Source organism: Urocampus carinirostris, chromosome 15 (assembly GCF_059441175.1).
Source record: "Urocampus carinirostris isolate Australia breed hairy pipefish chromosome 15, RoL_Ucar_1.0, whole genome shotgun sequence".
In the NCBI taxonomy this organism is placed as follows: domain Eukaryota; kingdom Metazoa; phylum Chordata; class Actinopteri; order Syngnathiformes; family Syngnathidae; genus Urocampus; species Urocampus carinirostris.
In genome coordinates this window covers 15,047,047-15,150,765 of record NC_142363.1, presented here as the reverse complement: position 1 = coordinate 15,150,765, position 103,719 = coordinate 15,047,047, and the positions used below count along the sequence as shown (strand labels likewise).

The window sequence follows — 103,719 nt, the reverse complement described above, 5'->3', positions numbered from 1 at the left end:
GTATTGGATATATGTTCGCCCTTACATACCCGAAAAGTGATGTAAAAGTGGTTGGAGCAACAGGAGTGACGTATGCGCGCTCCCGCGACAGGGGATGCAATTATCGGCGGGGATGCAATTCTCGGCATAACTCCGGCCACCGACAGAATGTTTGTTCTATCGTGTTTGGCTTCCTGAAATTTGCTATTAATGCTTGAATTAAGAACGTCAAATAAGTGCAGGCGGAAGTTTTTTTTTAACCAAACAAAGAAACACTGCTCCCTGTTGTTAAAAGCTGACATTTCACTCATGCTTGTACAGTTATGTGATCAGAAATGATCTGTATGCTGTATGAGGTGATATAACTTGCTCTTCTGAGGGGCTAGGCAGAAAGTTAGCAAGAATAAGATAATTTTTTTGCTGTTGTAGTTTCATCAACTTTTTGTTTTTGTTTTGAGAAGGCTTAAAAGTGTCTTATTCAAAGCAGAAGCCCCCGATCCTATACCAGGGCAAATCAAACAAATAGATCTCAGCAGCTACACATAAAACTAAAATGTGGAATTCAAACTTTTCTCTATTTTTTGACACTAAACACTTGAGTGCTAGGTTATAAAATTTAACACGGTGGTGTCGAAGTCATTTTCACCGAGCGCCACTTCCGTTTAATTACTGTTATACATAATTTACATGTTATTGTGCTTGTTTTAATTTCAATAATTTGAAGTTTTAAGTTAGTTAAAACATTTTTAATTGACTAATCATTTTATATTGAGTGGTATGCTTACCTCGATCATCTTTGGTCATATTCTTCTTCGGTGGGCAAATTATGTCACAGGCGCTGTTGTGCAGTAAGATGCTCCACTCTTGTTTAAATTTATAGATAATGCACATGCAACATAATGCCTCATTGTAATGTAATAATAAATAGGTCATTTTTATATTTGTTTGTGTTTTATTTATTTTACTTTGGTTAATAAACTAAAAATTGCACAGTCATCTTATATTGAGTGGTGGTCTTATTTTTGGCATCAAAGGTCAGATTCATTCTTCAGTAAGGTAACGAAGTGTATTGTCCACTCTGCTTGAATTTATAAATAATGTTTATGCAACATAAAGACTTACTGTGGTTAAAGTGTTGAGCGTTCTCCCTCCGGGCCCAGGTGTTGTGTAATGCTCTGTCCCCTGAGATTCGATCTGCAACCTCAGTGGAACTGTTTAAATCTAGGATTAAAACACACTTCTATTCCAGAGATTATGAATGACCTATATTTGCTGTTGACGATATCTGTGTATTAATTGTTATTACAACATCCTGGAAGGGGGGTTACCTCATGTGCGGCGTCTTCTCAAAGTTTCTTCATTTGCCTCATGCTGAGGTTTTTGAGTTTTTCCTTGTCCTCATGTAGGTTTTAGATCAGGTGGTGATGTAATAATAGTGAGTGGTTTGCAACAATGTGTGGTCTGTGCAGCCCTTTGAGACTCCTTGTGATTAAGGGGTTTACAAATAAACATGACTTGATTGTCTTCAAAGAGACTGATTCAATTTATAAATGTAACTCAATGTAATTGAGTGGTATGTACAATACACGTAAAAACTCATCACAAACATTACATAAGCATTGGAAAAACATGTTTTAGCGTATCTATATTATATACAAAATATTTTATTACAACAAACTAAGAAAATTTGGGACCATTTACTTCTCAATTCCACTCATTAGCATTGATATGGCATCACTGCCATGCAGTGGCGCTGAGCTGTCACTTTGCGGGTATCGTAGGCGACACGATAGCGGGTAATTGTTTTTGGTCAACACAATCCTGACTATTTTTAGATACGAAGAAATTTTAGGGTCTTGCGGGCCACATTTACCCCTCGGGCCATGAGTTTATTACACGTGATTAAAGGGATTATGACTTGAAAAATCCAGAAAACAAAACAAAACACAGACAACAGGGAACAAAACGATTTATTAGTTTACATTGCATTGAAAACTATAAACACTTAAAAAGAATCACCCCCCCCCCAACTGTTCCAATTGTGGAACCGTATCATGTAATTTTACAAAATAAGACAAAGCCCGAAAATAATAGAATAATCCACCTTGAAATTACTGCATGATTCGGTTAATCGACATGAAATTGATCAAACTCATTATTCGTTTTTTATTCTTTATAAAAGAAAATCAAAATCAAAACCCTTAGTGAGAGTGAATTTTAAAAGCAAGGACTAGTCATGTTTATGAAATGCCTGAGAATTTGGTTTGCGCAATAAAAAAAGACAATGCCCATTCTCATGTGCCAAAAGTATCATTGACATGATGAGAATGATGATCAGTGTAAATGATTGTCACTACAACGGAAATTAGACCGGTTTGTGTACCCCGAAGTGACATATGTCGAACATCGACACCATTGCACTTACACTACCGTTTAAAAGTATAGGGTCACCCAGAAAATGTTGTTTTCCATGAGGAAGTCCAATGTCTGTGTTCTATTTCCCATATGAATTTCTTCCTTTTGTTGGCCAGTAAGATCTGGCTTTTTCTTTGCCACCCTGCCACTTCTCTTTGTACTCTGGATAAAGCCTGTTTGTGCTGTTATATGAAGTGAGTAGTACACACCGTTGTAAGACATCTTCAGTTTTTTTGAAACTTTACTACGTTTAGAACACTGGGGTGCTGGTTGATGGAAATAGGTTTTTAAACTCTTGTGTAGATATTGCATTAAAAACCTTACATTTGCAGCTAAAATAGTAATCTACAACCTTAACAATGTATTCCTGATTAGTTCGATGTTATTTTCATTGGGAAAGAAACTGTGCTTATCTTTTAAAAAATAATGACATTTTCAAGCAACCCCAAACTTTTTAACAGCAGTGTAGACAAGATGGCTTCTTGAGCCAAAGTAGTCAAAATATTGCACTATGAGAATGAAATAAGAAAGCAAGAGCCAGCAAAGGTCAGCACCTTTGAAAAAGGCTGCCAGGTGAAAATGAAAAACGTGTTGAGGTCAACTCTCCACTAGGGGGCTCTATAAACCAGGCGTATGAGATCCCTTTTATCCTTTGAATCAGCAAAAGAAAAACAAAACACCCAGAGTGCAGCAATGGGCACAGCCCATAAAGTTTTAACCCATTAACATTCACTGCCATCAAAAGCGTGACATAATTCCGATACAAAAGCTATCGCTATCCATCTTTCCATTTCTATAAGCACTTGGAAGCATGGAGAGGATTTTTTTCTTCAGCAGTATCTGTGAAGCTATGACCAGAATGATCCTTATTTACATGCTTATGATTTACATTCTTGGACTAATCCGAGTCCCGTGGGAGCTCTGTCACCAATGTTGGAAGCTCGCTGTGGGATAGGAAATCCACACATTTGTACATGAGAAGCAATAAAACTCCTAAGGCGGCCTGTTTTAATGTTGTGCAGCTCGGTCCAAAGTCTGTGGTTGCTTAATTCTTCCTCTTTTGCACCTTCAGTCACAAAGGTGCATTTGCTTTATTTTCCAGCTAACGATGGCGAAATCAAGACCTGCCCAAACTTTTTTGTGTCCTCACAGCAGGATGCCCCATGCTTCAAATATTGTCACTGTAGAAAGGAGTGACGTGAAACATGTAGCAGTGCGTGCACACCCGGACGGGCTTCATCTGGCCGTATCGAGGCAACGGTGCCGAGTGGGAAGAGCAGCGAGAGCAGAAGATCTGAAAAGAGGGAACGTAACGTTAGTGTGTTGTAGCAAACGACAGAAGGTGCTGGGGAGCTTACCTTTCCGCAGCTTCTACAGTGATGCTTCCTGCGGATGACGGTGAACGGAGCCTTGCACGCAATGCAAGAGCTGCAAACTTCATCAGGAACCCAGTCAGGAGGATCTGCCACAAAGCCAACAACAACCAAAGTTTTCAAATGGATCAAGTACTGTCATACCAACAGAGTGAATCCCTACAGAGTTGCATGGTTTTTGCAGACTTTTCTTTGCTAATCCGGTTAATCTGCTTTAAAACCTGCCTCACTAATATTTTTAATAAAAATATTTAAGAAAAAAATGGCTTTTCTGTAGCAGTGAAACAATTAACTGATAATAAAGTTAAATGTAGATACCATAAGAATAATAATCATTTAGACACCTTTGGGGTTAGAAATTCTCGATTAAGTTGTATTACATTCCCAACAAATGCAAGACTCCTCAAAATGTCAATTTAACAGCACTTGCCAATTTATATTGTGCTTTATAATGCAAAATTAGCTGTTTTACAATGCAGTGATTTGAAATAAAAACGTTTTATTCTATCTATAATGATAAAATAAAGTTTGTTTGCAACTCTACTCTGCTAGAATTCATGGCAGGTGTAGGCAAACTATGGCTCACATGTGGCCCACCAAATGGTAAAAGTGTTGTATAAGGATAATATGTATAATACAGTTTGTAAAAGTAATACAAATTAAAACGTGTTGATTTGGTGCCACTCTTGTGCTCTTTGTCCCCAACATGCAAGCAGCTGGTTATATTTTACCTTGCTTGCTATTTTTCTAATCAGGTTTTTAGTTTTTCTAAGAAGAACCATTATCTGCACTGTTTATCCTCAGTAGTGTGGAGGAGCTGGAGCCCATTTAAGCGTACTTCAGGCAGTGGGCAGGGGACAGCCTGAACCGGTTTCCAGCTACTGGACTGTCTCAGAAAATTAGAATATTGTGATAAAGTTCTTTATTTTCTGTAATGCAATTAAAAAAACAAAAATGTCATACATTCTGAATTCATTACACATCAACTGAACTATTTCAAGCCTTTTATTATTTGAATATTGCTGAATTTGGCTTACAGCTTAAGAAAACTCAAAAATCCTATCTCAAAATATTAGAATATCATGAAAAAGTATACAAGTAGGCTATTCAACTAATCACCTGAATCATCTAATTAACTCGAAACACCTTGCGAGGGTTTCCTGAGCCTTAAAAACACTCAGCTTGGTTCAGTAAACTAAATCACAAGTATGGGGAAGACTGCTGATCTGACTGCTGTCCAGAGGACCATCATTGATACCCTCCATCAGGAGGGTAAGACACAAAAAGAAATTTCTCAAAGAGCAGGCTGTTGACAGAGTGCAGTTTCAAAGCATATCCACAAAAAGTCTGTTGGAAGGGAAAAATGTGGCCGAAACGCTGCACAACCAAGAGAGATGACCGCAGCCTTAACAAAATTGTGAAGAAGAGCCGCTTCCAGAATTTGGGGGAGCTTCAAAGACAGTGGGCTGAAGCTGGAGTCCAGGTATCAAAAGCCACAGTTCACAGACGTGTCCGGGAAATGGGCTACAATAGCCGTATTCCCATGGTCAAGCCACTTCTGAACTCAAGACAACGGAAGAAGCGTCTGACTTGGGCTATGGAGAAGAAGCACTGGACAGTTGCAGAGTGGTCCAAAGTCCTCTTTTCAAACGAAAGCAAGTTTTGCATTTCATTTGGAAGTCAAGGCGCCAGAGTCTGGAGAAAGGCTGGAGAGGAGCAAAATCCAAGTTGCTTGAAATCCAGTGTGAAGTTCCCACAGTCAGCAATGGTTTGGGGAGCCATGTCAGCTGCTGGTGTTGGTCCACTGTGTTTCATCAAGTCCAGAGTAAATGCAACTGTGTACCAAGAGATTTTAGAGCACTACATGCTTCCATCTGCTGAAAAGCTCTATGGAGATGAGGATTTCATTTTCCAGCATGATCTGGCACCTGCCCACAGTGCCAAAACCACCAGTAACTGGTGCACTGACCATGGCATCACTGTCCTTGATTGGCCTGCTAATTCCCCTGACCTGAACCCCATCGAGAATTTGTGGGGTATAGTTAAGAAGAAGATGAAAGACACCAGACCTACAAATGCAAATGAGCTGAAGGCCGCTATCGAAGCATCCTGGGCATTAATAACACCTCAGCAATGCCACAGGCTGATTGCCTCCATGCCACGCCGGATTGATGCAGTAATCCGTGCAAAAGGATTCCCAACCAAGTACTGAGTGCATCAATGGACATTTTCAAATGTTTAATTTAGTTTTGCTGTTATAAAATTATTTTTTTACTTGGTCTGAGGAAGTATTCTAATATTTTGAGATAGGATTTTTGAGTTTTTTTTCAGCTGTAAGCCAAAATCAGCAATACTCAAATAATAAAAGGCTTGAAATAGTTCAGTTGATGTGTAATGAATCCAGAATGTATGACATTTTTGTTTTTTTAATTGCATTACAGAAAATAAAGAACTTTATCACAATATTCTAATTTTCTGAGACAGTCCAGTAGTCGTAGGGCACACAGAGAACCCAACACCTCAGAACCGTGCCACAGACACACGAACCACTTAGCCGCCGTACAGCCCTTTCTCTGATCAGATTTTTCAAAATTAAGGAGAAAAAAACACTTCTGAGCTAGTTGTGTGTAGATTTGTAGTTTTAGAATGCATTATCACATTTAGTGCTGTAAAAAAGTGACATGGTTTAATTCTATCCATCTATCTACCCTGGTCATATCCCTCGAGAGTGGTGACCGACAGCAAGACAAACACATACAAAAACAAAGAAAATTAAAAAAGGGAAAAAGTAGCAAAAAAAAAACACACCAAATTCTTTGGACCATGGCCAACACAAATGCCCAAACACCCAAACAAGTTAAGCACCTCTGCACCTAAGTTGGTCATGCTTTCTTCCCTCCGGATGAAACAGGACACAAGAAAGCGGCCGTGTAACTCGGGTCAGGGTGACACAACACACTCTTCTGTTCAACAGTAGGGCCCGACAGCTTTCACTGGTTTACCCCTGCCGCATCATACAGGTGCCCTGCCCACCGTTTAGAACGCGTCTAAACAACCCACTATCCTTTAACAACACCTCTCCACTCATTCCAAGTGTTTCAGTTATAGAGTGAAAAAAACAAAATTTTAAAATGTACATATAGATGTGCATGTGTTTATTTATCGCTTCTATTCTAAAAAGACTTATTTACATTTATTTTGGTCATTTATTATTATTTGCCTGAATGGAAAGTTTACAAAAAAGCCCAAAAAGAGATACTGGTACACCTTTTTGAAATAGCAGCGATTAAATGAGAAGTATTGACTATGCTTAGGCAATATGTTTTTCCTCTTGTATTGCCAAGGTATTGGATTGTAGACAAAATGATCACTCAACAACTTTTTCCCTTCTGGCCAGGCCTTTCTGCCAGATCTTTGAATGCAATGCAGCCCACAAATCCAAAGTTTGCCCACTTAGGATCTATGGGCATTTTTTAATCATAGATTTTTTTTTTACTAATCGCTGTTAATAGTAGGGTTTCAATAGAAAATCACTAGTTAGTTAGACAGACAGACAGACAAGACAGAGATATATAGATAGATAGACAGATAGATAGATACTTTATTCATTCCTGTAGAGAAATTCAAATTTCCAGCAGTATCCTTGTGTTAAAAAATAAAATATATAGAATACAAAAATACCCAATATAACGTCTTAATAAAAAGCATTTAAATAGTGTTCCGAAAAATAGACACTGCAATAAAAATATGCTTATATGCAAATGTGGGGTTGGGGTTTAACGTGGGCTTTCACTTCCCCGGGTGGTGTTAAAGAGCCTCATGGCATGAGGGAGAAATGATCTCCTCAATCTGTCGGTGAAACAAGACTGGTAATAGTAAGAAAACCTACCAGCATCAAATCAATATAACAGAGAAAAATGTAAATAAATGAAGACTTGTGGAATGTTTTGTCAACCCTTTTTTAAGGACAGTAACCCACTACATAGACAACTTTGTATTTAAAACAGGTTTGCAATTTGAAAAGCAATTGATAACCGTGGGGACCGTCCTCTCTCCGTTCCTATTCACTCTGTATACAGGACTGTCTCAGAAAATTAGAATATTGTGATAAAGTTCTTTATTTTTTGTAATGCAATTAAAAAAACAAAAATGTCATACATTCTGGATTCATTACACATCAACTGAACTATTTCAAGCCTTTTATTATTTGAATATTGCTGATTTTGGCTTACAGCTGAAAAAAACTCAAAAATCCTATCTCAAAATATTAGAATACTTCCTCAGACCAAGTAAAAAAATAATTTTATAACAGCAAAACTAAATCAAACATTTGAAAATGTCCATTGATGCACTCAGTACTTGGTTGGGAATCCTTTTGCACGGATTACTGCATCAATCCGGCGTGGCATGGAGGCAATCAGCCTGTGGCATTGCTGAGGTGTTATTGATGCCCAGGATGCTTCGATAGCGGCCTTCAGCTCATTTGCATTTGTAGGTCTGGTGTCTTTCATCTTCTTCTTAACTATACCCCACAAATTCTCAATGGGGTTCAGGTCAGGGGAATTAGCAGGCCAATCAAGGACAGTGATGCCATGGTCAGTGCACCAGTTACTGGTGGTTTTGGCACTGTGGGCAGGTGCCAGATCATGCTGGAAAATGAAATCCTCATCTCCATAGAGCTTTTCAGCAGATGGAAGCATGTAGTGCTCTAAAATCTCTTGGTACACAGTTGCATTTACTCTGGACTTGATGAAACACAGTGGACCAACACCAGCAGCTGACATGGCTCCCCAAACCATTGCTGACTGTGGGAACTTCACACTGGATTTCAAGCAACTTGGATTTTGCTCCTCTCCAGCCTTTCTCCAGACTCTGGCGCCTTGACTTCCTAATGAAATGCAAAACTTGCTTTCGTCTGAAAAGAGGACTTTGGACCACTCTGCAACTGTCCAGTGCTTCTTCTCCATAGCCCAAGTCAGACGCTTCTTCCGTTGTCTTGAGTTCAGAAGTGGCTTGACCATGGGAATACGGCTATTGTAGCCCATTTCCCGGACACGTCTGTGAACTGTGGCTTTTGATACCTGGACTCCAGCTTCAGCCCACTGTCTTTGAAGCTCCCCCAAATTCTGGAAGCGGCTCTTCTTCACAATTTTGTTAAGGCTGCGGTCATCTCTCTTGGTTGTGCAGCGTTTCCGGCCACATTTTTCCCTTCCAACAGACTTTTTGTGGATATGCTTTGAAACTGCACTCTGTGAACAGCCTGCTCTTTGAGAAATTTCTTTTTGTGTCTTACCCTCCTGATGGAGGGTATCAATGATGGTCCTCTGGACAGCAGTCAGATAAGCAGTCTTCCCCATACTTGTAATTTAGTTTACTGAACCAAGCTGAGTGTTTTTAAGGCTCAGGAAACCCTCGCAAGGTGTTTCGAGTTAATTAGATGATTCAGGTGATTAGTTGAATAGCCTACTTGTATACTTTTTCATGATATTCTAATATTTTGAGATAGGATTTTTGAGTTTTCTTAAGCTGTAAGCCAAATTCAGCAATATTAAAATAATAAAAGGCTTGAAATAGTTCAGTTGATGTGTAATGAATCCAGAATGTATGACATTTTTGTTTTTTTAATTGCATTACAGAAAATAAAGAACTTTATCACAATATTCTAATTTTCTGAGACAGTCCTGTACATCGGACTTTAAGTACAACTCTGAGTCCTGCCATGTGCAAAAGTTTGCCCACGACACTGCGATCGTGGGATGTATCAGAAATGGGCAGGAGGAGTACAGGAAATTGATTCAGGACTTTGTCCGATGGAGCGACGCAAACCACCTGCACCTGAACACCACCAAGACCAGGGAGATGGTGGTGGACTTCAGGAGAACTAGAACACACCTGGTTCCTGTAACCATCAAAGGAGAATGTGTAGAATTTGTCCAGACCTACAAATACCTGGGTGTGCAGCTGGACAACAAACTGGACTGGACTGCCAACACAGAAGCTCTATGTAGGAAAGGGCAAAGCCGACTTTACTTCCTCAGAAGGCTGGCCTCCTTCAAAATCTGCAAAAAGCTCCTCAAAATATTCTATGAGACAGTTGTGGCAAGCGCCCTCTTCTATGCGGCAGCGTGTTGGGGAGGCAGCGTCAAGAAGAAGGATGCCTCTCATCTCAATAAACTGGCTAGGAAAGCGAGCTCTGTTGTGGGCACAGAGCTGGACAGCGTGACAACAGTCGCTGAGAGACGGGCACTGGAAAAGCTGCGGTCAATCATGGACAATCCATCGCACCCACTACACAGCATTATCTCCAGACAGAAGAGCAGTTTCAGCGACAGACTGCTATCACTGTCTTGTACTACGAACAGACTGAAGAGATCTTTTCTTCCTCATGCCATGAGGCTCTTTAACTCTACCCGGCAGAGTAAAAGCCCACATTAAACCACACCCCCTCCATTGCATATTACCGAATTTTATTGCAATATGTATTCTGTGTAGCACTATTTAGATATTCTATATAACACGCTATATCTTGTACTGGGCTGCTCATATTTTGAATGTGATCCTAAACATATGGCAACAATTATTTCAGACAACAGGTAATTGACCGAGGAATGAACCCTTAGATTTTCACCTCCTTGCCTCTGTGTGACTCCATCTCACTGCATCTCTTCACTAATATGCTGATTACATGCTAACCTTCTCAGCCACTTCCTTTCTGAAAACATCCTGTTATAGGACTCCAAGGTAGCGTAGATTATATCTTACATCCTAATAACATCAAAAAAGGAATAGCGATAAGTCAACACGGACATTTTTGGGAAAAATCATGGCGCAATTATTAGAGTAAATTAAATTCTCCTGCAAAGGGTATTGTGCCCTAAATGTAGGTGCTATGGCAACCATTCACTTAAAAAAATCAACAATTTGCCAAAAATTGAACTTGAGACACTAACAGTGGAGCCAAGCACTGTGCGATGAGGAGGAAACGTTCAGTTGCATCGCGGTTTTATCTGTGGGAACGTGTGATGGGGTTTCTACAAGAACAGCCGGAGTAGTGCTGCGTTCAAAGAGGAATAGCTGACATTTCAACTTTATTCGTTATGTCTGTAGATGTGCTGACCTTCAAACTGGCCCTCGCGGGCCTTGGCTGCCAATTCTGATGAGGAAATGGTCTCCTGGCACAGAGCGCAATCCTCTAGAACTGCACTCCGCAGAACAGGGCCTGCTGGGCACCATAGAGAAACAAAACGGTTACATCGTTAATTCGATTAGTTGCTCCCCTCCCCAGATACTTTAAGGCAGACACAAATGATCTTTACCTCGTGTTTGCTTATCATTGTCTCCTTGCTCAAACTTAGTTGCCATAACCTCAAATAACGTCTTGAGAATGCTACGAAGGTCACTGGCGTAGTTGGTCTGCAGCTGATCAGCGACTCCTTTGTTCACAACAAAAGAAAATTAATGTTATGAGAGAGCAGTTGATGTCAGGCAATATTTCAATCTGTCCCCTTTTTCCCAATGGGGATTTTTCTCAGATAACTGATTTTTCATCATTGGCAATAATAATAATAATAATAATATAATAATTTCCTTGTATTGTCATTCTGTGTAACAATGTACACAGAACGAAATGTCGATTGCACCTGACCCGTTGTAGCGAGCCGATGCAGCCGCAGCCAACAGAGGGCGCCGCCGACCACTTTTTAAGTCTTAGGAATGACTCGGCCGTGGCGCGAACCACCGACCTCCCAGTCTCAAAGCGGGCGCCTTACCATCTAGGCTACCTATGGATCACATTTTTTCTGCCTGAACTGCTTAAATAATTGGACATTGTAAAATGGTTCAAAATTTGATGGCCATTCCTTTTGGGTGTGTGGTCAACAAGGAGTAGGATTAAGCCACAGGCTCTATGTCTGTGATGTGAAACAGAACGACAACCAATTACAGGGTTCGTACACCTTTTTCATAGCCAAATTCAAGCACTTTTCAAGCCCTTTCGGAGCCAGTTTTTAAGGAAGAAATCCAGTGCCCATCCCAAAAAATTTTTTTGTTTGTTTGCTTTGATGACTAAAATAAAGTCACTATCTTGCTGCTATCACATACTTTGTGCTTTTTGGAGCTGTTCCTATCGATGATCTTTTGTGTCAACTAGCTGCCTTAAACTGACATGAATTCTGCCGATCTGCTTCAACAATGCACGTGCAGCGCACTTGTTTACAAACCCTAAAAAGGCTCTGTAAGTGTTGGGTGAAAATGGAGTTCAATAAGAAAGGCAATAAAGAAAGTACTGTATGTATAAAAAGCAGAAAAATTAGCCAAATTTGGAATCATTTTAATGACAATGATTAGGCTGAAACAGTACAATCTTTTAATCTTGAAGACTGCTGATCCTTTGCATTTTGTTTTACTCATCTTAATTTATCATTTTTGCGTTTTCCAGAAGATCAGTGTCTAAATTGGTTCGAATAAAATTGAAAATGGTAAATTTTTTGAATTTAATCATTTATAGCACTGGAGAGTTAATGAGTTTGTGAATTTCCCTGCGGGGATGAATAAAGTACCTATCTATCTATCTATCTATCTAATATTTGTCATTTATATTGTATTGTGTTGCATTTTCAGGGATTCTGTGTTGTTCGACTTTAAATCTGTTAACTGAGTAAAATTCTGTAATCGTTTTGTACTTTACAAAAGATTCACTAGATCTGTGAATATTTTAATTTACATTTCATATGTTTAGCAGGGATCCCCTGCAAATCCCCCTTACCCATCCCAGCCATCTTTGGGCAGTGGGCAGGGGACACCCTGAACAGGTTGCCAGCCAATCGCAATGCACGCTGAGACAGAAAACTAACTCTCATTCACACGAAGGTACAATTTGGACTGGCCATTTAACTTGACATGCATGTTTTTGTAACGTGGGGGGGAAACCGGAGTGCCCGGAGAAAAAACATGCAGGCACAGGGAGAACATACAAACTCCGCACAGGAAGGCTGGTAGCTGGAACCCATGACCTTAAAACTGCACCGCAAGGTTTCATGACCAATCACTGATAATTTTTAGCAAACAGAGTTATAATTTGCTGTTATAAATAATTGAGGATATAGAATAACCAATGATACAGTAGTGGAATTATACACATATAAGATGAACAGATTCCAACGTACTTTTATCACACTAGATTAAAAAAAAAAGGAAAACACCAATTCTCAAATAGGGATTACCAATAATAAATGTTTTTCTCTTTTCATAATCTGACACCATGGCGGCTGCGTGGTTAGCACACAGGGTTCAATTCCGGCTACCGCAGACTCCCTGTGGGGACTTTGCATGTTCTCCCTGTGCTCTTTGGGCACATTTCAAAATGGTTATTTGGCCAGTCCAAATTGTCCCAAGGTGTGAATGATCAAGTGCGTTATCTGTCTATGTGCTCTGCGATGTTTTTAATAAATTAGATCAAATCATATAGAAAAAAACCAAAATGTACTCTGGTAAATCATATCAGTTCAGGAGAATTGTATTTTTACACATCCCTACTTTTGATAGATCAAATATCTGAACAAATATGACTGATAATGCTAATGAATTTATTGTAATATGGCATTTTGCCATAACATTTCCTTATAATAATATAATGATTAATTGGAACGTCCAAACGGCCAGTTGCAATACTAAAATGTCACCGTATACATCGTCATGATAAATGATTTCTTCCTTTACAACCCCTTTATTACTTCATTCATTTATTCATAACTAATCAACTTCTTCATTTTTTAATTTATAATGTTATAATTGTATTGACTTGTGAATCCTTCAACCATTGTCCCGTAACTCTTTTGTGCCTGGAATGTTTTATAATAAAACTTCAAGTAAACTGCATTTCAGCTTCATAACCCGGATACAAAACAGGCATGTGAAAGAAAAGTCGCTTCCTTCTAAAGGATGGTCGATAATTATTTGTTACCCTTATGTAGATACCTTTAAGTACTGAATGACTTGTTAATCAGCTTGATAGTGATATTTCAGGGTTTGACCATTCGAGTCAGGATCAATTGGTATTTTATAATATTTAATTACCACATTAACTGATATATTCATTGCAGAGACACACACAGGTTAGTGTCATCTAAAGCATCCTCCATTAGTTGAACAACGTTGTAATTGAGCATTATGGCAACGAGTTAAGCCAAAACAGCATTACACAGCGATTGACCAATCATGTGCGCCTTCAAGATAAAAAGGCGAGACAAAGTCATACTGGGAGTAAAAATAGGGTGATGATGAGATAAAATCACACGGCTTTTTGTCCTTTTCCATGTCTTCTAGATCCTTAGTGGTCTAGTGATAATGCCATTGATTCGGGTTTATTATTATTGTCATTGTTATTGTTAATATTTCTAATATTAGTGGGCTGGGCCACAAGAATATTGTCAAGACATTAAACCGGTCGGTGGAACAGAAAAGGTTGCAGACCAACCACTGATCTGAAGGAAGAAGTCTGATGTTATTGTGTATCCTCTTACATTGAAAAAATAAATGAGACATTTTCAAATGTGTGTTTGTCTGCATATTTTGCTTGAGCCTTACCTGATATACAGACAAAGAGGCGGTGGATGAGATCGCTGCTGCTGTGGAAGCGCGAACGAATCTTATTTCGAGCAGCCACCTTGGCATCTTGCAGCGCAAGCCTGATGTCCTCATGGTCCATGTCCTCTGACGTGCATGAGCTGGGGGTGAGGCTACTTATGGGGCTGCAGGAAGTAATAGACAGAGCAGAAGAGACCGTTTATACCCTGTACCCCAACTGTCTCTACATTATTCACACTTTCCATTCATATTTCAGAGAGTGGATGTGTTGGGATTTGAGACTGCAAAGACAACTATGTATAACGAATGATTGAAAAGAGAACAGCACTGCAGCTTTGGCCAAATATCAAATACAACTGTGCTAGCATATGATACTTCTTATAGTTACCTGGGAGTGTAAACACTGCTGGATAGACTACATGTGGTGACCGACACACTCTCACAGTCACTATCTGACACAGAGCTGAGAGGGGAGTTGTGAAGACTAAAAACAACAGTACAGAGAGGAAATATTTGGAAACATTAGGAAAGTAAACATAAAACACAAATAACTTGAAATTGAATATGAAAAAAAGCACATCATTAAAAAAAAATCAAATACCTAACATAAGCTGTCAAATATTATTTTGAAAACATAGTCATACATGAATGGTAAAGACGAAAATGTAAAATATACACTGCAAAAAAAGAAAAAATAACTGGTCTACTGTGAGTTAGTTTTGCTCACTTTAAGTTTTTACTTTTTTCTTATTTCACTTCATTTTTAAGGGTTTTTTGTCAATCATGTAAAAATATTCAAAATCATTTTATGTTCTAGATCAGTGTTTCTCAACTGGTGGTTTGGGACCCAAAAGTGGGTCAGGGGCCCGTTTTTAGTGGGTCATGGCTTTTGCCTTGGCAAACAAAATAAGGCTCAGAAGAAATAGCAACGTCAATTACACTCCTCAACAATAAATGGCGATAATGCCCTGCTCAATATCTTCTTCATGTTTAGTCTATCAGCGCCAACCCTTTTGTGTTTGAGAGGGAGCACATCTCATTTGACTGTGATTTTGTTTGTTTTACTTCCTTTCTCTGCCCAGAATAATGAGACCTAAGAAAGATAGTGATAAGAGGAAGGAAAAGTGAAAAGCATTTACGATCAAGTCGAAGAAGGAAATGATTGTGAAATACCAAAAGGGTGTACGAATGTCTGCCATCGAAGCATTGCTAATATTTTAAGCTTTTTCACCAGTATATTTATCTTTATTATCTACATAATTAAATAATTACCATGGTTTAGGTGTATATTTTATTGATATTTTGTGTAGAGAGCTCGACTTTGGAACAGTATTGTTCTTTCAGACAGATAAGAGCTGCTCCCCTCCCTTTTTTGCCTCCCGCAATTCAGTGCTTTTGGAGCCAAGCAAAAAGGCAAGACGTTTGGCTTACAAGAGGCCAAAAGAGTTCTTTGAAGCCAGCAAGCCAGGTTCCAACCAAACAAGCAGAACAGGACTAAATCCTGGACTTGTTTTATTCAGTTGGGTTGCAGCTTGTCTTTAGGGTGTAATGCTGGGTTCTGAAGTCAAGACCACTTGAGAATGACTGTTCTAGATTGCAGATAATATCACTCATTACAATAATCATTTATTAATTCGGTGAGTGGAAAAAAAATTCCATATAATGTCTGCATTTTAGAGATTTTTTATTTTAACTAGAAAAAAGTAACAAACAGTAACTTATCTTTTTGGTAAAAATAACATGAAAACTTAAAATGAGCAAAATAAGCTAAACTTAAAATTAATGATATGATGCAATTAGTCAAAATCTAATGCTTGCAGCAGACAACTTACCTGGCACTCTTCCTGCTTTCCTCTTGGTTGTCCCTTCTAGAGTCCTTTGTTCTTTGCTTATCCTTATCCACAACCGTGTCCCTCATTGGGCCTCCATTTGTGTGGTGCCCCGTTCCAGCCCTCTCTGGGCAGCATGTGGAGAATTCATTCCCTATGCCGTTGCCGCACTTCTGAGTCCTATTTCCCGGTCGTGGATCTCTTACAAGGCACTTCTCACATAGTTCAGCCCTCCGTTCCTCTTCGAGGGGCTCGTTCAAGCCGCGAGAAGAAGCCTGAGACAGCTGGCAAAATTCTCTTCTACTAAAGCACTCGCGGCTTCGCGGGGGCAGCCGACAAGCAGAGGACTGGATGACAGCACCAGCAGCCGTGGTTTTACATTGCTTATCTGTTCTTAGGGTGAGGCCTAACCCAAGTCCTGTGGTTTCAGATGTGAATGCGTCCTCATGGGCATCTTCGCAGCTCCCACAGCAGACACAAGAGTTAAGCAAGCAGTGAGTGGCCACCAGCGGGCCGGAGGGTTCCATCTCCGGGGGAACAGGTCGAGGCAGCAGCATCTTGTCCACTGCCAACTCTGTCAGGCTGGGGGAGCGAGGGTTGAAAATGACTGTGGCTGAGAGCTTCATGCCACCCATACGATGGGCAATGACCTCTGCCGTTTCAGTCACAGTGCCCTCTAAGCCCACTTCCCAGCCGTTGGTGTAAGGCAGATGGTCAGAGCTGGGCGCAGATGTGCACATTGCATTAAGACATGAAGTGTTTTTGTTGCAAGGCTGTAGGCAAGGGTGCTCTGAAGGTCCTTCAGGAAGCCAACCATTGCACACTGCGTTAGAACGCACACCTGGATGATGAGACTTTGGGGTTTTAGAGGGCGAGGCAACGTGGACTTCTCTTGAAATGCTGGTAATGCCTTCTCCTGCTGATTCAAGATCTTCCATGAAGAAGACTCTGTCTTCCTCTTCCAAAATACCATTCCTTCCTTGAGTCCTCAGTACCCTGATCGGGGACGCTTCAGTACTAGAAGCCCCACTGGCACCTCCTACATCGCTTCTAATGGGAAGGTGTGCCGGAGAATGACCCTGGCTAGGAGGCGACAGCAGAGTTGACATCTCATCCCCTACACGGTAAACCATCATGTTGAGCTGTTCCAGTTCTTCCTCATCATATTGCATTGAACACGCAAGCTCAGCCTCTTCTGCCTCTTCACACTGCATGTCTTCCCCCTGGTCTGCTTTTTCAGATTCTACTTCCTCCCAGCCTTTTTCCACCTGGGCCAACTCTTCCTCTTGTCTGGTACAGACAAACACCGACCGATGCGTTTGCTGCTCATCATCATCCACCTTGGAAATTAATCTAGTGGGGCTTTGAGAGGACTCTTTGATAACTGCTGGTGTTTCGCTTGTAGCCTCATCTTGACCTGTCGAACAATCGCCGTCCTGAGAGATACAGAGGTTTCGCTCCAGCATCAGTAACTCTTCCTCTGTCAAAGTCTGCAACAGGTCTCTGCAAATGTGCCAGGAGGTTACAATTAACCCATAAAAAGTTTGGTGGTAAGGAAGCTGAATTTCTGTACCTGATTTTTTTCAGTAAAGTACGAAAAGGCCGGAAGAGCTCAGACATGTCCTCTGCTTTTCGGTCAAGGTCGAGAGGTCCTTCTGAGTAAACGACCAACCCGCTAAAAATAGATTAAAAATTATTCATGAGATTAGCATTAGGTACAAGGCCGGAAATCTAACAAAGACGGGCAACACTTACCATACGATGGCTAGTCTGGGAATTGTAAACATCAGCGCAGGCTCATAGTCATCAATCATGTCTTGAGTGAGGTAGCCCTGTCTGAGTGCTCTGAGACAAAGAAGATGAGTTTTTATACAGAGCAGTTATTTTGAAAGCTGCAGTGTTCAAACCTTTTTAGGACCAAATACAGAATTGATAAATGATGCATCAACCAGTTGATTTTTTTCCCCAACAGTACTTAGCCGGGCACAACAAAACTAGAGTATTATTTTTTGAGAGGCCTGAGTTTTTTCTGACTTAACATTTAAAATAAGTTGTGAAACATGCAACCCTTTAGAAAAAGCATCTGTTCCTGTACTGAACAGCAACAAAACAAAAGCCATTTTTAAAAGAAGATCATTACTTGGGTAACAGTGATGTGATTATGTGTACAATTTGAACCCTGGCCCAGTACAAAGAGAAAACATTTTTGTCTTCACACAACCTATACATTTTCAAGCATATTTTGAGATTGTTAATTTGCCCCCTTGTTAAGGCTGACGACAGTGTATAAAAACACTAACGATAGTAAATTGTGTTAGTGTATGTTGTGGGCCGCTAAAAAACAATCGGTGGGCCACAAATGGCTTTCCCGGATATAGTTTGGACATCCTAGTCTAATTAACTTTAAATGTACCTAAATGATTTGTTATTTTTGGGTTTAGTTATTGCAGAATCATTCTATTTTAATTGTTTTAACTTAACTTCATCTATTGTAATTCTGCCTCACAATGCTGCAGGTTTTGCTGCTATTTTGTATGTCAGGTTCTTTAAAAATGAAGAACTTCTATGCTATACTCTAAGAGGCAAAATACCTGTATAAAGGAGTTACAAGAAACAATATGAAACTTCAACAAAACAAAAATGCTCATTTTTCATATGTAGTAAGACAACTTCAATTTGTGTGTTGTGGTAGTGCAGGTCAGGAGAACAAAATCACCTTTCCACTGTCTCACAGAAGAGCACAATCACTTCCTGCTGTACATAGTATTCTTTGGGAGACTTGACAGGCACCATGGCTGACACATAGCTGCAATGCAATAAAGACCAAGCGGTGACATTTGCTGTAAGTCAAAGCTTGTTGTTGGCAAATGTGAATTATTATTTGTGCTACTGCTGCCAAAGAGGTCTGCTCCTAATTTACCTGAGTTCAAACTCAGCAAAAAGGCTGTCGAAATGTCGCAGTGCGTCCTTCATGCGGTCTGTGTAGAAATTGAGGTCCCGCAGGGCCTGGTCTCGGGTGATGTTTCGTACCTCCTCCAGGCTGCGAGTGAGGTCCTTTGCCAAGGGTCTCATCGCTATACTCTCTATCTCCCTGTTCATGATGATGGAGCCTGCAGCTAAACACTGCACAAAAGCAAGAACATCAGATCTACATATGGGAAACTTTGTAAAATGAAAGGTACTATACAGTCCAAATGATGGTTTGTTTTCCTCTAGACTGATGGTGAGGGAATACCATACCTCTGCTCCAAACCAGAGTTGCCCTGCCAGGTTGTCATGACGAATTTCCTCTGGGAACTTGACAGAGAAGTCTCTGTTGGCTCGGTCATAGGGGATACATTCATCCATAATCTGGTTGATGATGTTAAGCACATTGTCCTGAAAAGTCAAGCCATCACAAAAACACAGGTAACATGAACATGAATGCTAATGACATTTTTTTCAAGGCAGCCATTGTATCTTTTAAAGATCACTAAACAGGAAGAAGAGAAATCTTTTTTTGACAAGAGTATCACATCATTAAGGTCACTGTCGTTCAATGAAAACACTAAATTGAGGCCAATAAATCAAGCTGCGAAAATACTGTGTCACACACCACGAGAGCTAATCAAGAGCTTATGTGCCTCTGGCATGTACAAGAGCCGTAACAATGACTTACAATAAGCTTTTCACTCAACTGTGGCAACACTGTGCACTGTAATCTTTTTAGGCGCAGCACTGCATATTGCTCTGCTTGCCTAGAGCACAAAGATTAAAAAAGCTTTGCAACAAAAGCTTGACCGTTGATTCCTTTTACTGTTTTGGGATATTGGGGATATTGGAAGCTTGTAAAACTAGGAGACAATAAGGTATACACCTGCTTTTAGAATTTAAACCAACATTTCATGCCTGTTTTAAAACTTCCCCAATATTATTCCCAGCACACTAACATTTCAGAACGCTCAAGCCAACATAGTAAAGCAGCACCAGAGAGTACAGTGAAAAATAGCAGATAGCTTTGGTGATTGGTTCAAAAGTTATTCCATCCCAAACAAACCCACCCCTTACCCGACCAATTAACTTGATCTGCAGGACCGAGCCCGAAGCAAACCTGAAATTTCATTAACGTTAGGAATTGGGAAGAGTAGAAGTGATTTATGACAACGAATTAAAGCCTGTCTTTTGTAACAAAATCTAAGTTAAACGAGACTGTATGAGCCTTATAAGCTGTATAAGGTTACATTACCAAACAAATTTCAGTCATTGACAGATTTTTGATTTGATGGGAAAATTATCAGGCCTTCTGTCATTTTGACGGCTTGAAAATTGGGCAATAAACCAAAGCAGCAGTACGTCTTTAAAAATCTAGCACAACACTTTGAGAGAGAGAGCAGCAGAGGGCCAAACAAGAACAATGGCTGGTCGATAATAGAGACTGAAAAGAGTTTTTTTGAATTGACATTGCAAGAGTTTAGTACAGTATGTGTTGAGAGGGCACTTGTTTTTTTGCGGCCCACAGTCTCCCAATGCCAAAACTACTCACGGCCACAAAACGACTTACTGCACTGTGATGTTAATGTAGCAATATCAGTGATTTATGACAGGTTTCTGATTAAATCAGTGTATCTGGCACGTCATGGTCCACGCCACTAACTCTGACAGGACATTACGCACTCCTCTAGACATTTACGTACAAGTCCCCAAAAAAGTCAGCGAAACATCACAACCCGGCGCAAACTTTATTATTTTAGGCCCGACCCGATCAAAATTTGGATCAGGTCAGACTCAGACACGCGTTTTAAGTTTTTACCCCTGACTCAAGGCCACACATAACAAAATAAAAAGCGTTGCACCAGCATAATAAAGATAAGCACACTGCCAAAGGAAGAAGGTAAAAGAACACTTGGGGGTCAAGTGGTGACCTTATTAAGAATTGCCTAGGGTGCAACAGTGCTAGGAGGGGGATTGAACCACAACAAGCCACATGACTACCTCCCAAAACCACCTGCAGCTTCCGCAGCATGAGGCGGAATGGCATCCATAACTCATGCGTTGCCTTTCCCTCAAAGGGGTTTAGAATCCAAACAACACAAAGATTGATCTAACCATTATCTTTGTCATCATGTACTGTACATATGGACCACAGCCAGAGCTCAGAGCGCACAAAAACAACACAATGAAGGGGACAACACCTATAAAGATATACTGCGTGTACAGCCCACACATGGAAAGTAGGGGTGCAATGATTAGTCGCAGTGTGTGACAAAAATTAATAATAGAAAACTTTGAAAATCAATTTCATTGTAGACTATTGTCACCAGACACATTTTTCCAACGTAACGTAATCTTACACGATCATAATCTCTTCTGAGAGTCCCTCATGCGCAATAAAGTCTCTTGTCTCTAGTGGTAACAACATCCAGTACAGGTAACAAACCTAAAGTTTTGGAGCATTTTAGCGTGGATATGGCCAATAGCAAGATTACTTGCAAAGTTTGCAAAGCAGACCTAACATATCATATCAGTGACTCGGTGATGCATGAACATTAAAAAAAAAAAGCATGTTAGACAGTTGAACAAAATTCAACATCTGATTCGCCTCGTTAAGATTCAAGTAACATTCAAGACAATACGGTTTTGATGACATGTATTGTCCATTAATTTTGCATACATTGTGCTACAAAAAAAGAGCTGAAGCATTATGCCAGACTGTGCCGGACAAAAGTATTAAAAATGAAATGTATCCAGTCCAAAGAAAAAAAAACAGTTGTTAAACCGTTAAATCGACAAACTTAAGTTGTTACAACCGTTTGAGATCAAACAGTTAAGTATCATTAAGTGTTTTTGTTACAGACTTTGCATTTGACCACTGAATGTAGTTCACAAAATGAACATATTATCCTTTATTTAACTTCTTATTATCAGATTATTCGACTAGTGGTGTCAATAGTCTGTGACTAGTCGAGTTATAAATAGTCGTTAGTTGCAGCCTTAGAAAAATATACAGTTCTGAAATTCAAACGTCAAAACTTGTCCTGAGCCTTTCTGTGTGAAATTAATCTCCCTGTGGGTTGTTTTCCTGGATGCTCTGGCCTTTCACCCACATTCAGAAAACAGGTAAATTAGGTTAAGGGGTAACTGTAAACTAGCAAGTGGTGTGAATGGTTGTTTGTATATACTTAATGACTCTGTACAATGCCTTTCCCACAATATGAGTTGAAGTAGGGTAGATCCATGCAAAATCCCCAGGTAGATATTGATTTCAGTTAAACCTGGTATAATTGCTGATACTATTGGCCCAATGTTAAATCTAGAAATGTAGGCTAAATGTAGCAATTGGTTTTAAAAACAAACACTGAACAAAAATTGATGAATTGATGTACGAGACTTTTATTGCCTAGCGAAACTGTACGGTCGTATGGAACCGCAATGAGAAAACCGCTTGTGCCTGATAATATCTGAAGCCGCTCAATATGTCTGTCAAGAATACAAATCAAAACAATAGTTTATTTTACTATTGTTTGATGACGAAATAACTTTTCCTATCCTACAATTGTTCCACCCTTGAATATCCTATTTAAGATCAAATTCTAAACATATTCTCAAGACAGAAGCCACGGTTAGACATTTATTAACTCAACACTGGATATCTTAGTTACAAGAGTGTTTCCTTGTTTTCTAAGTCCCAAACACACTTGCAAAAGTATTTATCGCATGTTATCATTCAGTGTGCTTCTTGTGGAAACTTGACCTAGATAAGGTAGTAGTAAGACCACCATGTTTTTAGACCAAAACTGATGGTTACCTTTTTTAATTCTTTTAGCTAAAATAAACAATGTACAGGTGGTTACTCTAATATAAATATGAGGAAAAAAAACAATCTCCAAACACAACTAGAAAATACTAAATGCTACAAAATGTATAAAACATTTTGTAGCATTTAGTAATTAAAGTAATTCTTTTATAAATGTTTTTATAATCCAATTCAATAAGCCATTTGATAAAAGCAGAAATGGGTTTTGTTTACACAATCAATTTACAAAACTGGTTTACTAGCTTCTTTAAAAAGTTACACAAACATGTCACGTTGTCGTGATTACCTTAGGTTTTTTTTACAGCACTACAAAAGCAAATGTGTCATAAGAACAACACATTTCATTCATTTTCCTGTCAATAAATCATTCAAACTGTGTTCCAAAGTATTATACAAATATTTTCAAAGTTTATATAAATGAAACACATCATAATTTACAGTAAGTCGTTAACTCTTAGAAGACAAATAGATAGATAGATAGATACTTTATTCATCCCCGTAGGGAAATTCACACTTCCAGCAGTCTATGTAAATGTCTCATCTCATCTCATTAGCTACACCGCTTATCCTCAGTAGGGTTGCGGGGGTGCTGGAGCCCATCCCAGCAATCATCGGGCAGTGGGCAGGGGACACCCTGAACTGGTTGCCAGCCAGTCGCAGGGCACACAGGGACAGACAACTCACTCGCTCATTCACACCTAGGGACAATTTGGACCAGCCAATTCACCTGAAATGCATGTTTTTGGAATGTGGGAGGAAACCGGAGTGCCCGGAGGAAACCCACGCAAGCACGTACAAATTTCGCCCAGGAAGTCTGGAGCTGGATTTGAACCTACGCAGGAGGTTCCCAAGACATGAACTGTGCCGCACATGCGCTAATCACTGCGCCGCCGTGCTGCTCCTATGTAAATGTGATATTCTTAAATAACTCTTAAATAACTCCTACAACACGAACATTTTTAGATGTTAAAAGTTATAGAATTTACAAAATTCAAGACATTTTGATAAGTTTATTTTGTTTTGTTTATTTTAAATAGTGGACGCCTGCAAAGGAGGTTGCAACGGATGCCAGTACGTTATTTTGACTATTGTACTGCACAGTTTGTTATTTTTACTATTTTGCGCTGTTTATATGATTTTTACTATATTCAATATTATTGCTTGTTCTTGTAGAAGATGTTGGAATTTCTCGTCTAAAGATTGGGTCCTCTCCTCTCCCCTTTCAAGTTCAAAATCCATTGAAGTCTTCTCTCCTTATTTGGAGTGTCAACTGAACTATAAACTTATCACATTTCACACATCTTACTGCTATGCTACAGATTTAATTACTTAAAATGGTTAAATTTAATTTGGAATACCAATTATAAAAACCTTACTATACCATCCTTAGCATATTGTTTTGGATAGCAGTTCAATGTAAACACTGAATACCTTGCATAGAATGTGATCAGTAGATACAAAGAATAAATAAACACTAAAATGTGTCATGTAAAAAAAACGATTACTTGTAACAGTGCTCCTCACACGAGTTAGAAATGAATACCACAAAAAGTCATTTACTGTATATCCGACATGTGATGTTGTGTTTTCTAATGAGAAGAGTAAAATTTCCTATTTTCATTCGCTCACCTGGCAGGAGCGAAACTGGTTGACCAAAAGCGTACATCTTTGAGGGTCTTTCCTTCCATCGAGACTGTCCAGTTCAGCGGCCACTTGGTTCAACTCGTCATCAGCGTAATAGAACTGAGCCAGAAGCTGCGGGTCTGTTCTCTGCAGAAAATCATAACAAGTTACTGTATTTTTCTAAATAAAAGGCGCAGAAAGGTAAAGGTTCGCCTCATAACATGGTGCCCCTTCTATACCACAGAATACAGTTGATAAGATTAGAAATGCATACAATATTAATAGGTTATGTTACTTAATAAAGTTTTACGGTTTACTACCATATTTGTGCAATGATAAGTCAATTAACATAGCTTACCAAAATCGCAAAACAATGTATGCAACGGGATTCAAACCCGACTCATAGCGGTTAGGGCAGCGACAAATTACCACTATACGACCAGTCGTATAGATGACAATTGAAAAGGCAGTATCATTAACTTCATTATCATTATCATGGTTTAAAGATCATCTCATTATTACACACTTATTTTACTCTCGGTGCCTCTTCACTTGAGTGCCAATAAGGTTGCGTACGACAGAAACAGAAAGTCTTTAGAAAAATACTATACAAGTGAAGGGACAGTTTAACCTACAAGAATGCTCTACACTATGCAAATCAGTGTTTCTGGCACTGTGAGTAAAAAAAAATAGTGTGTAAATGAGATGAGTTCCAATACTTTTTCCTATTACAGTGTTGGCTTTCTCAGCGCCACAATCTGCTTTTGATTCCTGTTGCAAACAATGTATTTTTAATGTGTTTTTAATCAGTGTACTTTTCAACTGATTAATCATTGCACTATTACATGCCTGCATGTATTAATATAAACAGCCGAATGGCTATACACAAACAACCAAACATGGTAACCCTTACTGTCCTGTCAATTTCATGCTACGGAAGAAACATATGAGAAAGAACTACTTTTGCAGTGTATGACTTATTTATCCGGTGCACCTTATAAAAGCCGTTTGATTATGTCTTCCTTATTGGTGTCTTTCAGTTCCCACTAAATTAAAACCCAGATTTATCATCCACTGCATATCAATTCTAAAACACAAATATGTTCAGACAACCTCAACCACACATTTGCGTCTTCACAGAATCGCTTCTAGCTGCTTTTTGCCTCCAGACATATTAGAGGTTTGCCACTTAATGACAGACATCTGCTTATTATTCAGCAGAACTGGGTTATGCTAATTTACAAATGATGCATTGTCTTCAATGTCGACGTACTCTTGTTCTACATATTGTTTTCTCACCGAAGCAAGTAATACCATCAATTTAAATAAAGTCAGCCAGTTATGTAGGGCACTCTGCTCACCTCAGTTATTTTGCACCTTATGTGCAAATTCTAGACCTCAGAAATGAGTGCGGTTTGATTTTTTTCTTTCATGATGACGAAAATGACGTATTCAAACTCCCATTGTTGGGAGGATTTAACACAGTGAATAATCACCAAAGAGTAGCGTAATTAGTGAACTTAACCCTGTAGAAAATCAGTGTCATTATTGCCAACCGTGTGGTGACCACGTGTCTGGACAAAAAACAAGCGCATTGAGAGAAAATATGTGGCACAAATTACGGTTATAAAATAATAACAACTATGATGTGCTCGTGCTCGTACTCAAAAGGAAATATCTTGTCTGGCTTCCAATGTAAAAAAAATAAAATAAAGAAAACAATCTATGCCTATGCAAACACAAAACCAAGGGAGGACTAATAGATCGAAAGGTTAATGGATTTGAAATGGTGACATGCTTCATCACACTCTGTGATAAACCCAACCATGGAACAGGGGCGGGACAGACTGTCGAAAAGGCTTGTCTGTGGTGAACTAAGTGTTTTTAGGACTTGAAATGAAACAGTATGACAGACAACATTTTCACAGGTGATTTCAACTCAAGTATGCAGTGCTCTTCCAGTTGCGTGATCTGCTCCCTTGTGGACCTTCTCCCTGAATATGATACACGTTGCTGTTCCCTCACTCGTGCTCATTAATAATTAAACAAACAGCAGGAGGAGTATACAGAGACTTAAGCAGCAGCAAGGATGCTTGTCGCATTAGTACTGTGAAAAAAGTATGGAATTAAAAAAAGGATGTTTGATGGATGTAGACTTTTAAATGTACAGATTGGGCATCTTCATGTGTATTCAATAATTGGCAGTGATCACTAGTTAAAAATAGGCGGGCTTTAGTTAATGACACTTAACAATGGGGGGAGGCTTTGTGACAAATTTCACAGCGACGAAGGTACGAGTCAAAATGAGAAAATGAAAGACCTTTATAGGCCAGTGAGAAAAAAAAGGGTGTCTGAAAAATATGCCATCCTTTATGCCTCCCATCCTGCTGCATTCCTCATAGAAGAGGGAAAATTCCTGCAGCACCGCATCGCGGGAGAAACTACGTAAAAAGGTAGACAGTGTTCTAGATGCACTGACAATTAGTTGGTTGGTTGGTTGGTTGGATCCCTTAACAACTTGGGTTGTAAGGGCACCATTTCCTGTGGTGTGTCTTGGGCAAGTACAGCCTGTTGGCAACAATCCCTCTCCTGGTCAACATGTTTCCACATGGTCTGAAACCGGGGACCTTTCGCGTGTTGGGCGAATGTGCTAACCACTGCACTACAGAAACATAATATAATATAATAGTGAGATGATATAATAGAGAGTCAGACTCATAATAAAAAGGCTTAGGAAGGAAATCATGTCTAATATTAGTTGGAAAAAGAAAATGTTTCAACAAAGCATTGAAGCATTTGGGTTTTGGATAGTACGACGCTGTAAACTATGTCGATTTGTAGTTATTTATTTGGTAGTTGAATATTTCCAAACAAAAAGCAGCATTTCGGGAAAAAATAAAAACAAATACTATGAACTGTGGGCGGCACAGCAACTGAGTGGTTAACGCAAAATTCCGAGGTTCGCATTATTATTTTAGCAGACATTACTGGACCTGGCAGCATGGCGGCGCAGTGGTTAGCGCGTGTGCGGCAGAGTTCTGAGGTCATGGTTTCAAATCCAGCTACCAGCCTTCCTGTGCAGAGTTTTCATGTTCTCCCCATGTTTGCGTAGGTTTCCTCAGGCACTCCGGTTTCCTCCCACATTCCAAAAATATGCATGTCAGTTTATTTGGCGGGTCCAAATTGTCCCTAGGTGTGAACGAGTGAGTGAGTTGTCTGTCACTGTGTGCCCTGCGACTGGCTGGCAACTAGTTCAGGGTGTCCTCTGCCCACTGCCCGAAGATAGCTGGGATAGGCAGGATAAGCGGTACAGATAATGGATGGATAGATGGACTATGAACTGTTTCATGTTCATTGAATTATTTGTGTTTTTGTGGGTTGCACTGTAATTATTTAATTACATACAAGTAGCTGTGCCACTACTGCCCTCTTGGTCATCAATTTTGGCAGTTGCCAAGATATACAAAAATAATAATAACTTGACATACAGTATGTGCTTCATTTAGGCTACATTCGGATTTGATAGGTCAAGTGACATAATCCCACAGTAAAAATATAATAAAAAAGGTAATTCTCAAAATCTAATAGACAGGTCAATCTAAAGATCCAAAATAGAGGTTGATCATTCTAGACAGAAAGTATAAAAAACACAAGATTGATCATTGCCTGTGATTTTCCACAGGCAGAGGATTTTTGTACTACGTACAATAAAGCAAACCGGTTCTCTGATCACTCAACCATATATTATGTAAGTATATGTACGTATATGATCGTTCTATGTTGAGCAATGCCTTTCATTGCTGATCTAATAACATAGAAATTTAAAAATTAAAAGCAGCCTCCTGCAGCTAGAAGCCAACAAAGGTGAAATTGAATGTCCGATTCCCTGTTTGTCGATTTAAAGCATTGTTCTGTTTTGTAAGGGATAGTAATTTAGATAAGGAGAATTTTAATCTGATTCAACAAAGAATTCAACAACAAAAAATAATTTGGGGCAATCCATTCTCAAAACAACCTACTGAGCAGCCTAAATATATAAGAATGTGACACATACGTATGACATGCATCAAATTCATATGTATCTACATATGACTCATAATACAGTACAATGGCAATTATTATTGTAACTGCAATATTTTTACTCTATTTAGTAAATCAAAAATTATATATATTTGAAAACAAGATTTCAAAAGGACTGATATTGTGAGTTCAGAACATCTGTTATCAGAATCTCATCACCTTCAAAGACATGTCTACCTTGCATCAAGTTAAGGACATGATTCAGCAGACTCGCCTCCCTTGCAGTGTGACATATGCCTGTGATCCAACTCCCACTGTCTGCCTACCACTGTGCACTGCTCAGAAGACGATGCAATCCTCCATTGAGCAAAACTCATTTCATACCGATACAATTTACAGGGAACCTGTACTTGTCTGTTTAAATGAAGTGCCTGCCACTGTGCAGCATCAGCATTTTTGTCAATTCTGCATTCTCCAAGGTCTTCAAATTCGACACTTCATTTCCATTCAAAGCATGCAGCTGAAGAGAGCAACCCAACACTTGAATAGCATCGATGCCACGTGAGCACACGTGGAACCCATTTAAAGGCTTGAAAAAAGACTACGCTTTTACCCAATTCAAATTCCACATTCTATTTTAAGTCCCATTTAATGCCTTTTACTGTTGCCCAAAGATCCAATGACATTTGGCCTGTCAGGCATATTTTTATTTAGGAGTCATAGAACAAATGAGTTGTCTGTCCATGTGTGCCCTGCGATTGGCTGGCAACCAGTTCAGGGTGTCCCCTGCCCACTGCCCGAGATGGCTGGGATGGGCTCCAGCCCCCCCGCGACCCTAATGAGGATAAGCGGTACGGCTGATGAGATGAGATGAGATGAGAACAAAATAGAATTGAATTGTTTTGATTCTCTTTGATATTAACATGGTGAAACATCATATGCAATGAGATTAGACATGGCACACATGTAATAAATACTTTAAAGAGAAAAATAAGACAAAGGACGTTCGGAATAAGCAAAAATATTTACAACATAGTACTTAGAGCCCAAGTTATAATAAAGCTAAATTAAAAATTAGTGCATCGTAACAATGGTGCAATATAAAATAGAGAAATTACATTAGCAGTAACAACAAATCCCAAATAAGTCGAAAGATAGATATTTTCAAAGTTTAGGGTGTTTATTTAGGGTGGTGATGGTTCTGGGGAAGAAACTGTCTCTGAGCCCGTTTTACCTTGTTTTAAGAGACCTGTAGCGCCTAACAGGGGGCAAAAGGTCAATGAGGTGGTGGCCAGGGTGAGAAAAGTCCCCTATAATGTTGATGGCTTTGTTGCGGTATCACAAGCCAGCAATCTAATTCTGAGTTGTTCAACTGTGATGAGTTGACTTGACAGAAAATAGCCAATGATCTTCTGGGCTGTGTTGATTACTCAGTGTTAAGTCAGTGTTAAAGCAAAGGTGAACTTATTGTTTTAGATACATGTTGGTGGGTTGATTGTTTTAAATACCTGTTCAGTAATATTGTTGGATTGCTGGACAGGTTTTGCATGATTTAGACCTGTGCTTCTGTAACTATTAAATGCTGAGGATTGCTACAGTGAATATATTGTTATCAGAAGGGAAACCTGTAAACTTACATTAGACCACTAGACTCATCACAGTTGACCGACTCAGAACGATCCACCCATCTGGAATGATGATTTAATCTGTGCCTCTCCACTACAGCCTGTCCTGATGTGACATTTGGACTAGGGAGTGACCTCTGTATTATGTCTGGAATCTACCATCAAACACACAGGGAGACTATTAGGCCTAGGCGTGTTCTGGGTCCTTCGCACAGTTTAGTGGTGTCACATGGACACAACCTGTTTGCCAGCACCCAAATAGAACTGCTTATGCAACAATTTATAATCTGGTTATACAATCAAGAACTGACTGTTTTCGTTACAATGAAAAAACTTCACTTCAGACAAATGCATTCACAAATTATGTTACTGTCATTCTCAAAGGGACAGCGTGTGATATTTAGTGCCTCAAGGTTGTACAAAAAATTGTCATTCAGTTGAAAAAGCATTGAATTGAACATTAGGCAAAAAGACATGAACGATCATACCAATGTATTTTTTTATGAAAAAAAAAAACCATAGGTCAAGAAATTTGTATTTGTATTTGTAAGTCTCCACCATGTTTGTCCGGTCCCAAGCAGTCACACTGTGCACGTTGGCACTGCCCCTTGCTCTCGGACCTGGCAATACAGACCCATCTAGTGGCTTTTAGAAATGCAGGTTACTCCCAAAACTAGTAAAATGAGCGTAAATCTATCTAATTTTACTTATCAAATTTCACATTAAGACATTGAAAGTGTTTTGCTGGGTTGGGTACTGATAAAAAACTTGACTAACTGCCTCTAAAGTTGCTACTCGCCAGTGGGAGCAAAGGTTGAGACTTAAGTAAAAGATAGAAATAATATGCGTAAATTGAACGTTTAATTGGTGAGGGCTTAGAGCTTGGCAATCTTGCTACTAATCAAAACAAATGTTGTTAATTCCTTCCAAAATGTACTGTTATCAAAGTTGAAAAGGAATAAGGGTGTTCACGTCTTCAGCATGCGAGTTACTTGCAAAATGTCCAATTCAAAATGATTTTAAAAAATTGTTAGTTATAAGCAATGCTAACTCCTCAACAGAGCTTATTCCTTCCAGAAAGGATGACTAAGTCCCATTGTGACCGTCTGGTCAGAGAGGGATGATGTTTCGTGCACGTCCGCAGGAACGCGATCGCAATGGTGAACCGAAAGTTCATGCGTCGTTCATGCATCAGTTAAGGGTTTTTGCAATAAATAAGCAAAGTGTGTTTATGGAAAGCATTGTTTAATGTGGGTATCAAAATGCAAAAACAAAAGCAACTAGGTGAAGGTTCTGCTTGAAATGCCTCCATTATGAAAAAAACAAAAACAAAAGTAAAAGTATTTTCAAGGAAACCCTTAGTAGCATATAGCATTTGATTCGAATTTAGCTTAAATGTAACTTTATGTTGCTGCGATTCCCTAGCGAAAAAACAACCCATAGCCACTCTGTCATCTTGGAGGATGTTCATGTTTCATAATGAAGCTAATTCTGTCCACATTGCCTTCACTGTTATAAACCGTAAGAGAGCGAAGAAACTAAACAGAGTGCTGCAAATTACACAAGAGAGCAGCGACCTAAGAGCTTAGAGCGGCACACATTTTTTATTACAACGGGCCAGGTCAGATATTTCTGTGACAAAAAGAAACAGCTCTCTGTGAACATCCGGTAACCATCTTGCTTAGTACTCTAGTTAATTCCTCATAATTTTTACCAGTGTCTGATAAATTTGTTGATACTGATCTGAAGTTTAATTTATATTTGGACTTTTATATTAGTACTTTCAATATAGGGCTGAGCATTATAAATGTCAGAGTTTCCAATAGTCGTTTATGGGCGCCTTGTTTATAGTCCCCAGGTTACCCCATGGTGTGTTAAGTGGGATTAAATTGACATCAAATACAAAGTGTTAACATTATAAAAAATAATTTAAATTATTTTTTCAGTGGCAAATACATATTTTAAATGATTAAAAAAATGTTAAATAAAATATCTTAAATCAGTTATTTTACCATATTTCACAAGTTGTGATTCCCTAGAACAAGTCAAGTGGGTGGAACCATAGAGTTTACTAGCAAATTCCAATCAAAGGCCGGAACAAGAAAAAATATTGCAGGTACATGATGTCAAAGACAAATTTTGCTGAACAACACTATTAGATTTGTCAATCGGTCTCAGGGGGGCCAGGTCCCATTTAGACTTGGACCTTAAAAATCAGAATCTAGGGTTGAATCATCCACAGTAGTCTAAAGGAAGTCAGTGGCTGATGAAAAAACCTTTGAGTTTAATATGATCTTCAAATTCATGGATAAACTCTTCTTTTCAGTATTATTCATCTATAAAGTGTTACGTTTTCGTTACGCCCATTCTTAAAAATAATATTTGTACCATTTCCAAAAGGAGGCCTAGCGTTTTTCATAAGGTATGTTTCAAACATGCAATAGTAAATTATTTTGAAATATATGTTTAAAATGCTTGAAAATTATGTTAAGTCTCTAAAATATATAAACTCCATGGTGGCAAGCATCATGTATTCCACCTTTAAATAACACATCCTCCACGTCCCTGCCTTAAATCATTGCTGATTCTCCACACCTAGCTCAGCAACCTCACATTTCCCCAGAACCAGCAATAAATTTTAAAGTCTTCAATTGCCTCTGACCAAGGGTAAGATCCAGGGGAGTGACACCGAATCAATTACTGCAGGTATGGCAGCTAAGCAGAGCCAGACATCCACCAAACGCAAGCTAAATATGAAGCCCCGCTTGCAACTGCTCAGCATTCTACTGTTATTTCCTCCAACAATTATGAGGCAACAGAAGCTCCTCCTCACAGAGAAGTCGCTAATTACTTTATCTGGTTCCTCATCTTTTGAAGCCTGGTTGCAGAAGCAATTGCAAATATCCTAAACACTCTTTCAAATAATTGACTGATTTGTAACGCCTTGTAAGAAATGTCAAAAAGTGTGACAGTCCAAGTATAAAGACATAAATCAATAAATAGGAGTTAGGTAGCTTTAGGTACTTGCATAGCTTGCTCTAAAAGCAGGTGAGAGCACTGATATGGGGCGATCTGCGATCCCAAAACATTGATAAGAAAAGAGTTTCTGTTGGACGTTTGTGATATTATCCCTATCTCACTCTCTCTAGCTGTGACCCACTAGGAAATGGTCAAAAAGATCAATGATGAATCTCTGGTATGGAGACAGGAACTTGCTTTTCCTTCCATATTCAAGATAAGTCAGACCAGTAATGGTAAGTTTCAGTAAAAGAAGAATGCACATTTCTACAATGTCAGGTACACGCTGGTTTTCTTAGTTCCAACATCAATAGCATTCCATCATAAATATCACGAGTAGGAAAGAGTTTGAATTGAGGTTCACACCCTCAATAATTTCAGTTTAATTAAGTAGCCAAACCCTTTTCTTTATCTTGAATGAGTTATACAGGCTATGCTGGACCATATGATCTTTGTTCTTCACCCACATTCTTTACCTGCAAAACAGGTTGGTTTAAACTCATAGATGATCACGAAAATTCTTACCTTGGCAGAAAAGACGATGATTTGATAGCTCAGCAATTTAAATGCAATCCCGTTTGTAACTGAAATATTTATGGTGCGCATCAATATTTATGTCTAAGCAGTGAACACAAATAATGTTGCAAAGACTTTCAGTGCGAGACATAAACAAGGAGAATGACGCCTGTGAGTATGTACAGTCTAAAAATCATATGGTCTAATAGCTAATCATTTGTTAGTATAGCACTTTTCGGACTGCCTTTCACTCCTGTGTGTAAATAGTAGCAGTCTAGAAATGTGTCATGTATAATGCAAATCGATATCAGTTGCTCCAGAGTAGGGGTAGGCGATTAAATAATATGACATTGATCTGACATTAACATAAGATTGTCCTTTAAAACAACTATAGAAGTGTTAGATGAGTGCATTTATTCATCGAGGCTCATTCCAGGCTATAGGTTGTTTGACTGGTTTAATCCAGCTAAGGGCCTCCTTGACAGAGTTTGCATACTAGCATTGGTTTTATCCGTGCACATTCCAAAAAAGCATGGCGAGTTGATTGGTGACTAGGTATGAATGTGTGTATGAATTGTTGTGTGCCCTGTTATTGACTGGCAATCAGTCCAGGGCGTCCACTGCCCGTTGTCTCCAGCTGTTCAGAAAATAAATAATGCCCATTCCATTCTGTTGAATTTCCCGCTGTGATTTATTTAATCTTTTATTGCCTTTTATTTTGGCTCTATTGCACTTTTCATTGAATCTAATCTTAGTAGTGAATATAGCTGTGACAGTGCGGCTCCATATGACAAATAGCCAGAAGGCTTCAACACACAATGCACGCAAAAGCATTACATTATCCCAAGTACCGGTATTCATTCATTTCTACAAGTGAACAGAGAGGATACCAAATCATCTTGCCAAGTTTCAGTAGAGCGACTGAGGGTCCAATCTTAATTGATTTTAATTGGTAGTTGAAGCGCCCACACACTCGCAGGGCACAAGCGTGCTTACGAGAATCGGATTCCATATATGGGCAAAACCTATGACTTGCTATCTGGCTGTTTGAGTGTCATGCAAGATTTGTGTTGAAAAATATGCATTCTTTTTTAAATTAGTAATAAACAATATAGACTATAGAGTGAGAACAGAATCTTATGAATATGCTCAACTAAATGCAGACAAAAAGAAGCAGTTATAAATACCAATTGTGCCATATACCTTCATGGGGAGGGGGGAAGAGTATATCATATCTCTCTTTTTTAGATTGAAATTAATCAAAAACAATTGTGTTTTTGTTCAATTTGATGGGTTAGTCGATGCACCTTTCATACAAACTTGAAAATCTAAACTATTAAAATTAAAACCTTTTGAAATGGCATAGTTGGCCTAAAATGTTAGTTTTTTCCCTTTAATTGACAGGGAGTCATCAACACAGTCCAGATAATCATCGGCTGCTTTCTGTCCAGTCTGGAGGACATTATCGGTTCGCAATATAGCAGCAGGGCCATAAATATTATAAAGGACTCCTTTAAGCCCACTTAGAACTTTATAGTCACACTTTATATCTTTACTCTTATAATATGTGAAAAGTTGCTGCTAAAGTAATTGCTCTACTTTAATTTCACTATCTTCTGGTAATCTTGCACCTTGGCGAGTCTTCAAGCATTACCTTGTAAATGTTGCCCATCATATCTTTTTTCCTTTTCAATGGTCTGCTTTTATACAGCGCTTTTCAAGTCAATGAAGACCTCCCAAAGCGCTTTACAATGTGCTTCACACTTTTACTCACTAACTAACCGATAGCAGCGTCAGCCATGCAAGGTAACTACCAGCTATCTGGGGGCATTCGGCATTCAGTGTCTTGCCCAAAGACAATTCGGCATATAACACGGAGGAGCCGGGAATCGAACCTGCGACCTCTTGATCCCAAGACGAGCGCTCTACCTCCGCCTTTTCTTTTTTAATTATATGTATCCTGGAGTGCCACATCAAGGGGGTGGGGGAGAATTGGCATGAATGGAGGGGGAGACATCCCCCACCAATATCAGGCAATAATTGTTTTGTCCCCACCAATATTTTTGATCTCTTAAAATAAAATAATAGATCAAGCGACCAACATCTCATTCACATTCTCACTCATATAACAAAATACCATAACTAAAGTTTTGAAATGTTTAATGATAGTTGTTTTTTATCAAACCATTCCTAGACATTGTTAAGATCTGTCTAGTTCCATGTTGTTTTGGTCCCCACGAATGCCAAGATAAAAACTACAATTTGGCTCAATTTATTGTTGTAATCAATGGTTATTACATTGTCATACATGTACCAGTAGATGTTACCACCCACTCTAATTTTTACACGCTAAACACAATCCGTCTACAGAGTATTGAAAAAAAATAAAACAAGGACATGATACTAATTTAGAGTCAAGATTTTATGATATAATTTGAATTTGAAAAAAACCCACAGTTTATTTGTTTAAAAATCTAATTGATAGAGAAAATTATCCGAAATAAGCAAATTCACACACACACATATATATATATATATATATATATATATATATATACTTTTTTATTAAGTGTCATGAAATTTATCTTTAAAAATAATATCGACAGAGTTGTTATGTTCGTTTTGCCAATATTGCCAAACGGGCTATTTTAGGTTCAGAGCTTTGAGGGTGCAGTGTTTGGCTGGTTGAAAACATTAACCATATTACCATATAACAAGTAAAATTCAATTATAACATTTTAATAAAATATTTTTCTAAAGGCTTTTTTTTTCAAATACCATTTCTTTTGAGTGTTCCTTTTAAGAAGAGCCTTTATGTTCATTGAATGTTTTTGTTTTAAGGCCATTGTTATTAATTGAATGTTCCTTTTTTAAATTGAATTATGGCAATATTGGACTTCCATAATAAAAAACTCTCGCCATAATACACCAAAGCCTCCACAGACTCTGAAGCTATGCCGCAAGTGACACAAGCCGAGCGAAAGAGAATCAAGGAAGGGGGGCCAGAGCAATGCTAGGAATCAAATGGACTGAACCATTTTAAGACGGTGGAATATTTGTTCACATTTATGTTTCATTTTATCTTTTTTATATTTTACAAATTGGTTTTCATTATATTCAAGCATATCCTGTCCTTTACTAAGGAAAACGGTTTTAAAAGGCTATAATTTTTGGGAGTGCTTGGGCTAAATTTGGGGGTGCTTGAGCACGCCACAAAACAGGCTGGTTACGCTCATGTTGCCAACCCCTATTCCAGATTAAAGTCCAGTAATCCATCCATTCATTATCTGCACCGCTTATTGTCAGTAGGTTCGCGGGGGTGCTGGAGCCCATCCTAGCCATTTCTGGGCAGTGAGCAGGGGACACCCTGAACTGGTTGCCAGCCAGTCGCAGGGCACACAGGGACAGACAATTCGCTCGCTTATTCACACCTCGGGACAATTTTGACCGGCCAATTAATCTGACATGCATGTTTTTGGAATGTGGGAGGAAACCGGAGTGCCCGGAGGAAACCCATGCAAGCACGGGGAGAACATGCAAACTCCGCTCAGGAAGGTTGGTAGCTGGATTTGAACCCATGACCTCAGAACTGTGCCGCACACGCGCTAACCACTGTGCCGCCATGCTGCCAAGTCCAGTAATGTCTGCTAAAATAATAATGCGTTCCAAGAAAGTATCAGACCACAATTGCATTCTATGGATAACAAAGGGACGTTGGTGTCACTTAATAAGTAAACCTATTACATGAGAAAGTAGTACAATAGTGCGTTAGTGACAATTATTTTTAAAAAATATATTTTTAATGTCCTTCTGTGTAATTCTTGAAATATATCTTTTAATCAAAAATCTCCCTAGCTTCACCACAGAATCAACAACAATCACTGTGCAACAACAAAAAGTGTTTGTGTGTAGAGTGATCTAGAATTCACGCAAACATGTTTTTCCCAGTGCGGCACTTGAACAAAAGGGGTCAACAAAAACAAAGGGGAGGGGGCCTCAGCTGGGCTGCATGTGTCAACGTGAAGACTCAAGAGCCGGCCGGCTAACGTTAGCAGATGTGTGAGGAGGGGGGCTAACCGGGAATTACAAACAAATATGTCAAAAGAATATAGTGACATGACGTGTGAATCCCGGGAAACTTACCTTGGGCTTGTACAGCCACTTCCGAAAGCGGTTCATCGTTACCTCGCCGCCTTCCTTTTGTCACCGAGCCCTCGTTCGCTTCTACCTGCGCCCCTGACAGTCCCGCTCGGCTATCAAGCTAGCTAACGACAGTGACTTCCAAGAAGAAAAACGAAAAAGAAACTAAAACCACGCTTGGTGAATGCTATAAACGCTAAAAAAAGGCCTTTAAGGCTGACTGCGGGGACACACGGAGACAACGACTCATTTCTGCATTCTTTTCTCGTCTTGTCGCGCGTCTTCCCCGGTGCTGCTCCTTGCCAAGTCCAAGCTTCCCTTCCTTCTTTCCCGCAGTCGGAATCTGAGCGAGTGCGCTAGCCTGCCTGACGTCTGCGGCGCTCCAAGCACGTCCGACGTTACTTGCTGACAGTCACGTTGACAACATTCACCTCCCACTTTCCGGGGAAGTGAGGTGTTCGCGTGTCGTTTTTAAAAATCGGAAATAACACTGATCCAAGCCCGTGTTAGTCAACCCTCATTGTTTTTTATTTAAAAAAAATCTCAAAGCGCACCGTTTGTCGAAGATGTTTAATAACAATGTCTGGAACCAGCTGTTATGTTTTTTTTTTAAATTCAAATTATAATTTTGCCTCAATTGACAGAATGGGCGGAACCAGCCCGTTTTTGGGGGTGCTCAACCCAAGCACCCTTAAAAATCAAAGCGTTTTTAAAAGACTCTTTCTTAATAAGGTTCAGGATAGGCTTAAATATGATTAAAAACGCTGGAATAAAAATATATAAAAATAAACACAAAACAAAAATATAAATAAAGCAGCGTCGTAAATGCTCAAGAAATAAGAGTTTAGTTGAGCATTTCTAAGAAAAGCACGTACTTGCACATACAACACAAAGAGCTTGACAGAGGTTGCAATAAGTCATGACACAAGCCAGAAGCTGGCATCAGTGTGTAGAAAACTTTCGAATTCTGTACAGCAGAAAACAGTATATAAAGGGACACTGTGTAATATTTGACTAAAAGATGTTGCTTTTTTGTATAGTGCAACCAAAAATGAGGTTAAAAAAATAAAAAAAGCACAAAAAAGAACAAACCACATAGACTCAGAGTGACAAGGCTGCACCATTTTTCTTCTCTTTTTTTGTGTCCAGCCTTTCACAAGGTTTTTAGCTTTTGGGGTACTCGTTTCAGAAAGATGGCGGACAACGCTATCAGTTCCTGTAGGCGTAGCTCATAATATGTAAGATAAATAAAAATTTCACAGGCCGCATGTGAAAGGTTGTTTGATTTTTAAATCAATTATGTTTTATTTGTTTTTTAACGAATGCCGTGTTTACCACTAGATGGTGCTGAATACACTATGTCCCTTTACTGTACACTCAGAAACTAATAATTTAGATCAGATACATTAAGTGCAAGATTTTTAATTTATTAGATTCATATTGTTTTTGCAGTTCTCTTCTTAACAGAAAAAGATAACAAGACCAGATAACTAATACATAAAAATAATTATCTGCTGCCACCTACAGATGTGGATGAATGTTACAGTTACTTGGCTGATAACTGGGAAAAAGCAAAGATGCTGAACTTTGGCCCACATTTTTTACAAATATAAAATTGGGCAGTTTCCAGCAGAACACCACCACATTGGATTTTAATGTATTTTCCTGTATTATTGCCAAATTAATACATTTTTAAAGTGACACACACTCTACCTTTTAATGATGCTGAGTGAACACTTTACCTCAAGCAAAACCTGATTATTTTAATCAGATTCAGGCAAACAAACGATACATTGTAAAACTGTGGCCAAAACTGTTGACGTGTGTTTTTCGTAATCAGCTTTTCTTAGTCAAGTGAAGAACCAAAGCATTCCATCTAATCGTTTAGGGAATTTTTGTGTCACCGTGCACATGAATCTCTTCGACAGTCTCGAGATGATGACGTTCGATGTTACGTTAGGTAAAATTAAATCCTATGAAACCTGAAGGCAGCACACGTTCGTCACATTGAATGACGTCATTTTTGTTATGGCAGTGCACAAAGGAACGGGAATACCGACATATCGCAAATAAAGAAACCGATGCATTAAATGTGTGTGAATACTCTTATGTTGCAGAAAACCATTTTAAAAGATATGTGATTTTTATCAATAATGAATCATAATTCTTAAAAAACGCTCACATGTGCTTTCGGATTCTGAGATGAATCTGTTTACGAGTGTCGCCCCGCAACCTGTTACCATGACAACGAAGAAAACAGGCGCACCAAACGGCTTTCGGGTCAACCGGTGTAATTTCTGAGAAAAGGTTGTATTTACTGCAAATTTACATCGTTTGACAGCTGGCGTTCAGTTCTCCCTTTGTAAAATGGCAACATGCTATGGCACACTGGTAAAGAAAGCCGTTGTGCTGGTGGATCAGTACCCAGCTAGTAAACAAGGTATAGATTTCTATATTGAAGATGTTGCACAAGATCTGAAGGTAAGCTGTATGGTCAAAAGTGATTTTTTTTGACAAGTGTACAAACGCTTTGGTGCACAATTATCTATTTTAAATTGCTGTATGTGACTCAGCGGCAATTTTATGTTCAGAGCTTTGGGAGTGCTGAGTGTCTGGCTAGTTGAAAACATTTTTTCTTTTCACTTAAAGTGATACAACATGTAAAATTCAACTATGATGACATTTTAACAAAAAAATGATTTTTTATTTTTAAAGGCCATTTTATCAATTAAACGTTTGTTTCAAGGCCGTTTTTGGTTAATTGAACATTTGTTTTAAGTTTTTTTTTAATTGAATGTTCCTTTTTTAATTGAATTATGGCACTCTTGGGCTCCCATAAAAACACTTTTGTGGTAATACACCGGAGCCTCCACAGACTCCCCCGCTGTGCCGCAAGTGACACTAGCCAAACGGAAGAGGGGGAAGAGGGGCAAGAGCAGTCGTAGGAATCAAATGGCAGTAGCCCATCCTGTCCTAAACAAGTTTTTAAAAATGCTATACATTTTGTGGGTGATTGGATTGAATTTGGGGGTGCTCAAGCATCCCCAAAAACAGGCTGGTTATGCCCATGATTAGACTGTTTACCAATCTAAAATCTGGTAGCTAATCCATCATAGCTAATGAGTAAACAATTGAAATTTGTTTTGCTCCTTTACAAGAATTCCACCTGACATCAGATACAGAGGAATCAAACAAAATGGAAACTAAGACTGTTTTACTACAAATGCATTCCAGGATTTTGAACCTCAGCATCGGGAGTTTTTGAGTGTTGTTGTGTCAGGATGTATTGAGCAGAAGAAAATACTGGACCTGATTACCAACTGCTTCTACGGCCATGATGGAAGAAACCTACCGAAACATTTTCACAGCCAGTTTGTTGGTAAGTTAATGAACTAGTCATTAGCTTTGGTTTATAAAGCAAATATTTATGTATTAATGTTGTTTTCAGTGATCTGCTATCTCCTTATATTCCACTTTGATGACCTTGGTCTTCCGGCTCTCAACAATATTGTCCGGTCTCTGAATAGAGAGAACATGTACAAGGTAAGAAAATTGTTGCACTGCACCACCGTACAGTATTTAATGTGTATCACTCCATTGATAATGTGTACTATTGTGAACGTAGTTCCTGAAATTCTTCTTTCGAAACCTCACTACGTGGATAGAAGATGAGCTGAATTGTGTCTATGATGCACCCTATGTGAAGGAGCACTGGATTGACCCTCTGCTGAGGTTGGACACTTTTAAATCAAGAATATTCAGCGGTTTTCTAAGTATTTTATCATTTAGGAGACGCTCCAAAATTGAGGGGTTCATAAGTAAGCTTGCACCTGTTGAGAAGCCTATATCTCCGTCCAGAACAACTCAACCTGAGGAGTTCGCCTTTTGTGTTCGCAAACCACGATCTCAACCACAGCTTGAGCTCAGCCCTCCACCAGAAAAATACACACCAGTAGGATCTGCATGACTATCTTCACCACAATTATTCATTTATTAAATTACGGTCATGGTTTTCATATCAAGACTTGTGATGTTTGTCTGTTTAGGTACCAAACAGCACATACACTATTCCAGAAGAGGTTCAGATATTAGATGAGATCAAGCAAAGAAACCAGCAGATGACAGAGGTAATGAACAAAAAAATGTATTCAGACATACCAATTTACTTTTACATATTTTGTCAAGGATCTGCTGTCTGAGGCAAATTTGACTGCATTCAAATGTGCAAGACCGCAAAAGTCTGAACAAACAAAGGTATGGACTCGAATTTAATCCCAGCAATAAACCAGAAGAACTTTTTAAGAGGAATCAAAGTTTAAATGTTTAATAACGCAGAGGGCGATGGCCACAATGAGAGAAGAGTTGGACTCAAGACTCAAGTGCAGTTCAGTTTTTAGAAGCAATCCATCTCCGGCTACTAAGGTGAAAATCAAAGCTTTTGTCGGTGAAAAATTCGGTGTAAATTTTAACTTGCTCTTATCTTACTAACTAATAGAAAACATGGCCTGTTAAACTCAACAGTGCTTCGATTCTACGACAGAGGGCGCTCCATGACCGAAAAACAGAGCAAGAGCTACAGAGGTCGGTCCTGACAGATTTTGGATTCTGATTAGGTTTAAAGGGACATTGTGTATTATTTAGTGCATCCGAGTGGTAAAAAGAATATAGTTTTGAATGATAACATACCTGTCAAGCTCAGCCACTTACTCCTCGATTGCAATTTCCTTTATTCTACCAAGGGTGGAGTTTTGGCATGGACGTAGGAGATGTGTGCCCACCAATATCAATAATAATAATACACAATAATTGTTTTGTCCCCACAAATATTGTGTGATCACTTAAAAAATGATTTATGTCCCCACAAGTGCCAAGACCAAATGTACGCCCGTGAATTTAACGGTAAAACTACAAAACAGGAGAAAATAATTATTGTAATGAACCTACTGCATCCATTCTTGACAGGATAGAAAATTTGGTAGAGGGTGGGTATGAGCCCATTTCCTTTCTTCAGTGGCAAAAAGCATCCCGTGCCAAAGACCATCAAGAGAAGGCAGCAATCATTGATCAGAAGCATGCAGAGGCAGTAATCAATCATTACGAGATCGCTATTGAACGTGCAAAAGCAACGGAACGCAGAAAGGCGGCCATTCAGCTCCAAAAAGATCAGGTTGATTTGCATCCGTTCACCTTTCACAAAAAAAACGTTGCTTATGTATACTTGTTTTTCTTTACGTCTGTTTTTTTCTGTCCCGAAGGAATCCCAAATGAGACAGAGAAAGACACAGAAAATAATAAAAGAGGAAAATGAAAAGAGGCAGTTGGTGAAACAATTGTCTAAGAAATGTGTAAAGAACCCTAAAAAAGCACAAGAGAAGGCAAAGAACTTCAAGAAAAGTGTTGGTAGGTGGACATCTGCATAACAGATCATTTGACTTCTGTAATATTACCTGTTCTAATGTTTGATTCTCTCGTGACAGTAAAACAAGTCACAGGACGTAATCAAGATCTCCTTTGTCAAGCACGTTTGGAAGCGCAAGCAGAGCTTGACAAGAAAATTAAAGCCATCAGTGAAATCCACACTATTGAATATTGTCCTCTGGTTAGAGTCAAATATTTTGATGACACAGAGGTAAGTGTATTGCCAGATAGATTCAAATTTTGCAGTTTTTCAAATGTTATCCATTGAACAGGGTCTCACTCACCTTGCTTGTGAACATCAAATTTATAATCCGTAACCTTAACAAATGTTTGAAGCCTGCGTGTATCTATAAATTGTATGTGCAAAGGCAGTATTCAGAAGGTGTGTGTGGTGTATACACCTTCCCCTCTTTTGTTTTGTAGTTTTTAAGATTAAAAAGCTCCCAATAACAACGTGTTTTCTTTACGTTTCTTAACAAAAAGGGCTTGTTTTCACCTCTTGGTTAGTAACTGGTGTTTTCGGAGACACTGATATAATTCCTAACGATTTATTAATAAAATAAGTTTTATAGGCCTGAGACATTATTTATTATGCTCTTTTAAAGATCCTCTAGATATTGTCAAAAATGGCTTATAATTAAAAAAAAAAATGCTGCTTTGTTAACTTATCCACTGCAACTGACGACTATAGATGCCAAAGAGCTATCCAAAGGGACCGTGTCGACCATTTAGCACCTAGTGGTAAAAGAAACCCTTCATTCATTGAAAAAAAAAATATTGGTTATAAATAAGAAGCAAAAATATATTAACTATCACATAAACATGCTTTTTTAATACTCGTAGGTTGAGAAATTAGCATTTATTTTACATACCATAAGCCTCACCTGAAGGTTGCTTACATACTTGTCTGCCATTTTGTTAATACGTGTACCCAAATACTTTAAAAAGGCTGGGCAAAAGAATGAGATGTAAAATGGTCCATTTTGTTTTTTTTTAATACACGTAATTTGCATTCTTCCTCGTGCGTTTTAGCACGCAATTTCGGTTACACAACACCATACAGTGACATGTGGTGGTCAAATTATACACATAGTGGGAAAGTTAAAAAAAGAAAAGTAGAATAATCATATTTCGGGTAAAACATTTTTGTTACATTAGCAGGGTCATTTTGCCCACTTTAAATGATATTTTTCTCTTTTTATTTTCAAGAATTATTTTTGTGAAAAAAGTCAATATCCTTAAAAATAATAATTATTTTCAAAGCATTTATATTGATATTTGTGATATTTCTAATATTTTTTAAGTATGGAAAATAATTTGTAATATTTCAATGTTTTTTAAACATGTATTTCAAAAGATATTTTTTTTGTAAAATATAAGGTATTCCTTGTAAATAATTAAAAAAGATACTGAAAAAATACATCAAAACAATAATATTTAAAAATTTGGTGAAATCCTCGTTCATCATCATCATTATCATCGCACATCATCATCATCAGCATTGCTAGTCCTCGCTGAAACAAATGTGCCACAAGCAGATCATTTGTCTTATTTATTGTATTTCATGCATTTTTTGCATTTAATAGTCAGTGTAACAAATTTTTCTCCAGCTGATACTGACAATTATTGAGTTAAATTGAGGGCATGTTATTGTCAACTCTATACTACACACTTTTGCTGTGTATAACAATCACAATAATGTACACAATAAATGAATTTACAAATTTTCAATTGCAAATGTAGCATATTTCCTGAAAGTTGCAATAGTTGATGTGTACCGGGCTTGTTTACCTTTATATAAGCCTGCAGGGCACGAGCTGCTTGGAGAAATGTCCCACGCCGAGCTGAAGGAGCGTCTGTTCCTCATGAAGCAAGGAGATATGGAGGAAGAACAGAAGAAACGAAAATGTATCCTGAAGGAAAAACAGAAAAAGCAGCGGCTCATGTTGGAGGAAATGCACAACATCCACCAGCACAATAAAGTCATGGAAATGGCTGCCATGTTCAGGTCAGCCAACAGTGACTCTGTGATTAATACGTTTTATTTGGAGGAAAACCATCGACCACGATCGGATGCCAACTTAAAGGGGACATTGTGTATTATTTAAGTGCCTCCTAGGGGTAAAAAAACGAACAAAAAAATTACTTCATTAAGAAAATCAATATTGATTTGAATAATAAGCAGAAATACATGAACTTTAAAATGCTCATAGGACAAATAATTTGTATTTATTTAAGACAACATGAGACTCACGAAGAAGGCTGATATGATTGTCCACCATCGTGATGCTAGAGCATGGGTGGGAAAACATGCAGTCTATCGGCCTTTTTAATTCAACCCACCGAACGAAAGTGGTGAAAATGTAATGCCAAAAATATAACAAAGTAACCAAAGTAAGTAACTGAAATACTACTACTTACTACTAAAACACTTCTAATTTTAAAAAAGGGGGTAGCGGGTGTGCTCTGTCCTAATTGTCCCTCTGTAGCAACCCGGCTGAATGATGGTCAAGCTTTTTGACTGATGGTTGACAGTGTTTTATTTGAAAAAACTTTTCTGTCACACTATGTAGAAATGTAAAATCCTCTACCCTTGTCAGCCAGGTTCTCATCTATTGAAACTTTTCTGTGCTTTTTTTTATCACTCAATTTTTCCCATGTGAGGTAAGCTAAATCTTGCTGACATAGACTTAGAAACACACGTCCTCTACGTATGCTCTGGATAAAGAAGATAGATACCTGGCTTCAAAGAATACAACAAAATGTTTATATTATAGAATATTTTAGGGGCCTTTACACTCCCACCAAATCAATGTTTTTCATCCCCTTATTAGAAGTAAGACATGAATGATTTCTAATCAAACATGACCTTTCTCTTTTAATGCAATTAAGAATGACCATACACTATTTTTACAGTAAAAGATATAGCTGTGGAGTGAAGGGGGTAATTAAGCAGTCTCTAGGCACAGGATTAACTGTTGCACTGGACGTTAAACGATAGGCTTGCCACTGTCCTTTCTTTCCTGGTCTCCAACACGAATCCTGACTCTTCTCACGAGTCCATCTTTATCAGCCATTTACTACACGTTGCGAGGTAGATCTTTTACCTTCCCAAGTCAAGTCAAGTCAAATCAAATTTATTTATATAGCCCTTAATCACAAAAAGGTCTCAAAGGACTGCACAGGATTACAATGACACAATTACCTAGATCTTAAAACCAAATAATGATGTAACCGTCTCTGAGGTTTCTCTTTGGATTACCCCAACGTTGGCTGGTGGCGATGTTCTTGACATACTTTCTCGCCACCAGCTCCAAAATACTGAACACAGCGCTATTGTTGGTGTGTGTTCTATCTTTATCAAGTGTGTCTCCTTCAGTGAGACCAGTCCAGAGGACGTCTTTTTCATGGATGCCTTTTTTTCTTTTTCCTTTTTTCTTCATTCCTTCCTTCATTTATTTTGTTTTTCCTTCCTCTTTTTGGTTGTACTTATTTTATGTTTAATTGAGCTTTTGCTTTTTGCACCAATTTTTGTGTGTGTCATCAGTGTTGCTTTTGGTTCTTCCTTTGCTTTGTCAACATTTCCTTGTCTTATTTGTGTCTCATTATCTTTCAGTTTTTTTCTTTTCAGGCTGACTTTCTTTTGTTCTTCCTCGATGCTTGTATTGTGAGGGTTATTTGTTTCAAGTTTTTCTTCTTTCTTGACTTTCTTTCTGCTTGGTCTATCTTGGTTTTCTTTTGTACTTCTTCCTCGTACACCCCATTATATTGTTTCTTGTTTTGTTCTGTTGACAAAACATTTTGCTTTTTGTACTTGTCATCCATTGCCACCTTTATCTTAGGTTTACTGAGCTATGCCATTGCTAGTTGTCTGTTATCAGGCAGTTGGGGACTTTCTATAAAGGGGAGTGGCATCTCAAAGTATTCCTGGTTGTTTTTACTTGATTCCTTCCCCCAACACATCCAAGAAGCAAATTTCATCTTGAGAGATGTTCTTTGAATCCTTGTTCAGATCTTCAGAATCTGACTTGAGAACGCTGAGGGCCTCTGCTTGGCTGACCCGAGGAAGCTCACAGACAGCTACTCATGTTTGTTATTCTTGTGGAGTCCTGGTGAGGTGACAAACTGCCTACATAATTCCACCACAGGTCTGTCTAAACTTCATATGGTTCACCATCTCCAAGGATCACCTGTCGTGGTTCCAGTGCCATTGAGCAATGTAGCCAATCAGCGGGCCAATTTCACACTCTAGAAGTAGTGGGATTTCATCCTCTATTTTGATGAGATGCTTCCAGTGCCTTGTCAAAGATAGGAATGTATACTATGGACTGGTATGCAGTCCTTGGTGTGAGAAGGAAATCTATGTGGATTGAAGAGCTGTAGCCTCTCACCCTTGAACCTGTCACTCTTTGACTGCGCATTAATGCATCCTTTCTTGTCAATGTTGTCAGTTTCAGTCTTACTGGATGTGTTTTAGTCTAAAAACTATTGCTGTCTTCTCAGTTAATGAAGACTGTATAGCTTTGGGTGGCACTTGATGCATTAACAAGTCTTTCTGTACCTGGATCGTGAACAGAACAAACCCACATGGTCACAGTCATTGAAGTGTTGGTAAATGGCTCCTTGGTTGTCACGCTGAGAGACAGTGTGCTCGCTGTTTCTTCAACGGCCGTTTGAGTTGAGACTGATGGGGGTCTGGCCTAAGCGTAGTGTCAAAGTTGGAAAAGCATGGGATGCCTTGCTTTACATTTGTCACATGAATGTCTGTTGCGGCAGTCCTTGACACAGTTTGTCTTCAGTTTCTTTTCCTTCACATATTTCCATTTCTACTCCAGAGCTTTTCCTTCAAACAGAGGACAGCAATGAAGTCGATGTTTACTGTCTTGGCAAAACACATATTGGCGCCTTTAAACTTGGTTTGAATTGTTCTGGTGTGGCAGCACCCGTACTCGTCTGTGTGTGAAAAACAATTTTAGACTTACTCTCATTCAGCTTGAGTTTCTCTGTGTTTGTTTCTGAGGAGTGTAGTGCATGGTATGACTTGATAGGATTGCAAGCAATTTCTGCCTCAGTTACAATGAAAGAGATAAACTCTTGAAATGAAGGCATCTCCTGCTCATCTCTTACGTCTTGAGTAACTTTGCAGTTCCACTGCAACGCTACCCAGTCAGGTAGTTTTTCAACAAGTTTATGGTTTTCTTCCCAATCATTTAAAATATCTAATCCCTTAACATGAGGTATAGCTTCCTGACAAGAACAAAAAAAAAACAGCAACCGCTTTGTATCTCTTGGGTGGATCCTTGGCCATTGTGATAGTTTCCCCCTAAAGGCTTTATGTATGACAAAAGGCTGTCCATACCTTTGGTTGAGCCAGTTCAAGCCATCTTTACATGCATATTTATTATTTCTATAAAATGTGCCATCCAGTGTTTTTCGAGCTGGAATCCCAACATAAATTTTCAGAGGTTTTGTATCAGCTGAGGTAATGTTCTTATTATCTATTAGGGAGGTGAAGGACACCTTCCACTCTATGAACTGGATAGGCTCACCAGTGAAGATAGATGGTTCTGGCATTGGGGGCCTATTCATGGACATAGTATCTTGGATTGCTTGAGCAAGATACAGTATAACACTTCTGTTTGTGGAGGATATGCTGTATGAGCATTATTTGTAGGCTGCTGGATGGTAGCTGGGACAGAGGTTCGTGGAGGGACATGCTGTTGGCCACTAGTGTTGTGGTCGACAGAGTGGACACAATCTTCCTGCTTTACTTCCTGGTTGAAAACCTCCAGTGTTGCTCGTGCAGCTCTAATGTCCTCTACTGACTCTAGCCTTTCACGTTTTTGAGCTTCAAGATATTTCCTTTGTTGTTCCTCTAAGATCATAGTTTGTTTCTTTGTGTTCCTCTCCCCTTAATAACATTTCATAATCTGCCTATTTCGCTGCTACCTCTGCTGCAGCATCTTGTCTTTTTGCTGTTACATCAGAGTTTTGCCATGAACCTTTTGATTGTTGACTTGTAGATGAAGCAGTGGAGCCAAAGATGGAGTGAGTATAGTCTCTTTTAGGAAGCTCATGAAGTCCTTGTCCTACTGACTCAATGTCAGAGTCTCCATCAATTTCTGATATCTTGTCATAGGCAAGCGTAACGACTACTCTTGTAATTGCCTCACAGGCATCCAGACGATGAGTAGTCTCATGAGTTGGTGTGACATGTGCTCTGATTTCCTTGTTAAGCCTTGTAACTTTCTCCTTTTTTTCTAATGTGTCAAGTATAGCTGGTATGTCACGCTCAGGAATGTTCAACTTTAGCTGGTTTCAAGCTGTGCGTGTGTAAGGTTTCCATTGTTAATAATTGTGAAACTACTTTTTCCATTTTTGAGGGCCTCCTCTTCATTAAAAGCAGACATTTTCTCCGTAGGAATTCGTTGTCAACCAGTATGATGAAGATCTTCCTGCTCATTGTCCTTTTCCATTGTGTGCTCGGAGTCTGTCACCAGGAGATGCTCTGATGATGCTCATGTGTTGATTATGCACCACAAACCTTTACCATCACATCTGGTCCCACTACGGTTGTCCTTTGTAAGAGGTGTAATAGGCCTGATGTGGTGAAGCTTTTACTTTAGCGACACGGCTGAATAATGGTCAAGCTTTTGACTGATGCCTCAACAACCCTTTCAGTAACACTATGTAGCAACGTTAAAGCATGTTCCCTTATCAGACAGGTTTTCATCTCATGAAACCTTTGTGTCCTTTCTTAGCAGACTCAATTTTTCCTTTGTGAGGTATGCTAAACATTGTCTGTTTGGCCCGCGGACCTTTTTCTAATTGCCAATATAAACTATGAAACGCACGCCCTCTGCGAAACACCTTAAAAATAAAAGAACAGCCTTGAAAAATAAAATTATATTTTCTGTCCGCTCCCCCCAAAAAATTACCCACCTGGCTTTAATAAATACAACAAAATACTGTTATTTTACGAAAGGTCCTTTACAAACACTACTACAGAAATATTACATGAAAACTACAGAATTATTTAAAAAACATTTACAGTTTTGTGCTTAAAATCAGGTGCCCGATATATTATTTTACCTTCATTATGAAAGAATAAATACTACAAATATACTACAATACTTATATAGTAATACACTTGTGCAAAAATAATACTACAGAAGTAATACAACAAAAATACTACTACAGAGATACAACTACAGAAATCCCACACAAATACTATGGATTTATTATTACAGAAATACTACAAAAATACTACTGCAGTAATATTTCAAATATACGACAGAAATACTACTGCAAAAACACTATTGCTACAGAAATACAATTGTGTAGTATTCTGTAATTCTGTAGATATACAACAAGAGAAAAAAAATACAAAAATACAACTACTGTACAGTAATACTACGAATATACTGCAGAAATATTACTACGGAAATACTACAAAAATACTACCACAGAAATACAACTAAAGAAATCCTACAAAAGAACTAAAAATATACTACTGCAGAAATACTACAAAAATACAACAAACTAACAATCCAAGAACACTGCTATGGAAATATTAAATAATAATTTTACAAAAATACTAAAAAATTACTACTACAGTGAAGCAACCACAATACTACAGAAATACTACAAAAATACTACCGCAGAAATACAACTACAGAAATCCTACAAAAGAACTAAAAATATACTACTGCAGTAATACTACAAAAATAGAACAAACTAACAATCCAAGAACACTGCTATAGAAATAATACAAATAATAATTTTACAAAAATACTACAAAATTACTACTCCAGTGAAGCAACCACAATACTACAGAAATACTACAAAAATACTAAAAAACTAAATCTCAAGGGTTTAAACAGGGACCTAACATTCTATTTTGCTTTTATTCTGAACATTTCTAAACCAATTTAATGAAAGTAAATTATTTTAAAAGAAATATAAAATGAAACATAAGACGAAAGTGCATTTATATTTAATCATAAATGCTAATGAGAAAAATTGAATAGTTCGCCAGGCCCCAGCCCCTGGCCATACCTTTAAATCTGATGTGGCCTTTGCCTCAAAAACTGCTATGGGTTCCTAAAAAATAAAAAATAAAATAATAAACTGGCGAAAGGCTGGGCAAGAAACAAAAGAAAAATGGTGGAGTTTGGTCAATAAGAGTCTCCGTAGTTTGTACTCTTCCTTGTGCTTTTAAAATATTACACAGTGTCACTTTAATGCCATCAGACTAGCAAAGCGAACGTACAGTCAAAAGATTCAGGAACGTTTCCTCAGCACAACCAACACCAGGGATATGTGGAAAGGCATCCAGGCCATCACCAGTTACAAGCCAAACACCACCCCAGTGCAGAACACTAGCATGGACTTTCTGAATGACCTCAACAATTTCTTTGGTAGGTTCGAGGCACAAAACAGCACCCCTGCAGTGAAAGCGGCTCCAAATCAGGACGAAAGAGCACTCCACCTGGACTCATCTGACGTGAGGAAGACCCTGAGAAGGGTCAACACAAGGAAGGCTCCAGGCCCGGACAACATTCCGGGGCGGGTACTTAGGGAGTGCGCTGATCAGCTGGCTTGTGTACTAACAGACATTTTCAACACCTCGCTAGACCAAGCCAAAGTACCATCATGCTTCAAATTTGCCAACATCATCCCAGTGCCAAAGAAAACCCAGATCTTATCACTCAACGATTACCGGCCCGTTGCACTGACTCCTATCATAATGAAGTGCTTCGAGAGACTGGTTAAAGAGCACATCACCTCCAGTCTCCCCTCTTCATTCGACCCCTTTCAGTTTGCCTACAGGACAAACCGCTCCACCAGGGATGCCATCTCCTCTGCGCTTCACCTGAGCCTGACACACCTAGAGGAGAAGAACACCCATGTGCGGATGCTGTTCCTGGACTTCAGTTCAGCATTCAACACCATCATCCCACAACATCTGGTAGACAAAATGGGGCTTCTGGGTTTCAACACCCCCCTGCGGAACTGGCTGCTGGACTTCCTCTGTGACAGACCCCAATCTGTGCGGATAGGTCAGAACAGTTCAGATGTCATCTACCTCAGCACGGGCTCCCCCCAAGGCTGCGTCCTAAGCCCCTTGCTGTTCACCTTGATGACACACGACTGCGTCCCTAGGTCCGCCACAAACCACATCGTGAAGTATGCTGACGACACAACGGTGGTGGGCCTCATCAGGGATGACAACGACCTGGCCTACAGAGAGGAAGTGGAGCAGTTGGTGGGCTGGTGCAAGGACAACAGCCTGGTCCTGAATGTTGACAAGACTAAAGAGATCATTGTCGACTTTAGGAAAAACCAGCCGAACCATGCCCCACTTTGCATCAACAACAAGGCTGTGGAGGTTGTCAGCAGTATCAAGTTCCTAGGGGTGCACATCACAAACAAACTCACCTGGTCCGTGAACACTGCATCTCTGGTTAAGAGGGCACAGCAGCGCCTGTACTTCCTGCGGAGGATGAGGAGAGCCCACCTGCCCCCACCATCCCTCATCACATTCTACAGGGGCACCATAGAGAGTATCCTGACCAGCTGTATCTCTGTGTGGTGTGGAGGCTGCAGCGCTACCGACTGGGGTAGTGTGAGGAGGGTAACGAGGACAGCGGAGAAAATAATCGGGACTACACTTCCCTCCATTCAGGACATTGGCCAGAAGCGCTGCTTATCCCATGCTAAGAACATTACCGGGGACCCCTCTCACCCCCATCATGGACTATTCACTCTGCTAGCCTCTGGGAAGAGGTACTGCAGTGTGCGGTGCAGGACCACCAGGCTCCGCAATAGTCTAGTCCCCCTGGCCATTAGACTGTTAAATGGTCAATCTAACATATAGTTAACTTAAATCTAAACGGCTGCTAATTTGACTTTTGCACTAGTGGCAGTTTTTTTTTTATAGCTTGCCACTCCTTGCACATTTGATCTCTGCACTATTGTTACTTACAGTGTTATTACTTACAGTGTTATTGTTTACAATATAATGGTACTGTGTACCTGACTTGTTAACCTGACTGCCCATCTTGCACATCTGGTTAGCGTCTCTTCTTGCACTATCGGCACTATGGTAAATAACACAATACAGCTTTATTTATATCTGTACACTGAAGGACACTGAGGGAAACTGTGGGAGTCAGATCCATCGACATTTCGTTCTGTATACACGTGTACTAGAATGACAATAAAGTAGATCTGAATCTGAATCTGAATCTGAATATTCATACGTTACAGGAACGAAGAAAAGAGGCAAACCAAGATTTTACAACAACAGACCCGAGAGGAGAAAGGCCTGGTACTACAAATGAAACTGGAAGAGAAAAAGCAAGAATATCAACAAATGAAAACAAAACCAAGCAACATGTCCAAACATTTAAATCAGGCTGCAGCAGAAACTCTTAAAAAATCCGAAATCCGCAGCAAAGTGAGTATCACACTAATACCAGTTGTTGTTTTCATCCACCCAGAATCTCATTGTTTTTCTTAGGCTGGACTTAAGATCACCTGGGAGGATTTGGAGCAGACCATAGAAGAATACATCGAGAGAACAGAGATTCCATCTGTCCATTCATATAGTGACTACTCCTTATCTGAGTGTTTTGAGGGCAGCAGCTTGGGTACAGAAGCCCAGACGTCCTTTTCTGCAGCCCCCTCTTCAAATTCCTTCGAATGGTCCTCCTCAGACAGTCAAGACACATAGTCACAAGAGATTTTATTGCATTATCCTTGGGTCTTCTTCTGGATGCCCAGAACCATCAATAAGGCGTCCTGGAGCATCTTAAGCAAATGCCCAAGCCACTTCAATGAACTGTTTAAACCATAGGGAGGAACTAGAGTCGGTTCGTTTGGTCATGTTCATAGAATCAGGGTAGGGAGGAAAATCGACAAGGAAATCGAGAGCTGCGCACTTACAGTCTCACAAAAGAACTTAACTGAGTTTGCATTACAGCAGATGCCTTAAAGGGACCATGTGTATTATTTAGCGACGCCTAGTGGGAAAAAAAACATTTAAAAAGGATAATGATTTAATTGATAAGCAAAAATATACAAAATAACATGATGTAACATGCATTCAGAAAAATGAAATAAAAATGTGAAAAAATGAGACAAAAAAAGCTAAAGGAAAGATGAATAAAAGCAAGAAAAAGAAAAAAGCAAGGAAAAAAGAAGAAAAATAAATGTAAAAAAAGAAACATAGGACAAAACAAAAAAGGAAAAAAAATAAAATAAAAAGGCAAGATGGAGTCCCTGAAAAATGCGTATTTACCCTATTACGTCTGTCTTCAAGAGAGAAAAATTTGGCTTGACGGGAGCCGGCTCCGGATTGATGGGAAGTCGGCTCCTGTCATTCACTTCATAACGTCACTGCGTTAGCGAACGACATATCACTAAACCATAGTTTGTAATCTTCCCTTTTGCTTTTTATCACTCATTTTTGATTGCACTACACTGTACAGTGAGATCTAGCAGTCAAATAATACACACTTTGCTTTCAATTTGGTAGACAGGAGAATTTAAGTACTGTGTTATTTTCTTTTTTCTTAGAAATAATTCACAGTGATAAAGGATCATCATGTGTTTTAACTGGAAGATTTGGCAGTGAATTATTTTAATTTTGTCCTGAGACAACCTTTTTACTTCCAATATGATACCGATATTGCAGCCTGCATGATTTTAAGATCCTGTATCGTCAGAAATAATAGATACTGTTGTTTTAAGTGTTTTGTTTTATCACTTATTTTCAAATAATATTTGGTCACAACATAGTATGAATTTGGATGACTACGATTCCTCGAGTTGATTCAGATTAACGGTATCAACTTAAATTTTAGTCCAGCTCCTTTCCAATTTGGGTTATCAAGGGCCCACACCTAAAACTAAATCCAGTGTAATTACAATTATTTGATTAGGTACTTCCATCATGATAAATCACAGCTTTGTAGAAGAACAGGAATGGAGATTGGAATGGATTGCTGGTATAATATTGGAGAGCTTTGAAGAAATAATCCAATACTGTTTTTGAGATAACTTTGGGCTGACTGCTGATATCAATATCAGCTAGGGACCTTCCCATTTAATTCATTTTAAGAATAAGGGATCACAGAAATAGTGGGCAGTAATTGAATCACCATCACCTCAACACAATAATCCAAAATGCTGCCAAAATAGGGACACAATAGTTAGGTATATACTTTTATGAAAATCTGTGGAATATAATGGAATACAATTAGTTTTATTGTCATTGTTTACAACTTGTACATTGTTCACAACAAGATTGGAATTGTTGATAATATTCGTTAGCGTAAGTGGCACAATAAAGCAAAGAAAGTAGTTACTGTCACACTTTCATTTTTTTAATATAATTTAATTGTCTTTGTATTTGTTACCTCACGATGTTTTACTGCCTAGAAAACTCTCTTTACAATGTCTTTGTACTCCTTTTGTAGTTCTAAAAAGCCCAAAGTCCAAGTGATGTGATTCGAAAGGCAAATAAATTGTACCCATTTCATACCTGTCAACCTGTACGTTTTTGCCGTACAAAGTATGTTTATTTTGCATTTTAAGACATAACGACTTACAAGAAAATCTGTACGGAATAAACGCAAATTTGTCAATTATGGGTACCATCCAGTATTCACCGAGTATCACGAAACAGCAAATCAATCAAGTCAAACGAGTTCGCCGCGGTAGCCTCTATCTCGGTATCGGGTTTATTTTTAGTTGCAAACGAAGCGAGCGGTTTGATTACTGTGCGTATGCATCTGCCGCCTCGGATTTCATGTGGTAGTTATGTAGTGAAAGGAAGTCCGTCTCTTTTTAGAGAACCGGATTTTTCGGCTCAACTCACTATAGAGAGCCGGCTCTCAAACGGCTCACTTGCTTTGATGCATTATATTACGAATCATTATTGTTGTATAAAGAAGTTAAGAAAAAAAGTAAGTATAAAAGGAGAAATTGAAAAAAGACAGGTTTGTGGTTATCCCTTAAATCAGTATATTACCAACAATAATTTAATGCAGAAAATGAATTCATAATTTGAATAAGAAAATGTATTATTCTACGTAATTATATTTGCACGTATTTTTTCCTTCTACAGTGAAGGTCCAAGCTACTTATTTTTTTAACTTTTTTATAATAAACCTCATTCATGTCGAGCAAACTCAGTATCTCACAACAAAATGTTAATTATCAATATATGTGATATAACGAAACACATGTACAATACAACATGTTAAACAACATAAATAAAAACGTTTGGGAAAAAACAAATATGGTGTAAGATTATTTTGTATTTTGTAAGGGAAAATACAACATTTTGTAAGGGCATGGAGCCGTGGAGGTTGACAGGTATGCCATTTCCAACATGTTGCTCTTGTCTGTTACCAGCAATTCTAATAAATGACAATTAAACAAATGTCTGAATTAATATTTAAACTCTTACCTTAAGACCGAGTAGTAGGCTGCAACTAATTCGACTCATGATGTAAGTCGTCCCTGAATGTTTATAAATATAGTCAAGTTTATCTTAGTCATCATGACGTTAATCCTTACAACCTCTCTACATGACTGAAACCGACCGAAAACTTGAAAAGATGACGTCACCCACCGATGCGTTCATGCGATATCGTCACTCTTGAGCTTCAGCCCTCGGCTCCAGTATTTTGACAGTAATACAATAACGATAAAACACAATAGTCTTTTATATTTTCGAATAAATATGTAGTTTGTGGAAGCTGTGCAACCCTATAACCATGAAACTAAGTTTTTGCAAATGAAGGATGTCAATTGTTTAGATTCCGATTGTCACACGAATGTGTCACAATGAATACGTAATATAATTTGTGATCAGTATTATACCAGAAACGCGTAGATGAGGGATGCTGAACGAATGAATACGTGTCCATGTGTGTCGTAATAGTTATTTGCAATCGAACTGTTGCTAATTTCACTTTGTGTTGTTTGTGGAAAAAATGGCAAAAGACAACGGGGAGCTTGTGAAGGAGGCAATTTTTCTCCTCGACAAGTTTAATGCTGGGACAACGAATTTGGATGACTTCATGGAAGATGCTGTTAAAGAACTGCAGGTATCGAAATATAATGATGTGAAATGACATGCACTAAATAAAGCTCTGCAGTTGATGAAATTGCTGCATGTTAAAAGTTCTGTATCGCTTGCCCTACACATTTTGTAGGACATGGAGCCTGAGTCCATGAAGTTCATTCTCGACCTCGTCTCTGGATGCATCGAGTACAAAAAAATCTTGGACATTGTCATCAATCCTTTTTTCGGCCAGGGTGGCAAACTTATATCCAAACGTTATCACAACCATTTTGTTGGTAAGTGAAGCACATGTGTTCTTCATGACCTGAGAATAACAAGATCCTAAATAACATCGTGGCTATTTGGAGAAAATCACTTGTAAAGTAAAACTACAAGTGCTAACCTACCACTGAATTATAAATGAATGATTTAAAAGAACGGCCCTTAAGTACAACGTTTCATTGTAGAGAGTACATTACCACGAACAGTGATATATTTTTGTAAAACCTATGGAGTTATTTAATCAAATGCTACAATAGAACCGTGTTACTGTACTTTAAAATCCAAAGTACCATTAAGGGTTACAAGGTTCAATTACATATCATGTCATTTTTTTTACAAGGCGGTAAAAGAACATTATTTTAAGAAACAAACTATCTTTACTTGTAATTATTGTGAAAATTCACTCCATTATAGTTTCATCCATAAACTGACTCTGAGAACAAACAAAATGCATGAAAATAGCGATTGCAAGTTTACCATTTCAATAAGTACAATTTTACTGTATTTTACGCACTATTAAGGACACAAGATTATAAGGCTCAACCTCGAAATTAGTCTTTTTTCATAATCTTTTTTTATATAAGTTGCACTGGACTATAAGGTGCATGGAATTAAAACTACAGCAAGAGCTACCATATGTATCCGTAAGAGTTGCACATTTTACATTTTTTCGATTTCCAGTTCTTCCGTGTTATATGTCAAAGTGTCCTTGGGCAAGACACTGAATCCCTAATGCCCCCGATAAGCTGGTAGTTGCTTTGTATGGCTAACGCTGCTTTCGCTGTCTAAGTGTGTGTGAATGGGTAAGTGTGAAGCACATTGTAAAGCGTTTTGGAAAGTCTTTATTGACATGAAAAGCGCTACATAAATGCAGACCATTTACATTTACTCACGATATATGATTTGTAACGGTAGATGAAGGGCGGTTAGCGTGTCCGCGGCACAGTAGTAAGGTCATGGGTTCAAATCCAGCTACAAGCCTTCCTGTGCAGAGTTTGCATGTTCTCCCTGCGCCTGCGTGGGTTTCCTCCAGGCACTACGGTTTTCTCCAGGCACTACAGTTTCCTGCACATTCCCAAAACTCCAAAAATGTCCCTAAATATGAGACTGCATATGAATGTCTGTCTCTGTGTGCCCTGCGACTGGCTAGCAACCAGTTCAAAGTGTCCCATGTTCACTGCCTGAAGATAGCTGGGATGGGCTGCAGTGCACCAGCAACCCTAGTGAGGATAAGCGGGGCAGATAATGGATGAATGGATGGATAGTAAATCAGTTAAAAAATGTGGCTGAAAAAAATCGCAAAATATTGAATGCAACAAGAATCGAACTCAGATCGCAGCAGTGAGAGCGCCAAAACGTGACCACTTGACCACTAGTGATACAGATGACATACTTTATGCATTAGATTCCTTGTCATTATCGCACTATTTTTACTTATTGTGCCGGAAACGGATGTTAACTAATCATAAATGTTAAATATGATTCATCATCAGATACACCAAAGAGTGGTTTCCCTCGTCATGCTTTTTTGCATTATTTTTTTATCTCCCAGGATGACTTTGTTTCCTCCATTCTCCAATATTTGTTTCTGGCACCGTGAGTAATAATAGTGTGATAATTAGATGAAATATAATACCATGCCATCTGAACCACTGGTGGTGTAGTGATTAAATGTGAAGGCACCGCCGGGACCCGGGCTTGATTACTGTCGCAAACAGTAGTTTGCAATTTTGGTCAACAATGTTGTTTGTTGATTATGTATTCATTACTAATCTTATACACCATATTTTGCAGTATATACTGTAAGATTGGTATATTGTTATATATTAGTACCTCTTCTTACGAATTTAATTCGTTCTGGGAGTAGATTTGTAACCTGAAACATTTGTAAGCAGAGGCACCTTTTGAATGTAAATGCGCTAATCCATTCCAAGCCCTAAAAATGTTTTAATAAATTATAAAAGAGCATCAGAACATGAAACAAATTAATGTTAAAATTAGATAACCGCACAATAAACATAAAACAAGAGGCACATAATTTAAAAAAATAATAATCAAAGAGTAAAGGAAATAATTCAAATATTAATTTACTTTTTTGCCTCGCGTCTCTTGAAAAACGGATCCACTGACGTCTGGGTCTGCAGGCTTTTGACAATCCGTCGGAAATACGCGAGGCAGACGCCATCATAATGAACAATAGCCCAACCTGTCAAAACCTTTTCTGAGTGATTAAATTTTGCCAAAATGTCTTTAATTTATGCTGATTGAAAGAGGGTTCCATCCTCCCTGTCGTCTCTGAACTCCTCCTGCATGGCAGTGTGTATTTTCGTACCTTCCTATTATCCCTTGCTTTGGTTTGATGTCTAGAAAAAGTCTCATACCTGTCAACCTGTACGGTTTTGCCGTACAAAGTACGTTTTTTATGCATTTTAAGACGAGTACGACGTACAAGGAAATCTGTACGGAAAACGCAAATTTGTGCCATGGAGCCTGAGTGCCATCCGGTATACACCGACTATCACGAAACGGCAAATCAATCAAGTCAAAGGAGTTTGCCGCGGAAGCCTCTATCTTGGTATCGTTTTTTTCGTTGTAAACGATGCTACTGTGCGTATGCGATTGCCCCCTGGGGATTTCCCATCATGCATCATTCCGAAAAAAAAAATATGGTGTACGATCATTTTGTATTTTGTACGGGAAAATACGACCGTTTATACGGGCATGGAGCCGTGGAGGTTGACAGGTATGAAGTCGCTTCATCTTCTTTTTTCCTTGTCTGCTTTTTTGCATTTCTTTCGTGTAGTCCATTGTAAATTATAGCTCTTTTTAGCGGTACAAAACAGTAAACTGTTTACAGAGCGGAAGGGGATACAAAGAGCATGCCAGTGCGTAATTTAGTTTTTCTTTGTATCTTTAAACACCTTTGTAACTTGAGGCAATATTTTCCCGTTCACTGACTTGAAACTTTTGTATGTAGAGACATTTGTAACTAAAGGTATCACTGTAAAGCAAACTTTCAAATTTCTCGCCTAAAATGCTAGTCTCGGTACTACAGTATTAGGTTTCAGGTCTTCAAATTATATCAGTACATAGACCTTTGTTACACAAACAATATCTAAAATCAAAGTCATTTTTCACAAGAAATGTTAGTTATACTCAGGTTTTGATTATTTGTCATTTTACATTTCCAAAATCTTATACCTTGTGAATGTTTTTTGTAGTGATATGTTATCTCACTATATTCCACTTTGATGACCTTGGACTGAAAGCTTTTAGCAACATTGTCAAATCTTTGGACATCAAAAGCATGCATAATGTAAGTAAAAAGAGTGTTGCATTGAAATGAAAGTCTGTCATCGCCAAAAGTGTACATGACATAATTTGCTTCGATTTCAGTTTCTAAGTTTCTTCTTTATGAACCTCACCACCTGGATACAAGATGAGTGGAACCGGGTTTATGATATTGCCTATGTGAAGGACCACTGGATTGACCCTCTGCTCAGGTGATAAAAGGAATTTGTAGAATTAAAGACACAAAAGGCAAAGCTGAACATCGTTTATGGGGTTTTCTTTTGTCAGGAAGCGTTCTGAGATTGAGACGCTCATGGAGAAGCTGGCTGCCAGGGTGTCCGGAGGGATGCGCTTGCGAAAAGCTCCACCTAAAACTACCGACCTTGTGGAATTCTCTTTTGTCAAACACCGACCGTCGTCTTCACGCCAGCCTCAACTCAGCCCACTACCGGATAAACACAAACAAGTCAACCTCATTTGTAGTTATGAACTGCAATATAACTACCTTTATGGATACATATTTATTGTTTCAGTGTAAACAAGAATGAAGCTTCATAATGATAGTGACATATGTCCCACTTTTGTCATGTTTACAGATACCCAGTAGCACTTACAGGACTCCAAAATTGATCCAGATTTTAGAAGAGGTCAAACAAAGGAACCATGAATTGGCTGAGGTGAGATCAGGGAAATGTGTAAAAATAGACACAGTATGCTTTTCTTTTTAAAGGGACAGTGTGTTATTTGGCCTCTCTTAGAGGCAAAAGAAAACCAAAATAGATATATTCATTTCAATAACAAGCAAAAAAAACATAACTATCATATAAACGCGCATTTTTGAAAATACATGTAGGTCGAGATTTTATTGTACTTTTCTACATAACATGAGACTTACCTATAGAGAGCTTACATGATTGGCGGCCATCTTGCTGCTAAGAAGACCCCAGGTACCAAAAATCTTGTGGAAAGCTGGGCGAGAAAATTAGAAGAAAAATGGGGTGGTTCCGTCTCTTTGAGTCTCCGTAATTTGTATTCTTCCTTGTTCTTTTTAGCACTTATATTCGTTTGCACAACTCAATTCCGTGACATTTAGTGGTCGAATATTACACAATGCCCCTTTTGCTGCATTCTATTTTAATTTATTTCTCTAGGAAAATACAAAAAAGGAGAATATTCTCAATTTATTTCTCTTTTGAAAATAGGCTAAATTATCTAATATGGCAGATTTTTTTTCCCGTTTTAACAAAATTTTAGTAGTACAGTAATAGAAATGACAGTAATAATAAATTAATACATATTTTTCCCACATTATATTTTTGAGTCAATTGTAGAATATTGTATAATTTAGCCCATTCTGTTATTTATCCAATTTCCCGTTTTCACAGAAAAAATAAGTTTAAAAAAAATTTTTTTTGCTAGATTTTGCTACAGAATTATCCTAAAGTTTAGGAGACTAATTAGTTTCCCTTTCATTGGAGAAATAACGTAGTGAAAAAGTGGAAATTAATCCTTTATTTTTTTATTTTTTATTTATGCTCTTCTCTCCCTTTTCCATTGTTTTCCTTCTCTTTTTACATTTTTCCCTCTCCCCTTCTGTTTTTTCTTTTTTCTTTCTTTTTCCCTTTTTTCTTTTAGTTTATTTTTACACGTGCTTGTTCTTTTTTTCCTTCTTTGTTATTTTCTTTAATCCTTTCATTTTTCCTTTTTTCACTCTTTTCTATATTATTTTTTGTCCCCTTTTTTCTTTTCTCTTCTTTCTACTTTTTTTTTTTTTTTTTTTTTTTTTAATTTTCTTTTATTTCTTTGCGGAAGGCCTGGCAAAAAACCAAGAAGAACGTTGCGTTTCGGTCATTCCCAGTAATTTGTACAGTATTCCACCTTGGGTTTTTTTCACACTCGTCTTTAGTTTCACTACACAATACAGCGACATCTGGTTGTCAAATATTGCACACTGTCCATTTAATAACAACCTGTACGTATTTTCTGTTTTTGAAGGAGCTGCTTTTTGAGGTTAACTCCAAACAGTATGGTTTTGCAAGACCTAGAAGAACTGATTGCACACAGGTATGCGCCCGTTTCCACAATGGTTCTCATTTTACAAAATCAATTTCCAGTTGTCCATCTACCACCAGAACGGTCTGCAATAATAGAGGGGAAATATAAGAGAGTGAGACAGAGAGAGGCTTTTATTTTAACAACACAAAAATATTTTTGTAATTTTTCTTGCTCCGTTGATGGGTTTTATCATATACTGCACGTTTTGTCTGCAGCGACTGATGTACCAGTTGACAGAAGGTTTGGACTCAGCACTTCCGTCTGACTCGTTCAATGCTAAGGCACCTCCTCCTCCCGTTATTAAGGTGAGACATTTGTTATTGTTAAACACTGTTTTGAAAATAGGCTAAATTATCTACTGTTTCAAAAATTAGAAGGATACTTCAAAACCACATCCTATTTTCAGTGGGTCGCGGGCCTTAGCCCTGGCAGAAAAAATGCTAAGAAGAAAAACGCAGTCAATTAAATACATAGTAGATGGCGATAATGCCCTGTTTGATCTCTTCTTCCTGTTCAGTCAATCAGCGCCATCTCAGTTGTGTTTTAGAGGGACCACATTTCATTGTTTGTGTTTTGGTTTATTTTATTTCCCCTTTTCTGCCCATATTAATGGGTCCCAAGAAAGTTAGTGATAAGGGGTAGTAAAAATTGAAAACCGTGACAACGATCGAGTCGAAGAAATAAACGATTATGAAATACAAAAATATTGAAGCACTTCTTGAAGGTACAGTAAATGGTCTAAAAATGTTATATTTTTAGATTTTCTTTTACCAGTAGATTAATCTTTATTATCGACGCAATTTAGTAATTATATCAATAACAATAATAAAGCCCAAATCCACTTTGTAAACACTTGACCAGTGTTTCTCAACTGGTGGGTCGGGACCCAAAAGGGGGTTGCGGGCCTTAGCATTTTATTCAGTCTTATTTATTGTATGGACAGCATTTCAGCACTTTACGGTTGAACATTGGATTATTGTATTATTCAGGGATGTGATTTTTCCGACTATAGTCGGAATTCCGACTTTTTCACTTTCACTTTTTCACTTGCGTAGCAAACAAATTAAAAATCCGACTGTCTCACTCTTACCTTTATTGCTCTGGCGCATCCTGGCGGCCGTTAGAAAAATTGCATAAATTGGCCGCATCGTTGCACAAGTTGCAGGGTCTGAACTGCATTTGAACTGACCCTGCAGTATTTACAAAAAAATCAGGTATGTGGGCAAATTATTTTGTTATTCAAATCTTCTAAAGATGTTACTTAAATGATTAATTTAAGCATGGTTTTGGACAAGTTCATCGCTTAAAACCCAGGAGGTTAAGCGGGGTGGGGGTTCTCCCCCAAACCCCCGGCTAGGTTTCAGACTTTTTCTCCTCACGTCACATCCCTGATTGTTATATGTATGTATGTGGGTGGGTGTTGTATGCTACTCTGTGTGCCTTAAGTACCCCTTGGGGACAAATAAAGGGTTTTTCGATTGATTGATTGATTGATTGATAAAAGCAATACTGTACACAGAAATAATTTTAATATTATACAGTACCTTAATCCCTTACAGTGCTGACTGCCTGCCGGTAGGCTGATAAACAAATGCGTGTCTGTACGCTGTCACCAGTCACTGAAATACATCATGCCACATATGTTTGGAACACTTAAACTCTTGGAATTCAAGATATGACCTTTAAATAAAAAATATACTCATCAGGGAAACATCACAATCAGTCTGAAACAAGATACCCAAAAACTAAAAAGCCGGCGTAACTAACCAGTACGTCCTATGGGCCGTCTTTAACCTCTTTGAATGTCCACGAAAATGGCTTCGTTACATCAAGGACAATCCATAGAATCCAATCGTGTAAAATATTTACTCCAAAACAAAAGATAATGTGGACATATAAATAGGAATCCGCCTTACACATTTCTGCTTGGTTGGACGTTGCTTCTCGTAAACCGTTTGTTTCGCCTCATTATTTCCGTTTATAAATAAACAGACTCGTGAAATTATTCCCAATATGGTAGTTAACCCTCCCCTTTCGATTGACACATTTTCCATGATGAAGGTCTGTTCATTTTAGTTTGATTCAAGCACAAAGCGCAAAATTGCATTGAACTTGGGTCTTCCTCGACGCATGTATTCCACCTGTCTCACTCTTATCTTCACTGCTCGGGAACCCCCGGCTGAAAAATGCACAAATTAGCCGCATCATTGCATAAGCCGCAGGGTTGAAAGCCTGAGAAAAAAGTCGCGGCTTCTAGACCGAATTCTTCGGTACATAGTGACAAACATCTGTATGGCATCGTGATAAAGTCCAATCGTTCAGTGCAAAATGATTCTGATTAATGTTTTCCATGCTTTTCAGGACACGTCCCCTATCAAACTCAATCGGGCTGCCATGCTTAGGCGACGGGTTCTGCACGACCGCCACTTGCAGGACAGACTGCAGCGGTAGGTTTACGTAACATCGTACCCGACGTATTTCAAGAGTCAATAGCAGATTTTTGCAATCCATATTAACGTCCTACTGTTTTTTTTCTAGAATAGAAAATCTAGTTGAAGGTGCAAATGAGCCTTCAGTATTTCTACAAAAGGAAAAGGAAATGTGCGAGAAAGACCGTCAGCAGCATTTGGCAAAGATGGAGCAGAAGCATGCCAGTGTCATCCTCAGCCACTGGGAGGCCGTTTTGGCCCGAGCGCAAATCGCAGAACGCAACAAGAAGGCGGCTCGGGTCAAAAGAGACGAGGTGGGTAGACAAGAACAAAAATGGTTAAAGAAAATCAACATATTCTTTGGAGACTCTCAAACTTAAACACAAATTGTAGACCAATAATGGACCATAATGTTGGTCTGTTTCCATAAGTGAATCAACATGTCTTGATTTACACATGGGCTCACCACTATTTGTGATTTCTTGCCAAATATTATTTTTACAGAATGACATCCCCCCAAAATCCTTTTTTTTTAATTCAACAGAAGTGTAGAAAGTTCTCTCTAATGGAAGACACTGAAAATGGTCAATATTTTTCATCAAGAAGCTAGTTTGGAGAATCTCTAATCCAATGGCAATTTAAATGATTAAAGGGACGCTGTGTAATATTTAACCACTAGGTGTCGCTGTATTGTGTAGTGAAACCCAAAAACAAAGAACAAGGAAGAACGCAAACTACAGAGACTCAAGTGTCTCATTTTGTTGCTCATCTTTTCACAAGATTTCTGTTTTTTTGAAGGTACCCTTAGATGGACGACAATTATTTCTGATATTATGTAAAATAAATAAAATTTTCTTGACCTATAAGTATTTTTTTAAATCTGTTTATATGACAGTTCATATATATTTGCATATAATTCAAATCAATATTGTTTTTTTTCATTGAATGATGTTTTGACCACTAGGAGGAACTAAATATTACACAATGTCCCTTTAAATAGATGTCAATTAATTGAATAATCTATTAGTGTCGAAGAATGAATTTGTTGTTTTGCCTCTTTCTTTAACAATCAGGCATTGTTTTATGTTGTTGATGCCAACAGTTTGTTTAACTTTGGCATAAAGATTACTGGCAATCAGAACTGGATATTAAAAATGTATCAATATTTTGTTGCTATGTCTAGTAGTGTTTTTCAGTATGTACTTTTTATTTTTTATAGAAAACTCTTTTACCTTTTTCCAACAAGATATTTAGTTTTGTCAGGAGTTGTGATTTTTCTAATGTAAATAGGTTGTTTTTTTATGGGTAAGGTAGTTAGTAAATTATTTTGTTGTTAATTTATTCATAATTTTGAAAGTGACACGCAGGAACGCTACTTGTAGTTAGATTGTTCCATCATTATATTTAACCCCCAAGCAACTCAGTTTTTAATACAAGTTTGCTACCTTCCTTAAGGGCTTTACAGGTATACTACACTACTACACTAGAATTTTGCAGTGAGTATTTTTATCACTATAGAAGGAGGAGAGTTTTGACTTCCTCCGTGAGTAGGTTTAACATTCGGGTTGCGAGGCGCGACGGGTATAACAAGCACTGTCATGAAGCAGTTCTATTGAGGTTTTTATCCCAATAAAAACAAAATAGTTTCACATGGTGTGCTTTCAAATTGGCTGACAATCAATCATATATCAGGGGGACGGATCATGGCGGCCTATGACAAAAACGAAACATAAGTCAGTGGAAAGTTCCCAGTCACAGCTTCACACCAGTTGTTTGTTCAGACTGAATTCTGCAGTTGGTTTATTAAGACTCAATGCAAAACTCAAGGCCCCACTAACAGTAAATCAGAAAAACAGTTAGAAAAATGAAGAGACTGTTTAAATACTAGATGAATACATTGAGGCTTGAATAGAACAAAAAGTAAAAAGGTAAATTAAAATATTAATGGGATTCATGAAAAGAATAAAAATGATATACCTGCTACAATTATGACTATATGCAATGACACGTTTCAATATTACAACACTTTCTTGTAGACAGTTAAGCGGACTCACGAAAAGATCCAGAAAAAGTTGGAGGAAGAACAAGAAAAGAAAGACTTGGTGCAACAGGTGACGGAAGGCCACAGTAACTCTCAAAAAGCTACGGAGAGGATGAGGAAATCAAGACAGAGTGCTGGTAAGCACCATAACGTCAAATTGTTTCTTTTTTTCCTGTTTCATGATCATAACAGATCGATGTGATTATGATTACACAGCCACAGAATTTATAGCGCACCACCGGGAAATTGTGCGTCAAGCACAAGAGGAAGCCAAAGAAGTGCTAAACAAAAAGTTGGAAATCATCAGTGAAATCCACGCTATGGAATGTTTCCCAAACATTCGGAGCAACATGTTTGATGACACACAGGTGAGTTGAAGGTGGGATTGATCTTAAATGGGGGTGTCAGACTCATTTTAGCTGAGGAGCCATAAAATAAAGCCTTTATTTTTTTCAAAAGCTGACCATGCGCCTTATAATACAGTGCCTTATTTATGGATCAATATTAAGTTGCAAAGTCTTGCAACTAATGCAGCAGCCGCTGACTAGATTTTCCCCCGAATGCAAAGTAGTCCGCGGTGTATGGTGGGATTTATTTACCGGCGTTTCATTGGCTAACCAATGTGTCAATCATCATTTGAATCGATCACTGTTGGCTAAAGTTATTCGGAGGTAAAGGGGGCGGATCCTTTTTATCATTTACAGGCTCGCATAGGCTAAAGGGGCAAAAACAAAGCCTGCAATTGGCCGAAAAAGATGTGTCAATCATCAGTTGAATCGATCACTATTGGCTAAAGTTATTCGGAGGTGAAGAGGGCGGATCCTTTTTATCATTTACAGGCTGGCATAGGCTAAAGGGGCAAAACAAAGCCTGCAATTGGCCGAAAAAGATAAATGTGAATAGCATGTTGGGTTGACGGCATAGAGAAAATTTACCATTAATACTTATAATACTATTAATACTAGTATTTTACTATTCTGTACTGTATTTGTAAATATTTTACTCTCCTGGATTTACTACACTCACGGATATAAGAGGACCATGGTTGCACATTATTATTGAACACAACGACTTCGGTGAGCTACTCCGGTTATATATTTTCCCTGTATCTTGTTCCAGACTGAACTCGATGTTTCTGTGATAAGCGGTGCAGATAATTGATGGAATGGAGTGTCTATTTTTAAATTAAACTCAATTCCAAGTGTTTATTGTCATATGCACAGTAAAGTTGCGTGCAAAAAGAAAATAGAAACTAAGGAATGGTTGGCATTTCATGAATCCCAAGACTTTAACCTTCCGAATTATATTTGGAACGATGCATTTGAGTGACATCGTACGGACACCGCATCCGCCCGTGTCTACGACACGTATTTGCTTCTTTGCAAGCTTTGGGAATGTTGAGGGGGTAATAAGTTTGACTGAACTATCTGACTGTTTTGTCGACGTTCCCATTGTAGCGCCTTATAATCCGGTGCGTCTTGTGTATGTCAAATATAGGACCAACAACTATTTTTTCGGGATGCGCCCTATAACCCGGTGCGCCTTATAGTGCGGAAAATATGGTACTTTCTAGGGGTCGGACTCATAAAATACTGGCTTAAAAAGTGTGCCCTGGCTTTAAGGGAGGGGATCTTTCAAAGGCTCACAATTGAATTATAATTATGATTCAGGGGTTGTAAAATTCAATTATAATACAATATTGGGCGTTTCTTTAATATATTTTTTCCTTCACTTATATTTAATCTCTCGGAGTGGTTATCAATTGTGCATTTGCAGGGTTGGGTAGGGTTACTTTAACTTGATTACTTTCAATTACTTTTGGATTACTCCAATACCAAATATGCCAATAAAAGACAAAAGAAACTAAATATGAATAAAATTACTAAATTTTGTGCAGGCTTGGGGAGTAACAGAATACATGGAACGGCAAAAATGATGTTGGCAAGCTGTTTGGATTTATTTTCATTTTGTTTCTGTTGCATTTTATTGTTATTTTTGCCGGAGATCATAGAGATCAAAGCCAGGAGAGAAAGCTTACCACGTGTTGTAAGTCATAATTTTATTCATATTTAGTTTCTTTTGTCTTTTATTAGCATATTTGGTATTGGAGTAATCCAAAAGTAATTGAAAGTAATCCAGTTAAAGTAAGCCTACCCAACCCTGTGCATTTGTAATATAAGCAAAACAACAATTTAACTCATTTCCACTACAGTTTATTCAACTCTGGGGAAACTCATGCAAACTAGAAAGTGCCAAAAATAGCACAAAACATACACTCATGTGCAAATTATTTAGATCACGGGTGTCAAGTCAAATGGACGGAGCGTCGAATAAAAATTTGATGTCAAGCCAATCGTCGAATGTTTAAAAATGAAAGGAGCAGCTAATGCTAGTTGCTAATGTTTTGTTAGCTGCAGCTAGCACACCCTAAAGCAGGGGTCTCCAACCTTTTTCAAGCTGTGAGCCACTTTTTCATAATTAACGCAAAGGCAGCCAGTTTGATATAAATGTCTAAAATAGCAACTAGCTAGATGGCTTGCTAAAAAGCTAAAAAGGTAGCTTGATAGTTAGCTAAAAAGGTAAACAGGTAAAAAACTAAAAGGGAGCTAGCTAGCCAGCAAATAGAATAAAAATCTTAATAGCCAGATAGGGGGCTAAAAACAAACCTAGATAGATGGCTAAAAAGGAGTCCAACATTTATTTTGATAGCTAGCAAGCAAAGGTAAAATGCTAGCTAGATGGCAAGCAAAAATGTAAAAAGCTAGTTAAATAGCTTGTTAAATAGCTAAATAGTTAGCCAGATAGCAAGCATTTTTTTGCATGTTTTACTCATTCGCTTTATAAAACCCATAAATAGGTTTGTTCAATAAATTGGAATTTACAAATCATTAAAAAATAATAAATATATGTGTTTAATACACATACATTCGTATTCTACTCTCTTAATTATTAGCCTAAAGATATTTATCAATACTCGATTAGATTTTTTGTTCATGAGGCCCATGACCTGGAATTTATTTATTTGAATTTCTAAAATAACTACTTAACATGTTGTAACTCTGTTTTTACTATGTCATTACCAGAATAAATATTAAAAATAGGGTTTAACATACTCAGTCAACCAATACAAAAATTAATTTAGTGGAAAATCACAAAGACCCAGCTGTGAGCTTGCGGGCACCCTTTTGCCCACGAGCACCACGTTGGAGACCCCTGCCCCAGGGGTCAGCAATAAATGATTGGTGAAAAATTAATGCCATTAATTGCGAAAAATTAATGGAATGGTTGCTTAAATTCATAAATCCATTTATTGCAAAATTTAAATAATTAGCAATTATTGCAACCCATTAATTGCGAAAATATTCGGGTTTTTTGTTAGTCGATTGCGTCAACAAACGTGCAACTTTTCACGCCGCGCGAGCATTTCGTATGCGGTCAAGGTCACATACACGCACAATCGGGACAGTGCATGCATACGCGTAAGCTACCGTGCTTCCCTCATTATAAGACCCACCCTGAATATAAGGCCCAGCTTTTTATGAGAAATGAAATTCAACCTTCCTGCAAATAAGAGGCTCATATTACCTATGAAAACCGTAGATATCAACGTTATTTAACAACGGCAATGCTTTTCTAAGAAATTTTTTGCGAAAATGTATTACTTTTGCACATATTTTTATTTCAAAACCTCAATTTTTGACGATGATTTTGAAGTAAGGCCGGCCTTATATTCGGGGAAACACGGTAGCTGTACGTACATAGTGTGGTTGCAAAGCAGCTTTTTATTGGTCGGGACAAAATCGGGCTTGTTGATTGGCTCACGTTTATGCCTCAAGCACGTACGTCGTGGATGCCCATACGCACACGTTGTACACCACTACTACTACGCTGTATTGATTGTAATCTTCGCACGGTTATGGGACCGAAGGAAAAAATGGTTAGATTAGATTAGAGGGACCAGTTTGTTCGACCATATTGACACGGCTAGTATACCATTAAATTACCAATTAATGGCTAGAAATCCAATAAATACCCATTAATTGGCCTTGCCGCAAAAAAAATAATTTTAATTTTTTCGCACTTAAATATTAATTTTTTTTCCAAAAATCAATTACTGATGACCCCTGCCCTGCCCTAACACAATCACAACTAATACAAATTAACAGGCAGACGACCGAGGGAAATAAAAAAAAACAACAACTTAAAATTAGAAAAAAGGTTTTATTTAACATTGCATTAGTTTTTAGTTTCTCAATGTTATTATTGAGCAAACTTAGGTCCCCATGCTAGTTGTTAATGCTAGTTGCTAATGCAGCTAGTGACAGCGTCTCCGATGTCAGCTGTCTAAGCAAAACTAGTTGCTTATCTGTTCTAGTCGCAGGTAGTACCCCTAAAGATTGACAATACACATACTTAAGCTCACAGCTAACAGCTAAAGCTAATTATGTTCACACTACTTGAAATAGTTATTTTTGCGGGGGGTATTATGTGCATTCATTTTCATTTTCCCATTTTTTTAAAAGAGAAGATTGATGCGAGAATCTGCCTTGTAAACAATAGCTGCTATTATTCAGGCGCCAAAAGTAGCCTTTAGTTTCTCTTTTAGCAAAAGTGGGTTAAATTTACTTTTAAGACAAAATAATAATGGAAATGTTCTTTCATTCGCTCAACTGAAATGTTTTTTAGCATATATTTGGATTGAAATGCAATCAAATAAAAGGCAAAAATAAATTAACCAAAAACAACACTTTTTTCACAGAGAGGTAAAGTACAGCAAAAAAAATAAAAAACACTTGCTGGATAAAAATACCAGAATGTCTCAAGATCATCTCAGGGGCCGTAGAAAACCTTTGGGCTTTGACTTTGACATATGTGATTTAAATGATTTCTATGATGATTTCAAAATCTTTCTCTGCTTTTGATTTATTTATTTTGTTTGAGAAAATGTTCACCTGAATTTGGGAACTTTGCCGTTAGATTTCAATTCTATCATAGAAAGGAGCTAAAGCATCTTTAAAATTCTGCAAGGATACCCAGGTACTATATTCTAAGGTTGTATTTTTCATTCAAACACTAACTATTATTATAACTAAATTAACCTAAAGATGGGTGTTTCCTCAAATGCTCTCTGGTTGATAAATGGTAGACAGCAAATACAGCGACAGTGGGTGGTTTGTTTTGGGAGTGCACACTGACTTTGGCGACATCAAGTGGACAAACCGTAGATTCCAGACTATAAGCCGCTACTTTTTTGCTACATTTTAGACATTGCGACTTAAAATCTGATGCTACATATATATATATATATATATATATATATATATAAAGGGCAGCACTGCGGCACAGTTCTGAGTTCATGAGATTGAACCTCCTGTGTGGAGTTTGCATGTTCTCCCCGTGCTCGTGTGGGTTTCCTCCGGGCACTAAGGTTTCCTCCCACATTCCAAAAACATGCATGTCAGGTTAATTGGCCGGTCCAAATTGTCCCTAGGTGTGAATGAGCGAGTGACCTGTCTGTCCCTGTGTGCCCTGCGACTGGCTGGCAACCAGTTCGGGGTGTCCCCTGCCCACTGCCCGAAGATAGCTAGGATGGGCTCCAGCACTTCCGCGACCCTACTGAGGATAAGCGGTGCAGATAATGGATATATAAAAATGAACTGCAATCCAACACTATTCTCTCCACAGTGTAGTTGTCCTGGCAATGTCATCTAGAAATGTATGCGTCACATTATACGCGACGCAGCCCTTGTTCACGTTTTCTTTCTATGTAGTCGTAATTATGTGGTCGTTTTTGTGATTTGTTAGGAAGTCTCCATCTTGTATGGTCACACAGATTTTGGTGTGTAGGGGCAGCAAACGGCGTCAATGCACATTTTCCTCAATTGGTTTGTGTCAGTTGTGTGCTGGGCTTAAGCCTACCCCTTAAAATTAAGAAGAAAACTTTGAGTTTCGTTCTTCAATTTGAGCTTACGGCGTTCATTCAGGTCTGGAATTTTCGGTATTTAAAATTGGAGATCATTGTTTGCCGTGATACGGCTCAGGTGTCCCTTGTGCTTCTCTCAGCATTGTCTCGCGCCCCGTTTACCTACTGGTCATGTTAGATCGCAGGTCACGAGCTGCTGGTGGAGATGTCCCACGCCGAGCTGAAGGAGCGCCTGCTCCTGATGAAGGAGGCTGAGGTGATTGAGAAGCAGAAGAAACGAGAAGTCATCAAAAAGGAGAAGCAGAAGAAAAAGAAGGTCCTGTTGACCGACATGGAAAACATCCAACTCCACACCAGAGCTCTCGTCATCGCCAATTCACTCAGGTTACACAAATAATTTTTGACAGGGGGTCGGCAACCTGCAGCTCTAGAGCCGCATGTGGCTCTTTATGCCTTCCTAGGGACTCCTCGAAGCTTTTTCAAAAATGCTTGGAAACAGATAGATAGATACTTTATTCATCCCCGTCGGGAAACACACACAAATGTAGAGAAAAATGCTTTAAATTATATTTATTTGGTTCAGAATCACATTCGGTAATTACCGATTCGATCAAACAAAAGAATAAAGCACATTGTTGACACAAGCACTTAGTAGGGTCGCGGTGTTAGCATGGACGTGGGGATTCTTAACAATAATGAGAGTACTGATCAATGAACGTGGTTTTAAGATAATCAATCAATTTAAATGATCAGGAATTAGTTTTCATAGTGTGCCAGACATGAAAGATTATTTGCCCAAAACACCCAGAACAGGTTGTTGCGTTATCTCCTCTTGCGTACCTCTGAGAACAAAGGGAGCCCCTTGGAGGGGGAGTCTTCGTAAGGCAGTACATGGCCCCACAGAAAGCTAAAGACAACCAAGTTCTTATCCTTTTTGGTGGTTGATTTTGAGGCTGTTCGTATCCAGACGACAGGGACTGAGAGAACCACGAGCTCTCCAAGCCTCGTGGCTCTGGGATGGCCTTGCTCCAAGCCTGGATACCTCAGTCAGCCATCTTACTCCTGTTGATTATACGCAAAATGTAATTCGGACACACAATGGAATAATTCCTTTATCATGAAACTTGACACAAATGCAAATCATTAATCTTTTGATTACAAATAAACACTTTAGGGTTTTAAATCTTTACCATACAGCTGTAGAGTCTGGTCACTTCTTATGAATGAAATGTGGGTCTTTTGAGGTCTTGGCGGGGTGGACAGTTGGAAAAGGGAGATTAAATTGCATCCAGTTTCTAGTCTTATTTTTACTAGAAACACAAATAAAGATGTAGATCAACAAGAAAATAAACGTGTATGATGTACAAAATTATCTCATGGTGCACCTTAAAAAGAGCATTTTTTTCTTATTTTTATACTATTACCATAAATTATTAATTTAAAGTGTGGTATTTTATCTTGTAAATCTATCTTATCTTGTCTGCTCTATTCTATCCTATTCTGTTTTAATTTTTAGTCTTAATACAACTTCAAAAAATCCTAAAATTAATAATGCAAATAACAATTATTAAAATTATCTTCTAATGGAGCAAGACATTTTTACTTGGCAAGATGATTATTTTACTTAATTGATATTTTTCTCTTGGGATTTTTTGCATTGTATGATTTTTTTCATTCATTCATACATACTACATAAAAAATATATATATTTTTTATACAAATGTCCTGTTTCTCGAACCTTGCTGTTGGAGTTTGCATGTTCTCCCCGTGCTAGCGTGGGTTTCCTCCGGGCACTCTGGTTTCCTCACACATTCCAAAAACATGCATTTCATGTTAATTGGCCAGTCCAAATTGTCCCTAGGTGTGAATGAGGGAGTGAGTTGTCTGTCTCTCTGTGTGCCCTGCGACTGCCTGGCAACGAGTTCAGGGTGTGTCCCCTGCCCACTGCCCGAAGACAGCTGGGATGGGCTCCAGCAGCCTCGCCACCCTACTGAGGATAAGCGGTGCAGATAATGGATGGATGGATGTCCTGTTTGAGTTGAGGAAATAAACACCTTCTTGTATTAAACAACTCTCAATTTTTGTGCATCAGGAAAGCAGAGGAGAAGCAATCCAAGCTGCAACTAGAGAAGATCGTCGTACAGGACAAAAAGGCCTTGGCCCTGCAAAAAAAGATCGAAGAAGTGAAAAAGGAGTGCCAAAAACTGAAGAAAAACGAAAGCAACCAAGCGGCTCCCTCCAAGCAGGCAGCAGCACACCCTGATGGAACTATAGAAACCCACGGCAAAGTGAGTGTGATATTTTCAACAACATATAACATCTTTTCTGTTTGTGTAGAAATAGCTACAGGCGAAGTAAATAAATATTCCCCCTTTTTTTTTAATAGGATGGCTTAAAGAAAATTAACTGGGAGGATTTGGAGCAGTGCTTAGAACAATACATAGAGAGGAAAGACACGCATGTTATTCCTCAGAGAAGAGGTCACTCAAAAACTCTATTCAATTGATATCTTCTTTGTTTTCTGATCAAGTTATATTTGCTGTCATATATTATTACATTTAAAATGTGTTTTCTGTTGCCTCCATTTATCTAGCTAATAAAACATATTGTTGGAATATTAGCTCGGTATTTGAGTGATTCTTGCATGATAAACACATTTTTGCTGAATTTTAAAAGGTAAATTCATCCACATGATTCCTTCACAACAGAAACATGTTTGGATTTAGTGAAACATTTCATTTCAGAAAAATGGTGGTCGGGACCGTAATTTTGTAAAGATAATGTCACATTTTAATACCATGAAAAAAAAAGTGCGTTCATACAATTTACTCTGGGAATTATGTAAAGAAAATGTAAACTATTTGTTGCAGTAATCACAGTACAGTGGAACCTCGGTTCTCGACCATAATCCGTTCCAGAACCCTGTTCGATAACTGGTTTGGTCGATCACGGAAAATCGTTTTTCCCATTAAAAGTAATGTAAAATCGTTTTAATCCGTTCCAACCCCCTGAATGTTTAACAAGAACGTAAACATGAAGCTAACCCAGGCTAATCGTACGTTCGCGTTAGCGTAATCTTCCGTACGAAAGATTACGCTAACTTGAACGTGTAAAAATTAAAAAAAAAAAGGATTATGAATAGGATTTCTTTCCTTTGTGGTGGACGGTGGGGAGAGAAAAATCATCAAAGGTTTTTCAACCTCTTCCAAAACTTGCGGCAGTTGCTTGCTTATAGCGCTAACTTCCTTAGCCGCATCACTCGATTTCACAGCCTCCTTATTCTTTACTATCGTACTGATAGTAGATTTAGCCATGCTGTATTCACTAGCAAGATCGGAAATTCGTACACCTCTTTCATATTTAGCTATTATGTCTTTCTTAAAGGCAATAGTTGGACGAACAACTTGTTTTTTTTTTTCACCTGTCCTGCGTGCACCGACCTTCTTCGGAGGCATAATTAGGGGCTAAAACCCCCGTACGCCGCTCAGCATCGCACCCTAGCGTACCGGCGTTCAAACTCCGATTTTTTGACCCAACAGCGAAGCAAGAATTTCTCGAAATTTTTGGTCGAACACCGATTTGTCCGAACTGAGAGGCGTTCGAAAACCGAGGTTCCACTGTATGTGTATTATCTAAAATTGCTAATGTAGATTACAAAAACATGATCACAATTTTATAAAATCTCCTCACCCCTAGTGGGGTGGTGTCTATCATCCTCAATTTCGGGTCCTCTATCAGAAGCCTCTGCGTTTTTGGGTCCTGCGCAGTATCTTAGCTGTTCCCAAGACTATGCACAACTGGACTAAGGTTTCAGATGTGGCTCCTGGGATCTGTTGAAGCCCCTCTTCCAGTTTAGGGGTTACTGCCTTGAGGGGCCTTACTACTACGTAGACCACGCTGGCCTTGACTTTCCACATTTGTTCCAGCTGCTCTTTCTTTTTGATTTTAGTGTCAGATGGGATCGCCACATCTCTTATCACCACCCTCTTCTCTTTGTCCACAACCACTATGTCCAGTTGGTTAGCCAGGAGTTGCTCATCAGTCTCAAAGCAAAAGTCCCATTTTTGCCCTATTGTTTTCAGCGACCTTCTGTGGTATGGCCCGCCGGGAATTGGGTACTTCTATGCCATACTGGTTGCAGATTTTCATGTATAGTACTATCCCAGCTTTTTGGTTTGGCCTCTCCATGTATGCTGATCCGGCTAGCATCTTACACCTTACCCCGATGTAATGGACTGTTTCAGGGGCGTCTTTGCACAGTCTGTATCTAGGCGCTGATCTACTTTAATAAAACCTGGCCTCTATGGCTCATGTGCTTATGGCCTGCTAGTGTGCTGCCATGATCAGAGCTTCTGTGCGGTCTGTCAGTCCTGCATTTTCTGGCCACTGGTAGGATTTTCTTTTATGCCAGCCACCACCTCTATCTAACAGTGGTACATTCCATTTTCAATATGGCAGAGAGCGATAGTTAGACCAAAGATTCTGATTTGGCTCAGACCTCATCCCCAAACAATAGAATTTATGAGAGTATTAGCACGCAAACTGCAAGTCAAGCCATCCTGTATTTTTTTTGTATGGACTTTTTTACATCTATTGATTTACCTATCAATTGATGCTTTTATACAAAAGGAGCAGCGCATATACTTCATGTATAAGTTAAGACAATATAATATTTGTGTCTTTACAATAGTTTAAACATTGCTTTCTTGCTCTGGTAATCATACGATGAATGAAGTTATTTGTATCTGACTGTGCCTCCCCATACACGATCTTCACTGGCTGCAGGCAGCTGAAAACTGGTCAGCGGGCTGCAAGACGCATTAAAGTTTCTTAATCGTATGTTAAAGGTTTGTCATCAAGCGATATGCGTCACACTTCCTCCACAAAAAAAAACACCCCTGCGTTGTGTTGATTGGCTAACTTGCTATCTTTTAAGTATTTTGTGTGTGTGTTGAAAGCGAACGGATTAATCTTGCACATTAGCTTTCCTGCAGAAGGCCTGGCTTCCCTCCCCCTCCCAAATCAAAATCACATGATTTGTATTTTGTCACATGACGCCGACAAGCGGACTGCTCCCTCCTCGAGCCAGCGTCCCTCCAAAGAAAACAAAAGTCGGTCGTGATTTGTCGGAAAAACTGATGATGCTGTAGATGAACTTTCAAACGGAGAAGTGTTGCGGACCATCGAGAGGAGGATGGACCGTCGGGCGTTTTTGCTCCTCATCTCTGCTTTTTGCTTTATTGGTGAGTTGAGAAGTTTTCCTCTTGCTTCAATAACATTCTGTATTTTGCAATATTTTTCAATATCGAAATTTCTTCGTTTATCAGTCATTAAGTTACCGTATTCTTATTTTTGTGAGTCATTAAGTTACTGTATTTTTATTTTTATCAGTCATTAAGTTACCGTAATTTCCAGACTATTAGGCACACCTTAAAACCCCAAATTGGCCAGAAATTTTAAAGTGTGGTTTATATTAAGGGTGGGCAGATAGATCCAAATATCGATATTATCGATACTGAGCGAGAACTTGCATCAGATCGATACTATTGTCTTAAGATCGTCTGTCTTCACATTTTAACGATCACTATAACAATGATTTTAGTTTGTCGTAAGATTATACATACATTACAACTTTCAAATTTCATCCAATTGTGGTACACTTTATTTGCACTACTGATTCTGTTTTTAAAATACTGTGCAATGAAAGGTACCGTATTCTCCAGACTATGAGGCGCACCTCATTATAAGGCGCACAGTGAGAAATCCCCCCCCCCTATTGACAGTTTTGAGTTGTTTTTTTCCATATACAAGGTGCATCAAACTTTAAGGAAAATGCGGTCTTTTTGTCCTCTGGTTGACATTTTTTGCTACATTGCTGCTTTTTTGGTTTGCCTCTTTTGACTTTTGTTCAGGGACTTATTCTCGTTGAAGTATTTTATGTTTTATACTGTTAAAGTTTTTTTTACATTGTTTTGTTTACACTATTTGCACTGTGACTTTATTTTTAAAATATTATGTAATGGAAGGTATTATTGTTGTCATGTTGACTTTGTCATACAGTATTTGTATTTTCATTATATTGCTGTTTTTTTGTGGTTTGACTCTCTTGACTTTTGTTCAGAAACAGTTGTAATAGAAATATATTTTTGTATGTGTTTCAAAGTATTGTTAAAGTTTGCACAGTAGTTATTGAAAAACTTACAATTTTTAGAATGATTTTATAGTAATTACAAACTAACTCAAGGAGGGAAGGGTTCAGTTCCAAGAAAAAGTATTGGTGGCAGATTGTTATTGATCTATACTACATTGTATTCACTTCGGATCAATATCAAACATCCTAGTATCGCCCACCCCTACCTTATATAATGCAGAATATGGTGGTGCATACAGTATTTATAGGTGTTCTTCACTACACCAAGGTTTAAGGTGTTCTTTCATATTTGAGCAATACTTGATCAATTGATAATCATTTCTGGCCCAAATAGCAATAAATTGTAAGCAACATGATTCAAACTCTTGTCGTGGCAATGAGGGCGCCAACACTTAAACACTAGACTTCAAGTGGTACTGACGACATATGAAAAGGCCTTAGAGTAGGCTTGTCAAACATACGGACGGCGTGCCCGGTGGATGAACGCCATCAATTTTTGAATACAGATGCTGCCCTACTTACAAAGGAGTTAGGTTCCGGACGATTGTTCGTAAGTTGAATTTGGTCGTAGGCTGCTTTAGTGCTATATTTTGTATGTTTAAGGTTTCTATAAGTATGTTTAAGGCTTGTATAAGTTACATGTATTGTTTTGTGCAAATATGCTCTATAAAGATGAATAAAGTTGAGTGTAACTTACTTTCGGAAGATGCACTTCAAGTGGTCCACCTCTGTGGTAAAAAGTGGCAGAAAAAAAATGATCCAACCATTTTCTCAACCGCATCAATCTTTCTTAGTCCACTCTCATTTCCAAAGAAACGGCTCGCCTCTTCTTCACACTTTACACCAACCATATTGAATGGATGCACGAGATATTAAACCAAAAAAAAGTCAAAGTTCTTTGTGCGCTGGAGATAAAGTATAGAATATTTACACACGAACTAAGAAGTGGAAGCTGGATTTTATTTCTTCCGGGTGGATGCTGAGTGACCTCTCACAGCGCCACTAGCAGGTAGCGGCGGAAAGAAGCACGACAGTACTGTCCTGTACTCGGAAAAAGGAGCACACAATACACAATCTTACAGCAATGTCCAGACATTTTTTGATGTAAGTCAAATGGTTGTGTGTAGGGGAGCGTCTGTATGTCAAAACAAGAAGCGTGTCTCTAGTCCAAGTCATTTCTATCAGAAGTTAGGATTTTTTGGGGGCTAAATCAAACCAGCAGCACGGCGGCGCAGTGGTTATTGCGTGTGCGGCACAGTTCTGAGGTCATGGGTTCAAATCCAGCTACCAACCTTCCTGTGCGGAGTTTGCATGTTCTCCCCGTGCTTGCGTGGGTTTGTAATGGAAACATATTTTTGTATGTGTGCGTGGGTTTCCTCCGGGCACTCCGGTTTCCTCCCACATTCCAAAAACATGCATATCGGGTTAATTGGCCGGTCCAAATTGTCCCTAGGTGTGAATGAGGAGCGAATTGTCTGTCCCTGTGTGCCCTGCGACTGGCTGGCAACCAGTTCAGGGTGTCCCCTGCCCACTGCCCTGAGATGGTTGGGATGGGCTCCAGCACCCCCGCGACCCTACTGAGGATAAGCGGTGCAGATAATGGATGGATAGATAAATCAAACAAAATGCTCCATCTCACTAATTGGTGGCAGTAAAGGATAGACTCTCAGCTTCAGTAGGGCAAGCCTAGTAAATTGATATGATGTAGTCCAATCTTATTGCCCATGCACTGCTAAAACTTCTATTCTGTATTTCTTTTTTTTTTTATTTCAAACCATAACAACAATTAAGGCAAAAACTATATATTTTTTCAAAGCTACCACTTGAGTTAGTAAAGCATTCAGGTGTAAAACTGCACTCACTCAACTGTTAAAATTAACCAATTTACGCATTCAATGCCAAACATGAAAATCTTTTTCCCCCCATGGTTTGTGAATAAATGTGTAATGCTTAGAAAAGATCCTTTTTCATCCATTATTATAATATGTAGCGTAGGCTACTAAAGTAGGCGGAATAATAAAGCATGGTACTGAAAAACTACAGTAAACTAAACATTTAAGTTGACATTCTTTAACCGTTCCAGTCCGTCTGAGAACAGGAATTCTGGATACAGCCCCAGAGCCAAACTGAATTTAACTACCCTGCATTGGAGCTTTTTTTCATTATCATGCTTTTTTTAATCGCAGTGCAAGAAACACAGTTTTGCATAGTGCATTCTGAAAGGTTAGCACACGCCTGGAAAAAGCACAACCAGGGAGAAGCAATAAAAGGAAGCTGACAGACGATTTAGAATTATTTGTTCATGGACAAAATATAATTAACACCACATGATTGAGATATTTTTAAGGCCAGAAGAGAAGGCCTTGCAGGACCTAACTGCCCACCTCTGTAGGTTAAACAGTCTCTCCCCTTCTTCATATGTGCGTCAATAATGTTGAGAAAGACTGATAGAAAACACAAAGTCTTTCAAACAAATACTGTACAAGCTCTTTTACCTACGCAACCATTTCAAACCGAGCAGTTATTTAACATATCAGAATGCACTATGCAAATCAGTGTTTCTGGCACTGTAAAAATAGTGTGATACTGAGATAAGCTGTTATGCCTTTTTTTTCATCTGCGTCACTGGTGATCTAGTGGTAAAGTGTTGGCGCCTTTACTCCCACAATCCGGGTTCAACTTCCGTTTTCATGAGTCGTTCTTATCGACTGATTAAACATTGTATCATTACATGGCGTAAGTGTAAAAGCTCTTGTTGTAGCCTCAATTTTTATAAAGCTCTTGGTCCAGTGTGCCTTATGTTAAAATACATGAAAAAAAGACTATTCTTTTATAGTGGGAAAATAAACGTAATTTTTACAATAAATTTACATCCATACAAAAAACTCAGCTTAGGAATGGTGAAATTTGTAACCTTATTAATCCTTTTTTTACTATTGGATGAGAGCTAAGGAGATTTCATGAGATGGCAATTCCTTATTTTGACTCGCTGTTTGTTGTTTTGACTATTGCATCAATTGGTGATATCAGCCAATTATGTTGCTGTTCTTTGATTTTCAAACCCTTTAAGGATGATCCGTTTTTGTAATCTTAATGATTTAATACGAAGAGGGGGAGCGGGGGTAGATTTAGGAAAGGGTGGAGTTTTTCTCATCTGAGAGCTCTGATCCCAAACCTCCTTGCAAGTTTAAAATACATTGATGTCTTCTCAACTTATTTGAGTACAGATTAAATTTATTAGTCCCCTAAACCGACTTAATGAATTTCTGCTATTTAAGATGAGATTCATATTTTGGTAAATTGTTACCATTGTAGTTGTGCATCAGGATCACATGATTGCTTTTCTAGGGGAGGATAGCTCCCCACAAGCACATGTCTAATGTGATTACTCACACAATGTGTGCTCTTGTCTCCTTGATGCACTAATATCAAACCTGCTGGCTGCACTTTGTCGCAGGCAGACTAAAAACAGATTTTGTTTGTTATATACTGAGCTCCACTTTTGTATTGACCAGGGGTCTCCAAGTTTTTTCAAGCAAGGAGCTACTTTTTGTTACTGATTAGCACAAAGGGAACCAAGCTTGATATACATTTCTAAAATAGCTAACAAGCAACATGGCTTGCTAAATGGCTACAAATTTAACTTCATAGTTAGCAAAAAAAATTGTAAACAGGTAAAAAACTAAAAGGGAGCTAGCTAAAAGAGTAAAACATCATCCAAATAGCCGGATAGACATATAAAAACGAAGCTAGATAGCAAGCTAAAAAAGGGATCCAATTTTAACTTGATAACTGGCAAAATAAAGTAAAATGTTAGCTATATAGCATGCAAAAAATGTAAAATCTATCTAGCTTGCTAAATAGCTAAAAAGGTAGGAAGATAACTAGTTACAAGCCTAAAAAGGTAGCCCGATAACTTGCTAAAAAACCTGCACATTGTTTGCACATAAATTGGAATTTAGTTTGTTGCATTCTCAGTAAAATGAATTGATAAATGAAAATTATTTTTAATAAACAAATACATTCTTTTTCTACTCTTGTATTTAATTACTTAAAAATATTTATCTATACTTCAATACATTTTTTTTATCCATGAAATGGTTTATTTTTCTGAAGTTTTAAAATAACTATTTATCATGTTATCACTATGTTGTTACTCTGTTATTACTAGGGTAATTAATAAATATAGGGTCAAATAATTTAAACAGAAAATCCCAATGACCCAGCGCAGGTCCTCGGGCACCTCAACTGTCCTAAGGGGGCACCCACGTTGGAGACCCCTGATATGGACTAACATAAGTGCCACTGCCTCATTTTACAATGGAATCGAATAGAATAGTGTTTATTGTCATTGATGAAAAAAATAGTAAACGTTGTGTGCAACGAGATTAGACATGGCGCTCAAACAGGTCTAAGTCAACTCTGTCATCCCCACTTTTCCTACGACCTTATCCAGGGATCAAGTTACATTTGGATTCATCTTACAAAACAAAATGGTAAAAGGTCAATAAATCTCATTTTATATATGGCCATGTTTTTTAATCCACAAGAAAAGTATCAAAGATGTAACCCCACTTTTCAAGATATTGTCTGTCAAGGTTAAAGCTTGAGACTTCTTAGGTAAAGAAAGAAATATACTCTGAGTCGGAGATTGGGTTGGGTAGCTCTTTCATCGGAGGCACATCCCACCTGAGCTGTCCCTTGCATCCGATCGGCTCAGAGAGGAATAAGACACATCCGATAACTACTGGCCCATGTTTTCAAAACACAGTCGTAAAAATATGTATCTGATTGGCTTAAACAAGATCACATGATTACATGAAACGATATAATGCTGGTCGCTTGGTGTCACACTACTGTATAGTAATAAATGAGAAACGAAAGTTTAAGTATCGGGAAACTCCCCAGCTGCACTCGGAAAACAAAGATTAGCCCTCTTGAAGGGAGAGGAACTAACTATTTACAGTAAGCAATGATGCAGTGTATTACTAAGGTAGCATAGATATGGAGGAGAGACAAATTTTAGGGAGGTAAGACAGCCAGGCGCTTTCTCTGAAGGACTTCTGCGTCATCTCGTGTCTGAAGGGGAAAATTAACTACCTAAGCCAGGGGTGTCAAACAGGCGGCCCGCGGGCCGGATAAGGCCCGCCAAGGGATTGAATCCGGCCTGCAAGACCACTCTGGGTGCAAGAGAAAAACGAGCTGAGCTGCAGGTTAAAATATGTCCACTTGATGTTGCCAGAGCCAGGTGCATCTCACAAACACTGTACTTATATTTCTCGCTCTCTTACTCCCTTTTTCTCTCACTCTCTATCCCTCTCTTTCACTCTCCCTGTCTCTCTTTTTCTCTTTCTTTTTTCTTCTGTCTCTTTCTCTCTCTGTCTTATTACCTTATTTTGCTTTCTATTCCTTTCTTCCTTTTCTCTCCTTCTCTTTCTCTCTTTTGCATTCCCCTTCTCGCTTTCTCCCCTTCCCTCTTTCTCTCCTTTACTTTTATTTCCTTCTCTCTTTCTCTCTTTCTATTTTTCCTTGGATTTCTTTATTTCTCTCTCTTTCTCCCTCTCTCACTATTTCTCTTTTTATCTTTATTGTTTCTCACGTTGTCTTTCTCTCTCTTTCTAACTTTCTCTCTCTCTCTCTTTCTCTCTTCGTCCCACCCTCTCTCTTTTTCTCTCCCTCTCTTTCTTTCTTTCTCATTTTCTTTCTCTCTGATGTCCTAGTCGGGCTCTCGAGAGAATTTCTGTTCTATTGTGTGGCCCCTGAGTTAAAATGAGTTTGACACTTCTGACCTAAGCTGCTACAATTGTAACAAAAGACAAACAACACCTGCATATAATCCTTGGCTTCGAAAGGTACATTTGAGGATAAAATCATAAAAAGGCACATTCAAACTATAATCAAACCATAATTTTCTCACAGTCAACGAATTTGTTTTTTGAATATGGTAAGCATTCAGATGTGATAAACAATGCCGAATGCTCAAACGATGTACAGTGCCTTGCCAAAGTATTTGCCCCCTAAGATGTCTCGGGACCGGATCAGATCAGAGGCAGGAGGCAGGAAGGGTGAACTTATTCGCGTTAACGATCAGTTACTTTTATTAAGAAAATAAAAGTCGTCCAACACTCAGGGACAAAAACAAAAACAGGCTTACAGGCAAACAGGAACTCAGACTAGGAATACTCACAAAACAGACTTTTACTCAGAACGGGCAAGTACAGGTTTCCTCAAGTCAAACAGAACAGAACAATGCAAAGTAATGCAATGAACCCGCAACCGGCAATCCCCAAATCCAGCCCTTAAGAAGCACACACGCAAATTAGAAAATCTGCTACAGCCGGTGCCAAGGGGGCGTGGCCAGCCGGTCGCCACGGTGACCATGCTGGACATGACATAAGAACTCTTTGACATATTGCCAAATTTCAGGCTTTGAACTCATAGAAAAAGTTATTGAAAAAAAATCAGAGACACAATCGTTAAAAAAAAATCTAATTTATTCAACATTTTATATTGTGTTTAAAATAAAAAGTACAGTACGTATTCCAAAAATATTGCCCCCCTTTGAGTTTCATACGATCTCGTTTTGATGTGACAGCCAAGTCTTTTTGGGTATGTCTGTATCAGTTTTGCACCGCTTGAAATAGAAAAACATTCTCCCTTACAAAACAGCACATTTTTCTTAATGTTTGATGGTGATCTTATATGCACAGCAATCTTTCAAGATCTTTCTACAAATTCTCTATAACGTTGAGGTCTAGACCTTGGCTTTGCCATTCCAACACTTTTATAAAGCTAGTTTTAAACCATTCCATCTGAAATTTTGCTTTGAGTTTAGGGTCATTGTCCTGTTGGAACGTGAACCCATTGTGTATTCTCAGGTCTCCTCCAGACTCCTACAGATTTTCTGCCACAATCTTTCTGTAATACATTTTACAACTGTGTCTCACATGTTGACCTTTCAATATATTTTTAGTTATTTAGCTTTAAGTTTGAATCTTGAAATATGTCAAAATGACCAAAGGTTTTTGGACGGGCAAAACTTTCGCTAGGTACTGTACCTTAAAGGACTACTTTGATAAAGGGGAAAAATGGACATTAGGTCATTAACATTTTTGACAGTTCCTATAAAGGGAAAATGATTAATGCATATATGTTGGAGACCCTGGATGTAGAGTGAGAGAGTTTAATTAAAATAGTAATGTTATCTGTTTGTTGTACACAACACTATTTTCGCTTGTTGCTTGCTCTTGTCCGATGTGAGAAACTGGTGAATTGTGACTCTATTGTTTTATGTGTTTGTCATCACATGTTTGGCTGCGCCCCCTTAGGGCAAATATAACTACAACTTGGCCTGCCATGAAAACAAGTGTTATACCATTTATTTAGCAGATTGTTTCTTTTGCAACACTGAGTCATAGAAGTCACACTTCTGATGTATTTGCGTTGTAGACGGGGCGATGAGTCAGACCACACCGACTCCTGCAGCCACAGGGACCACAATTTTGGCCCCGACTTCTGTTCCTGTCAGTAGCGCCACACCCCGCTGTTCTTCGTACAACATTTCCGTCTGCGAGCCCTGTGCACCCGGATCACATTTCAACAATGGTGATTGAACCCACCATGCACAAGACGTCAAGTCAAGTCGAGTCATGTTTATTTGTATAGCTCACGAAAAGTCTAAAAGGGCTTGAAAATCTCTTGATTATTTCATAAAGAACTCATTACTTTTGGAGACAAGTCTAATTATGATGTTTTGGCAATTTTTATGACACCCATGATATCCCGACTAAAATTCAAAGGACCTCGGGATCTTTTTATTATTGAAGACCCTAAAGTCATGAGCTGAACAACCATCTGAAATAATATGCTGTCGCGTAAGAGGCGCTACTGTGTCAAACAGGCATTTGTGATTATTGTTATGTGCAGCAATAACATTAGAGATTACGTATGAGTTCATTAGCGGAAGCACCCATGTGCTCTGCCATGATGTCAAAGTCCTGGAATTTTGGGCCAAATCCGGTCTCGTCTGTTTTAGACCTTATTTTGTCCAATACATTTGGGCTGTGTTTAGCCTGTTTAATGTGGTACAAACTCAATTAAAACAGTGACGCGTGGGGAGGTACGTCTCTGGTGAGGCAGTCAGATATACAAATAAATAAGCCAACATCTTATTCATCATTTTAATCACAGAGCAAGAAATCATTATATAAACTATAGTTAATAAAAAAAACATTTTTTTGTCTTACCTTCACTTACAATAAAAATGAAGTCTATGCACTGCCCCTTTTAAATAAAAGCATCAATAGATAGGAAATCCCTAATAATGAAGAAAGGTCCACTCAACAAGAATCAAATTACTCAATGGCCTGACTTGCTGTTAGCTTGCTAATACTATCACTCATTCTGTTGTTGTGGGCTGAAGTATACATCAAATCAGAATCCTTGTTCTCACTATCGCCCTCTGACCAGGCAAGAAAATTGCCTGTCTCACTCTGCATAAGCAGACACCCAGCACAGTAACAGCTTACATGCTAATTTTATCAATAACATAACGTGGAAGTTCAGTCATTTCGAAAAAGAAATCCCCAAAATAGTGAAGTTCAAAGAGAAAGAACTTTAAATATTACTATTTAATATATTTTTAACGTAATATTTCCACAGCCTCACCTGCCTCCATTGACTACACACCACTGATTAAAAAATAGTCACTTTTGTTTTTGAATTTTCCCCAAAATAAGTCGTTTAAAGACATCTTATTGACGTCTTCAGAAAGATGCTTTGTCAAACTCTCATATTGAACTAAAATGATAATTTCACAACAGAATTAAAAAGTGCCATCCTAATGGTGCAAGAACATTTACAAGATAAAATACCACAGTTTAAGTAATACCTTATTATTTTTGAAGAGTTATAGTAAAATAAACAAAATAAAAATAAAGAACTGAATCATCCCTTGTCATTATTGCACATTCCCGTCAAAGCATGGTAACATTTTGCAGCGTTGAGGGTGATTATTGCCTTAGGAATTTAGCTGTTTTTAATCTATTAGTTCTAGACTTTATGGTCCTGAATCATCTACCTGAAGGCTTTTCAATGTATTTTCAGTTTTTGCTGAGCTTTTTTTAGGAAAGATCCCAAAGAGCTAATGCAATATGACATTCTATCACCTAGGCACGCTTTTGTGCTCCTGTTGCCCTGAGCTGGGGATGTGTTTACTTCCTGAAGCCTGTCTATCTTGCACCGTTGGCTTCTACCAACCGCTTGCTGGACAACAGCAGTGCCTCCCTTGTCGAGAGGGCTTCTACACAAAGTAAGATCATCATTGGCATTGGAGTCAGTAGGGGTGACCAGGGATGGTTGTAATAGAGGCATATTTCTAACACTTGTAGTTTGACTATTGAGATAGAAGCCTGGTGTCACATCAATTCCAGTCTACGCCCACGTACACCTAAGCTTACTGGTGAAGACCGGGGGTCGGGAACCTATGGCTTGCGAGCCATATATACATTTTTTTATGAGAACATATGACGATTGCATAATTTGTCGTGGAGCTCGATTTTGTCACATCCATAGCCGAGGCAAGAAAAAACTGCTTAAAGGTTTGGTCCAGTATATATAGGGAACATTCTCAACTAGAGTTTATACTTAGTCAGGAAGAAACCCTTTAAATGGAAGCTTATTAAACTGTGTATGTTCATGGTTGAAATACATTATGATGAAAACCCTCTGATCAAACTAAAAAAAACGGTAAACCACTGAGAGTAATTTGATTGGGTGAGCGGCAGAGGTGGGCGCATCTCTGCACACAGTGCAAGGCACTCCCTTCTCTCGCCCGCTCAATGCAATCAGCACGAAAGGTAAATATGAAGATGTCCTCCGCGTTTGCAGTATTTTGTGACATTTTTACAAATAACTTTGCTTGCACCTTGTTTTGAAACCATTATTTAGGACAATAATGACGGTCAAAATAAACTTCAACACTCTTAACTCGTAACTGAGAGCGAGACTCATTTTAAGTGGTTAAGTGGTATTTATATTGTATATGGGACACAGCCTCTGGCATTCCTAGTATTTCATAGATTTGATCAAATCATCAATCATAACACAGTGAAATAAAATGTGCTGAAGAATTATCTTTTGTCTGGTGAGCGGCTTTGGTTCTTTAGTTGAATTTTGTCCTACAATATATGGTGTGGCTCTCAAATGTTTTTAAAATCTTTTTGCTTTTATGGTTCTTTAAGTCAAAAAGGTTCCCGACCCCTCGTGTAGACAAACGCTACTGACTTGCAAATTAGATTTCACCAAAATTGTAAACAAAGGTAGGACTAAGGACTGCAAAAATGAATTGATAGAATCGATTAAAATCGATGATTAAAAGCATTAGCAACATATTTTTCATCGATTCATTGCATCGCCCGATATAAGTGGCCATCAGCGTGTTATTTCAATCCAAATATGAGATTGCATTGAATTTTCTTTTGCTGTAGCCATAAACTTGTACTATCAATTTGATCTGATATACTGTAGGGTGCTACCAGACCACGCTTAGATGAACAAGGTCATCTTGGTCCATATCCATTTATGTACATAGCACTTTTCGGACACTAAAATGCAACCTCAAAGTGTTGTACAAAAACATTTTATGTACAATAAGGTATTATCCAACAAAGCACTTGCATTCTTCTCTGATGTTGATTGAATTTTTATGTAAGTATCTTGCAGATGTATAGCATACATTCGAATGTGTTTTTGTTTAGTGTTATGCTATTTGACAAACACTTGGATTTTTCATTTTTTTCTATCATAGAATATCCTGTTGTTTTGTGGACTATTTTTGTATCTGAGATAAAGTTCTGGAATGCAGTTCTATTTTGTCGCCTCTGGCGGTCGTACGGGACTCATGGGACTGTAGTTTCATTCGCAAATCTCGTTTGAATGTTTTACCGAAATAAACATAAATAACGTTCACATTCCTTTTAATTTTATCACAGTTTTACCGGAAGCCCACTGTGTCAGGCATGCCCACCTGGATCTTTCAACAATAACACTGGGGCAGAAACCTGTTCAAGTTGCTCTCCAGGTGGGTTTTTTTTAATATAGAAAATAAAATGCCATTTATTGTGCAGAATAAAAGGGTTTTGGAACAATATATATTAACATATTTGTTCTGCAAAATGTATTGCCAAACTTTTTGATAATGCTGTGTGTTTTAATTGCTTTATTAATTTTCTTTTTTTTTTTTACTATTGATTGATTCATTTTATAAATAGACCCAATTGATAGATCTGACCAGTTGATCTGATTAATATATCTGATTGATAGATTTTATAGATAGATCAATCTGATAGATAGAGGAGCAAAGTAATCTCATATGGCCAGGGGCATTTCGGTCATTTTAAAAGTGTGGTTTACTAAATACGAAATATTTCTTAAAAACTAAAAAAACGATGATAACATTTAAAAAAAACATACGCTGCTCTAATAGTAGACAATTATACTCATTTTGCACAAAGATAAAAATCTTTGTATCTGACTTGACAAGATAAAGATAAAAATAACCTCTGAAATGGTACTGGAATACAGTATATATATATATATATATATATATATATATATATATATATATATATATATATATATATATATATATAATTCAGATTCAGATTCAGATTCAGATCTACTTTATTGTCATTCTAGTACACGTGTATACAGAACGAAATGTCGATGCATCTGACCCCCACAGTTTCCTTGAATGTACAGATATAAATAATGTTGTATTGTATTTTGGCTACGTATAGTATTTTACCATAGTGCCGATAGTGCAAGAAGAGTAGCTAACCAGATGTGCAAAATGGGCAGTCAGGTTAACAAGTCAGGTACACAGTAACATTAACACTGTAACAATAACGCTGTAATTACAATAGTGCAGAGAGCAATGTGCAAGGAGTGGCAAGCTATAAAAAAAACTGCCAGTAGTGCAAAAAGTCAGATTAGCAGCCGTTTAGATTTAAGTTAACTATATGTTAGATTGACCATTTAACAGTCTAATGGCCAGGGTGTGTGTGTTATTGTCTTTGTATTTTACTTGAAAAATAAAGTAAAGAGACTAAGAATAATAAAATAATAAGACTTAAATTGTGACCAGAATAGACAGTAGTAAAATCATTACAAAATTAATGAAAAAAAAACCTATGAGTTAACTTTTTCCCTTCTAATTGTCAAACAATGTTGCTCTTTTGAAGAATTATTGTGTTTGTATTTGAAAAAGAAAGTAAAGAGACAAAGGATAAAAAAATTATGAGACATACATTGTGAGAAGAACAGACGGTAGTAAATTAAGTACTAAAATGAATAAATCAATGGAACCAAAACAAAAAAAAAGAAAATCAAAGACAAAATGATCTTCCAATGAGGCAATATTTTTTCACAGTGTATGATGCATCACATATCTTACAGTGACCATTTATTGACATGAATGAGACTCTTCTCTCACTCATGTCAAACCATCCATTTGAAACCGCATATGTTGGATTTTGCACGCAATTTCTTCGCATTTTTGTTGTCATAATGCAATGAAATGGGCCTGACTGTTCTGCTTTCAGGTTTCTTCTCCTCGCAGCAAAGCTCCTTATCATGTTCACCCTGCTCAATAGGGAGCTTTTGCAAGTAAGTCCCGGCTTTCTAAACATGAGACATCCATTACAGCTGTGAAAATATATTATCTGTGTGAATCTTTGAAATGAAATCCATTGCAGCATCACATGCTTCTAGCAGACTCTCTTTGAGCTCAACTATTGTCACTCAAACTCCACTCAAAACATTTGTTTGTTTTTTTCTTTATCAGCTCTTCGGGTTGCTCGCATTGTCAGACCTGTCCCGGGGGATCAGAGGCTCTCCAGACCGCAGCAAAAAATTGCACTCCGTGTCGGCCAGGTTTGATCCTCAGCAGAAACACAGCACATAATACATGTCCGGATTAGGCAGACGAAGGCCGCATTGGGCTCTTGTCAAGTCAAGTCACATTTATTTATATAGCCCTTAATCACAAAAATGTCTCAAAGGACTGCACAGGATTACAATTACAAAATTGCACAAAATTGCACAAAATTGTACCTGATCTTAAACCAGCATGCGGGCAAGGAACAACTCAAAAACCTCAGTGTGAGGTAAAAAGAGAAACCTTGAGAAAGGACCTCACATGTGGTAATCCCCCTTCCAGGATTGACCAAACTCTAAAGTTTTGCACAGGGGCCTGGCCAGGAGGAAAAGTATAATTGGTTTGATTTTAAGTATCTGCCAATACAGTGTTTAGATCTAATACATGTCATGAAATGGGTTTTAAGACAGTAAAAATTCAAGTAAAATGATAGAATATGTCCCTTTTTAACCACTACATTTAATCAAATGTGTTGAAAAATTTAAAAAGCAAAAATGCAAGGAAGTGGGGTTTTTTTGTTCAACATTTTTTTTTTTTTATAAAAACACTTGGTTTGTTGATTTTTTTTTTTCTTGATAAATATAATTCAAACAAGTTGAATACATTCAACAAAATACACAAAAAATCTGCCAATTTCTTTACATTTTAATGTTGGCTTTCATTGCAGTACACATTAGATCGCAACTAAGATGCTTTGTAAGAAATGGATTTTTAATACGGGGAATTCAAAATAGGACCATAGATAGATAGATAGATAGATACTTTATTCATCCCCATAGGGAAATTCACACTTCCAGCAGTATCCTTGTGTTGAAAAATAAAATAATAAAATAAAAGATATAGAATACAAAAATATCCAATATAACGTGTTGATATGGCGTATTTAAATAGTGCTACAGAAAACACTGTAACACACTGTAATAAAATAGGCTAATATGCAAATGTAGGGGTGGGGTTAAATGTGGGCTTTCACTCCCCCGGGTGGCGTTAAAGAGCCTCATGGCATGAGGAAGAAATTATCTCCTCAGTCTGTCCGTGGAACAAGACTGTGACAGCAGTCTGTCGCTGAAGCTGCTCTTCTGTTAGGAGATGATGCTGTGTAGTGGATGTGATGAATTGTCCATGGCTGACCGGTGCTTGTTCAGTGCCCGTCTCTCAGCTACAGTTGTCACAGCAGGCATGTCAAATATACAATGATTTAATCTGGCGCGCCACACATTTCTGAGTATGTCAAAAAAAGAAGCGAGCCACTGGGTCATTTCTATCAAACGTTAGAATGTTTTAAATCAATGCCAACCAAATGCTCATTCCGTGAGCTAGCGGGTAGTGTTGAGTTTGTATAGCTTGAGTTGGGTCAGGTGGAAAACTGCATTCACTCAACTGTTGAAATAAACCAGTTATCACATTCAATGCAAAACAAGATTGGTTTTCCTTATTGTTTGTGAGTAAATGCATTCATGCCAATCTTTTGTCATAATAAAGCGTTAGACTTTATTGCGCACTGTATTTTTACGTTCGAAACACAATCCTTCGCCAGAATATTAGAATGAAACACTTGTGCATTTGGTAAAAATCGTAAGTGGCAAACATTAACTTAAATGGAAATCAAATGTGATGGGGTTTTTTTTATGCACAAAGTCAAAATGAGGCAGCGGTAGGCTAAAATACTAGTCATGAGCCACTTTTTTCTTTGTTGTTTGAATTTTAAAACGCTTAATCGTTTTTGTCCAAAAAGTGGTAGGCTTTTTAATGGGCGAAAATCCTTAGTGTTGACGGGTATGTAAATGTGTTGTGTTTAGAAAAAGATCCCTTGTCATCTGTGATTATGACATGTAGGGTAGGGTACTATTGTAGGCTGAATGAGAAAGCATAATACTGAAGAACAAAGCTAAAGATTTGCAGTTAACATTCTTTTACTGATCCGGCCTGCCTGAGAACACAAATTCTGGATCTGGTCCCAGAGCCACACTGAGTTTGACATCCCTGGACTAGAGTGACGGCAGGGTGCTTTCTAAAAATGCATCAACAAATAACTTGTTTATGAGTTAGGTAAATTCCAAACAATGGAGACCACTTATGTGTGCCAGGAAATAATGAACACTGGCTTAAAAGGTATTTGAAGCCACATTCACTGTCATAATCGTTCCGTCACCTCTCCAATTTTGTCTATTCACTGTCAATTCTTAATGTTCTATCGTACGCTTATTTTAAAAGAGCTTCAACGTTAACTGGAAATGGATTGAAAACAAAACAAAAAAAAGAAGCTTTAATGTGTGGAAGCCTCACGATAGTACAGTCACCGATAGTGCAACTGGGAATGGATGTGGTACTTGCAACATCATTCAATGTGGTTTAAGTACGCCATCTTTTTGGAAATTGTGGGCAATGATGCAAAATAGAAGAAAATATAAGTAGTACTTCTTTACCATTATATTTTTGTTATATTCATTCGAGGGGACGGATTCAAAACCCTAACGGGTCATCTGTGGCGGCAATTTGCCCATGTCTGATACATAGTGCCCTGCTTTGAAATTTGTGATTGTGTGATTTGGAACAGGCATGCATAAGGCACCTCATCAGACAATGTGTCAGATCTGTAGCAGTGGGACCTTCCAGATCCTCCAGGGCCAAGAGAGCTGTGATATCTGCCCAGAAGAACACTACTGTCCAGTCAGTACTTTTTACAAAAAAATAACATTTGATTTTTGGAGACAGAAGACCAATGAACATTTTGTTATATGTTTACTGTCTAAAATTTTAAAAAATGCATATAATATTTTGTAAATATAAATGTTATTTATTAAACCAGAGATGTTAAAATAATCATCTGAGGGACGCATTTCAAAAAAGTAAAGGTTAAATCCATCCATCCATTTTCTGTGCCGCTTATCCTCACTAGAGTCGCTGGAGCCCATCCCATCTATCTTCGGGCAGTGGGCAGGGGACACCCGGAACTGGTTGCCACCCAATCGCAGGGCCCAGAGACATACAACTCACTCACCCATTCACACCCCAGGGATAATTTGGACAGGCCAATTAACCTGTCATGCATGTTTTGGGAATTTAGGAAGAAACCCATGTAGGCACTGAGGGAGAACATGCAAACTCCACACGGGGAGGCTGCGGTAGCCAGTCTTGAACCTGGAACCTCTGCGCTGTGTGGCTGTAGTTTACAATACATTTTTCAGAAAAAAAAATCACTTTTAAAATTCTAAATACAGTAACTCCTCGTTCCTAAAAGAACTCTTGATAGTCAAAATCAGTGAAGTAGAAACCCTAATTTCTTACAATTATTATACAATTAAATATTCTATTATACACTGAAACCAAAGCACAAATCATTTTTATAGGCTCAAGCATTTGTTTAACAAATACACTTATTGTATGATCGTTTTCATATTATTTATTTACGAATAATACTGTACCAATAATAAGTGGGAAGACTGTCAAAGCGCATAACACATTGCATATCCACAAAGTAGCGAAACTATGAAAAGAAAATTGCGTTATAGCAAGGAATTACTGTTGTTCATTGGCATCTTTAGATATTTGAATAGCTGTACTGTGTATGAAAGACTTTCTAAGGAGCATGTATAATTTCCAGCACATGCCACAGGCCACTTAATTATAGGTTCAACACATGAAATAAGCAAACATTTATTTTTACACTGCATGGATCAAGTTGATCTACCTTGCTGGTTTATTCGTAGAAAATGACCCAATCCGTTCGCTTGTTTCAAATAAAACAACTGAATTTTTTCTAAAGATTTTTGTCGTGTTTAAATAAAAACAGATTATTTAGAGCCAATATTTAAAATATAAAACAGTCCTACTGTTTATGAATATTTCCAACAAAATGACCTAGGTTACAGATTTGTTATTTTTCATAGTCCTACCTATTTTTTGATCAATTGTTGTGGATACATCTGCTCTTGATCCACATACAGTGTAGCTTTCTGAATATAAGATTTATTTTATGTACAGTATTTCTGAAAAAAATGTACTATGTACTTTTAGATCATATTGATATCTTTCTCTTTAAATGTATTTTGGAATACAGTATTTGGTTTATGCACTGCCGTATCGATGTTTCTGAAATTTGGATTATCTTTCTTTAGAAATAAAATAATATACAAATTCGTTGAAGATTTTGGTCCTAACGATATAAAAAATATATGATGCTTCCAGAGTCCAGATGTGAGCCCCATTCATTGTCCCAGCGATGCTTTCTGTCCAGAGGGAAGCTCAGCTCCAGGTTACTGCATGGAGACTTTCTTTCGGAAATCGGGGGACACTTGTGAACTGGCCCCCGTCACCATTGCTTTATTAGTCATTGGAGGAGGCGGTAAGTAGTCATCCTAAAAATAATAAGAGATGTTCTACTTGAATGCTTCACGTACAATTGTTTGTTTTTACTGCAAATAAGGGAAAATATACATACCCCACTAGCTGAAAATGTTGGCTCTTTTTTATGTTAAGATATTTTTCTTAAACAAATAAAAAGACTCATTTTAAAACTAAGCTAACTACTAGCTGAAACCATTTTGCTTAATTCAAATGTATTTTTTATATTTTACCAGAAAAAAAAAATTCAAATATCTTCTAGTTTAAAAATGAGACTTTTTCTGCCATTGGGGTGAGATTTTATTTTCAGAGTACTAAATACACAGCAAAACAAACTAATTCTTACCCTAATGGCAAAAAAAAGGTTGTTGTTTTTTTAATTATAAGTTTGCCCTGTTTTAAGATATTTTATCTTGTTTCTCAAAATTAGCAACTCTAAGTAATCAAAAAGATGGTAGATAGTGTTTCTTATATTTTGGATTAAAACAAAACACACCGCCTGCAAAAAAAGATTCTTACGCCAGGTTTTGTCTGTATAAGAAAGTTTATCTTGTAATGTGAAAAAAGAAAAAACATCCTTAAATAAATAACAATATGCAAGTTAAAAATTCATATATATTTTAGTGTGTTATTATCGTCTCCTAGTGGTTAAAAAAAGTTGTTAATTCAGTATAACCAATATTGATTTAAATAATAAGCAAAACTACATGAACTGTCTAAAAACATTGAAATATTTTTAGGTCGAGAAATTGGCATTTATTTTACATAACATGAGCCTCACCTAAAGGTAGGTGACATGAATTTCCTCCTTCTTGCTACAGAAAAAGGCTGGGAAGAAAAGAAAAAAAGAGAGAATTAAAACGGTGCATTTTGGTCACTTTGAGTCTCCGTACTTTGTATTCTTCCTTGTGCTTTTTGGCACTGACTCATGCTGTCTTCAAAATGCATTATCTCAGAAAATAATTGGAATGTAACAATTAAATATATAGAGATGTTATGTAAAAAAAAAAAAACATGTACTATTTCCTCATATTTTGCATGTTTAAGAATTTAGAAATACCTTTAAACATGGATTTTGTGTACTTCTTTTCCCCAGTGGCTCTACTCATCATCATCCTAATGGTCCTACGCAAAATGCGAGACACTGACGGGGAACTGAGCATTTCTCGAGCGCCATTGTTACGTAAAGAGAGACCGCAAAGCCGCTACTATGGAATTCCCTGCGATGCGGAGCCCGTTTACGCTGGATGGTGAAGCAAATCAGAGCACAAAATTGAACCTGCTGAATGTTTGGAGCGTTACAGAAACACGTGTGCGTGACATTCCGCTTTTGATACATTCCCAGTCGTCAAACACTGTCCTTTTGTTAGCCATCTTATTGGATTAGTAGTGTCATGCTGCAAAAGCAGATGCATGCCAGGACTTGGTGGCCTTTGCTTTCTCATAAAAAGCACTTTTTATTTTTTTCCAAACAATCACTTTCTTTTGCACTAGTGCTTTTATTTTTTAGACTTGTAAATTTGATGACCATCTTGATGACGTTGGTTAGTTGGTTGGTTGGTTGGTTGGTTGGTTGGTTGGTTGGTTGGTTGGTTGGTTGGTTGGTTGGTTGGATCCCTTAACCACTAGAGTCGTAGCGGTAACGTTTCCTGTGGTGCGTCTTGGGCAAGTAGAGCCTGGTGGCGCTCATTTTTCTCCAGGCCTCTTGCACCACACACAAAATCTGATGGCTTTTTAAAAATGTAACTCGTGGATTATTTTTTTTTAAAAATGGATGTTTGTATGTTTGATAGAAAAATAAATAACCTACAATTTAAAATTGAAGTTGTTTTGTTTATCTAGCCGAGAAAGTTTTATTTGGTGTATGTAAATATCAGTGACATTTGACGTTTGAATCTTTGGATATTTAAAGAAAAGTTTACAGTGTATACAGCCAACTTTCGGAGCAAGTATAAACAACCCCTGGCAAAAAGAATGGAATCACCAGTCTTGGGCAAGCCCGCATTCAGAAATTTTATTCTGTAGAAAAAACAAAAAACAAACGTAAGGTCATTCCAAAGTGCAACATATTGGAATTCAGAAACACTATAAGAAATAAAGAAAAACATGGCAATGGTCAGTCAGTAAATGTTACTTTTACAGACCAAGTGCATGGGAATTAAATATGGAATCACTGAATTCTGATGGGAAAAAATGAAAACAAATGAAAAAGAAATGAGAGGAAGTTGGAGTCAATGTATGTGACAGAACTGTGCAAAATCGCCAAAAGAAATGGGATTTTTTTTAGGAAAGCTAAAAGGAAACCATCGTTGACGCTTAAACACAAAAGAACAAGACTGCAATGGGCTAAGTGAGAGGTAATCATGGATTGTGGATGACTGGATGAAGCTTATCTTCAGTGATGAGTCCAGCATCATCACCTTGTCAATCTGCATTGGACAAGGTGATGATGCTGGAACTTTTGTTCGGTGCCGTTCCCCTGAGATTTACACAGAGGACTGTCTAAAGAAAAAAAATTCCCACAGTCCTTAATGATACGGGGCTGCATGTCAGGCAAAGGCACTGGCGAGATGGCTGTGGTCAAATCTGCAATGAATGCACAAGTTTACATTGACATTTTGGACAGCTTTCTTATTCCTTCAATTGTAAAAATGTTCGGGGATGATGAACTCATTTTCCAAGATGACAATGCGTCACGCCACAGAGCAAAAACTGTAAAAGGATTTCTTGTAGAAAGACTCATCCAGTCAATGTCATGGGCTGCAAATAGCCCAGATATCAACCCAATTGAAAACCTGTGGAGGAATTTGAAAAAAATTGTCCACAGCAAGGCTCCGACCTACAAAGATGATCCTGCAACTGCAATCAAAGAGAGTTAGCACCAGATTGATGAAGAATACTGTTTCTCACTCATCAATTCCATGCCCCATAGACTGCAAGCTGTCATAAAACCCAAGGGTGGTGCAACTAAATACTAGTGTTTTGTTTGTTATTTCTCTACACTCATTCCATGTTCTTCCTCAGGATTGAGTGATTCCATATTTATTTCCCTGTACTTGGTTTATAAAATTAGCATTTTCTGACCTCCACAAAGTTTATCTAATCATATCTTTTAGTGTTTCTGGATACCAAGGAGTTGCACTTTTGCTAAATTTTATTATATTTTCATGCTTTTTATCCGAGATTTTTTCTACAGAATAAAATGTTGGTGCGAGTATTTGTCCAAGACTGATGATTCCATACTTTTTGCTAGGGTTTGTAGATATTATCAATAATAACCGCAGTCCTGATTTTTTTACTGTGGGCCACAAAAAAAAATATATATTTTTTTTTATCTTAAATTAATTTGGTGTAGAAAATTTAGGGGTCAATTATTTGAATAAATCATCAATTGACAAGTTAAAATGAATAGGCAAGATTAATCTTTTGAAGCATTGTTCAAACCATCCTCCTGTACTGCTCCACTTATTTTCTCACTATGGTTTTTTTTATCAAACTCATTCGTTTCACATTCACAGCAGCTAAAATAATCGGCCTACCCACACCCTACCTCTCAGACTTAAATAACAGGTCCATCATCCCATTAGCAAACACAATAGTCCAGGACATCACTCACCCACTGCATCAATACTTCCTCCCGCTACCATCAGGGTGCAGGTATAGATCTTTACAATTTAGGAGGGCCCGCCTCAGGAAAAGCCTGATCCCCTCTGCCATTACTCTTCTAAACAACTGGCCCTGCAGACCCATCCAATCCCACTGCTCTCAATGTCCCATTATCATGTATGTTTGTATGTTTGTCATTCTGCTGTTTTGGGGTAGTTGTTTTTTGGGTGTAATGTCATGTAATGCCTGTTGTTTTCCCTCGGTACAGTCAGATGAAGTGAATTTCCCCAAGGGGACCAATAAATTAAATCTAAATCTAAACTTGTCTCACTTTCTAGGAGCACCACATTCGATTTTAGATCATTTTATCAGGGAAAAGGCTCAACAATTTAAAGTGAATTTTTTTCACAATTCTTGGAAGTTCAGCATACTCAAATCAAGACACCTACACACTCAGATTCGAAAAATTACGCTGGCTTGATCAGAACTGAAATGCTGAATGTGTGGAGTGGTCAAGCTTACACCTTTTTCGCCGGCCTCCTGTGGCGATTGTTGTTAGGATTTGTGAAAATAAAAGACCATTATTATGGAAAAAAAGCGTTAAAAGCGTTAAAAAAGATGTTCAGCGTATACACATTTCCGAAGCAAGTACAGGTCAAGGGAGGCAGGGGAGGCTGTGCCTCACATGTCATGGAAATATAAAATATATTAAATGGTTATATTTGTTCAGTTTAAAAGTTATTTTTCAATTAACTTCACAACATTTCAATTTTTCCTGAATTTTCACTTTATATTATGCACATTATTAATACAAATTAGTATGTAACATAATAGTGTTCTTAGCGTCTGCAGATTCAGAGTGAAGTACGCAATTCTCTTGCCTCATGGTAGAGGGCCATAGTGAGACCGAGGATTTTGATTCGGTGCACACCTCGGCCCCAAACATATGAATTTGTGATAGTGTTAGCAAGCTAACTGCAAGTCGAGCCATCCAGTTTTTTTTTCTTGTTGCATGGACTTTTGTTCATAATGGACTATAACCTATCTATTGATGCTTTTATTCAAAAAGGAGTGGCGCATAGACTTCATTTATAAGTTAAGGTATTGTCACAAGTTGGAGTGGAAGGGGTGACCGGACCAGAACGGAGGCAGGAGGCAGGAAGGGAGAACTCAATTGTGTGACGATCCAAAACTTTTATTTACCAAAATAAAAGTTGTCCATAACTCAGGGACAAGACAGAACAAACAGGTTTTAACAAAACGTGCAAACACAGGCTTCTTCCAACTCAACAAAACAGGACAAGGCATAACAGAACGGACGATGTGTATATAATGAGCCAGCCACCCGCAAAGCCCACAATCCAGCCTTAAATAGCAGACACGCGATTAGTTGAACTGCTTCAGCTGGTGCCCAGGGGGCGGGGCAGATCGGTCGCCAAGGCGACCATGACAGGTATGACAATAATACAGGTTTTTTATGCTACTTTTTAATATGTTGCCTTTTTGCTCAGTCAATAAATGATGAATAATTTAGGTTAATTTCTTTGTAATTTTGACTGTGCCTCACCAGATCAGGGGAGTGTAATTGAGGCCTGTGCAGTCCTGAGACATTTTGTGATCAAGGACTTTACCAATACGTAAATATGACTTGACCAAAAACCATCCTCACAGCATATCACTGGTACATAATTTTTCATTTCTCTTGAAGAATTTGTCCCTTACAAAAATTTGACTTCACAAAGTAACTACAAATGCTTAGTAAAATAAAATGTTACAATATGTCAAGACTTGAAAACGTGATAGCTGAAACGAACTCAAACCTTTGATGCAAATCAAGCGTTTTTGATCTCATGGCAGATTGTTTTTGACATGTGACACTTGATAAAAATTAGTTCCAACGTGTTAAAATTGAATTCTTGAGAGCAAGACAGTAATTACCCCCTTTAGTTGCAATTGCTGCAAATTAATAAGTACAGTAGTGTCAGGGCCCGGAATGGAATCTCGGACTCAAATGCGTACGTTGGAAAGGAATCTTTATTGATTAGTTGACAGAGCTGGCTTAGGAAGCCGGCTGGCGTCGGTCGCTAGCAGCGTCGGGGCGGAACGGCAGTTCCGTGTCAGGTAAGCAGAATCAATCTTAGCGGGCAGGTCGATGGCCAGGGCAGGAGAGAAGGTCGTAACGTGGAGCGGAAAACAGGTCGGAACCGAAGGCAGGAATCAAAACAGAGAGTAGTCTTTAGTACTTGATAATCTGGCATGAACACAGAAGTACGCTCGGACGAACTGGTCTGGGCGCTGACTGCTTAAGAACAATATGTCAGCCAATCAGGGAGCGCGCTCCAGCGCGCCACACGATTGCCGCAGGTGTCCTCACTTCAGCAATCGTGACAAGTAGTGCCTAATGGCTGGATCTATTTTCCCCGGTTTGGCCATTATTAATAATAATAATAATAATAATTTCCTTTGTATTGTCATTCTTTGTAACAATATTGAGCCCAGGTACACAATTTCAATTGCCCCTTGTTTGGCAATTGTATTGTATACGATTTTGAATCAATGAGATTTCCTTCATTTTTTAAAGGATGTAGTCAAATTACGTTAGTTGTTTTCAGTTTGGGTTCGTGTACAGTACCTTTAGGCCATGAAGGTACTACAAGCCATACGAGAGATTTGTAAATGAATTTATTGGGACAGTGTGTATTACTTAGCGCCTCCCATTGATAGAATAACTTCATAAGAGAAGATTTAAATTATAACAAAACATACATGAACTATAGTATGAACATTCATGTTTAAAATACTCTTGGATAGAGATATTTTGATATATTTTACATAGCACGCAGCTCACCTCAAAGGAGCGGATATGATTGTCTGCTATCTTGGTGCTAAGGGTAACCCCAAAAAACAAAAACCTTGTTAAAGGCTTGACATAAATACAAGAGAAAAAGTGCTGCAGTTTGTTCAATTTGAGTCTCCATAGTTTGTATTCTTCCTTGTACTTTTTCGGAACTTCACGGTTTCACTACACAATAAAGCAACATTTAATGTTTAAATAATACATATTGCCCCTTAAGGAAAGCATTCATATCCAAATATGATGTCAGTATTTCAGGAAAAAAGGAGTATTGTACATATAATATGTGTTATAGTCAAAAGGCTATCCATTTTTAAATGTTGGTTTTTATAAAGAAATTCCCATTGACCTCTAGTCAAGTCAGGTTTATTTGTATAACCGTAATGACAAGGA

General features: G+C 38.2%; 4 protein-coding genes and 1 long non-coding RNA gene across 11 annotated transcripts; 4 read left to right on the top strand and 1 right to left on the bottom strand.

Annotated features, from left to right (window-relative positions):
• Nucleotides 1-1,931: 1,931 nt before the first annotated feature.
• zfyve28 (zinc finger, FYVE domain containing 28) lies at nucleotides 1,932-57,092 on the bottom strand. 5 transcript variants are annotated; one of them, XM_088353756.1, is made up of 15 exons: nucleotides 56,979-57,092; nucleotides 45,125-45,246; nucleotides 24,603-24,743; nucleotides 19,421-19,558; nucleotides 19,101-19,303; nucleotides 18,897-18,986; nucleotides 17,936-18,025; nucleotides 17,754-17,855; nucleotides 16,184-17,683; nucleotides 14,740-14,835; nucleotides 14,352-14,515; nucleotides 11,084-11,200; nucleotides 10,885-10,989; nucleotides 3,753-3,856; nucleotides 1,932-3,688 (listed from the first exon to the last, which is right to left on the bottom strand). In XM_088353756.1, the coding sequence occupies exons 4-15, from the start codon at nucleotides 19,526-19,528 to the stop codon at nucleotides 3,563-3,565; spliced, it is 2,805 nt and encodes a 934-aa protein (XP_088209882.1). In that variant the 5' UTR covers nucleotides 19,529-19,558; nucleotides 24,603-24,743; nucleotides 45,125-45,246; nucleotides 56,979-57,092; the 3' UTR covers nucleotides 1,932-3,562. The 5 variants fall into 5 exon arrangements, with proteins under 5 accessions (XP_088209882.1, XP_088209881.1, XP_088209878.1 ...); XM_088353755.1 differs by lacking the exon at nucleotides 56,979-57,092 and adding an exon at nucleotides 56,814-56,917; XM_088353752.1 differs by lacking the exons at nucleotides 45,125-45,246; nucleotides 56,979-57,092 and adding an exon at nucleotides 37,919-38,331.
• LOC148351671 (cilia- and flagella-associated protein 99-like) lies at nucleotides 40,173-56,727 on the top strand. 2 transcript variants are annotated; one of them, XM_088353758.1, is made up of 15 exons: nucleotides 40,173-40,396; nucleotides 41,150-41,294; nucleotides 41,364-41,458; nucleotides 41,541-41,647; nucleotides 41,708-41,867; nucleotides 41,962-42,042; nucleotides 42,101-42,169; nucleotides 42,251-42,337; nucleotides 42,411-42,496; nucleotides 42,878-43,082; nucleotides 43,171-43,315; nucleotides 43,393-43,544; nucleotides 45,136-45,341; nucleotides 53,606-53,795; nucleotides 53,859-56,727. In XM_088353758.1, the coding sequence occupies exons 1-15, from the start codon at nucleotides 40,283-40,285 to the stop codon at nucleotides 54,069-54,071; spliced, it is 2,055 nt and encodes a 684-aa protein (XP_088209884.1). In that variant the 5' UTR covers nucleotides 40,173-40,282; the 3' UTR covers nucleotides 54,072-56,727. The 2 variants fall into 2 exon arrangements, with proteins under 2 accessions (XP_088209884.1, XP_088209883.1); XM_088353757.1 differs by having other exon boundaries at nucleotides 41,705-41,867.
• LOC148351669 (cilia- and flagella-associated protein 99-like) lies at nucleotides 57,040-76,054 on the top strand. Of its 2 annotated transcripts, XM_088353759.1 has the most exons (15): nucleotides 57,040-57,456; nucleotides 57,565-57,709; nucleotides 60,917-61,011; nucleotides 61,092-61,198; nucleotides 61,275-61,452; nucleotides 61,583-61,663; nucleotides 62,982-63,050; nucleotides 63,257-63,346; nucleotides 65,403-65,488; nucleotides 65,580-65,784; nucleotides 67,507-67,648; nucleotides 67,728-67,879; nucleotides 73,613-73,818; nucleotides 75,527-75,722; nucleotides 75,821-76,054. In XM_088353759.1, the coding sequence occupies exons 1-15, from the start codon at nucleotides 57,343-57,345 to the stop codon at nucleotides 75,938-75,940; spliced, it is 1,986 nt and encodes a 661-aa protein (XP_088209885.1). In that variant the 5' UTR covers nucleotides 57,040-57,342; the 3' UTR covers nucleotides 75,941-76,054. The 2 variants fall into 2 exon arrangements, with proteins under 2 accessions (XP_088209885.1, XP_088209886.1); XM_088353760.1 differs by lacking the exon at nucleotides 73,613-73,818.
• A 2,450-nt stretch (nucleotides 76,055-78,504) lies between these two features.
• Nucleotides 78,505-98,417, top strand: LOC148351668 (uncharacterized). The gene is made up of 9 exons (XM_088354546.1): nucleotides 78,505-78,677; nucleotides 87,035-87,190; nucleotides 88,757-88,895; nucleotides 90,577-90,665; nucleotides 92,188-92,251; nucleotides 92,430-92,518; nucleotides 95,080-95,192; nucleotides 96,711-96,867; nucleotides 97,963-98,417. The coding sequence occupies exons 1-9, from the start codon at nucleotides 78,629-78,631 to the stop codon at nucleotides 98,118-98,120; spliced, it is 1,014 nt and encodes a 337-aa protein (XP_088210672.1). The 5' UTR covers nucleotides 78,505-78,628; the 3' UTR covers nucleotides 98,121-98,417.
• A 50-nt stretch (nucleotides 98,418-98,467) lies between these two features.
• Nucleotides 98,468-100,793, top strand: LOC148351667 (uncharacterized). Its single transcript, XR_015852874.1, has 2 exons — nucleotides 98,468-99,264; nucleotides 99,310-100,793. It is a non-coding gene; the product is annotated as an uncharacterized LOC148351667 (long non-coding RNA).
• The last annotated feature ends 2,926 nt before the right edge of the window (nucleotides 100,794-103,719 follow it).

Coding starts and splice junctions, on each gene's coding strand:
- zfyve28 (XM_088353752.1), bottom strand. CDS start 37,954: ATGAACCGCTTTCGGAAGTGGCTGTACAAGCCCAAG. Junction 19,304..19,420: donor AACTCTGGTTTGGAGCAGAG/GTATGGTATTCC, acceptor GCTTTTGTGCAG/TGTTTAGCTGCAGGCTCCAT. Junction 14,836..16,183: donor GAAAGCAGGAAGAGTGCCAG/GTAAGTTGTCTG, acceptor TGTTGTTTTTAG/TCTTCACAACTCCCCTCTCA.
- LOC148351671 (XM_088353757.1), top strand. CDS start 40,283: ATGGCAACATGCTATGGCACACTGGTAAAGAAAGCCGTTGTGCTGGTG. Junction 40,397..41,149: donor ATGTTGCACAAGATCTGAAG/GTAAGCTGTATG, acceptor AATGCATTCCAG/GATTTTGAACCTCAGCATCG. Junction 41,295..41,363: donor TTTTCACAGCCAGTTTGTTG/GTAAGTTAATGA, acceptor TGTTGTTTTCAG/TGATCTGCTATCTCCTTATA.
- LOC148351669 (XM_088353759.1), top strand. CDS start 57,343: ATGGCAAAAGACAACGGGGAGCTTGTGAAGGAGGCAATTTTTCTCCTC. Junction 57,457..57,564: donor ATGCTGTTAAAGAACTGCAG/GTATCGAAATAT, acceptor CACATTTTGTAG/GACATGGAGCCTGAGTCCAT. Junction 67,649..67,727: donor GAAATCAAGACAGAGTGCTG/GTAAGCACCATA, acceptor ATGATTACACAG/CCACAGAATTTATAGCGCAC.
- LOC148351668 (XM_088354546.1), top strand. CDS start 78,629: ATGGACCGTCGGGCGTTTTTGCTCCTCATCTCTGCTTTTTGCTTTATT. Junction 92,519..95,079: donor TTGCACTCCGTGTCGGCCAG/GTTTGATCCTCA, acceptor GATTTGGAACAG/GCATGCATAAGGCACCTCAT. Junction 96,868..97,962: donor ATTAGTCATTGGAGGAGGCG/GTAAGTAGTCAT, acceptor TCTTTTCCCCAG/TGGCTCTACTCATCATCATC.